The sequence below is a fragment of the Pan paniscus genome, chromosome 10 (assembly GCF_029289425.2).
Source record: "Pan paniscus chromosome 10, NHGRI_mPanPan1-v2.0_pri, whole genome shotgun sequence".
Lineage (NCBI taxonomy): Eukaryota > Metazoa > Chordata > Mammalia > Primates > Hominidae > Pan > Pan paniscus.
Window position 1 is genome coordinate 110,870,221 of NC_073259.2, and position 144,179 is coordinate 111,014,399.

The 144,179-nt window shown below is 40.7% G+C and overlaps 1 protein-coding gene and 1 long non-coding RNA gene across 3 annotated transcripts; both read right to left on the minus strand.

Annotated features, from left to right (window-relative positions):
* Positions 1-11,364: 11,364 nt before the first annotated feature.
* LOC130540638 (uncharacterized) lies at positions 11,365-26,637 on the minus strand. Its single transcript, XR_008954628.1, has 5 exons — positions 26,369-26,637; positions 24,782-24,837; positions 23,175-23,294; positions 15,956-16,060; positions 11,365-14,704 (listed from the first exon to the last, which is right to left on the minus strand). It is a non-coding gene; the product is annotated as an uncharacterized LOC130540638 (long non-coding RNA).
* Positions 26,638-33,783: 7,146 nt separating this feature from the next.
* PAH (phenylalanine hydroxylase) lies at positions 33,784-112,202 on the minus strand. 2 transcript variants are annotated; one of them, XM_003832571.6, is made up of 13 exons: positions 111,995-112,201; positions 107,733-107,840; positions 90,046-90,229; positions 72,798-72,886; positions 61,896-61,963; positions 50,412-50,608; positions 48,088-48,223; positions 46,961-47,030; positions 42,339-42,395; positions 39,781-39,876; positions 39,091-39,224; positions 35,865-35,980; positions 33,784-34,683 (listed from the first exon to the last, which is right to left on the minus strand). In XM_003832571.6, exons 1-13 carry the CDS (start codon positions 112,052-112,054, stop codon positions 34,640-34,642), a joined length of 1,359 nt encoding a protein of 452 aa, XP_003832619.1. In that variant the 5' UTR covers positions 112,055-112,201; the 3' UTR covers positions 33,784-34,639. The 2 variants fall into 2 exon arrangements, with proteins under 2 accessions (XP_003832619.1, XP_008956262.1); XM_008958014.5 differs by lacking the exon at positions 42,339-42,395 and having other exon boundaries at positions 111,995-112,202.
* Between the last annotated feature and the right edge of the window lie 31,977 nt (positions 112,203-144,179).

The following is a 144,179-nucleotide window of genomic DNA, read 5'->3' on the forward strand; positions in this document are numbered from 1 at the left end:
CCTGGGTGCCCAGGAGGTGGAACAGGTGGAGTGGCCTTTGCAAGGTGGGCCCGGAGTGTGTTGTGGGCTTCCCTGTTTGATCAGATCTCTAAGATGGGCCAAGGTTCTGCTGTCACTGCTTCTCCCAACTCTCTCTATGACAGCCATCATCTAAATCAGGGATTGGTAAACTGGAGCCCACTGGCCAAGTCCAGCATGCTAACTTTTGCCTGTTTTTGTAAATGAAGAGTTATTGGCACACAATCACACTTATTTATTCATGTATTGTCTATGGCTGCTTTCCTGTTACAACAGCAGAGTAGTTATGATCAAGAGACTTCGACCCACAAAGCCCCAAATATTTACTACCTGGCCCTCTATAGAAAAAGTTTGCACAGCTCTGACCTAAATAAAATTTAAGGTTACTTGAGGCTTACCTATCCCTATCAGTATCAAGGCTTTGGTATTTTTTCACCATAGAATTGGGTGAACAACAAATATCTTCAGAGATCATAGAGTCCAATCCATTTCATATAAGAAACTGAGGCTTACAAAGTGATTTGCCCAAAGTTAATGGTAGAGCTGAGGTTGGTATTGTGTACCTCTGACTCCCAGGTCAGTACCATTTCCACCATATGAACTGCCTTTCAAACAAGGAAGCTAATCTCCCCAGAAAATGGACCAAAGTGACAGATCTTTGCTTTCCATGATCAATAGCAAAATACCTACAGTAAACTGGTTTTCAGAAAGAACATTTTATTAAGATCTTTTTGCTATGTATTAGAGATACTCTAGTGTTTGCTAAAACATGTCCTGTAACTTGTGTGTGTGTAATGATCTGGTATTTTAGTGGTAGAGTGTTTGTATCTAATGATTAAATAATCATCTAGTTATTTAACCCAGGACAGAGCCAAAAAAAAAAAAAACCCTGCTCATTTGATCAGGCCCTATGAACAGTGGCAAGAATTTGCATAGTGATTTAATGGGCCATTACACAGAATATGCACAGAATAAGTTAGTTTTTAATGGGCTGTTACACAAAGTATGCACAGAAAAGGTTAGTTTTTCAACTGAGTTTTAATTTGATTTTTTTCTAATAATCTCCCAAGGATACATTTTGGCTCTGGCCAAATAGATCAAAAGTTCCAAGAGGGCAAGTAACAGACATTTTGAAATTTGTGTATTCTTCCCAGCTTTCTTGGAACTTTAGTAACACAATAACACAATAGCATAAACTCACAATGAACTGAAATCAATCTAAACCGGAGCTCAAATGACTGAGGTTTAGTTTTTGGGTCACTCTTCCCGTCACTCAAGTTTCAGAGAAAAGAGCCTCATAGCAACAAAACAAGTAGATGAACATTTAGTTTAAAAATTGACAAAGCAACTTCTGGAAAATGTCTCTGGAGTCAGTACAGACATGGGATGGGGAAGATGAGTAATTTCCCGGGGTCCCCATAGTTTGTTAGGTATATGCCCCTTGGGGGACTGGGCAGTGGATTCCGGGAAGCAGCCAGAGGGAAAGGCGGAGTCACCAGCTGGAGCTAAAGAAGAGCCGAGCTCATGTTCTTATAAGCAGCCCCGAACCAAACCAGCTCCAGGCTCTGAGGCTTGCCTGGCTCACACCCTTGCACTCCTTCGGCCTCTATCCCACCACCAGCCCCAAGGCTGAGCATCTGCCAAACTGACTTTCTCAGGGTTCTCCCAAAGTGCCCACGCTCTCTCTCAAGAGGCAGACAAGAGTAGTGTGGTCTCTGTAGCTGGATTCTCTGGGTTCAAGTGCTAGGTTTGTTCTTTATCAGCTGGGCAACCTTGAGCAAGTTACGGAATCTCTCCGTGCCTTTGCTTCTTCATCTATTAATGAGAATAATAATGGTGCCTCTCTCGTAGCGTTGTTATGAGGTTTAAATAAGCAAATTCGTGTCACCTGCTGAGGACACAGACTATTGCTCCAGGATTTTGCACTTGCTACTCCTTCAGCCTGGAACACCCTCATGCTACCTCCTAAGAAGGAAAGGGACTTTCCCTGACTCGCCCCACTCTGTCGATCAGCTCCCATGCAAGACTGGGTTATGATTCCTGCCTCTGGGTCCTCATGAAACCCTATGCTACTTGAAGGCATTTTATCTACTTGTCAGATTCTCCCATTAGGTCGAACTCCCTGAAAGCCGGAATTTGGCCTTAAGCATTCCAATGTTAGCACAATGTTTTGCACAAGCTATCACTCAAAGTCTACTTTTTAAATTGATGATGCATAATGCATGCATGAATGAATAAGTCATTATATGAATAAACTAATAAGTAAATGAATAAAAGCCAAATCACTCTTCATATCTTTCATCTATCTGGATCCTGGATTGTATCTATAACAAACACCCACCTATCTGCTTTTGAGTGGATCAGAAAAATTTTAAAAATGCTTTCTTCCTTAAGATACTTCACTCCCATCTCTTCCATCCCATCGATTCATTCCATAATTATGACAATTATAAAAATGTCATAATACATTGATTTTTTAAAAAATGAGACATTTGACTGTCATCTTCTTAAAACTTTAAATAATAAGTATATAAATCTACAGTGCCTATCTTGTAAATGGAACCCCCATGGGTTTTGCACTGCCCAACTTACACAAAGATGGTGGCCCTGCCTGTGCTTCCTAGAGCAGGAAACCAGGTTGATATATTTAGAAATAAATATTTACCTCTAAAAATCAGAAATCAGACCATCCTGTGAACCAGCTACTTGGTCTTATTTCTGGGTATTTTGCTGTGAAGGACTGCAAGCCTAATGGCACATTGGGACTTACCATGGAGTCAGTCCTTTCACTTGGTTCATCTATCCTCCTTAGTCATGCCTACTCTGGGACTTTTGTCAGCTTTTCCTCTCAGCAGTGAGATATGCCATAAAAGGGCATGGGCTGGAAGCCAAAAGACTTGGGTTTTACTTCCATTAACTCACCGCTGATCAGTTAGGTGATCTTGGGTAAATCTCTTAACTGATCTGAGACTTAGTTCCTCCTTAGAAAATCAGTTGTAAGGTGATTTGAAGATCACAAGTTCTCTGCAAAAGCAAAGTGCTATATTATCATCATCAATAATAATAATAATTACCTTAGTATAATAATAATAATAACAGTGGCAATACTTCTAATAAACCTACCATGAATGTCACATTTTTAATTGATTCAAATATTCTATATATTTGATGAGATACATTAGTTCATTAATAAGTTAGCAAGAATTTGATTATTTGACATAAACCAACCTCAGAACAGAGAGAAAAATCCTAGGAAGGAGTGACACTTGGTAAGTTTTGATTCATGAGAAAGAGGTTAGGAACATGAGATGTCCCCATACCAGAAGAGTTTGAAGCAGGGGGACGATAGGAAGGCATTGGACATCTGCAAGAAAATGGAGGTCTTGTTATCCTCAAAGGTTGGCACAAGGATTGTTTTCAACACATGATTCGGGGCTTTGGGTTGGCTTCTAATGAATGACTCAAAATTATGCTGTGCACTAGAGTTTACATGTTCGTTTGTGAACCAAACACTATAGCGACCATATTGGTCTCAAAGGGTCAATCTTAACTTTGGTTAAGAGAGAAATGATCAGGAAGGAAATATTTAAACAGAATCTTTCCCTTTAAGATAGAAAGTCTCAGATTCTTGTGAAACTTTGCCATACTTTGGGATGGCAAAATTAAGATAAGATGTTTTGTGTGAAGATACTAGAATTGGGAATGCAGACAATGTAGCCCAATAACATTCTCCCTGGAGGGAATGTTAAGTTAGCTTGCCCAAAGTCATGCATCAAATTAGTGTGACAGCCATAACCCCACCCAAGTCATCCCAAATGTATGGATATTAACAAGCCGCATTACTCCGAATATCTGTACACCCATAAAGCATTGACGGAGTCTCTGATGAACATCTGTAGGCTTCACTAATGGAGGTTTTCTGGATGCCCATATCTAATTGCTCCACTTGTGGCCACAGGCCCTGAGGGCCCCAAATTTTTATCTGGGGTTTGTCACTATAAAACCAGGGTATAGCATTATGGACTGATAGGTGTGGGGAGGCAGCAATAATGAAGACAATGAATATTATAGGCTCAATGATGATGTTGGAAATACTCATATTGGGTCTCTAGAACTGCTGCCAAAGGTGGGACAGGTACAGAATTATGGCCAGTGCTGACTCTCTTCTTTGCCACTGTTCCCCATATATTCTTTGGGAGAGGCATGTACCACTGAGCAGATGTTCCCTCTCCTATCTAGGTTCACTCCTATACTTACTGGGGCTCTCACAATGCTAGATGTTGTTTTGCTTTGTTTGGACCATCTGCATTTATTTCTGCCTACTTAATGCTCGCCCCTGAATCTCAGGGGCTGGAAGCCAAGGAGCTACATTTCCTGGGCTCCTTTGCCTCCAGGATTGTCTAAATGTGATTTAGTCTTATGACTTCCAGTCTGCCAGTGAGATGCAGTAGCATAAGACGTGGAAGGGGGAAGACAGACCAAAGCCATCATTTTCCTCTGGAAGGAGTAGCATGTGATGTCATGCAGGCATGCTTTTATAATGATCTCCTGAAATTTACCTGCCGCAGGCCTATGGAGAGGACAAGTTTCTGAGCCAGGCAGAGCTTCATAAATGTTATGACTCTTGGAACCCCAGCTTAAAAGCTAATGCTAATCCTCCTAACTTGCCCTTTCAGCCTTTTCAGTGATTTTATAAACTTATTACTCAATGTTAAATCCCTTTTTGCTTGACAGACCTAGTGTGATTCTCTTTTATTGGCTAAACTGCCTGATGAAACCAGCTTGCCACTAACCATTGTGTAACACTGGGCAAGTGACTTTCCATGCTGGGCCTCCACACCCACTTGTTGAGGACCCACAGAATTTCTCTGGTAGCAGAAAGGTATCCAGGTACTGCTTACAGGCATGGGTTTGATAGGGACTACTTAGTTTCCGGTAGAAGGAGTACAGGTTGCATTTTTACTCCATTATGAAAATGGATCCCATCTCACCTATAATCTCAGGAGAAGCTCATATATCTGCCATATGTAAGTGGAAACTCATTTGCCCCTTCCATGGTCAAATGAATTTCTATACTTCCATCTGATCTTCCAAACCTGAACAAGAGACACATTTATTTGTGTCAAATTATTGCCCCATCCAAACCCTAAGCTGAGATCCTTCTGGCAAGAGGTGGAAATTTGTGGTCAGCCATTTCACCCTATAAAAATTATAGTGGCCAATGCTGTCAGTGCCCTACTTACACTTCTTCAGCTTCGACACTTTAATGTGCCCCAGGTATTTCCAACCATATGTATCTGCATCACTTTACTGGATTGTTTCCTCCAAAGTCCAGAAAAGCCAAGTCTGCCTCTGTGCAAGGAAGCCTGGCTATGCCAGAGAATTAACACTCCTCAAACAAAGACTGGCAAGGTGGTGTATAAAGACCCCAGCCCTCTTGCCCCTGGGTAGGATAGCTCAGAATAGGTGGCATATTTTTCTCACCATTTTTCAGAGTTTTCACATAAGATTTTTCTTTTTTTTATTATTATTATACTTTAAGTTTTAGGGTACATGTGCAGAACGTGCAGGTTGTATACATGGCATATGTATACATGTGCCATGTTGGTGTGCTGCACCCATTAACTCATCATTTAGCATTAGGTATATCTCCTAATGCTATCCCTCCCCCCTCCCCCCACCCCACAACAGTCCCCAGTGTGTGATGTTCCCCTTCCTGTGTCCATGTGTTCTCATTGTTCAATTCCCACCTATGAGTGAGAACATGCGGTGTTTGTTTTTTTGTCCTTGCTATAGTTTGCTAAGAATGATGGTTTCCAGCTTTATCCATGTCCCTACAAAGGACATTAACTCATCATTTTTTATGGCTGCCTAGTATTCCATGGTGTATATGTGCCACATTTTCTTAATCCAGTCTATCATTGTTGGACATTTGGGTTGGTTCCAAGTCTTTGCTATTGTGAATAGTGCCGCAATAAACATACGTGTGCATCACATAAGAGTTTTCAACTAAGGTTGCCTATAGTGGTAGCTGGCTTAAGTTTGTGAGCCTTGATTGGCTGTCTTTCCTTCCCAGCCTCTGTTTCCAAATAAACCCCCTGCACTTGGATGCTTGCTCAGAGTCTGCTTCTGAGGAAAGTCAACCTAAGGCAGTTAGTTTATCAAATGCTTTTCTTTATGACAGCCACTTACACTCAGCGGACTGAGATAGCAGGGATTTTTATAGATGAAGAGGAAAAGGAAATTCTGGAGTTAGAATGAAGGAGCAGTCTGTGTCAGGGGCTATAGATTGCTGCATGGAGGTCCCAAGGAATTGAGGAAAAGCCAGTAACAGCAGGAAGAAGGGTGAAGAGCATGGGATGCTTATTCATGGCCATCACATATAAAGCTCTGAGGATAGAGCCTGACATGTAACAAGGGCCTAAATGTGTTTGTAGCTCTTGCTGGGTGTTTTCGTTTTCTTCAGCACTTAGCCCTGGGGATCAGATCATTCATTCATCCTTTCATTCATTGATTTGGTAATATATTTACTCACTCAACAATGAAAATCATTTCTTCAATACATATGTTGTATTAGTAACTGTGCTAGGTGCTGGGATGGAAAGATAAATAGGGCACAGCTCTTGCCTTTAAGATGCTTCTAGTCAAAAGGCCCAGAATGGAAAGCGCTCCTCCCCCTCAGTACCAAAAAATCCTTCCCAACTCAGACTTACTTGCCTGGGGTCTTTGTAAGGAGGTCTTTGCTTGACTCCGGAAGGGGTCGGCTAGAGTCCACTACACACTGTATTTTGCTTATTTAAAGCAAACAAGTAATAATGTAATGGCAGGAAGTCTCATAAAATGGTTATTTCTGTTCCCGGACTACTCTGGGGTTCCATCTAATTTATAAACATTGTTTTATGAAAAATTGAGATCATTCTTGGAAGTGCCCAGAGAGAATGACCTTTGCTTGTTTTGGTGCAGTGTTTGTGTGTGAGTGTGTACACGGCTATTGTTGCTAAGGAGGCGATGGCCAGCCATGGGTAATGGCTGTCTTTCCATTCTGCACATTTCCTTAGTCAGGGAGGGTGTAACTGACACCCCCTCTCACATCCAGCTCTCCCCAGAAAGACAGAAATGGAGTCAGACCATGGAGTCAGCAGTCTAACTGAGTGCCTGGGAAAGGCTGGTTTTACCACTGATACAATTAGAACAAGTTCCACCATGTCTTCAGGTGCTTTCAGACCCAGAAATTTGGGGGCACATGCCTCAAGTGGTTTCTCATCTAACTCTTTATGAGAGTCAGGCATTAATACCAAACCCTGTCTCTAGGGTTCTGCACCCAAGCTTAAGGTGGTGGGGAAATACACTTTACATGGGTGGGGGAGGGGCGGACTGGCAAGGAGCAGAGAATCAGATTCTAGTGAATCTTAGGAGTGCCTAGTTCCAGGAATAATTTGGCAAAGGATTAAAAAGCAAAAAGTTAGAGTCACTTTCCAACTCTGCCACTTAACTTGCTGTGTTGCCCTGGACACATCACTTAACCTCTCTGTGCCCTAGGTTTTTCAAATAGTAAAAATACCTGTATCATATTTTATAAAATAACTCAACAAATATTTATAATGTGTATACACTACATCGCAGGCAGCCTCTGATAGGCATTTGGCTAGGCTATTTCCTTTGTGTGAAATATCTGCCCAGATCCACCCCCCATTCATTTAAGTTTCTGCTCAAATGTCACCTCTGTCTAGAAGTCTTCCCTGCTCAGATGCTTCTTAAAAAGCAGTGTTTTTTTTTCTTTTCTCTCTATCCCCTTCTCTGCTATCCTGTTATCCTTAGCACTTATCATTACCTAAAATTATGTCAGGTATATCTTTTTATTTAACTAGTTTGTTTTTATTTTCTGTTTTCCCTAGCTAGGATGTACATACTATGGGGGCAAAGATGGCTTTTCACCACTGCATTCAAAATGCACATAATGATGTCAAGCACACAATAGGTATTCAATACATGTTAGTCAAATTGACTGAGTATGTGTACACTCTCCCAGAGTGTGTACTCTGAACTAATTTAGCAATTGGAAATCCCAGATTAAACGTAAATGTTCATAAAAATGCCCCTATCAGAATTTGCTAGACTTGGTTAGGCTTGTGATTGAAACAATTAGCATTTTCCCTTAATAGCCACAGAGGTCACTTTTTTCTGTATCTTCATCTCCTTCTTCCCCCCAGCTCTCCCCCATGGTTTTCCTTAGCCCTGGACTGTTTTGGGAGTGAATCTTTTGTCTCTGGGATCATTTTTTCTCTTCGTATGGACCTGAGGCACTGCAGAGGGGAGGCATCCTGAGCAGCTCCTCAGAAAGCATTTGGAGGAGGTTGTCATGGGCTACACAGCTCCCCTGGGGCTTTGCTGGAGCCCTCACATCCATGAGGTAATGAATGTGACCCTCTCACATAGCCAGAGCACACACGAGCTAATTTGGAGAGCAAATTCTGAAAAGGTTGATGTAATTGGCCCCAGGGGCCCCTGGGTGGGGTCAGAAGGAGAAGACAGCCTTTTCACTGGGCTGGCATGGCCTAGCTCTGCACAAACAAGAATTGGCTAATGGGAAGACAGTCACATGCACCCATGAATTATCAATGTAGATGGTAACCCCACTGACTCTCTAAGGCCACAGATGCTCCTGTAGGGGCTGTGGTGAAGGAGAGGTTAAAATAAGAAAGCAGAAATGCATGGAGGTGAAGTGGCTTACCCAAGGTCACACAGCACGTGAGTGACACGGCTGGGATTAAAGCCTAGTTTGCCTCTTCCTGAGCTAGTCTGTAAGCAAATTTAAGACAAGGACTGAGTCTAACTTGCTCATCCTAGATTCCTCAGCACCTAGGACAGTGCCTGACACTGACAGATGTAGAACATTCCATACATCCACCATTTTGACCTAACATATAGAAAAAGAGGCCAGAGAAGCAGAGAGAACAAAATCTTGGGTGGCTGCCATGGTTATCCCTGAGCTTTCAGCAAGCAAGCTTTTCCATGTCTGTCCTCAGTACTTCCTTCACAGTTGTGTCCTGGCATTTTGTCTCCACAGTTCTTCTAAGAGAGCTTTGGAATGCTTGATCCAATGGCATTGGTGAGGAAAGAATCTAAGTATTATTGTTTCTCCATTTTAGGGTCATTTAAAAAAAAGAAACCACTTTTGGACTTATTATATCCACATTGGGTCAACAGGTCGATGGAATCCAATTAATCAACTCACTGAAAACAAATTGCCTAGCTGAACTGACTAGAGCCATCTAGCTAAGTATGTCACCGGAAAGAGGTAAAATGATAGTTAGCATTGTGTGGGGCAGAATGCAGATTGCTGGATTTGAAGCCCAGAGGTTCTAATTCAGTAGACGTGAGGTATGGCCTATGAATCTGGATTTTAGCAAGCACCTGAACCAGATGCAGGTGATTCAGGGCCTTTGCACGCCTTTGGGTGAAAAAGCCCTCATGTGGGAGGTAAGAGATAAAAATTCTAGTCGGGACACACCTCTATGAGACTATGGGAACTTATCACTTGACCTTCTTGGACATGACTTTCTTAACTAGGCAATGAACATGTCATTTGAGGCTTGCAAGCTGGCAGCTTGGTGATTTCATATTGCTTCCAGAAGGGTGTTGTTATTGCCATTTTCTTCAGCACTTTAGGCAGTCTTTTTCTTGCAGGGCCATAAAATCTATCAAGCATGTTAATGTCAACCATATTTCACATCCCAAATTAAATATAATTTAAATTAGCTACAAAATAGTTAAACTGCAGTTGGTTGGTTAGCATGTTACATTTTGCAGTTATCTAATTAAATGTTACTTTTGATTTTGTAATTTTCTTTTTATGTTTTGGAACCAAAACATCTTTTTTCTAAGGTTCAAACAGTTCTAGAAGGTCTAAAAAATCTTAGGTCCTAGATAATACGTCTTTAGTTTTTCTAATAGTTGGAATTGCTCTAATTTTGTTTGTCTAAGAGAGTATTTTAACAGGCAATAAAACTAATTAGGAGTTAGCTTGTTGAGTTATAAGTTAGGAGTTATAAGCAGCTTAGCCTCTAGGATCTTATATACCATCCATTTCATTCCATCCGATTCTTTATTTTATTTTATTTTTTTTGAGACGGAGTCTTGCCATTCCATCCAGTTCTTCTTAGCTGTTGGCCCCTAGACTTGTTGCCCATTATCTATCATGGGATCTACACTTAGAAAGTAGAGAAAAAGAAAACACAAAGAAAGACATTGTGTAAATATATTGATCATAACCAATTAGAAGACTAATTATGAAACAGAATGTTGAAGCCATTTTATTAAAATATAGGCATAAATGGAGACTTCCTCTATTAAGAAAAAGAGTCAAATGTGAATGAATTTTCTCCAAACCCTCTTTAAAAGACAGAATCCTGAGCAGAAGGTTTGCTACCCTACAGGGCTCCACATTCCATTGTGTAGGCCGCTGGCCACCCATGGTCATTTACACTTAAATTTAGATGAATTAAAATAAAATAAAAACTCAGTTATTTAGGCATATAAGAGACATTTCAAGTGCTCAGTGATCACATGGAACTAGAAGCTGTTGAATCAGACAGTGCAGGTGTGGAATATTCCCATCATCACAGAAAGTTTTGTGGATAGTACTGCTGTAGGGGATGTCTCTTGCTCTTATCAAATAATCTATTGATTCACATTTTGTTGAAACAGTAAGTTTAGTCATCTGTGTTTCAATTTCTATGTCTAACGTCAACATGGAAGAATGTTTCGTGCCATGGGTAATCAATGGAATGATGAAATAGTCTTTAATAAAGTGGACTTTGTAGCACATTAATATGTCTTTTTTTTTGGAAGCACAAGATGAGTTTTTAAAAATTCAAAATTGATTTCTAAAATGTCACCCAAAGCCAGGTGCAGAAGCTCACACCTGTAATCCCAGCACTATGGGAGGCCAAGGTGGGAGGATCACTTCAGCCCAGGAGTTCGAGACCAGACTGGGCAACACAGGGAGACCCTTATCTCTACAAATAATAACAAAAAATTAGCCAGGCATGGTGGCAGGCACCTGTGGTCCCAGATACTTGAGAGGCTGAGTCTAGGAAGTTGAGGTTGCAGTGAGCTGTGATTGTGCCCTGACACTCCAGCCTGGGTGACAGAGTGAGACTCTCTCAAAAAAATAAAAATAAAAGCCATCCAAGTTAATGTTAACTCAAAGCTGCAATACAGATGGTCATAAATAAAACATTCCATATAATGAATAACCTTTTGATTTGATAATTTATATGGGGGTATTTGATATTTTCGTTGCAGTTATCAGACAGAACTAAGAAAAAGATAATCTGTTAACGAAACTAGGTCATCTGTTTATTTAATCATTGAATTAAAATACAAGCAAAAGAACAACTGATATTTTTAGAACAATCTACAAAAAAATTTGACATTGCACCTCAAATTAGAGACAGATATATTTCATGTCTAACCTTTAGTCTTTTTCTTCAATTTTGTTTTCACCTTCTTTAACTCAGTCTTAATTTTCCTGTTTCCTTTTTTTCCAACACTGGCAAGTTTTTAATCCTTTAGAAAATCATTTACAAAGAATAGTACACATACCACTTTAGATGGAATAAAGATATTAACTTTAAAATTTATATATTAGAACAATATAATTATTCTTTCAAAATGATGAATTCTCAGATATTAAGGTTTAAAAAAATAAATTTAAGCAAAGATATAAGACAATTTAAAAAACGCTAGATAAATAATAGTAGTCGTATCTTGATAGAAAAAAATCATGAATTTGGTGTGTAAAAAACTGAAGTTTAGAAAACATTGTTTAAGGTAACTATCAGTATTACCTGGCATCAGCCCCCTGGCATATTATATCTTTTTTTTTCTTTTTTTTATTATTATGCTTTAAGTTTTAGGGTACATGTGCACAATGTGCAGGTTAGTTACATATGTATACATGTGCCATGCTGGTGCGCTGCACCCACTAACTCGTCATCTAGCATTAGGTATATCTCCCAATGCCATCATATTATCTCTTAATTGTTTTAGATTTATTCTAGAAAGGCCTTGTGTTGGCCATTGGTATCATGCTTGTTCCAGCTGCAATACTCCAGCATTATTTAGAATCTCAGTCTTCTTTTCGAACTTCCATGAAGAGGTGAGCATTTTTCCCATCTCCCCAACACATTCCACACCATATTTAGCTTCCCTGCTAGACCTGTGGCTTTCTATTCTTACCTATCTTCCATATACCCTTTTTTCTTCCTGAGAAGTCCCAATTCTGACTGGTATTGTACCTACTTCAAATACACTGAATAGTCTTGGTTTAGTGGCATTCACTTTGAGAACTTAGATTAATATGATAAGAGTCTTTCCATCAAATCAAAATTCAGTCGTTACCTGTTCAATTATGTGATGGGCCTGCGGACTTATATTTTTAGTTATCTTTTAAAGCGGGGCGGCATAAAGCCATTGCTTTATTGAAGCATTTATCAGAGTATCCCATTACATACTTGTCCTCTATGTTGATTAGAAGGAATAAAAGGGTTCCAAAGCCAAATAAATTTGGGAAACACTGAATGTCAAATTCCCTCTCTTGGAATCTCCCATTGCAAAGCATTATGGTGTCATGATTAAACATGCAAGTTCTGTAACTAGATGGCCCCAACCGGAAACTCAGCCACCAGTTGTAAGCTCCGTGCCTCTGTTTCCTCATTTGTAAAATGGGGAACACAATTAGTGCCTATCTCATAGGACTATTGCCAAGTTTAAATAAGCCACTGTGGGTGATGTACTTTGCACAGAGCCAGTCACAGAGCAAGTATGCCATTGTGTTTTGTACGACAAAACTATATTAGGCCGGGCGCAGTGGCTCACACCTGTAATGTCAGCACTTTGGGAGGCTAATGCGGGTGGATCACCTGAGGTCAGGAATTCGAGACCAGCTTGGCCAGCATGGTGAAACCCCATCTCTACTAAAAATAAAAAAAATTAGCTAGGCGTGGTGGTGGGCGCCTGTAGTCCCAGCTACTCAGGAGGCTGAGGCAGGAGAATCAGTTGAACCTGGGAGGCGGAGGTTGCAGTGAGCCGAGATCACGCTACTGCACTCCAGTCTGGCAATACAGCGAGACTCTGTCGAAGAAAGAAAGAAAAGAAAAAAAAAAGTGTATTAAACATTGTGAGAAGTCCTGCAGGGTTAAAAACCTATTTAACTTGGTTCAACCCAAATTTATTTGATTTTGGAAGCGTCCTTCGAGTATAAGTCTTTAGAATATTCATGGGTCCATAATTTGGAAGACTTGTGTTTGAAAGCCAGGAGCTCAGAAAGCCAATTGCTTCCTTCGAGGTACTTTTCTGTGTGAGGGTCTGCTGCCCCCAGGTGGACAGAAAGACCTTGGCTGGAAACCCAGAGTCTGCCCGGCCAAGCTCCCCACAGGTGTAATTAAGAGAAAGTAGAATAAATAAATAATTTTTTCTGTTACTATGTGTTTTAAAATAATTTGAGGAAGAGTTATTTATTAAAATACTAAGTATAAAAATGGATATTACTAGACAGAGGGAGTACCAAGAGCTAAGACTCGAAGTTGCTCCTCATTAAAAGACAATCTTTTTATTTTTGTAGCCCCTGCTTGGAGAACTGCTGAGACAGGCACACAGTAGGTATCAACAAATATTTGTGGAATAAATGACTGGCTCATTGACTTATTACAAAGAAGGGCATAAAATCTGAGTGAATGTTATGTCTCTAATTATGCTCTTTAGGGAGCTCAAAGAATGGCTGCAAATATGTATAAAAAATTCCAGGTAAATGACTGGGAACCTTTTCTCTGGGAAGATCCAGTACTCATTAAGGAAGAAAGGTAAGCTAATAATGTTTTAACAAATGTGTCAGCTAGAATTAAAATTCAAAGACTCTAAACAGATAACCAGTAAATTTGGCTAACCAGAATAACCAACCCTATAAGTATTACAACCCTATAATTAAGTATAATTAAGTTTTTCTCTGAAACGGCAATGTGAGAAAGTGGAAGATGAGACCAATGGTTTTCAACAGGAACATACCAAAGAAGTTTCTACTTTCCAAGTTTCTAAACTCATTACTTTTTGTTCTTGTCTTCTCTCCTTTTTCTCTTTATTTGTATTACTGTTCAATATGAGCCGTTTTGTGGACTGTAGTTGGGAAGACAGACATAAAAGCAGTAATCTAACTACTCACACTAGAGAACAGGGGGTGATGGAGAGAAAACCTGGGCATTGTTCAGTTGGAGGCCTCAGGTTCTGAGCAGCAGTAAGTGCCTTTGATTAGGTGAAGCAGAAGTAACGATGTATCAGAAAGGCACTGGGGAGCTCCGCTCCCGATGTGTAGAAGGAATGAAAACAGAAAAGCTCAAGCCTCCTCAGCAGTAGAAATTCACGAGCTTTCTGTCATGGATCATTAACACTACTCATTTCTAATGACAGTTTCTGTATCTCTGTGTTTACAGTCAGAGAGAGGGGAGCCGATTGGCCAAACTGAGATCAGAAGTGCCTGAATATTTCCCGTTTGCTTCTCCAAGTCCATTCTTTTTTCTTCCCCACCCTTGTCTGTTATGCTCTGAGCCCCAGGCGGGTCAGCCTGAACGGACTGAGTCATGGGCCCTTCACCCTCCGACTTCCAGTTGGGTTCAGCCAATGGAGAGTGCTGCAGGAGATGAGAGGGAAAGAGGGGAGTGATTAGGATATTTATTCCCCTAGCTCCCTCCCTGCTGGGCCATGTGGCCTGGCTACCTCCCTCCACTCAACGTAACAGCTCCTGTTAAAATCTTTCTTTCCGTTTAAGTTTAGGGGTGGGGCTTTGCCTATTCCTTGTAGATTTTTTTACAACTTGCCCATTGCTTGTATGCAGTCCCTATAATGAATTCCTCCCAATTTACTCAATTTGAGTATTCCTTCTATTCCTGTTGGGTCCTGATAGATAATAGAGAACTACCACACAATCCATCACGCAATTACTCAGCATCTCTGGGCTACACTTTCCTCAGCTGAAAAATAGGTCAATACTTCATAGGGTTATAGTAAGGCGTAAGTGGGTTAATATATATAAAACTTGGCACATTAAAAAAAAACCAACAAACCTAGGCTATTATTATCGACATTTTGTCCTTGCAATGAGGACATTAAATATATGTTTATAAATGTGATTAAAAATGTTACGTTTGTAAGAGACTTCACATAAGCACTTTTTAAACTCATTAAAGATTCATGTGTGACCAAGTGTCTCCATTTGCGCCAGGAGAAAGTGAGATTATAATAGTTCTGGTAGCCTTCCCAGGAGTAAGTAGGTAGTGGGTTTCTGAACTAATTGTATGGATTGACTTATGTTAACTTCTTAAGAAATGGGCTGTGAGCAGCCTTCCGCCCACTGATCACTCCCAACCTCTGAACCCATCAGTAATGAGAGCCCATCTTCAGAGGAGCACCAAAGGCAGACACTGCCCTCTCTTCATGGAGCACCACTACATGCTTGCTCATCCTGCACGATTGAAAATATTCCCTTTAAAAATGTCCCCTTCCAGGGAAGGCTCTGGATCCCAGAATACTACATAGTGGGTTTACCTACTCTTCACAGACCAAAGCCAGTTCCACAACGTCTGCCCTTAACTTCTATTCTCTAGACCTGTGGTACCTTAGAAAGGAAGAGATTTGCTGAGAAGGCTCCATCTTTGGGACACGGCCCCATTTGTTCAGCAAGAGATTTTGTTTTGGGGGTTTTGTTTGTTGTTTGTTGTCCCCCCAAGATAAGAAGTTACCACAGTCCTAAGGTTGAAGAGTGTCATTGAAGGCAGGCAACATAGCTTTGTTAAAAAAGCATGAGGTCTGAAGCCAGAGACATCTGGGATTAAATCCCACTTTGGTCATTTATTGGCTGGATGACCTTGGGAAAGTTACTCACCATCTCTGGGCTGAAGGATCATCATCAGTAAATCGGGGGATACGTCTTGTTTCTGTAGGATTCTTGTGAAGATTGTGAGAAGATGGAAACTGCCTGACAGGGTACCTGACACGATCAATAAATGGTGGCAATTACTGGCAGAAATAGTAGTCGTTTTCATTCTTAAAGTCCTTACCTGTCATGCAGAAATACTCCAAAGCATCTCATAGACCCATATATTCTGGATTGGGAGGGGCCAAAATATCCAGTAACTTCAACAACCTCTCCTCCCCAACCCCCTGCCAGACAGAACTCTACAAAGCCAGTGGGAAAGGTGTAGGGATCCTCCTGGCACTTCTAGCTGGCTTAAATCTAGACACATAACTACAGTGCGCAGTTAGTGAGGGCTCACTCTGTGATGGGCACTGCTCTAAGACTTCCATAAATATTTCCTAAGTTAATACTCAACACAATCTGTGTTGTAATTCCTACCATTGCCCCCATTTTACAGATGATGAAACTAAGCCTCAAAAGAGTTAAGTGACTTTTCCAAAGTCACATAGCCCATGAGTGGACACAGAATTTGACCCCAGGCAGTCCTCCTTTTTAACTGCTCTATTGTGCTGGTTCAATATCTGGCTAAAAGACACAACAAAACAGTCGTAGGCTCTACATGCTAACATGGCTACTTGGACTGAATTGACTCATCAGCACAGCAACTGATCTGATTGATTTGAGCATGCTGCATCTATTGGAAGTATAGGTGTCCTATAGACCAGAGCTTCTCAACCCTGGAAGCTTACGAGGATCACTTGGGGAGCTTTTCAAAAAGCACGAATGCCTGTACCTTAATGAAAGAGATTCTCATTTAATTGCTCTGGGGTGGAATCTGGGCCCAGAAAATTTTCAAATCTCCCAAAAAGTTCTAATATATAGCCAGTGTTGAGAATCACTGGTGTAGACTCTTCTCGTCCTTGAGGGTGACACTTAGTCACAGAGCTTCTTGGAGTTCTTTAGAGGTTGGGTTTGTTTATCTTGACATTTCATTCAGAACTAATTAGCTGATCCTCATACGCTAGGCAATAATACATTGTGTAAATTCTGACTTGGGACACCACTTTGCATAGAAATATGAGACTTTCCAAAGAGAACATTTTTCTGTATTACTAAATGTAGTCAAGTTTCCTTTGGAAAATGGCAAAATCCAAATCTCTTTTTCCTACTAATCATGTATTGCAAAAAGATTGCCTTGAAACATTGCAAGGCAGCCAACACCATTCAGTAAATTACACCATGTAACTGGCTTAGGCCTCATTAGGCTTGCCCTCTTTGGCCTTATCAAGGGAACAGCCACTTCCCTTTGCAATCCCTTCTGGGAATGGATTTCTTCACTTTCCCCTGAAAGGTCAAGACATTCATCTTTCCCTGAATCTCTCATCAAGTAGTGACAGTTCAGCCTTTTTTGTTATCTTGTTGTGCCTCTCCTTTGAGGAGGAATTTTACTTAAAAATTAAAGATATCTTCAATTGTAGATAATTTATATTTGAAACCAAAACAGAACAATCTTATTTTGAAAAAGAATACTTATAGTGAATTGTGTTAGATGTCTAACCAGCATTCCTCTTCCTCTTTCCTAACAGGATATGATTTTGTTTAGGTATCTGTCCCCTCCTTTGTACAGCTCATGTGTATTCAGTGTCCATGTATGCTCATAATTCCATTTGCTTATCCTTCTCCACTGTGACCTAGAGTCTGAGTGCCTGATCTGGTGATGAGTGTGCATTGATGGCATTAATGGCTTCCTTGCACTGTGGCTTTCAGAGGGAGGGTGAGTATTTATTCTTCTGGCTTCCTTCTTTGCTAGGTAGTTGCAAGTTGACAGCATCCCTCTATGAATGGACAAAGAACCTCTTGGGCAACCCTCCCTATCTGATTCTCGGCACTTGTGTTCTAATAATAGCCCCCTAATCCTCAGGCTGAGGGCGGTATTGGTTCCTGTTGTTGCCAGCCCTGGACACTGCACTATCCCTTGCTGAGTTCCCTAAACTTTGCCCACAGCTTTATGGTCACTTTATTAAATTCTCATTAAACTAGTTTCAATGTGCCATCTGCTCCCTGCTGGGACACTGACTGAGATGTGTGACTCATATCTCCAGTTCCAGGGTCTGGATCTTGATTGTCCTAACCTAGTCACACTATCCCATGTACCAGGGATCAGTTCAGACACCGGGGTTAAGGCAATCAGTGCGCGGAACTTCCTTAAGAAATATTAGTGATGCAGAGGTGAGCACCTGACTTACGTTGGCCAATTAGATGGAAGGGAAGAAGGAAGTACCTGGCTTCAGCTTCCGGTAGTAGCTGTCTCGTGAGTGAGAGGGAAGATACTGTGAGCACAAAGAACACCTCACGGGGCAGAGCCTGGAATTATAGCACTGGAGCCCTGACTGTCACGTATATGAGCTTATTGTTATAGGAAATAATAAATCTCCTCCTAGGTTAAACCCATTTTAGTTTTGTTTTTGTTTTTGTAATTTGCTGCTGAAAGCACCATAGCTAATGTGATTTATTAGCATTTCTTTTAGTTGTGTAGCAGCCATGGGGTTTAAAGCATTTCCCATGCATTGTTCATTTTCATTTTTTCAAAAGCCATGTTAATGATTATAATATTAATAGTTAAGGTAATAAGTAGCAATTGTATCTATGTGCTAGGCACTATTCACAGCACTTTATAAGTGTTAATTTGGTTAATCTTCACAACAACTCTATTCAATAGGTACTACTATCATTACTATTATGGTTATTAGATGACAGAAAACACTGAGATATCAAAAACATGTATCAGGTCACCCAGCTGGTAAGTAGAAAAGCTGAAATTTGAGCTCAGGCAGTCCAATCCCAGAGTCTGTATTCTTTATATGAATGTATCCTACCACTCATATTTCAAATGAGGAAACTGACGCTCAGAGAGCCAATGAACTAGTTAGGAGAAGAATCAGGAAAACTAATGTTGAGCAAAATCTACTGCTATTTCCACTATGCCACATTTTCCTTCCAGTGAGCTTCCTATCAAGGCCTTTTTAATAATTTGTGGAGCAGTTAATGCAAATGAGAGCTCTCCACCCTTCCAAGTTGTCCTTGTGGAACTGGGGCAACATGTGAGGAGAGACTCCATCTAGGGGCCACTAAGTATAGTGCAGTCTAAAGATTACGCACCTGATATTCAAATCTTATACACTCTCTAAAAGAATTTTGCAAATATGTATACCCCTCAGATTTTTTTAAGTCATCGCCTAAAAATGTATCCTATGTCATAAAAATGTAATCGCTGGTGTATTAAAATATTCACATTTAAAATAAAACGGTTAGCTAATTCTTCTATTGGTATCCATTGAAATCTGATTCCATTGCAGCCTGATACTCACAATAATCCAGCCAAAAGCTGTGGTATGCACTTTGCTAATAGTTAGAAATTTTCTGTTTGTCCTCTTTTCTTGAAACCATATTTTCATTTCATATTGCTCACAAAATTTTGTTGCAATGCAATATATTTTATTCCTAAAAGCATTTTATTGATCTTCACAAAAAAAATGAGTATAAATTAAGCCTCTTTAAAACTTTTTTTCCATGACTCTAAGATCCTGAGGGTTAAAACATGTTTTGGATTGAGTGATATTTACAAATATTATTAATACACAATTTATAAATAATTGCTAACCACAAAAATGCACTATAATTGGAAATGCATTTGTTAATTAAAATGATGGAAAATTTTTTAACCCTCTTAGTTTATGCAAAATTTATTTGTTACTAAAATGAAACAGGAACCAGTATTGATTATATTTGTTTGGGTTTTTCCCCATTTTTTATAGTTGTAGGTGCTGAGAAACTATATAGTAATGCCACTCAATTCTTTGAGCACCTTCAGGTTATTTGGCAAAAGTATATCATGACCTATTACCAAAGATGATTTTGATGAGCAATCAGATGTTTATTTTCTTCACAGTCTTTATCAGACAAAATAATCATATCCTTCATTTGTTTCTTTTAGTCTCCCCTCCTGCCTCCCTCTATCAGGATACAGATATTATAAAAGCAGAAATCTTGTCTGTATGCTTTGGAATAGTGTCTGTCACATCATAGGTGCTTAACAAGTATTTGTTGAACAAATGCCTGAGGCAACCCATGTTCAAAGGAAAGGCAAGTACAGCGATTTTGTTAGGACAGGGGATAAGGGAAGATTGGATGTGTAGGTGATTGTGGTCTTCATGATCTCCACTGTTAAAGCTTCCTTCTTCACCATGAGTAGTAGCCTCTCTGAAGCGCTGTTCTTCCAGCAGAACAGGGATTCTCCCCCCATCCCCACATGTGCAGTGAGGTCAGCTAATTTTCCTGTATCTCTGGCCTCAGGTACCTTAGCAGGCTCCCCTCTATCCTCTCCTCAGTAGGTTCTCTTACTAGATCCCCCAGTAGGCTGAATGGCCATCTGTGGTGTCCTTGGGTGATTTTGACGTGTCTGGTGTTTCCATGAAACTTTGTTTATTCCCCAGCTCTGTGCAACTTGGGCAAACGCTTCTAGAAAGACCCAATAATACTTAACAATACCACACTTAACATTTCTATGCCATTGGAAGGTCTACAAATTACATTTTTATATCTAATTTTTATAATTATCATGGATTTGTGAGGTGAACACCCTAAATTTAAAGGTGAGAAAAGTGAGGCCCAGGAAGGTAAAAATCAGACGCCCAATATTACATCATCCTCACATGGCTGAGTATGAGTTTGAATGCCTCAACTAGAAATAGTATAGATTTAAATTTAAGCCCAGCTTTGTTCGGCAACTTACCAGGGAGACTACAAAAAAAGTAACTTAATGTCTCTGAATTTTAGTAGACTCAGTAAAATGCAACCATTAAAACCATTTAATGTCAGAAGGAAATTAATATATTTATAGCGTTAACACTCCCCAGTACATTATTTTTCCTGCCATGAAGCAGTATTATTATTACCCCCATCTAAAGATGAGAAAACTGAGGCATAACATAGCAGAACAGCATAGTCCTCAAGAGTCTGGGCTTTGGGCCAAGCGTGGTGGCTCACGCCTGTAATCCCAGCACTTTGGGAGGCAAAGGTAGGAGGATTGCTTGAGGTCAGGAGTTCAAGACCAGCCTGGCCAACATAGTGAAATCCTGTCTTTACTAAAAATACAAAAAAAAAAAAAAATTAGCTGGGTGTGGTGGCATGCATCTGTAATCTCAGCTACTCAGGAGGCTGAGGCAGGAGTATTACTTGAACCCAGGAGGCGGAGGTTGCAGTGAGCTGAGATCGTGCCATTGCACTGTGCCAGCCTGGGTGACAGAGAAAGACTCCGCTGAAAAAAAAAAAAAAAAAAAAAAAAAGAAAAAAGAATGTAGGCTTTGGAGTCAAGTTGCTTGAGCCTGGTCCTGGCTCTATCATTAACTAGCTAAGTAACTTTGGGCTAGTTACTTAATACCTGCCTGGCACAAGGTAAAAGTTAATATAATATATGTCAACCACTGTTGGGCAACTTTTCCAAGACCACAAACAAACCATGATAGTGCCGAGGTTCAAAGCTAATTAGCCAATTTGGTTTCAGAGATTCTGATGTGTACCATAACGCTGTTATCTTTAGAGCCAGAAAGTCAGGAGATAGGAAGATAAATATGAGAAAGAAAGAAGAGCTGGAGGTTTGAGACTGATAAAAAGTACAGGCAAAAGAGAGAAGAGCAATTTGTGGCGCATCAGGGCATTTTACTGTATGGCAAGAAATGGAATTTCCCATAAGTTGCCCTTTCCAAAGATTCCACTAAAGAATTATATTGCTTGACAATGTTTTTTGTTGTTGTTTTTTTGTTTTTGTCATGATGACATTTCTTTAGAAAGAAGTACTATTTCTAAAATAAGACATAAGGTAGCCCAGCTTTATTTGGGTTAAAAGTTCTAAAAGAATTTCAGTAGTTCACTCTGGATAGAGCCTCCAATGTGGGGTCTTGGAAAGAAGGGGCAGAATTCCTAGGGCAAGCACCACTGTGTGTTTCCTAGGCAGTGATATGGTCTACATGCTGTGGATCCTTATTCTATCCTAGGAACTGACCAACCAACTGATCAAGATATCAACCCGCTAAGGGTGGCCAGACAGAAGCATGCTGCCCCCATGTCTGTTTCTATCTACCCTCACCTCAGTGCCCATACTAATTAGAACTCCTTTTCTCTCCAGGAAACTTTATCCAAGAAGCCCCACTTCCCCTTCGAAAGCAGTTTGGTTCCTGGAAATATTCTTGGCCTGGAAAAGAGAAATGGTTTCCTATTTTCAGCTGGTGTTAGGTATTATTTGTGGCCACCTGCTAGATCTCAATAAACAGATTCTGCATGAAATTATAGCCTTTTTGTGTTCCAAAAAGTAGCTCTTCTCTTAGCCTGTAGTATGTACAATAACAAACCCAATATCAACAATCATATCTATCATGCAGTAAGCAATCACCACGTTTGCTTGTTGAAATGAATCCTGTGTTTTTGAGAAGGTCACCTCACCTGACCTCAGCTGGGGAATTTCTGTGCTGCAGAATGTCTGTGGTCTCTTTTCAGCTTTGAGATGTATAAATCCGGTATGTACCATGAGGTCCCTTATGGTTCCTCAGTAAGATTCTATTGCTGTTTATTATTATTATCAATAGGAATAACAAGGGTTAACATTTCCTGGACACTAACTATATGCCTTTGTATTAAGTACTTACTATATATAGTATATATAATCCTTACCAAAAAGAATGTGAAGTATGTATTATTTTCATTATCCCCAATTCATAAACAGGGAGACCAAAGTTGATGTAGGTTAAATAAATTCCCCAAGGTTACCCAGCTAGGAGTGGAGGAGGCAAGATATAAACCCAGCCCAGACTATTCACTCCAGACTACTCACTCTACTGTGTGGAATTACTCTCTCCAAGTTACACATGAACAAGAGAGTTCAATTTACCTTTGTCTATATATTTGGGGCTAGAGTTTTTATAGTACAACATATTGATTGGCCTAAATTTCTAGCCATATTCTTAGGAAAGATAGGGATCTGCCTGTCAGGTTCTTGCGTGATAGTGGCAATGATGGCATTTATTTTCAGTGCAGATAAAAAGCCTGCCTAGAATCTTCTTTTTGGAAGGTTGAAGAGTATAACCAATAAGTTGTGAGGTGGAATTAAGATAAACAAGTGCATTTTACTTACAGGGTGAAAGTGGTCCATACCAGATTCATGATTGGTTACCAGGTGATTGCAGTTGTCAAGATCTTGTGTTTTTCCTTGGAAACAAGGAAACTGTAAGAAGGAGAAATGAAGATATCCGAGCTAAGAGAGAAAAAAAGAGACATTAGAATTAATCATTTATAGGATAAGGGCTAATAGATGAGACTCTTGGGGAAAAAACAATGCAGAAGCTTGGGTGAGAAACACACACCATCATCATCATCATCATCATCATCGTCTTCATCATTGTCGTCATTATCATCATATGCACATATGTCCTAGTTTGGGTCTTTTAGAAGCAGACTCTGAGAAAAGGATCCTGGTGGAAATAGTATAGTTGGGAACTAAAAATAGAAAAATGGGAAACAGAGACAGGTAAAGAAAGGCAATAATTACATGGAGTGTTATCAGGCAGGCAGCTATTATTGTGGGCAACTGAGCTTACTGCCTCTGATAAAACTTTGAGAGTCAGTGAGGAAGAAAGCCTCTACCAGCTCTTACTAGTCATTGATAGAGGAATAATGTGATGCAAAGGTATTAATTCCTAGGAACTTTTGGTCTACCATAAAGACAAAGTGCCTTAGAATCTGAATAAAACTTTTAAAAAGAGAAACTTAGGAGCTGGCAGTTGGCAGCCAGCCATTCTGCACTGAAAAGGAAAGGGCAGAAGGGTGGGGGGAGGGTCACTGAGAACATCTGAAGCAATTTTGCTTTTAGAGGGTAAGAGACAGATGGTAGCTAACATGTACTGAATGCTTAGAATTCGTTTAATTTTCACAGTCTGCATAGAAAGTGTGTATTATTGTTGGCATTTTGTGGTTAACAAGAAGTACAGAGAGGTAACATATTTGTTCATGTGGGAATAGCTGGTAAGCGGCACAGCTGGGAGTTGAATCCAGGGGTCCTGACTCAAACCCTCCACGTTATTCCATCTAACTATGCAGACTGTAGCGTCAGGTTCCTTAACCTATAATCTCCAGCTCCATCCCTCTTGTTCATTATGGATATTTTTATCCAAAAAGGACCAATTTGCTTCCAAAAGGTTTCCACTCTCCTTGATTTGCATTTTTGCCATGTAGGATTAGTGATAATAACTACTACAGTTAGCATTCTCCTAAGCTCCTTACAGGCTTGTCTTCCTTAACACTCCCATCAAACCTATAAGGTGGATACTGTTATGTTCTCACCTTACCAGTGAGGAAACCAAAGCACAAGATGATGAATAACTTGCTTAAGGTCATGTATTGAGTGAATGGCAAAACCATGTTCACCCCTTGCTTAACTACGATGTTCTGCTGTCTCCTTAGTTAGAAAGGTTTGAAATAGCAAAGTTGTGTGTAGACTGTGGCACATGGTAATTCCAGGAACTGCCTTTAAAGTGGAACAGGTTTGTAATCATAGCCAATCCAGGGAAATGGCAGAACTTCATCTCCATCCTCAGTTTAGATTCAGAGCCTCTGCATAGAGAAATACAATGATTTACCTCTTTCTTTTGGGTGAGCATGCCCACATCTGAGCTCTTGTTTTAAGGCATCAATAAACATGGTGACAATGGACTTAGAAATGTTACATTTCATGTAAATTTTCACCTGAGACAAAGCATCCTTGGTCTTGGCAGGTCTGAATTCTAAATGACGAATCTTTGCTTCAAGGGATTGAAAGGGAGAGATGGATCAGTAATTGAAATCTTCACGTACTTGCTTTTTATCCTCAAATTTCAGTAATTTTTTATTACATAAAATAGTAAAATAAAAATAAAAACAGCAAGAGTAACAAGTTCAAATTACCTTTAATCACATTATCTTTCTTCTTTTTAAAACAGCATGTGGGATAAAGAGCAAGAGCAGTCTTTAGCCATCATTTCAGACCCAGTAGTAACCACTGGCAACATTCCCACTTGCTAGTTTCTGTTATCCTCTGTGATCATACAAATATACATATATCCATGTATATACATATACATCATTAATAGCGTTTTTCAAAAAATGGAAATGTGGTCATGCTTTTTGTTTGCTTAAAAATACCTCATAGACTTCCCTAGGTTATTATTTATAGATTTACTTCATTTTATTTTGAACTCTTGAACAATGTTCTGTTACATAGATAATAATTTATCTGAGCAATCTTACTAGTGGGCACTTGGCTTGTATTGCGACATTTGCTGCAGAGATCATGTTGGTGTATTCTTTTATACTCCCCAAATAGTGTCTTTTTAGAGCATGCAGCACTTGCCTGAAGATATCAGGTGGTTGTTTTTTTCTGTCTTCAACTAAGTAGGTAAAGCCTAACTGAATATTTAGTTTTCAGATTTCCAGACACCCTTTTACAAACACTTCCTGCTTCTGATTCTAGTTCAGATACCCATAGCCAACAGCAGTAATTTATACTCTAAATCCTTAAAGACAACAGCATGTCTGCATTCCCATTCTAATGCCCAACCAAGAAGAAAACTTGGTGGCCACCTTCCACCTTCCTCTATCTTCTCCCCACTGCCTAGTCCAGCCTCCCACTCTCTCTACGACCAGCCCTGAGTCCTTTGGGGGTTAACAGAGACCGAACACTTGGAAGCCATTGATCAAATGAATTAAAATATGCTTCCCAGAATTCCCCACTCATCCACCCACACCCCTCCTCACACATACACAAAGAAAGGTCCAACTCTTTGAACAAAAGTTGCACTCGCAAAAAGCTTCTTCAGTCTTGGAGAAACAGACTTTTTCATTGAGCTCTCCCCTGCACTTAAAACAGAAGCCAGTAGAAAAGACCAACCTGAAGCAGAAGGATCTCACACTCCCTCTCCACCTTCCACCAGAAGGAGAGAACCCCCAGGTCCCAACCCATCTGGGCCCTGGAGACTCAACCTTCTTCTCAGCTCTCTCCATGGGACCTGAAGATTGGCAGGTCTGGGAAGAAGGGAGCTGGGAGTGTAAAGACCTCCCAGTGGTTGGGGAAAGGGGAAGCGCGATGGATGAGTGAATTTCACATCTGGCTAACCTCTTTCCTCGAAGAGCCAAGTTAGAAAGAGCGTGGAGAAGGGATGGGGAGGGGAAAGTGGATGAGGACTGCTCTTATTATGCTGGGAAACCTCAGTTTCACTGTACAGTGAGGCCTCTGACACGTCTCTGGTCTCTCTCTCTCATTTGTGAGCAAACAAGAGTTCTCAAAGGAAGTGGTACCTGAACGACGTGGGATACTTTGAAAGCAGGCCTTCACCCTCCATCTCCCGGGGCTCCGCGGCCGCCTCCTCCCCGCTGTCTGAGCGCTGCCTCTCGGGCGCAGTAGCTGAGCTCCCAGAGAGGGACGGACCTAGATCTTCATCGGGCGCCCCTTTCTCATCTCTCGGGCTCTGACTCCTCTTGGGGTGCTTAGTTCAAGGCTGGACAGCCTAGAAGACACCTACCAAGTGTGGGTGGGGAAGAAGCAGAGCAAGGGCAGGCCGACCCGATCTGCCACACTCCTTGTCCTCCGGGTGAAACTGCAGACCGCACAGCGCTGGGAGGACACAAGGGCCACAGGGCGGGAGCTGTCCGTGGTTCTGGCCGGCGTCGACCCGTGGGTATTTAAGGGTTGGGGCAGCCCGCCTACCTTCTGCTAAACCGCAGGGAGGAGTCGGGGGCTGCAGAACCTGGATTGGTTTTAATTAACCCACGCGCAGGCAAGGTCTGAGAGCCGCGTTTCTGCGCCCTTTGCAGCGCAAATCACCGCTGATGAGAATCTGAAGGTTTCTTTTCGGTTTCTCCGTCAGTGCCATTTCTCTTTGAGGACTTAGAAAACTTTATTCGGATACGTCTCATGTTCTCTTTTCCCCTATCCCCCAGAATTTGTCCACCACCGCCCCACTTCTCTCCAGTTCTCTCCCCTGCCGCACAAACAAATCTAGGTGGAAAAGCGCAAGGTGAGGGCTGCAGTAGCCAAATGGGCATTCCCAGCTTCACTCCTGATCTCTAGGCAGTCCTGCTGGCCTTGGGGATTCTGAGGCAAACTGGGGATGGGACTGGTTTTAAACCCACCGTCCCCGCCTGTATGTTGACGGGATGCCACTTTAAGTTCGTCAAATATAAACTAAATTTTTGGAACGATGAGGGTTGAATCTCTTGAAATGAATGGAGCATGTTTCTGGTTCCAGCTAAGCTGGTTCTAAGCCAGGACTGATGAGTGAAAGGCGCTCCTTTTCAGGTTGGAGAGTTCCCGGGGAGGGAAGAGAAAAGGAGGTCGAGGAATCCAGCGGTGCTTAGGCAAAAAGACTAATATCCTAAATCAACTCCACAGGATGGAGCAATAGAGGTTCTGCTGCATCGCCCTTGCAGTAATCATTTTAATGTGTCTACTCTTTCACTGAGCCCAAATAAAATATTTATTTTATTTTCAAATAAAAACTTGTGGAATTAAGCCCGAAAAGTGCAATAATTTGAGTTTTAAAACCTTGTATATTAACTGATTATCTTTCCCCCTCGTCAAACTATACACCTGGTAGCAGATTTTTGCAACTTTTATTTTACAATCCTTTAATGAGTGGGGATGGAGCAGTATTCCTGGAGCAATAGGGTGCTTTCTTTTCACTTCCTCATATTTGAAGGACTGGTTTGTCTTGCCCTATTTTGAAAGAATTTTTGATTCTGCCTCCAAATTGGCTTTTTCTGTAGGCTGCAATGTGCTCAAAGGGTGAAATGGCCACAGTGCCAGCGACTTTTGTGTTAAAAATTGTTCTCCACTTCCTGCTCCTGGAAACACAAAAAGCCTCCCAGATCTCACCAAAATTACCTTAAAATTGGGCAGCAAAGTGAAGTCATGCTTTCTTATGCTGGTTCCTTAGTAAAACAACCTGTCTGTAGCATGATCTATTTTTTTAAAATCAATGTTGTTTATGTTAAAGTGTTAACTATTTCATAAAACGTGCACTGCGGAACACCCCCAGCTGAAAGAAGTGTCTTAATCTGTTCTCGCTGCTAAAAGGAACTGCCTGAGACTGGGTGATTTATAGAGGAAAGAGATTTAATTGACTCATAGTTCTGCATGGCTGGGGAGGCCTCAGGAAATTAACAATCATGGCAGAAGGGGAAACACACACGTCCTTCTTCACATGGTGGAAGAAGAGAGAAGTGCAGAGCAAAGGGGGGAAAAACCCGTTATAAAACTATGGGATCTCATGAGAACTCACTCACTATCATGAGAACAGCATGGGGAAACTGCCCCCATGATCTAATCACCTTCCATGAGATCCCTCCCCCAACTTGTGGGGATTACAATTTGGATTCAAAATGTGATTTGGTCGGGGACACAGAGACAGATCATTTCAAGAAATGTCTTTAGCAATAAAGCAAATGCTGACTTTTTGAAGATTATGATCTACCAGTCTGGTAATGCTGCAGCTCCATGAGAGAAAGGAGGTTGCAAAATGAAGAACAATGTCAGAAGTGAGGGTGAAAGTATGAAGGTCTATTGCCTTAAGCTTCAAATGGGAAATTTCAATTTCAATCTCTAAAGTTGCCGTTTTCAAGATAGTTTTAGTTTCAAGTTGATGCAAATTTTATTATTTTATTGTTCATAACACATGCACATGTGTGTACATGTATGTGTGTGTGTGCATGTGCAGTGTGTGTTGAAAGGTTTAAATTCTACTTTAATTAAAATTCTTTTCTCAACTGGAAGCTTCTCTACAGTTGTCATCTCTTTGGAAAGAGTGGTCAGTTGGGATTATGTTGCTGGACCAAGATGATCAGAGTAATAATAACCAAGACTTATTAGAGCCCATTTGTGCTTTAAATAAGAATAATAAATATTTAAAATTGTTAGGTAATATTGGAAGTGATTGAGAGCTTCCATATACACAAAATGTTGTTTGATCTTTGTGACAACCTTATAAGATAGACATGCATCTTCTCCACCTTACAGATAAAAAATTGAGACTTGGGGAGATTAAGAGTCTATTTAAATAAGTTCAGCTTGATGGAAAAACTGCCATTTGAATTGGGATCACCAGAGCAGTCTTCTGAAAGATGCTACATCTTTCTGTCTCTATCCTAAATTGTAACATGTAGGAGTGTACTGCTTTTTTTTTTTTTTAAAAAAAAGGTACCTGATTTTTCTCTGTGTAAAATGTAAGACATTGGACATTGTCATTAAGGAGATAAATGGCACACTTTTTCATTCTGTCTTTATGCAGCCAAAATTTATTCAAAGTTTCCTGTAAGCAAAATAATTGTCATAATCTTGTTTCCTGGTGTTTGTACAAACTCATTCTCTTTCCATGCCTGACTCTTGCTCCATTAAAAGATAGGCTTTCAGCCAGGCATGTTGGCTCCCAGCACTTTGGGAGCCGAGGCGGTTGGATTACCTGAGGTCAGGAGTTCGAGACCAGCCTGACCAACATGGTGAAACCTCGTCTCTACTAAATACAAAAAATTAGCCAGGAGTCATGGCACATACCAGCTACTTGGGTGGCTGAAGCAGGAGAATCGCTTTAACCCGGGAGGCGGAGGTTTCAGTGAGACAAGATCGCACCACTGTACTCCAGCCTGGGCAACAAGAGCGAGACTCTGTCTCAAAATATAAATAAATAAAGGCTTTCAGGATTACCATCCACTTCCCTGCCCTCAGTACTGGCAACAAATGTGGGTGCTGTCCTCGGTGCTGAGAATCTCCACTCTGGAAGGCATGTATAGTCTGCTCCTCTGTCTTTGCCCCAGGCTGAGGTGCCTTGTCTTAGAAGGCACAAGCACTTCACAGTCACAAAACCTCTATTGTGTAATTCCAGGCTGCACTCCATGTGGGAAAATTAGTAGTTATTTTTCACAAGAGTGACTTCAAAGACAGCCTCCTGCCTCCTTGGCTTTCCCAAGGACATTCTAGGAACAGAAAGTTTGGGAAAGTTTCTGCTTCCTCCTTTTTCACTCTCATACTTGATTTATTTTGTTAGGCCAAGGAAACAGAGTTTATCTATCTATCTTCACAGATTTGGGGAAGGTGGGCAGAAGCAGTATTTGGGTGCTGCCGGAGGTGGGAAGCCTTTCTAGACCAACAGTTACCTTTTGCAAGCAAAGTAGTTGTTCCAAGCTAATTTTTTGCTTTGGGATGATTTTGATGCCTGGTGACTCTCTAATGAACAGCTTTAAAATGTGTTCTACTCCAATATATGGCAGGGTGGGTCTTAGGGAAAGGGCCAGCTGCTCTGTGCCTTTGCTGATGAATTCCTCAACTTAGCCCTATCTATGGCCTCTGAGAGGTTGGAGGAATGGAGGGGAGTGGTGATAGAATAAATGACTTCTCAAAGAAATCCACACTTTTGAAAACAGAGACATGAGGGAGAGACTCAAAGTTACCAATGAACATACATCTTAGTCCTTCCTTTCTAAATCCAAATTCCATCCTCCCCAGACCGCTCACAAGGAAAGATAAAAATTATCCCTTTGACACAACTCATTCACTTACCTTACATTTGCAAGGTAAGATTGTGGGACAAGACAGGTCCAGCTAACATTTGCTTGAGAACACTTTGGAATAAAAAGACCCCAAAGAGGACTAAGTTTCTTTCTTTTAAAATAGATATTCCTTAATTTATGTCTACTTCTAGGAATAGCAAATTAAAGGCATCCAAAGTTTAGACAAATTTTAATAACATCAGTGAAAGATGCTGATCCACTTACTTCCTCTGGGCATCGTGTACCACCTAAGAATGATCTAAAGAAAAATAGGTACTGCAGTTCAAGCTTAATTGCTATTTATCTTTTATTCATTTAGGCAGATTAAAAAATTAAAAGGCTGTTATGATTTCTTTAGTAATGTTTTCTTGGAAACTTAAGAATCCCATCTCTCAGAGAAGCACATCTTTTTAAAAGAAAGTTTTAAAATTCACAAATACAAATTGTATATATTTATGGTGTATAATGTGGTGTATATATATATGTGCAATACATATATAGATATGCACATATATGCATATATATGCATACATACATATGCATATACATATATGTGCATACGTACATATGCATATACATATATGTGCATACGTACATATGCATATACATATATGTGCATACGTACATATGCATATACATATATGTGCATATGTACATATGCATATACATATATGTGCACACACATTGTAAAATGATTAAATCAAGGTAATTAGCATATCCATCACATAACATATTTATATTTTTGGGGGGTGAGAACATTAAAATCTACTCTTAGCAACTTTCAAGTTTCAAGCAATTTTACTTTTGAAACGTCACATGAAATCTATTAAAAGACAGTGACCATCTGTGTGTGTGTGTGTGTGTGTGTGTGTGTGTGTGTTGAGGGTGCATACACACTTTACTGGGAAGAAGATACTTTAAACACATTTTTAATCTTTCCTTTGCAAAATACATTTTTATATACTTTCTTAATTTTGTTTCCTCGAAGATTTTTTTTTTTTTTTGTCAATGTTAGAGAAGTCACTAAATGCTTTCTGAGCATTTCAGCCTGACCATGGACAACTGTGAAGTTTCACTGGTATAATTTTTTATCTTTATTTATCAACAAACATTTATTAAGCACTTACCATAGTGCAGTTATTATCCAAGCAGCATAAATACAAACTAGCCATAATCTAGTCTAAACTAGATATAAGGGGTAATATCTTTCTTTTAAAAAAATCGCAATTTTGTCTGGGCATGGTAGCTCACACTTGTTATCCCAGCACTTTGGCAGGCTTAGGCGGGTGAATCACTTGAGGTCAGGAGTTCAAGACCAGCCTGGCCAACATGGTGAAACCCGTCTCTACTAAAAATACAAAAATTAGCCAGGTATGGTGGTGTATGCCTGTAATCCCAACTACTTGGGAGGCTGAGGCAGGAGAATCGCTTAAGCCCAGGAGGCTGAGGTTGCAGTGAGCCGAGATCATGCCACTGCACTCCAGCCTGGGCAACAGAGCAAGACTCCGTCTCAAAAAAAAATCACAATTTTGTCGAATTTATAAATTTTCAATAACTTTTAAAAGAAAAAATTACAAATTTAGTTGTTTCTGAACTTTTCTTACACAATAGTTTATTTGTGATAAACAATTTTCGCTACCTTCCTTGTGATGCAGCTCACACAGCAACTGTTTTAGAATAAATTATTCAGCATCTATTATGGGCTAAGTGCTAATGGTTTTAGAGGTGAAAATAAAGTCAAGGTTTCTGTTTTTATAAAGCTGACATTTTATTGGCGGATTTTTTGAAACACAACTAAATTATATAACTTAGAAACCTACAGTTAAAATTCAGATTCCTACTTTCAGAAACTTATTAAACATCAATGCCACATGCTTAGAATTTTTTATGTATTTATTTTTATTGTACTCAGCAAGATCATCTGTCAGTAAAGACTGATACTGTTTCTAAAATACTGCTCATTTACTAGAAATTAAACAAATAAAAACACTTACATATTGGAAATTTATTAAATCCCATTGCTATAGACTGGGCTTTTATATCTGGATAAAAAAGAGCTGAGAACTGAGTAGCACATTACCAAAAATACAAATATTATCTTTCATTCAGTATGTAACTTCCTGTGAAAATCATAACTTAACCAAAACTTTACCTTCAAGCTCATTAAAACATCTTTACTGGACTAAAACTCACTCTTCAATATTGTCAAAAATATTATCTAATATTTAAGTTCCAGAGTCAATAATTAACTTTTCATGTGAAATAAAGAAACATCAGAATAATACCTTTGCAGGGATTGTTTTGTGTTTAGAGTAAAAGCAGAGAAAAAAGTCCTTTTTCACTTTTAAAATCAGTGGGTTTTACAAAGGCATAAACATAGATACAGGCATAAAATTCCAACTTGAAAACAATGAAACTTCAGACACATTCAGTAAATTCCTCTTTCCTCCCAGCTGGCATATATAAGCAGGTATTGTAACACCCCATCAGTGGATCAGGCATAGCTATATAAAGACACATATGAACACTTGAATCATATTTCAAGGCTGCAATGGACCTTGGTTTATAAAGTTTAACTCCCTCATTGTTAGAGTGACACTGAGGTCTAAAGAAGGGAAACAGCTTATCCACATTGACATCATTGGCAGTGGCAGACTGACCACAAGTCAGGTTTTCTCAAACTGAATGTACCTGATAGAATTTGGCTATGAATAATTAAAAAATGGGGTACTTAAAAATACAGGTCTCTGGGCCTTATCTTCAGAGATTCAAATTGGGTGGAGCTGGGAAGGTACCCAGAATTTGCTGTTGATGATACTACAGCTGTTCTGAGAACTAAACTCGAAGAAACACTACGCGAATTCTTTAAGACTTAACTATTTCCAAAATAAAATGTAAAGTAGTATGAGAATTTCCAATCATAGCTTCAAAGATATTGTTTTTTTTCTCCCCACTGCTTCTCAGATATTCATGTTTTCATGGCAAACACACAATCAACAAAAGTCAAAGTCCGTTGACTGTCCAGGCATGACTTTGAGTGTCACAAGGAGCCCCTGCAAAGGGTTGGAGATATGAGCCTCTGGCCATTTTCTTATGTTACAAAACTATCTAGCTAATGTATTTCTAAGGCAGTGAGAGGAATATTTCATTCCAGGAAATAACTGAAACAGTGAAATTGTTTAAACTACTAATGTTTTATTACTAATACAAATAAAAATTTCACATTTATACAGATTTGCTTTTCAATAATGTATTTACTTATTTATTCAGTGAACATTTCCTGAATATCTACCAACCAAGCCTTTAGTCGACATCTGCTGCATCATAAATGTCCTCAAAGTGTTTCCCAAAACAGACTTGATAATTAATTGGAAAATGATACTGGAAGTTATGGGGATTAGGTGCAGAGTTTTATTACCTTATACAGCAGTATTTATGATTACAATAAAACATACAAAAATGTTTTTATATTAATATAATACTAAAGAAGTTCAATGCTTGTAACTATTTTAATGGGCTTCTGACTTAAAGAAAATTTACTTAGGTACAATAACAAAGTAGTAATTGGAATCATAGTTAACTAAAATAGAAAATAAACTTCATAGGTTACGATTTATATTAAGCCCAATAATTCAATTCTAATGACAGTCTTGTGTTTTACATTTAGCCTTATATGCTCCTTTATGAGTTCTCTGCAAAGCATATATGAAGCTTGAATGAAGCAGGTCCCAAATTTTAATTAATCTTGATGAAATGCGACAGATTACTGATTTAACTCAATTGAGAGTATGGGATTATCATCTCTAAATCAAAGATGACCCCAAAAGATTTACCATTATGCTTTTGAGTATGTACTCATATCCTGTCATTTCAGATTATTTTGACTTATTTGTTGTTTCTCCATCTTGTAAAGGATTTAAGGCTGTTATTTCAAATTAAGGTTTGCTTTTCGGACTTTTTCTGATGAAAGAAACAGTTGGATCTCCATCAACAGATTCACAGCTGACAGACCACATTCTGTCCATGGCTTTACTTTATTTTCTGGAGGGCACTGCACAGGATTCCAATTTCACCTACAAAGAAAAACACCATCAAAATGGGCCACTTATATAATAAACAAACACTCTTCAAGTGTCCTCAGTGCAAAGCACTAGGGGATAAGTGGGCTTCTTGGATGAGCTGGGTGCCACCCCAACTTTCAAGGAGCTTACAGCCTCATTATGTTATAAGTACTTGCATGTTTTAGAAAATGCCAGAGCCATTAATGTAATCAGCATCCCTTTTCCATAGGTCACTTCCCAGGGAAGGACTTAACAGGTCTCTCCCCAGGCAAATCATTAGCTGTTCCATTTCTCTTTTACATTACCATCTGCATATGCTTCAAGAAGCGAAATCATTGAACCTAATAGTATGGTTCACACAAAACTCTAGTGTCAGAATCACCTGATGTCTATAAACTCCCAAGAGTTATCACAAATTTGGTAAATTTAGCCTTGGCTATGACTCAAAGCTATTAATTTTTAGCTGGCTTTTCATTTGATTCTGATGTACATTCAAATTTTAGAATCCATGGTCTAAGCAGATAACTCAGTCTAGATGGCAAGATCACTGGATGAAGGTGTGATGCAGCCTTCCATTTATGCCATGTCTTCACATACCAGGTAAATGAGATTGGAAAGGAGAATATTTTAAACATAAAGAACTGCATGGGCAAGGGTTAGGAGTCTGGAAAGAGCATGAGAACTAAAAATTGATCAGTGTTGCTGGAAGAGAGTATGAAGGGCTAGAGAGATAATCAGGTGATAAATGAGGTAACCCTGTGATATTCTTAAGAGCAATTATTATAATATTCTCATTATGAAGGAAGAGTGGAAGGCCAACAGATGAGCCACTGGACAGCTTATAAAGTGGATAGAACCAGGCAGAGTGATAACAACTGGACACTTAGTGTAGAAGGGATGGAGAGGCGAGGGAGAAAAAGGAACATGGCAGTGACAGGCCAAGTGTGGAAAGGTGGAATGATGGTAGGAGGTGGAGTGGAATCTAGGAAGGTCAAAGGAAAAAGAACACAAGGGTAATTCTGACCTTTTTGTCAAGTTCTTCTCCATCAATGAACCCATGGCTTACATGGAGGTGCTTTTCTCCTTAATTAAATATTTCAATAAATTTATTATTTTTCCTATGGCGATGGTAGGGAAAGACAGTCTTCGATTACTGAGAAACCGAGTGGCCTCATAAGGTGTAAATTACTTACTGTTAATGGAATCAGCCAAAATCTTAAGCTGCTGGGTATTGTCCAAGACCTCAATCCTTTGGGTGTATGGGTCGTAGCGAACTGAGAAGGGCCGAGGTATTGTGGCAGCAAAGTTCCTAAGACCAAAACCACAGGCTTGAGTGAAGGGCACCATTTGGAGAAAGGTAATCTTAAGAGAGTTCTCAGTGGCATTTTACTTCTTTTTTAGGAACACGGACACCTCCCTAGAGCAGGGTCTTCAACAGCCAGGGCTGAGGCGGGGGGAATGGAGTTTTAGTGAGTCTTCTTGGGAAGCCTCTGTGTGTGTGTATGTGTATGTACAAACACATATATACACATGTTTATTTAGTCACCTGGCTCCAAGAAGACAGAGATAGCTTACAATGAAACTACTGAATACAATAAAGCCACAAACTCCTATCATTAAATAAAATCAAGAGTAAGTAAAATCTAGCTAAAGAATGCTATATAGAGGGAAAAAAGCTCTGAAATGCTTGACAATCAATGCAGAGGGAAATAGCTCTCAAGTGGTGAAGAAAGCACTATGTTAATAATGAAATTTAACATTGATGGAGTACCTTCTATGTTCCAAGAACTATGTTAAGTTCTAACTGTCCAATGCTCTTTACAAATATCCTTCCTTATTTAACCTTCACAAAAACCTTAGGAGAAAGGCACCATTGCTATACCCATTTTACGGATGAGGAAACAGGCTTGGAAAGGCTGCGTGACTACTAAGGCCATACTGTCAGTAAGTTATGCAGCTGGGAAGGAACCCAGGCAGTCTGACTCTGGCCTGGACCCTTTGCTTTCCTGCCTTCCCAGTGCCTTACTCCTGGATCTGGGAGAAATCCACCATGAGGGCCTCTATGAGGGACATCATGCAATACCATTAACAAGATGTTGCAAAGTAATCACAGATTTCTAAGTTGGCCTCTGGTGAACCTATAAGCTGCTGTACTGAAAATACAATGTTACGGGAGACAGTAGGGACCTCCAAGTTTGGCAAGAGTGGCTCCCCAAGTTCCAAGTCAAGCTGCCTGGGCTGAAACCCTGCCTCTGTCTATTATGGCCCTTGTGACCATGGGCAAAGGGGACCACTCTTATGTACCCCAATTTCCTCTGTAAAATTGGGGCATTAGTGGTACCTGCCTCAGGGGGTTGCAGCAAATGCTGTTATACTATGGTGTAAGTGCCCCATGAGTGTTAGTTGCTATCTTTCATGAAGAACAAATGGCCAAGTATATATTTCCACCTTTTCTTCTCTGAAAGGAGCTGTCTCAACCCAGCTGGTGGCATGAGCCACATGTTACACATCTGTGATTTTGCCTGCTCTGCAGCTCTTCCTCCTTCTTCCCATAAAGCAGCTCATTTTTGCTTTGGGTGATTTACCCCTACCCTACTAGGTGTGTATCAGTCCAGAAGTCAGTATTCGGTGCCAGCCCTCCTCTGGCAAGGAGGTAGCATGTGAACCATGCTCAGCCAATCACATCTCTGCCTACAACTTGAATCTTAAAACTCCAAGTGGTTAGAATTGGTTTCTCCTGGCTGAGATGCTTTGAGGGAATCCAAAGGGATGTGCAGATTCCTTGTTTTGAACTCCGTTCTTTAGCATTCTCTTTGATTCTCTGAGCCACTTCTCAGCAGAATGGGGTTTTCATGGTTGTTTCCCTTGAGGCCTCGGTACTGACAGGCCTGTTTCCTGGCAAGCTCTTCCCTGCTGGTCTCGGACTGATCACTTGCTGGTTAGAGAGTTGTCTCCAGGAGGGCCCATCCAAATGTGATCTTGGTATGACAGGGTGCTCATCAGCACTGCCTCTAAGCTCCAATGCCTGGGTCCAAACCTTGGGCCTTGGAGGGAGAGGGGGATGATGCTGGAAGGAGGCTAGGCTCCCAGTTTAGGAGAGAATTAAAAAAGCAGAGCCAGAAGGACTTGAGAGCTCTGGACAGAGCTGGAGAAATAGTCATTTTAGGCCACACCAAGTGGATTTGTGGGCCAGCATTTTACCTTTAATTATCTAAAGATAGTAGACCTAAATTAAGGAATATCCATTTTAAAAGAAAGAAACTTAGTCCTCTTTGAAGTCTCTTTATTCCAAAGGGTTCTCAAACAAATGTTAGCTGGACCTGTCTTGTCCCACAATATTACCTTGCAAATGTAAGGTAAGTGGATGAGCTGGCAAAAGGATAATTTTTACCTTTCTTTGTGAGGGGTCTGGGGGGGATGGAATTTGGATTTAGAAAGGAAGGACTAAGATGTATGTTCATTTGTCTTTGACTTTCTCCCTCATGTCTCTCTTTTCAAAAGTGCGGATTTCTTTGAGAAGTCATTTATTCTATCACCACTCCCCTCCATTCCTCTGACCTCTCAGAGGCCATAGATAGGGTTGAAAGCTAACATACCCAGTGTCATAGACTCCCAAAGGCCTGTATGTTCCATGCCTGTCATCCATCACTGATAAGATTTTTTTGAGTGGTAACATACAGTGAGTATTAGGATATTCATGTCCAGGTGGACCCTCTGCCCAGTCTGTCTCCTGCTTGGGTGCAGGAACTGTGCACTCAGAGGGCCAACAGTCTCAGAGTCCGAGAACCACTCCATCAGCCTCTTGCTGAACTGCCTCTGGGATTAATGCCTTCACCAATTATTTATTGAGTGCTTACTCTGTGTCAGGTATTGTTCCAGGGGCTGGAGGAAAAACAGAAAATAGAAAGAACAAAATTTCTACCCTCATGGAGCTTACCTTATGTAATATATTACAAGTTAATAAGTATTACAGACGCACTGGTGGCAGGGATGAGTAGAAATAAGTTGGTTAGAGAAAGACATATAGAGATTAAATTTGGGTAAAGACACAAAGGAGGAAGCAAATTTTGTAGGTGTTTGGGAGAAGAAAGTGAAGAAAGGACTTCCTAGGTTATAAGACTTCTTTGATTTTGTGGGGAGACTTCTCTGGCCACTCTGTATGCAGGAGGGTTCAGTGTCTTGACTTGGTGGTTGCGTTGAACAGGGACCAGGTGGCAGGGGTGTGTGCAAAGGTCAGCATGCCCAACCTTCCAACAGAGAACGGAAGAAAAGGAGGGTGGAGAACATGGGAGAGAAACTGTCTATGGTACAAAGTTGCTGTAGGCATTGGAGTCCACTCTCCTGGCCAACCACCCACAGATGAGTGGCACCAGTCTGGAGGCCCCCAGAGCTAGTGGCTCACCTTTGTCACCACCTCACCTTACTTTCTCCTTGGCATCATTAAAACTCTCCGCCACGTAATACAGGGGCTGGAACTCCGTGACAGTGTAATTTTGGATGGCTGTCTTCTCCAGCTCCAGGGGGAGAAGCTTTGGCTTCTCTGATAAGCAGTACTGTAGGCCCCAAGTGAAAAGTTATTATCACTGTTAAATCAGGATCAGTATTCCCTGCTGCATCCCATAGGCCATTTGTGCCCCTTCTCTCATCTCACCCCGATTCCTTCTACATCACAGCCCAAATGCTGTGAGCCAAATTACTTTGCACATACTAGGTTCTACCCTTCATAGCTCATCTAAAACCTACAGCCAAGGGAGAAAGGAGTAATTCATTCCAATTACTTTCAAGTAAGGTGGTCAATAGATGACGTGGGAGCCAACCACACTTTCTGGCATGTGTTTGCATACTCACAAGGCTGCATGCATAGGTCAGCCTTGGAATCAGGAGGCCCCTTCTCCTCAGAGATATGTGTACTTGCAATTCCATTTCTATCTGTAAAACCCACAGCCATCATCAAATCATAGCTGCTAAGGTACCAATCACTGGAGAATGAGTTCCCAGGTTGCATATCAAAATGGATACAAATAGGGTTTCAACAATATTGAAAGCACAATAATGGTTTTCTGTACCCACCACTTTTAAATCTATCCTTGGTTCCTGTTAAGGTCATACCTGTAATTCACCAAAGGATGACAGGAGCCCAGCACCATATGCCTTTATGGAGTCTCCTTGTTTGCAGAGCCCAAACTCCACAGTAAACCAGTAAATCTGGAATGGAAACTCAATCTGAGAGCACACTCTGTGATGGTTAATTTTATGTGTCACCTTGACTGGATGAAGGGATACCTGAATAGATAGTAAAGCATTATTTTGGGGTGTGTCTATGAGGGTGTTTCTGGAGGGGATTGGCATGTGAGTCAGTGGACTGAGTGGGGAAGATCTTTCCTCATTGTGGGCGGGAACCACCCAATGGGCTGGAATCCCAGATGGAAGAAAAAGGCAGAGGAAAGCCACATTCGTATTCTATCTCTCTTGGAACCAGGACACCCTGTTTCTCCTGCCCTTAGACATCAGAACTCCAGGCTTTCTGGCCTTTGGATTCTGGGACTCGCACCCAACCACCACCCAGGGGTTCTCAGGCCTTTGGTCTCAGACTGAGAGCTATACCATCAACTTCCATGGTTCTGAGGCTTTTGAACTTTGACTAATCTACGCCACTGACTTTTCAGGTTCTCCAGCTTGCAGGCAGCATATCGTGGGACCTCTCAGCCTTGATAACTGTGTAAGCCAATTCCCCTAATAAGTCCCCTCTCAGATTTCCCTCTCTCTCTTTCTCTCTCTCTCTATATCTCACTGGTTCTTTCTCTCTGGAGATCTTTGACTAGTACACACCTCAAAGAAGGAGAAGGCAGCAACGGCCCCAGTGCCATGGACAGGATTGCCCAGGTAGAAGCCTGTGCAGGTTTGTTCTCTGAATCAGCATGACCTGTGATCACGTCTCTGTGTCCTGTGTCTCACTCTATCTAGTCACCTGTTGAGTGTTGGCTGAATGTAAAGCATGACGGAAAATATCAGGAGGTACTAAGAAGCCCCAAAAGGAGGCTCCCAACAATTTGTTCTCCATATGACAGGAACTCCTCCATCTCTTTTGTTTTTTTCTCTGTGGTGTCAACTAGACTGAGATGTTCCTCAGATGCTCTGAAGCTGGTAGAGCTCATTAGGCACAACAGTGGGAGGTAGCAGATTGGGTAGTGATAGAATCAGTGAGGAGAATGTCCCATCATCCATGCTAAAACTTGGGGATGTTTCTGAAGTCAACTACTGCATTTATGCAAATAACCAAGTACTTTTCTTTCAATAACTGACAGTTCAATATGTCCTAGAGAGTTGGCCTGAAAAAAAGAATATTGGGGTTCTGGGGCTAAGAGGAACCCAGAGCTCAGTTAGCTGCTGGAGACAGTCACAGTTTCAGAGAATTAGGGGTAGGTTATTAGTTACATCTGTTTATTGGACTAGAAAATGTTAAACCTGGGAGGGCTGTCAGAGCTCAGTCAGTCTGACCTCCTCACATACAGGTGAGGAGTCTTCAGCCCAGGAAGGTAAGGCAACATGCATGTAGTTACACAGCAAATTAAGGGCAGCAAGAATCCAGGACTGTTCCCCAACCAATCAGTAACATTTTTTCAATCAGTAACAATTTTTTAGAAAAGTCGCATTGGTGATAAGTCATTTTAATATTGTTATGGCAGATAACATGATGCTTTGAGTTCCAAGTTTATTTTCTTTGTAGAAATGAGAAATTCTATCTAGCTCTGTAACTTCTTTGAAAGCCGCTCCTTGCATTTCTGTAGCCTCTGGCATTTAAAAACCCATGTTCACAAAAATTTAAATAATTCAATTTAAATAGTTAAATATTTAGTTGCTTTTGAGATGGGCAAGATATGAGCTATTGCATCCCATTTTTTAGAGATGAGGAAGAAAAAGCTACTTGTCCAGCACCTGAAAGCAGCTGTCAGTGAGAAAATAACCTTCTGGGAGTTTTTAGCCTTTTGATGGAATGAGTTCATAAGCTTCTAAACTGATATATCTTAATAATAGATTTGCACTCGTTGGCAGTCCATAATTCAATTATAAATGTTTATTTTTCAACTTCCAGGACAGGCAATGTGGCTAGTGGCTGGGGTGGGATGTACTAAAATTAGAAACGAGTATGAAGGAAGGAAATCACCTGCTATGTAGAATTGCTTCTATAGCCCCAGTGGACAAGTGTCATCAGATATACTCAGGAGAGGAAAGTGTTCAGCAAGAAGGGGAAAGCCCACCCCCATTTCTCCCTCATGTCTGAGAAAGAAAAGATCCTAATGTATGCTCTGGTGTGAAAAGTAGAGATGTAAACATTCCATGTTCAAAGCTCTGGATCCAGATTACTTCATACACACACTTTATGCCAAGGGTTTTCAAGGGCTAGCTACTATTATAGCCTGTTGGTGGGTTCAAGATACTGCTTAAAATTTAAGAGATGTAAACATCTGCAGGTAGCTGATTTCAAAATCAAGTTATTAAGGAGAAATCTATCAAAATGTGAAGTTTCACTTGTGCAAATGTAACCCACCACATTCTGATTTTTTTCCCCAGATAACCTGGCTTCCAGGGGAGTAGGAAAGTTTCAAAGACCTGAGGGCCATAGCCTATAGCACTCCGCCATCCACCCAGGGAGAGAAGGGACTTACTGTGGCGAGCTTTTCAATGTATTCATCAGGTGCACCCAGAGAGGCAAGGCCAATTTCCTGTAATTGGGGGAAAACAGAACCTGTTCTGTTCCTGTAATTGGAACCACAGAACCAACCTGGTACTTGGCCATAAAAAGGTGATGGGTGGCCAGATGCCTTCAGAACAGCCCACATAGACCCTGAGTGTGTTATCAAGTCTTTCCTGCCTATATGTTATAGAATCACAGATCTCCAGGGTAGGGGGATCCTTTCACCCTCACTTGGCCCTTTGTTTTCACTTTATAAGTGAGGAAATTGAGGCACAGAGAAGGGAAGTGACTTGCTCATGGTCACAGGGTCAGTTAGTATCTAAAGCTTCTTCTCTTGACTCCAGCTCAGTGATTATTCATCAGCAGAACATTCCTGGAATGTTAAATGAGTCTTAATCATGTACCCTGGAAACATCACAGGAGAACTGCAGATAAGTGGTGACATCGGTCTAGGCATATATATAGCTGGAGAGTCTAACACATCATAGATTAATTCTCACCACAGCTTCTGTTGCAGAATTCCTCTACTGTCTCATTGTCTCTTTTACAGCACTTACTGCAGCCTGCCTTGTGTGTATGTGTCTTTCCTACTGTATACATTAATTCACTCTCAAAATATTTATTAAGTTCATTTGATGTGCCAGGCAGTGTATAAAATCAGTAAAGACATCTTGTGAGTTTTAGTGGAGACAGACAATAAATAATGAACATATACATAACTATGTTAGAAGAATATAAGTTCTTTGGAAAGAAGAAACAAAAGAAGAAATAAACAAGAGGGACTAAGAGCTCCAGGGGATTCAGGGGAGACTTCGATTTTAAATAGGGTTCCAGGGTAAGCATCATTGAGAAGGTCATATTTGAGCACAGACTTGAAGGAAGTGGAGTTGTTGGTTATACTGACATCTGAGGGAAGCACACTGTTGGCCAAGCATATAGCCAGTGCAAAAGCTTGCATTTCTTTCCCAAGAAAAGGCAGCGTTGTTTGGGTCAAGAAACAGGGAGGAAGCAATGTGGCTGGAGAAGAATTAGTGAGGGGGCAGTGGCAGGTGATATCAAAGAGGGATCCAGAGCCAGATCATGTAGAATATATTTAGATGTTTTAGGGCTTGAGTTTTTCCTTTCAGTGAAACAGGAGCCATTGCAGGGTAATGAGCAGATAGATGGTCATGATCTCACTTGTGTTATCAAGCACTCCTTCTGGCTGCTGTGTGAGAATAGATGGTAGCAGTTGAGGGTAGAGGCAGGACACCAAGAGATGGTAGGGGTTGAGGGTAGAGTAGGACACCAGGAGACTGGAGGGTAGACAGGGAACAAGGAGACTGAAGGGGTTGAGGATAGACAGGACACCAGGAGACTGGAGAGGTTAAGTGTAGACAGGACACCAGGAGACTGGAGAGGTGGAGGGTAGACAGGATACCAGGAGACTGAAGAGGTGGAGGGTAGACGGGACACCAGGACACTAGAAAGGCTGAGTGTAGATGGGACACCAGGAGACTGGAGAGGTTGAGGATAGACAGGACACCAGGACACTGGAGAGGTAGAGGGTAAACAGGACACCAGGAGAATGGAGAGGCTGAGTGTAGACAGGACACCAGGACACTGGAGAGGCAGAGAGTAGACAGGACACCAGGAGACTGGAGAGGTTGAGGGTAGATAGGTCACCAGGACACTGGAGAGGTAGAGGGTAAACAGGACACCAGGAGACTGGAGAGGCTGAGTGTAGACACAATACCAGGGCACTGAGAGGTTGAGGGTTAAAGGGACACCAGGAGACTGGAGAGGTGGAGGGTAGACAGAACACAAAGAGCCTGGAGAGGCTGAGTGTAGACGGGACACCAGGACACTGGAGAGGTTGAGAGTAAATGGGACACCAGGAGACTGGAGAGGCTGAGTGTAGACAGAACACATGGAGACTGGAGGGGTCCAGGGTAGAGACCACTAGAGGGGGCCACTGAGGAGGCTACCGCAGTCACTAGGATGAGAAATGATAGTGGCTGAGACCAAGTTGGTAGCAGTAGACATAATTGAAATGGTCAGACTCTACACATATTTTGAAGGTAGAACACACAGGATTTTCTGAAAGATTGGCTGTGGGGTTAAGAGAAAAAGGAGTTGGTAATGTCCCAAAGTGCTTATGGTTTGATCAGCTGGAAGGGCGGAGTTCCTATGAACTGATAATAGAAAAAGCTGTGCTGGAGAAGGTTTGAGAAGGAAGATCCAGAACTCAGTTTTGGATAGGATGTTAGAGATGTCTTATAGACATCCAAGGGGAGATGTTGAATAGGCAATTCAATATGTAAGTCTGAATTTGGGGATGGAAGTCTTGGCTGCAGATGTAAATGTGTCCGTCATCAGAGTAGAGATGGTATTTAAAGCCATGAAATTGAGTGAGATCACCAGAGGAGTGCTTGTAGACAGAGATGAAGACTATGATTAGACCCACTTTGAAGCAAGAAGCTACATGGTCTGCATCTCTATATCACTCCCTGGGCCAAGTCCAGAGCCTGGTTCAGATTAGGCTTATAAAATACTTTCTGATTTACAGTGAACCAAATTCAAATTCTTAGCCTGGATCTGCTCTCTCAATTCAACTAGAAACCACTGATAAATCCAAGACCAAAATGGCGCCTTGTTCTCTTAGTCACCATTCTTTGTGAGCCTAGAGTTTGCCTACAACAAGGGGGGCCCCACATTCCCTGTACTCCAGCCCCACTCCATCCTGTACTGTAGTGGGAAGCAAGTCCTGCCTCTGATCAAAAAGGAATGTTCTCAGGAAACTTTCAACATGACTTGCTGCCTTGGAACTGTCCAGATCAAAGTTGGAACCATGTGACACTGATGCCCCAAAAGCTCCTGTTTGTTGACTTGAGCAACTGTCCACTCTTCTGTGGGGTTCCCCAAAGTGGAAATGGCTTAAGGAGGACTGCCACTTAGCCTCTGACTTCGTAAACTAACTTCTGGTGGTAAGAATAAAAGGTTCCTATTCTTCAAGGAAAAATCTGATTGTTTTTTGGCCACAGTAACAAATCCAGATTTTAAAACTGTCCCAAGCAATCAAAGATATCTTGGCAGCAGTAACCACACTTCTGAATGTCATTGGTGATGCTTCTACAGTTAAAGTTCAACTAATCCCTAAACACTTCCACTTCCAAAAGTCCAACGAACTTTGAACTCCATAATTCCCCAAACCTCACATAAAAGTAATTTTCCTTTTGTTTAGAGAGGCTGCATCTTACAAGTACAGTTTTCCCTCACTTAGCAAGCAATAAATTCCACTTTTTTGTTTGTTTGTTTCAAATATTTAGTGGTAGCTTCTTTATTTGACAGTGGGAATGTTTATTTCTGCCAGCTGTGGGAAAATGCCCATTAAATTCACACACAATCCCATTATTCTGAAATCCCAATACTTGGCTCAGCATTTGCTCATAGGTCATTCCATTTGATTCTTGTGCTTCTTTGTGAGGAAGATGACTGGTGGAGAGGGCTTTTGACTGATCCACTTTTATTAAAACTGAGGCACAGGTGGCTGATAATGTAACCCCAGGTCACACAGCTGGTTAGTGGCAGGGTTGGAGCCTAGGTACATCAGAACACCATTCAACCTTCTCATGATCCCAGCTACCAAACCATGGTTTTAGGCTGCCTCTCAGTGCCTGGAGATAATTGGTAGCATTATTTTACTCAGCCCAAAACTTTCTTTTTTGGCCAGGTGTGGTGGCTCTTGCCTGTAATCTTAGCACTTTGGGAGGGTGAGATGGGAGGATTGAGGCCAAGAATTTGAGGTCAGCCTCGGCAATGTAGTGAGACTCTGTCTCCACAAAAATTAAAACATTCAGCCAGGCATGAAAGTATGTGCTTGTAGTCCCAGCCACTCAGGAGGCTGAGGTGGGAGGATTGTTTGAGACCAGAATTCTGAGGCTGCAGTGAACCATGATTACACCACTGCACTCCAGTCCAGCCTGGGTGACAGAGTGAGACCTTGCCTTAAAAAAAGAAAAAAAAAAAAAAAAAAAAAAAGAAAAAGAAAGCTTTTTTTTGAGCTTGTTAACCACTGTGAAAGATGAATGAAATTCTAGGTTGCAGGGTTGCAGCTTTGATGATGGTGATAAGATATTCAGCTCATTTTTTTCTTTGTTAACTCTAAGTCAGGGTATCAGCATTGGATTCTTGGCAAATGTCACCTCACTTAATTCAAGCATATACACAAATAACTGCCTGACAAGGTAGAAAGTTGCAACAGCCCTGAAAAGGTGAGGGGAATGTACTAAGAGATTGGAAGAAGGTGAGGTAGTTCCTGCATGGGAATCAGGGAGGCTTTCATGGATGAAAGGCTCTAGCAGGAAAAATGAGATTAGTACACTGAAGAACACACATATGATTCAGAGGATGAGTGATTCACCAACCCCATGCTTGATCTCCGAAATGGGTATTTAGCTTCCCAGAACCACACACCCATTTCAGGTGGGATCATAGAACTGTACCTGGTTTCCACTCTTGCAGAGGGCATGAGGACCCCTCCCTGGGCTCAACTCATTTGAGAAATTCAGGTCACAGACCTATAACTAGAAGGCTAAAAAATCCATTCCTTACCTGGGAAAACTGGGCAAAGCTGCGATCTGAAAACAAGGGCACATGTCCCAACAGCTCATGGCAGATGTCACTGAAAGACAGAAAGCACAGAGAGCTCGGAGGGGAGGAGGTTTAAGCCAAGCCAGACTCAGTCTTTCTACATGAGGAATGGGCAGAAAGAATGGAAATAACTCTTTTAGGCTTATGATCTCTCTCCCAGGAATAAGTGATATGCAGAGGTTGGGATCAGAAAAGGCAGGGTACAAGGTAAAAAGAAGAAAAGGAAGGAAAAATAAGAGACAGGTGCAGGGTAGGGCACAGCAGCCAAGGGTCTTAAGAGTATCCCCAGTGGGGTACCGGGCAGAAGAGCTAATATTCCTGTGGACATGCTCCCATATACCTAAGTGAGCTATGAGTCATGAACACTTCTCATCCTGTCTTCTCCCTGGTATTGACTTCCCTGGGCAGATACAATATGCTCAGCTATTCCACTGGGAACTAAAACAAAAACAGTGCTGCTCTTCTGTTAGTCTGGAGGTGGACAGCAGTGAGGGAAGAAAACCTACATTTATTTAACACTGTATGTGCTATGTCCATTTGGAACAGGTCTTTTTGGATTTGTAGCAATGAACTTTATGGGCAAGGAAAAACAATTTTGGATGTTCCATTAATTTTTTATAAGTTGCATAAGTTTTATCAGACTAAGGGGATAACGAAACACCCAAGTAAGAAGCATAATGGCTGCAATTCTCTACCTCTACCCAATACACAATCTAGGCAAAGAAAGATAAGAGTAATCTCGATGTATACTTAGGAGGTATTGAGATAGCTTGGCTGCTACTTGTTCCTGTTCTCATTTGCAACTTCGTAGCTTTGACTTTGGAACTTGATTGGGATCTCTCATTCTCACTGCCAAGGGAGTTCTGAGTTATTGGATCACAGGATGCCCAAATCTCCAATCAGTCTGGTCTATCTACTTGGATGGAGCAAATCTCCAGAATAGATGAATTGTTTTTAGTACTACCAGCAAACAGTCTAGACAACTAGTCCTGTGGACCAGCCAGCAATGAACCCAAACCTCATTCTTGCAGCAGGAAAAGATGGCGCTCATTGTGCCTGGCAACTGGTAGCTGGAGGACAGTACTCACGGTTCGGGGGTATACATGGGCTTGGATCCATGTCTGATGTACTGTGTGCAGTGGAAGACTCGGAAGGCCAGGCCACCCAAGAAATCCCGAGAGGAAAGCAGGCCAGCCACAGGTCGGAGGCGGAAACCAGTGCAAGCTGGGATGCAAAGAAGAAAGAAAACTCAAAGCTCATCACCACTGAGTCAGAGGCACTAGGAGACCTTTAGGTAGTGGAGTAGTACACATAACTGCCCAGGGACATAGGCTTTGACGCTAGGCAGACTTGGCTTCAGATGTCTGCCTCGCTGCTTTCTAGCTAGGTGATCTGGATCAAGTAAATTCCCATTTCTGAGCCTCAGTTTCCTCATCTGCATAATGTGGATACATACTTCTTAGAGATGTTCCAAGAATAAAAAGAGCTAATGAATACGAAGTACTTAGCACAGAGCCTAGCACATTGGAAACATGCAATAAATTTAGCTTTCATTACCATTTGTTAGGGTGGAACAATGATTCCCTACTTCTGCTTCTAGAGTGAAGAGGGAATTTGTACCTCATTTCCCAGAAAGGAAGAGTATGGATAGAGTGCTTCCAGCTTCTGTACTGCACCTCACACAGTCTACCCCATGAGTAGCAGTGACCTGTCTGACTGGAGCATTTGGGAAGAGAATATGAATATTGTCAATTTAACTCTTTCTGTACTGCTCTTTCTCTCTTGATTGTTCACAGAGGACCTCATTCCAGTCTGCTCTTGGCCATGCAATGGACTATGCTCTATGAATTGGCAGGTAAGTTTACCTAATTAAGGGGTAAAATATTAGCAAGTCCATTTGTGTGCATATCTATATCACATTCTCTAAATCGCTCAATTTTAAAGCTGACCTCTGATCACCATCTCTATGGTTCCTGTATCTGTCTCTCAGTTTGTTGCAAACTTTGGAGGATAAGGATAATGACAGTGATAATGGTAATAATAGCTAACACTATATATGACCTACTGTATGTAAGACACTCTTTTAAGCTACTTTAGATATGCTACTAATCCCCACAATAGCCCTATGAAGTAGACACTTTTATTATGCCCACTTTACCGATGGGAAAGCTGAGACAGAGATAGGTTAAAGGTCTTATTCAAGGTCACAGCCACAGGCAGTCTAGCTTCAAAGTCTGTTCTCCTAATTACTATTATGTAGCTTCCCAACTGCTAGTATTACTGTTTTATTATTCTTATTATTGGCCATGGCAATGGAAGTAATTAGCTAAAGAAGTCTTTGAGATCCCCTTGCCTCTTGTCCCCACGTTCTCTGTGTCTTCAGGCTGAAGCACACTCTGCTTGGACCCTTACTCCATTCTTTATCTAAGAAGCAAAGACTTTCTAATGGAAGGGACCCAAAAGGTCATCTAGCTCACCCCCAAACTGTCCTGGCTACAACTTCCCTTCCTGCCAAGTAATTTCCCTGGCTCATTGCCCCCACAGTGGCCCATCTCTGCACAGCTCTGATATATAGAAAATTTTGTAACCTGTAGTCTGTCTCCCCACTTCTGCTTATTCTACCTGGCACACAGTAGGTGTTCAATATGTGCTAGTTCATTATTTTGTTTTTGCTAAATTAACATCCTCTTGGCAGAAAGAGTAACACCCATTTCACCTGGATATACTGTACAGAGAGGCTTGCGACTCAATGTACTTACCTATTGAGCTACTCAGATTTCAATTCAGTCCAAATTCACTGAATACCTGCTGTATATGCAAAACTGTGCTGGTTGTTTCCACATGCAGCACCTTACTTCATTCTCATAATTTCCCTATGGGAAAAGCTAAAGAGTTGATACAGTGTCCATTTGACAGATGACAAAACTGAGGCAGGTTTACTCAGCTGGAGAGGATCGAAGGCAGGATTCATACCAGATGCACAGACTCAGAGCTCAGGGCTCTTGGCACCATCCCCAAAAATAGCACATTTCTTACACAAACACACACTCCTAACTCATAACACAGCAGGAACTACAGGGCAAAAACAAAAACAAAAACAAACAAACAAAAAACAACTCAATGAAGCACCTTGGGCTTTAAGTGTGAAAGAAAATACTTTTCAGGGACAGGTACACAGCAAAATCCACAGCCTCAGGTGTTTGATTGAATGAAAGTGGATAAACACAGTAGGGGCTGGAGGGAAGGCAGAGCGCAGTGAAATTTAGTTCTTCCTGGAGGAATCAACCTGCATGCATTTCTACAAGCACATGCTTTCATACTTGCCTCCACATACTTGTCTTCCCCTTCCCTCTCCTCTGCCTCAATCCTCCCCCAACTTTCTTCAGGGCCATTGACCCTGATGTGGACTTACTCTGCAGGAATTGAGAAACATCTTCCAGCTGGGGAATGTTATCTTCATGGAAGCCACAGTACTTTTCAAGAAGTGGAAAAATGTGATTGTACTCATAGCAAGCATGGGTTTTATACAAGGACTTCAGAGTCTTGAACACTGTGCCCCATGTTTTCTTTTCTTCCTCCATGTATTCCACTCGAGGGATGGGCTGCCCACTAGAATATAGGCACAAAATAGGTGTCTCAAGCAGGGCAGGGGCACAGCAGAACGCAGGTTAGGTTAGCAGAGGGAGTCAGGGACCAGAACCTGTGAGCTGCCATCACTTGCTACAGTGAATTTCATACATTATTTGAAAGAGAAAAATTCCACATCTTGATATAGGAAACATTGTTGTTTTGATTTCCCACATGAAAGGGTGATTTGGTTAAGCAATGATACAGGCTGCAGTGAGGATTTGCTCTCACTTTCGGGAAATCACTTGGTTTTTCTACTCTTCTAATTCTCTAATTGCTTACCTAGGGTAGAAATTCACTTACCTGCACGGGCCAGTCAGGTATCACAAAGCTGTAAAGTTGCAGAGATTGGCAATAAGGAGAATGGGGGCTGGCAGGAGAATACATTCCCTTTCTAAACCAGGGCATCTAAGTTAAAGCAACACAGTGTATTTTTATGATGTTAGCTAAAGCAATTATACCAGTGGGCTAAACTGGATTTAATATGTAAGCCACGAATCTGAGATCCCCTTTGTTTGGTAGGCATGCACTTATTGGGTTTGATATTTCTGCTCCTGGGAAGTTATAAAGGTATTTAAATACATGCTAAGTAAGATTCCACATTGTATACATATATCAAAACATCATGTTGTACACCATATTTTATATACAATTATATAATTATATACAATTATATAATTGTATATAATTAAAAATTATATACAATTTTTATTTGTCAATTAGAAAACTAAATAAATAAATAAGTTCTAGATCAAGGATAATAAATAAATATTGGAACAAAGGAGAGAAAATAAATATATAAATCCATTCTAAGGTATAAAATGCCTTATACCTTCTCTTCACTGAGTTTGTTCAAGTACATATGCCAGGCCGCATAGATCCTGAATCTCTTGGGGAAGGGAAGGCTCACATATCTGGATTCTAGTAAGCTCCCCAGGTGACTCTGATGCAAACTATAGTTTAAAAGTCATTAGTTTTAAAAGTCCGGGAAGCTCAAACTGGGTGGAGCCCACCACAGCTCAAGGAGGCCTGCCTGCCTCTGTAGACTCCACCTCTGGGGGCAGCGCATAGCCAAACAAAAGGCAGCAGAAACCTCTGCAGACTTAAATGTCCCTGTCTGACAGCTTTGAAGAGAGTAGTGGTTCTTCCAGCATGGAGTTTGAGATCTGAGAACGTACAGACTGCCTTCTCAAGTGGGTCCCTGACCCTCGAGTAGCCTAACTGGGAGGCACCCCCCAGCAGGGGCAGACTGACACCACACACGGCCGGGTACCCCTCTGAGACAAAGCTTCCAGAGGAATGATCAGGCAGCAACATTTGGTGTTCAGAAATATTCGCTGTTCTGCAGCCTCCGCTGCTGACACCCAGGCAAACAGGGTCTGGAGTGGACCTCCAGCCAACTCCAACAGACCTGCAGCTGAGGGTCCTGACTGTTAGAAGGAAAACTAACAAACAAAAAGGACATCCACACCAAAACCCCATCTGTATGTCACCATCATCAAAGACCAAAGGTAGATAAAACCACAAAGATGGGGAAAAAACAGAGCAGAAAAGCTGAAAATTCTAAAAATCAGAGCACCTCTCCCCCTCCAAAGGAACACAGCTCCTCGCCAGCAACGGAACAAAGCTGGACAGAGAATGACTTTGATGAGTTGAGAGAAGAAGGCTTCAGACAATAAAACTTCTCTGAGCTAAAGGAGGAAGTTCGAACCCATTGCAAAGAAGCTAAAAACCTTGAAAAAAGATTAGATGAATGGCTAACTAGAATAAACAGTGTAGAGAAGTCCTTAAATGACCTGATGAAGCTGAAAACCACGGCACGAGAACTACGTGACAAATGCACAAGCTTCAGTAGCTGATTCAATCAACTGGAAGAAAGGCTATCAGTGATTGAAGATCAAATGAATGAAATGAAGTGAGAAGTTTAGAGAAAAAAGAGTAAAAAGAAATGAACAAAGCCTCCAAGAAATATGGGACTATGTGAAAAGACCAAATCTACATCTGATCAATGTACCTGAAAGTGACGGGGAGAATGGAACCAAGCTGGAAAACACTCTGAAGGATACTATCCAGGAGAACTTCCCCAACCTAGCAAGGCAGGCCAACATTCAAATTCAGGAAATACAGAGAATGCCACAAAGATACTCCTCGAGAAGAGCAACTCCAAGACACATAATTGTCAGATTCACCAAAGTTGAAATGAAGGAAAAAAATGTTAAGGGCAGCCAGAGAGAAAGGTCAGGTTACCCACAAAGGGAAGCCCATCAGACTAACAGCTGATCTCTCGGCAGAAACTCTACCAGCCAGAAGAGAGTGGGGGCCAATATTCAACATTCTTAAAGAAAAGAAATTTCAACTCAGAATTTCATATCCAGCCAAACTAAGCTTCATAAGTGAAGGAGAAATAAAATCCTTTACAGACAAGCAAATGCTGAGAGATTTTGTCACCACCAGGCCTGCCCTACAAGAGCTCCTGAAGGAAGCACTAAACGTGGAAAGGAACAACTGGTACCAGCCACGGCAAAAACATGCCAAATTGTAAAGACCATTGAATCTGGGAAGAAACTGCATCAACTAACGAGCAAAATAACCAGCTAACATGATAATGACAGGATCAAATTCACACATAACAATATTAACCTTAAATGTAAATGGGGCTAAATGCTCCAATTAAAAGACACAGACTGGCAAATTGGATAAAGAGTCAAGACCTATCAGTGTGCTGTATTCAGGAGACCCATCTCACGTGCAGAGACACACATAGGCCCAAAATAAAGGGATCGAGGAAGATCTATCAAGCAAATGGAAAACAAAAAAAGGCAGGGGTTGCAATCCTAGTCTCAGATAAAACAGACTTTAAACCAACAAAGATCAAAAGAGACAAAGAAGGTCATTACACAATGGTAAAGGGATCAATTCAACAAGAAGAGCTAACTATCCTAAATGTATATGCACCCAATACAGGAGCACCCAGATTCATAAAGCAAGTCCTTAGAGACCTACAAAGAGACTTAGACTCCCACACAATAATAATGGGAGACTTTAACACCCCACTGTCAACATTAGACAGATCAACAAGAAAGAAAGTTAACAAGGATGTCCAGGAATTGAACTCAGCTCTGCACCAAGTGGACCTAACAGACATCTACAGAACTCTCCACCCCAAATCAACAGAATATACATTCTTCTCACCACATTGCACTCATTCCAAAATTGACCACATAGTTGGAAGTAAAGCACTCCTCAGCAAATGTGAAAGAACAGAAATTATAACAAACTGTCTCTCAGACCACAGTGCAATCAAACTAGAACTCAGGATTAAGAAACTCACTCAAAACCACTCAACTGCATGGAAACTGAAGAACCTGCTCCTGAATGACTACTGGGTACATAACGAAATGAAGGCAGAAATAAAGATGTTCTTTGAAACCAACGAGAACAAAGACACAACATACCAGAATCTCTGGGACACATTTAAGGCAGTGTGTAGAGGGAAATTTATAGCACTAAATGCCCACAAGAGAAAGCAGGAAAGATTTAAAACTGATACCCTAACATCATAATTGAAAGAACTAGAGAGGCAAGAACAAACATATTCAAAAGCCAGCAGAAGGCAAGAAATAACTGAGATCAGAGCAGAACTGAAGGAGATAGAGACACAAAAAAACCTTCAAAAAATCAATGAATCCAGGAGCTGGTTTTTTTGAAAAGATCGACAAAATTGATAGACTGCTAGCAAGACTAATAAAGAAGAAAAGAGAGAAAAATTAAATACACAATAAAAAATGATAAAGGGGATATCACCACCGATCCCACAGAAATACAAACTACCATCAGAGAATACTATAAACACCTCTATGCAAATAAACTAGAAAATCTAGAAGAAATAGATAAATTCCTGGACACATACACCCTCCCAAGACTAAACCAGGAAGAAGTTGAATCCCTGAATAGACCAATAACAGGCTCTGAAATTGAGGCAATAATTAATAGCCCACCCACCAAAAAAAAAGTACAGGACCAGATGGATTCATAGCCGAATTCTACCAGAGGTACAAGGAGGAGCTGGTACCATTCCTTCTGAAACTGTTCCAATCAATAGAAAAAGAGGGAATCCTCCCTAACTCATTTTATGAGGCCAGCATCATCCTGATACCAAAGCCTGGCAGAGACACAACAAAAAAGAGAATTTCAGACCAATATCCCTGATGAACATCAATGCAAAAATCCTCAATAAAATACTGGCAAACCAAATCCAGCAGCACATCAAAAAGCTTATCCACCACGATCAAGTGGGCTTCATCCCTGGGATGCAAGGCTGGTTCAACATACACAAATCAATAAATGTAATCCAGCATATAAACAGAACCAAAGACAAAAACCACATGATTATCTCAATAGATGCAGAGAAGGCCTTTGACAAAATTCAACAGCACTTCATGCTAAAAACTCTCAATAAATTAGGTATCGATGGGATGTATCTCAAAATAATAAGAGCTATTTATGACAAACCCACAGCCAATATCATACTGAATGGGCAAAAGCTGGAAGCATTCCCTTCCCTTTGAAAACTGGCACAAGACAGGGATGCCCTCTCTCACTACTCCTATTCAACATAGTGTTGGAAGTTCTGGTCAGGGCAATCAGGCAGCAGAAAGAAATAAACGGTATTCAATTAGGAAAAGAGGAAGTCAAATTGTCCCTGTTTGCAGATGACATGATTGTATATTTAGAAAACCCCATCGTCTCAGCCCAAAATCTCCTTAAGCTGATAATCAACTTCAGCAAAGTCTCAGGATACAAAATCAATGTGCAAAAATCACAAGCATTCTTATACACCAATAACAGACAAATGGAGAGCCAAATCATGAGGGAACTCCCATTCACAATTGCTTCAAAGAGAATAAAATACCTAGGAATCCAACTTACAAGGGATGTGAAGGACCTCTTCAAGGAGAACTTGTAGTTGAACCACTGTTCAAAGAAATAAAAGAGAACACAAACAAATGGAAGAACATTCCATGCTCATGGACAGGAAGAATCAATGTCGTGAAAATGGCCATACTGCCCAAGGTAATTTATAGATTTAATGCCATCCCCATGAAGCTACCAATGACTTTCTTCACAGAATTGGAAAAAACTACTTTAAAGTTCATATGGAACCAAAAAAGAGCCCGCATTGCCAAGACAATCCTAAGCCAAAAGAACAAAGCTGGAGGCATCACGCTACCTGATTTCAAACTATACTACAAGGCTACAGTAACCAAAACAGCATGGTACTGGTACCAAAACAGAGGTATACACCAATGGAACAAAACAGAGCCCTCATTAATAATACCACACATCTACAACCAACTGATCTTTGACAAACCTGACAAAAACAGGAAATGGGGAAAGGATTCCCTATTTAATAAATGGTGCTGGGAAAATTGGCTAGCCATGTGTAGAAAGCTGAAACTGGATCCCTTCCTTACACCTTATACAAAAATTAATTCAAGATGGATTAAAGACTTAAATGTTAGACCTAAAACCATAAAAACCCTAGAAGAAAACTTAGGTAATACCATTCAGGACATAGGCATGGGCAAGGACTTCATGTCTTAAAAACCAAAAGCAATGGCAACAAAAGCCGAAATTGACAAATGGGATCTAATTAAACTAAAGAGCTTCTGCACAGCAAAAGAAACTACCATCAGAGTGAACAGGCAACTGACAGAATGGGAGAAAATTTTTGCAATCTACTCATCTGACAAAGGGCTAATATCCAGAATCTACAAAGAACTCAAACAAATTTACAAGAAAAAAAACAACCCCATCAAAAAATGGGCAAAGGATATGAACAGACACTTCTCAAAAGAAGACATTTACGCAGCCAACAGACACATGAAAAAATGCTCATCTTCGCTGGCCATCAGAGAAATGCAAATCAAAACCACAGTGAGATACCATCTCACACCAGTTAGAATGGCGATCATTAAAAAGTCAGGAAACAACAGGTGCTGGAGAGGATATGGAGAAATAGGAACACTTTTATACTGTTGGTGGGACTGTAAACTGGTTCAACCATTGTGGAAGACAGTGTGGCAATTCCTCAAGGATCTAGAACTAGAAATACCATTTGACCCAGCCATCCCATTACTGGGTATATACCCAAAGGATTATAAATCATGCTGCTATAAAGACACATGCACACATATGTTTATTGCAGCACTATTCATAATAGTAAAGACTTGGAACCAACCCAAATGTCCATCAGTGATAGACTGGATTAAGAAAATGTGGCACATATACAGCATGGAATACTATGCAGCCATAAAAAAGGATGAGTTCATGTCCTTTATAGGGACATGGATGAAACTGGAAACCATCATTCTCAGCAAACTATCGCAGGGACAGAAAACCAAACACTGCATGTTCTCACTCATATGTGGGAATTGAACAATGAGAACACTTGGACACAGGAAGGGGAACATCACACACCGGGGCCTATTGTGGGGTCGGGGGAAGGGGGAGGGATAGCATTAGGAGATATACCTGACAAGTTAATGGGTGCAGCACACCAACATGGCACATGTATACATATGTAACAAACCTGCACATTGTGCACATGTACCCTAGAACTTAAAGTATAATAAAAAAAAAAAGAAAGAAAGACTGTGGCAATTCCTCAAAGACCTAAAAGCAGAAAAACCATTTGACCCAGCAATCCTATTATGAGGTACATACCCAAAGGAATATAAATCATTCTATCATAAAGACACATACACACATATGTTCACTGCAGCACTATTCACGATAGCACAGACATGGAATCAACTTCAATGCCCATCAGTGGTGGACTGGATAAAGAAAATGTACATATACACCATGGAATACTATGCAGCCATAAAAAAATGACATCATGTCCTTTGCAGGAACATGGATGGAGCTGGAGGCCATTATCCTTAGCAAACTAATGGAAGAGAAAACCAAAGACCACATGTTCTCACTTGTAAGTGGGAGCTAAATGGTGAGAACATACAGACACATAGAGGGGAACAACACACACTGAGTCTATTGAAGTGTGGAGGGTGGGAGGAGGGAGAGGATCAGGAAAAATAACTAATGGGTGCTAGGCTTAATACCTGAGTGATGAAATAGTCCGTAAAACAAACCCCCATGACACAAGTTTACCTATATGTAAATACCTGCCCATGTACCCTTGAACTTAAAATGAAAGCTAAATTAAAGATTAAAAAAAAAAAGTCCTTTTGAAAACCACCTGGGAATGGACTGTGTTCTGAACAGCACAAACAGATGTAAACCAAACAAAGCCTGACTTCAAAGATCAGTGACTGTTCCCTAGGCTGCAGGCCTATTTCTCTAACAGGAACACAGTCTGGGACAAAGTGAGACCGTTTATCTCAGAATTATGGATCATCATTAGGCTCCAGATTAGGTCTTTCCTGCCCTTTCAGAATTGTACCTCATCCAAACACATTAGAGCACAGTCTTTGTTATTGTCTACAGACGAGTGACAGGGATTAGGCAAAAAGATAGCATTTTGCTTAAGTATTATTGAAAGCCAGACAAGTTCAGAAGGTCTTGTGGTAGCCAGCAATGACGGTGAAACAAAAAATCAGGTAAGCTCTTGCCCAAGAACATGCCATTATCGAGACTAAGCACTGATACAGGAGACAAACAGACTTTGGAAACAGACAGAGACTGTTCAATCCTTGGCCCTGCCATTCCCTAGCTGTATCAGCTCAGGCAATTTAGTAAACCTCTCTGAGCCTCAATCTGTGCAGCTGCTACGTGGGCTAAACATAAGTAACTATTTGTATGGTGTGGATAAATTTAAGTCTAATACAATGTATAAAGTACCTAGTATTAGTACTGACAAATCCTAACAATTGGATAATTGATCATTACCATTATGACTGATTCTCATTTTAAAAGAAAGGCATCTGTTATTCCTGCAACAAATTTCAAGAAATGGTAACATCCTGAGCACCAAGATGTTCTGCTGGTTGACACCTGCTGTTCTAGGGACTCAACATCTGTTCCCCATTCATCAGTAAAGCACCTTTCTTCCCTCTCAGTCTGTGAGGTTCGGGTGAGGAGAGACTCCACTCCTACCTTCAGAAGTGGGCATGTGACCAGGCTAAGCCAATTGAAATCCCTCATTCTCCTGCATTGTGCCTGGCTGAGAGACGGGCCTATGTCCTAATCAGAGTCAGTGGACTCAATGCCAGAACTGTGGTTGACTTTGTTGGAAATAGACAGGACCTCTAATTGAGTTGGCGTATCAGCCTAAAGGTTCTAGATTCCCTCTCCAAGAGAAATGAGGCCAATGTCTGAAAGCAAGGCCAAAGCAAAGGACACTAGAGTCAGAGAGGCAAATAATGAGACACTGAATCCTGGACCTGCCTGAGCCTAAACTATCCCCCTTAAACTCTTCATTTATAGTATCCAGTAGAGCTCTCTTTTATGTTTGAATTGTTTTGCAGCTGAAAAATATAAGCTCCTATGATCCGTTTTATCTATTCCTAGATAAAACTTAAAAGCCCAACTTCCACTCCAGTAATATCATCAAAACCTGCTGTAGAAGCCTTCTAGATGATTCTAGACACAATTCCTGGCTCTGCCTCCAATTCACCATTTTGAATCTTTACTTTTATATGGTCTCTTGGATTCATTCATTCATTCAACAAATGTTAATTGAGCACTGTGACAAAACAGTCAATTACCCCTGCCCTCATGGAGTCCACATTTCTAGTAGAGGCAGACAGAAAGCCAACACAACTCCGTTAGATGATGACAAATGCTATAGAGAAAAAAAGGGCAAAGGTATAGGGAGTTTCAGAGTGGGGTTTCAATTTTACATAGGGTGTAGAGAGGGCATGGCTGAGAAGGTGACATCTAAATGTCACCGAGGAGATGAGGCCTCGGTGCTTCACTCTGGAGTCTTCCGTTTAGCTTGAACATAACTATTTGAGATTCTGATTCTGCTTTTCTGCAGGTTAATCTGATTAGCGCCAGCCCCTGAAGTCTAAAGCAGTGATCGCTGTATCCCCTTTATGCAGTTATTGGGGCTGCTCATCCCAAGCTTGATAGCAGTGGCTCAGCAGTCACTGCTTTCCTGGGAAAAGCAGGAGAATCTCAATTCTAACTCTGCCGCTTCCTAACTGAGTGAGACCTTGGTCAATTTTTAAAAAGCAAAATCACAAACGAAAGCACAAAAATGTTAAAAATGTGACACTAAACAGACCATGTAAAGGACACGTGTTGACAAAATGAGGGTAGAAACAGAAAGGTAGAGTGTCGCCTTGTTTGACCTCAGTTGGAGGTATACACCTCAGTAGAATCAAATTTTTTCTCCTCTCTGTGCAAGTCTGGGAATGACTGTGAAAGTGTACAGTGAGTATCGATTTTGGGGTCACAAATACACTTAAGCAAGTAGGCAAATTCGCAAAATAGAATCTGCAAAAAAAAAAAAAATAAATAAATAAACAAGGATGAACTATATCAGACCCTGAAGTAAGAGACTATTTTGAAGAAGAAAGACATGGTGAAAAGAGCACTGAAAGCTTAAATGAGATGAGATAAAGTAAAGTCTGAAATAGGCTTTGAATTTTTTAAAAAGGCGAGCCCTTTACTAGCTACATGACCTTCGGCACATCAGTTAGTTAATCATGTGGGATTCATCTATAAAAGGTGAGAAATTGACTAAAAAATTTTAACATACTTCTGAGAGTCCAGCTATCTATAGATGATTTTCAGTAACCAAGTTAACTAATTAACATCCAGGATTGTGAGGTGATTCACCAATTTCACTCTTCTTCATAAGGTTTCACATTTCTATGAGAAGGAGGTTGAGGAGGATCTGTCTCCGCTCTCCCCAAATCCCAGCAACCCAGAAGTAAGTGAATGTACTTTCTAAGCACCTCCTCCTTGATTATATGAAGTGCAGTCTCTAGACTCTAGGAGTCCCCAGACACTCAGAAGAGTGGCTAAAAATACCCTTAGAATTCAACAAACCTGAGTGTAAAACCTGATTATGTCACATACTAGCTACATGATGTTGGCAACTTACTTAACCTTTGTAAGCTTTGATTACCCCATCCGAAAAATGAGAAGTTATTATTGAGGCTAAACAAAATGATATATACAAAGCATTCACCAAAGCCCCCAGACACACAGCAAGAAGATAATAAGTATGATCTGTTATTGCTGACTATCTGAAGGACTCTTGCCTGTACCTGCTTTGATGGTGTCCACCTGACTGAGCTGGGGCAAAGGTGGGGTCAGGAGAGGGAGGTCACCATCTTCTGTGAATCCTGCTCAGCAGGATCCAAGGCCCAGATGGGCTTAGATCTGACTAAAGACAGCACATTTTTGAATTCTTCCACTATCAAAAGTCATTCAGAAAAACTTTCTCTCTCTTTTTCCGGAGGTTTTTCCATGTTGAAAGTAACTTTGTATTCAGTATAGAAAGGCCCATCATCTTCTCCATCTCCCTGAGATTCTATCAAAGCTGTCAAAGTACTATGCCATGAGCATTCTGGACAAATTTTAAGTTTCTTCTTGTGCATGTCTTTTCTTAATCCCTTAACTCAGTAACAGCACTTGTCAAAACACTAAGTTTCCCATGGTGGCATTTCTGTAGTTCCTTAAGACTCAAAGGAGCAAAGCTGTTGTCTTCTCAAACATGTTTTATATTTGCATTTTCTTTTGGCTAAAATAGGGTAGGGGAGGAACACAGAACCCCAGACAGGAAAAAAAAAAAAAAATCCTAAAATTGTCCTTCACAGCTGGGTCAGACCAGATAAAAGTAGAAAGCTGAAGTTTGGTTGGCCTGAAACCTTGAATGATTCATTATTTCAGTAAAGCAGCCAGCTCCTTCTTGAATATAAATGATTCTCTTTTTCCTTCTTCCCTGTTTAATGTAGAGAAGACCGGAGGCTGTTTTATTCAGGACCAAGGCCTTTTCTAATTACTGCAGACACCACTGCGTAATTAGACAACAAAGCTTGGGAGAGAGCAGGGCCCCTGCACAGTGGGTAATTTTGTTTTGTCTAGCAGCAATCATTTTTTATCATGTGTTATTAAAGGGAGGGTTTAAACACACACCCCCACACACATACACGCATGCACATGAACACATGCACACACAGAAGGCAGGACTCTTCATGCTGGTATTTTCCATCCTCACCTGGATGAGGGCAAGGGAGAAGCAGGCTAGGGGTGTGTTTTTCTCTCTTCCCCTCAACAAGCAAGGCAGACTTACTGGCGGTAGTTGTAGGCAATGTCAGCAAACTGCTTCCGTCTTGCACGGTACACAGGATCTTTAAAACCCTAGGAGAAAAGAGACACCTGATTTTTCAAGGCTTCATAGGAAGAGGTCTGGTACCTTTATGAATGCTTTGAATGGGGGCTCTCAAGTCATGACAGTGCATGTCTCCTTCCCTTGGTTATACCCTAAAACTAAAGTCTTGGTTAAACTTAGCTCTCCTACCAGATATTGTGAGTGACACCTTATTAGTAACTCCTTTGATTTAGCATGAGCCTCCTTGCTGTGGATTCCAATGTGCATGATCTGTTCTTAAAGAAACCTCAGCTACAGCATATCTGACTGACACACTTTGCTAAACTAGGCAAAGTTCATAGGATGGATGTCTATGATGAAGATGTACAATATCCATTTAATTCCTGATTAAGGTTTGTGTCTAGCTCTAACTTTTAATTTCTTGATAGACGAGCAGGCACATGCTTATTGCTCTTGCAATTTTTAAAAATACCATTGATTAAATACATACTATGTGCCAGTTTGTGAGTACTAGGAACTGATTTTACATATAATTCTCACAACAAACTTGCAAGTTCGACAAGTATGATTATCCTGTTCTTTCCGGAATAAATGGTGGTTCAGAGAAGTGGAGCCATAGTGAAGGTGAGGCTGGGATTTGGATCACCATCAGTAATTGTCAGCCTTTACAATTTGGCAGGGGTCTAGCTAACTGAGAGTCTGTCTCAGGACCTAAAAAGGATGATAATGGCGTCTCCTCTGAAGCTGACTCACAGGCAGCCTTTTCCCAGTGATTTGTAAGCAGCACATTTCCGAGTGAAAAGAGGCTAAGTGTGTCTTTGAGTGTTTGGGGTGGAAATGGGATTCCAACTGATTGAAAGACAATTTTCCAAAAACAGTTGATTGCAGTCTAAATTTTGGTAAGACGAGAGACTGATGTCATTTCCGTAGAACTCTGCTGTGGTTCTTCCAAGCCTTTCCCAGTAAGCCATGCCATCCACCACTTTAGGTCACAATTTCTCTGCTCCACTGTCCCTCCAAACCAAGGCAGTAGTGAATTCAAAACAAAAGCTTATGTCACAGATGGTAATGTTTAAAGGAGGCTTTTAAAAAGAGAAATATTCCCTGATTTTTAGATATTGTTTTTTGTTTTGGTTGCTTGATTGGTTGAATTTTTGTTTTGGGAGAGTTTTCTCTCTCTCTCTTTCTCTCTCTCTCTCTCTCTCCCTCTCTCTCTCCCTCTCTCTCTCTATGTATATACATATATATATATCAGTATATACATGTATATACACGTATATATACATATATACGTGTATATACATGTATATATATACATGTATTTATATACGTATATATGTATATATATGTATATGTATGTGTGTATATATACATATATATACGTATATGTGTATATATATATCAGGGCCTACCAGTAATTGTAAAGACACAGAGGGCAATGTAATATAATGTAATTTGTTCTGAGAATCTGCGGCATTGATTCTGGCACACGGGAAAAAACTACAGACACTTATTGGAAGAAAGGAAGGGAGGGAAGAAAGGAGTTAATTAGTTTATTTCCTGGAATATATTTTGAAAAATAGAAACATCCAAATGTTTCACACTTGAAAAGTGAAGTAAAACTACTACACATTTTTTTTTACTCCAAATCTAAATCCCAGATAAATAATGTGATTACTCTGTTTAGAAAAGATTTTATGACACGGTTATTGCAAAGTATAACTCTTCCTTTCCCTAGAACACTGAATGGTTTTTAATCATTAATTACAGATTAGAAAGCTTAGGAATCTGAGTACTTAAAACTACTGTTGTGCCTCGTTTCTACTGGGTGAAGATAAGTTGGTTTGAGATGATGTGGTTAAAAAAAAAATAAAACTGGGCACCATGATTTACTTTCCAAACATCAGTAACACACCATTTTAGAAACCTGTCTACTGGACTAAACTAAGAACATTTATTTGTCCATATCTCCATACTTGGGGCTCAAAATAAAAATGTAATATTGGTCAGTCATTAAGGTTTGATTGTTACGGTCATTCTCACTTGCCATTCTTATTTAATAGTTAGTAGTGAATAGTTTTTCTCCAGGCCCTAAGGATAATATGTAGACTTTTGACCCTGTAAGGCACCTTGTAGAAAGGTCCATTTCTATATTTTGGTCTAGACTTGAAGAATATGAAGCCCATGGAGCCATTTGCCTAAAGGCCCAAAACTACCGAACTAGCACCTCCATTTGGATTTTGTGGTCCTCCCTAGGCTGGCAAGTTGAGATTTGAGCACTGAAGTAGGAATCCAGGAAGAAAAGAGAATTCCTTCAATCCGTGGATTTCCACTTCATCATGCTGCTTCTAGGAATGAGATATCCATGAACAGTTCTTACCCCCATTTGCCTTTATTGTTTATCTTTCATGTACCTTGCCTAGGTGGTTTAAAGATTTTCTACTTGTGAAAATAAAAGCTAATGTAATACTGTATACCCAGTTGATATTATCAATTATGTCAATTATGTCATATACCAATTATGTCAGAGGAAATATGTAAGTATATAAATGAAATGATTAAAGAAATACACCAAACTCTAACAAGTGTTACCTCCAGGTAGTGGGAAAAATAAGTAACACTAACAGTTGTATTCTTGAAAACTATTTATGCTTTTCAAGTTTTCTAATGTGAGAATGGGTTTCTTTTAGAATAAAAAAAAAGAAAATAGTATTAAATATCCATCTCAAATCATTTTAGTGAAGTAGCAGGAGATTCATGTGAGAATGTGAGAATGGGTTTCTTTTAGAATAAAAAAAAGAAAATAGTATTAAATATCCATCTCAAATCATTTTAGTGAAGTAGCAGGAGATTCATGTGAGAATGTGAGAATGGGTTTCTTTTAGAATAAGAAATAAAGAAAATAGTATTAAATATCCTTCTCAGATCATTTTAGTGAAGTAGCAGGAGATTCATACATTGGTATACAGGAACACACACACAGATAATGCACTATACAGATCTTCCATTTGGGAAGGTTTCTAACCATGACCCTTTCCAGCTCCTGGTTTCTAAGAAGTTCATTATCAGCCTGCAAGGGGCCCCAACCAACCAGGTTGCAAGGAGTTTTGCTTTTTCAGTTACCAATGGTCAGAGAGCTCTGTGGCCTGACGCCCAGCCTCTTGGGGATCTGGCCTTGCATTCCATGGGCTACCAGACAACCACAGGGCCTCTGTAGCCATCCATGTGGAGTACATTCTGAATCAAATCGCAGTTGGTGATGACTGATCACCCTGTCTCAATTTAGACTAATAGCAGCAATTTCAGTAGCACTGCATGTAATTTATTTATAATCACCCTGTCTCAATTAAACTAATAGCAGCAATTTTAGTTGCACTGCATGTAACCAAGTATGTTTTGACAGGAAAATATATTGTTGGTGAAGGAGTGGTGAGGGGGAGGGGAGGGGATAGAAGACGGGAGAAAGTCGAGAGAGTTCTACAGGATGCAAGTCATGACATCAACTGAAGTCTGCATGTATTGAGAGGTATAATTTGTGTGTGTTGGGGGGGTTTAGGGGAGAGGGTAACTACATATATGGAAAAGTCTTGAGTATTCTTGTAGACTGAGATATTTATTCCATCATTTCCTAATATCATAGCTAAGGTTAAACCTCAGAAGTGCTCTCTTTAGGCTAGTGAGAACACAGGTTTTAAAGTCAGAAAAGCTGTGTTGGAATACTAATTCATTTATTCACTAGGAGCATGGCCTGGGAGTGGCCAGTTTATCTCTCAGAGCCTTAGTTTCCTCATCAGTAAAATAAGACTGTCAATCCTACCTGCTTCACAGTGTTGTACAGTTTAAGTCAGGTAATGTCGGCAGCACGTTAAGCAAAATTCTGAGCACATCGTAGTCGCTCAAAGCATGATGCATTTGTGCAAAATGGCAGGAAATCCAAAGACAGAGAAGTCTGGCTCAGAATATAAAAAAGATGTACTCTGGAATGGGTCAGTGATCCCCACCGGCCACAAGGGGCTTTTAAACCAACATCTACAGAATTCTTACCTTGCTGTGTATATTTCAGCTAGGCCAATAACAAGAGGCTTTTTGCATTTTTCATAGTGTTTCATGACAACTGGGGGAAGGATGGAACACAGAAGACAAAAGGTTCAAACTGGCATTTATTAAGTAGCTGCCATTCCTATCCTATAGACATTGGTCAAGGAGGACTTGCAAACAGTAGACTAGGGGAGCACCGACCATGCCCAATCCCTTTGCTCACCCTACAATTGGCCAAGAAGCCTATTCTGGAAAAATGTATGTACCTAGTTGCCCAAGCCCATAAGCCAGGAGTTATTGTTTTACTTCCCCCTTCTCTCTTCCTTCACATCCAGCAATCAATTTCTGCCCATTCTACCATTCAAACATCTGAGTCTGTCCTTCCTACTTCATTCTCACTGCTGCACCTGCATTCGACCACCACCATTTCTTGCCTGACTATTGTAGCTGCTGTGTAAGTGGCCTCTCACCCCCTCCACTTCAGCCCAAATTATATTTATAAAGTGCAAGTCTGGTGAGGCCACTTGCCTCTTCAAAAGCCCTTCAAGGGCTTCTCATTGCTATTAGACTGTTGTCCAAAATATTTAGCACAGTCCACAAGGCTTTACATGATCCAGCTCTGTCTATGCGTCCAGCCCTGTGCTGACTCACGCTGGCCTTCCTATGATGCTGCAGAGTGCACTGGTCTTGCTTTAATTCCTTAAACACACCATGCTCTTTCCCACATCAAGGCCTTCACACGTGTTCTACCCTCTGAGTGGGACCCTCTTCCCCACTCGTTTAGACCAATAAGTCACTATCTGTTCTTTCTGTCTTCCTGGATTTTTCCAAAGTTTATTGGTTTCTCTCAGTGTGTTGTATGTTTCTCTTTTCAGATGGTCTCACATATGTTAACAATGATTAAACTCAGGAAACTCTTTTACATATCACTGGATTTTCAGGACATAGCACACTCAGCATATCCCCAAGTAGAAGCTGTTCAAAAATTATGCAAAACAGGCCGGGTGCAGTGGCTCATGCCTGTAATCCCAGCACTTTGGGAGTCCAGGGTGGGCAGATCACCTGAGGTCAGTAGTTCAAGACCAGCCTGGCCCACATAGTGAAATCCTGTCTCTACTAAAAATACAAAATTAGTCAGGCATGGTGGCGCATGCCTGTAATCCCAGCTACTCGGGAGGCTGAGGCAGGAGAACTGCTTGAACCTGGGAGGCAGAGGTTGCAGTGAGCTGAGATCGTGCCATTGCACTCCAGCCTGGGTGACAAGAGCAAAACTCTGCCTCAAAAAAAAAAAAATATATATATATATATATATATATATATATATATATTTGCAAAACCTAGAGCAAAAAAATTACTGTGTGCCTTTTAAATGTCATATGAGATCATTGTCTCACAAGCTCACTCTGTGCTCTAAGGGGACATATATTTACTACTTATAAAGTTACAACCACTTCAAAGTAGATGCTGGCTTTTTAGAAGACCGATAAGTTGCAAAATATTCATTTGATTATCAAACTGTAAGTTGTTTCTGCCTAGTAGAAAGGATAAGACACATAATTACGGCTTTATTGTCTTATGGAACATTAATCACTTGTGCATCCATCTTTGTGACCTTATTCTGGCTTTCTATTTTCCGATGACCACATGTACTTTCATCTCTTGTATCTTTTCTGCACTATCTTTGTCATCTTGCTGGTTCCCTCAATAGTGAGTTAAATGGATCTTTGACAGGTGTTCACTATATACTTGCATGACAGTTATGTTTTTAACTTTTCACAAATTATGCTTGGATAGAGCAATTTAGTAAGAATGCAACAAGTCTTTGATGACTCAACTAGCTGACTGATTCTTAGAATGAACTCTGACAGGGCCTCAGGTGGAGAAAATTAGGTGGGCAAAAGGAAAAGAAAAGGAGAAAAGTATTGAAAAATATAGTCTTGTTCATGGGCAATTTGCTGAAGAAGAAATTTCCTACAGGAGAGCAGGAAAACTTGATGCCCACACCTTGAAAGATTAAAAACAGTTTCAGGCCTGGTGTGGTGGCTCATGCCCATAATCCCAGCATTTTGGGAGGCTGAGGCGAGCGGATCACCTGAGATCAGGAGTTTGAGACCAGCTTGGCCAACATGACGAAACCCCATCTCTACTAAAAATACAAAAATTAGCTGGGTGTGGTGGCACACACCTGTAATCCCAGCTATGTGGGAGGCTGAGGCAGGAGAATCACTTGAACCCAGGAGGTGGAGGTTGCAGTGAGCTGAGATTGCACCACTGTACTCCAGCCTGGGCAGCAAGAGTGAAACTCCATTAAAAAAAAACCATGTAGTTTCAAAGACTTGGGTCAAGAAGTAGAAATATCCACAGAAGGACAGTTGTGTTGGCTGATATTTTCTTCACTAAGAAGCCCCCTCTATTGCAGATCTGTAGCCTAGACTCCAGTGCAGCTGCCAGGTAAACTGGAATAGGTAGCTCTGGAGTTGGGGGTCTATGCGGCAGAGGTTGCTGGTGCTCCCCAAGATCTGTCCTCTCTCCTTTGTTCAGAGAACGTTGCTAAACTATTTTCCCCCATCTTCTTTGCAGTTAGTAGTGGGCACGTGACTGAGCTCTACTCAATGGAATTTGATTGAAGGGATGTGAGTCATCTCCAGACATGGCCCATGAAAACTTCCCAGAAGCAATTCTCACTCTCTCTTCTCCCATCCACTGGCAGAATGAGTGGGCTCCAAGGAGTTGAAGGAGGGTACAGTCATTGGTGGAAGGAGCCTTGGTTCTGAAAGACTTTGTGGAGCAGTTTCCTTACTGACCCACATTGGAAGTGAACTTTTATTGGGTTGGCCACGGAGATCTGGGGGTTGTTTGCTGAGCAGTTAGCCTGCTCTGGTTGCTAGAGGGCTAGACTCAGATCTTCCTCTTTCTAGAAGTCCTCCCTAACCATTCCAGTACACAGTGACCTTAGAAATGATAGCACATGCTATCTGACTCATGAAACCTGGCATTTATGCACTTTTTTGAGTTATTATTATATAATTATATACTAATTATTATCCAAACTGTATTCCATGGAAAACTACCACTCACGATAATGTTGCTAGGTATTTCATTAAAAAGAGTTCCATGGGTAAGTAAGTTTTAGGAAACATTGCATTGACTGGGTTTCATTTTTGCAGGATTTTCCAAAGTTTCTAATGAGATAATGGAATTTGCATACTTAAAGTAGGGTTATAGAATACAGAGTTTCTGTCTTTGATCATGGGATATTTTTCATAAACTACAGTTTGGGAAACATGCATATGGCCCTTTCACTTGCATATATATATCTTGTGCCTCCCATGAGGTTATAAGTCATGAAGAAGTAAACTTATTGTGATCTGATACTCTGTACCCAAAGTATAAAACACAATGTGATTGCTGCCATCTCTGAGATAGTAACAGTGTGAGAAACTTAAGTCTTGGAAGAGACAGGAGGAAGGCTTTAGGGAGGCAACATATATGATTTAGACCTTAGATGAATAGAGGTTTCCAAGTGGGGAAATAACAGGTGGGTTGGCAAGAAAAACCATGTCAGGTAAAGGGAACAACATGGACAGAAAGGGGAGTAAATTTTGGAAATGGAAATTAAATAGAACCAGTTGGATTCTGCCTGCCAAGTTTGCAGTTACTATTCCAGCTCCCTCCTGCGCTGCTTTGAGAACAGTCAACACCCCTTCTCTCTCTACTGTACAACCACAGGCCCCTGGAGGGCAGGGATCATGTCATCTGTCACTTCAACTTCCTTTCTTTTATATGGCCTGAGACATAGTTCACATAGAGATGATGTTACACGGCCCTCTCCCTCTGAGATTTCTTATCTGAAAATGAGATGTACAGCCCTCATACGGTGGTGATAATATTCAAATTAAAAAAGGAATGCCAAGCATTTAGCATTGTGCCTGGCACACAGCCCCTGCTCAAGAAGCATTAGCTCCTAATATCATTAGTTAACTAAAAGCTTTTGGAAAAAAGAAAGCAAGGTGGGAAAGGGGAAAGGAAGGAGACTGGGAAAGAAGGGGAAAGGAGGCAAGATGGTCACCAGGAAATCTAGCTTCCCTATTTCATTTTCCCACTTAGCTAAAACTGAAAGGCAGAGGCCATTTTCCCTCTGTCTTGGAAACAGTCCTTCCTTTACTTCATTTTTCAAAGTGACTGCTTTGGAGGACCTGATGAGAGATATTGGGTCACGCATCCATGCATACTGCCAAGGGCCGGGTTCAGGGACGAAGAGATCACACAGGATGCAACGGGACAGAGAGAACAGAGGGTCCTTTCGAGAAGAACACCCGCTGACTGCACCACTCCTTGTGCTGCTGTCTGTTTGCACTCACACACTGAGGCCAGGCCTGTGGGCCCCGGGGTCTCTGGGAAAGCACGCTGGAGGGTTTGTTTTGTCCTTGGCCTATGTCCCTGGGATCTGATGAGAAATGAAAGGAACAGAGAGAGCCTGGCGCCTCATCTTCAGGGAACTGTGTACCTGATATGTTGTATTTTTACAATAAAATTCATAACATTGAGAGGGCAGGGAGTCAAAGATGTGGCTTTTAAAAACCAATGCATTCCAGAGAGTTTTAAAGCCAGTGCCAGCTGCTTTGGAGGGGACTTGAGGATACAGGGAGAAAAATGTCCATCTCTTTGCATTGGCGTCTTCCACTGTCCCAAATGAAAAGGGAGTGAAACGAATGGGAAGAATGCCGGTTTGGGGCAGGAAGACAGGAGTTTGGTAAGAGGAGAATAACGCCCTGCTGGGCAGACCTCTTGGATGGGTCAGAGGTGAACAGACAGCTTTTCTGAGAACCAGTATCTTTGGAGATGCTTTGCTGACAGAGTTGATGGCTAAGAGGCCCCAGACAGAGATCTGTTGAACGGGTACACAGAGCAGAATCCCACCTGGAGCAACCTTGGCACCCCAGGGCTCCTGGGAGTAGGCTACATGGTATATAGGATGGAATGGGGGTCAAAAGTCCCCACATTTACCTTTACTTTTCGGGGACAGAGAGTATTTAAGTAATATACACTAGGAGCTTTAAATTTAATTCCTATCCTCAGTTTAAATATAACTTGGTTTAATTTCACAACTAATATTCGAGGAAGCCATTGGAAGTTCACATGAAAATACATAGGTGAGACTCAAACTTCCTACACATTTGCAATTGGGTGCTGGTTAGTAAGTTGTGGCAGTTAATACACACAAACACACACACACATATTTGTGTGCATACATATACACACTATATATATATATACATATATATATACATATATATATATATAGAGAGAGAGAGAGAGAGAGAGAAAGGAGGAAGGATGGAGGCACACCCAAATATTAATATTGATTTATTGATTATTTTAGAATAGTGTGATAATAGGTGATTTTTTTTTTTTCTGTTTGGAAGTCTGGGAGATTGGAGGAAATTCACCTTTGTTTCTGTTGATATATGCTTTCTCATTATTTGAAAAATGCAGAACTGTCCAGAGAGAAAAATAGAAATAACTGAAATTATGGTTGCTTTTCATTTTCCTCCTCATGCTCCTCTGTGTTTTCAAGCCCACTATCATTGGTTTTACAATTTGAATTAGAAGAAGCATCAATCATTCATATTTCAAAGGGCCAGCTTGCCCCTGAAATAGCTTGCCTTTGGCCTCTGTAAAAGAGCCTGGATTTCTGCCACTAGCTAGGCCTTTGTCTTCAGGCACCATGAGCTCTCAGGATTCACAGTTTAGCACCGGGCCTTAGAAAAGTCATCAGGCTCCTCGGGCCTCACTAGTTCTGCAAGATGGAAGCATCTGCTTTGCCTCCTGAAAAGTGCCTTTGCGAACATTCTTTGCTGATTATAAAGACCCACATAAATGTGAGGAGAAAACAGACTCCTGTGGAAGTGTAAATGCTTCCTCTGGGTTCTGCTCAACCTTCACCGATGTAAATGGCTGCAAGTCATTTAAAGATGAAGGAGTCATTTGCCTGGCAGAGAATAAAGGGCAGGCAACAGGACGGTGGCCCTTCCCACCGATGGAGGCTGTGAGACCTGGCCCTGAGCCACCGCAGCCTGGGCTGTTCCTCCCCAGACCCTCTGCCCCAGAGTAGAGGGAACGATGAAATATCCCCCACCCTGGTCCTCTACTCAAAAACCATTAAAGGACCTGCCCCCATGGCTGCAAGCCACAGGCCCAGTCCGTGTCCCTCTTTCTGGTCCATTAGCCCTTTTACAATCTGATCCCAACCCACTGCCCCAGCCACATCTCTCATTCTCATACTTAATGCACCAACCAGTCATTCCCACAGTATTGTGGATGCTTCTAAGACTCTCAGTATTCTCATACACTGTTCTTTCAGCCATAAGCCCTCTCCGTTCCTTATGTGACCAGCATCTCCTACTCAGTTTTTAAGATCCAGTTTCAACGTCGCCACTCCCCGCTGCCCCCTGCAGTTGGCAGAGTTGTTAGTACAGGTTGCTGTTTACCAAGCACTTGATTTAAACCTCCATAGATGTACACAGGCAGAAACAATGATGATTTGCATCTGTGTGTGTGTTTGTGCATACACAGACCTAGTATATAGAGACAATAGTTTCTGGACAGTGATTTATATTCGCTCCTACAAAAATAATGACCATGATAATGATGATGACAATAATGTCTTGCTAATTTTTCCCAGCCCTCGTGTAAATAGGAACACAATAAGTGTTTGTTGAACAAGTGAACAAGCACATTGCTCCAAGTAGAGAAGGTAAGAGGAAGGGAGGGGAGTGGAGAAGAGGCACTGAAAAAATCTCATCCTACGGGCCATGGACTCACAGGGTGGTCAGCATCCAGTTCCGCTCCATAGCTGAGAATCTGATTGGCAAATCTGTCCAGCTCTTGAATGGTTCTTGGGAACCAGGGCACTGAAACACAGAGAAGGCAACGTCCTGAGTACAGATTGGCAGAACATGGCCAAAGGCCTTGCTGAGATCAGAAGTGGGGATCCCAGTCAATGGTGATGGCAAGTGGGCTGGCTTCCAGATAACCCCCAAATTACTATCATTCAAAAGTTAAACTCCATTTTCCTTAGAAACCGGTTTTAAAACCCATTCCCAAATACATTCTCTTTCCTGGAGATGTTCTCTGAATTATCTCAAAACTCATCTCCCTCCCACCCATCATGGTAGTTTTCTTTGATGGTTTTCTTTAGCAGCAGAATTTTTTTTCCCTTCTGTCACCCAGGCCGGAGTACAGTTGCACGTGATCTCGGCTCACTGCAACCTCTGCCTCCTGGGTTCAAGTGACTCTCCTGCCTCAGCCTCCCGAGTAGCTGGGATTACAGGTGCACGCCATCATGGCTGGCTAATTTTTATAGTTTAGCTAGAGGCAGAGTTCTACCATGTTGACCAGGCTGGTCTCAAACTTTTGACCTCAGGTGACCCACCCCCTTGGCCTCCCAAAGTGCTGGGATTACAGGCATGAGCCACCGCATCCAGCCATTAGCAGCAGAATATTACATATAGGCCCAAAATATAAATTATATAAAACCAGACTGTTCTACTGTAAATGAGTTCATGAGAACCCATCTTCCCATTATGTGTTTCCCTCCCAAAGGCCCCAGGCACTGCAGCAAAATCTTTCGATCGCAAAGCCAGTTAGAAAGCCGTTGTTGAAGCAGAGTGAACAGAGTCAGATAGTTGGGATCTGAAGATGCCTTGCAGCACCTAAAGGATTTCAGACTTGCTTCTGAGCCAGTGTAGTGGGGAAGGGGTTGGGCTTGAGTGGGGTGGACTACAACACTTGGGTCTTGCAGAGAGAGGGGCCCAGGGAGAAGGGCAGGTGGCAGCACCGACGTCCCTGTGGGTTACAGGAAACAAGATACATTGCAGGTGAAATTTTCCCAGGAATGAACAGAGACAAGGGCATTTTGGACTGTAAGTTTCATGAGGGCAGAAACCATGGGTACTTTGTTGTACTGGGCATAAAGAGAAAAAGAAGGAGGGAAGGAAGAGGGAAGAGAGGGAGGGAAGAAAAGGATAGAAAGGAGGGAGAAAACAAGATAAGGAAGGAAGGAAGAAAGAAAAGGAGGGAAGAAAGGAGGGAAGTAATGGATTCACCCTGGTTGTGTTAACATTTAAGGTATTGACAGCAGTAACCACCATCTAGAGTGCCTGCTTTGGTACGGTTGCTATTTCTGAGGTAGCTTCAAGATAAGGAAGGCATGATAACCCTTCCTGCACGGGTAAGAAACTGAGGCTGTAAAAGCTTAAATAGCTGATTTAAGATCACACCAGGAGTAAGAAAGTGGTAGATTCAAAAAGAATCCAGAGAGCCAAAATAGACGTGGTGGGAACCCTGAAGTGAGTGCAAGGCTTCCAGAACTTCCCCTGAAATGAGGTTGAGGGGAAGATGCTGAACTTCCAATCAGCATGCGGTCTGGCTTAGAATCCGGGTTCCATCTGCCTACTTATCCTCTCTGTGTCTCAGTTCCTCCTCCGGGAGGAGGAGGAATAAAACAACTGGGTGGGATACACAACTATAGGAAGAACAGCAAACGTGTTTTTGAAGCCTTCCTACGTGCCAGGCACTTCTGGTGGAGCATTTCTGGTGGAGTAGCTACTTGAATCTGAGGATTGCTGTGGACAGTGATGAGAAACAAGCAAAGGGCGCCGCTCAGCGTCTGGTACATAAAACGTGACTTTCAATCTGACACCCATGATTCATGATTCTGACCTGCTTAGATGGGGCAGGAAAGAGCATGTGTGCCATCTAGTGGCCAATCTGGGGAAATTCCGTCCGTGATCTAAACAGGAGCCTCAGGAGGAGCAGCAGCCGCATTCCAGCAAAACAAGGAGAGCTGATTCCAGCAGTTCATAAAGGTCCATTTAGACCCTTGTTTCTGCAGAGCTGAGGAACCTAGGCTCTCTACCACCCATGTTAGCAATAAAACTAACACTGAATGGTGTTCTAAATATTTTACCTGTGTGTGTGGGGGGGGGGGGTTCTATTAATGTTCCCATTTTAAAGACGAGGACACTGAGGTACAGAGAGGTTTAGTGCAAACTCAGACACACACTGCTAAGAAACAGTGCAGTCAGGATTCAAATGCAGGTCCAGCTGACTCTCTGGCCTCTGGTCTTGATCGTCAATCCATCTTGCCAATCATGGGAAGGTGGCAGAGCATACTGATAAGGAGGGCTGACTTGTGAAGCCAGATTTCCTGCCCAGAAGTTTCCATGCCCCTAAAGCACAGCCCTCTTTTCCAGATTGGCTCCCTATGGACAGCAAGAACAGAGGCAGATGCTGCAGCCATCACTCCAGGTAACACTTCTGTCGTACTTGCTGTGTGTTGGACACTGCCCTAAACATTTCACATATGCTACCCCCTTCAATTTCTGCAACAGTCCTTTGAGGTAGGTATTATTATTATCCCGTTTTACAGATGAAGAAACTGAGGAACAATGAGGGCAAGTCTCTTGATAGACCTCCTTGGTCCCAACTGCTGAAACTTTGGAGTCTCGGATGACTCAATACCATGCTCTGTTCATTTGGTGAGGAACGTGGCTTCCCACCTTGTCACCTACACTCCTCCCCAAGCTCTCCTTCCTCAGTGGGTCCAGCATTTGCATTGTACACTGAACCTCTGTTGTCAGTGCCAAGAATGGGGGTTGTTTCCCACCCAGGTTTGCAAGGGCTTGAGAAAGGAATCAGCACTTTAGAGTCACCCAGGGCTCAGGATCTTCTAAAAGATCTTTCTTGCTTCTCCAAGACATTGCCACCAAGGGGTTTCAATGAATGACACCCACCTGGACAAGGGGGCCTGACCCTTTCCTCTATGTTCAGGACCATGGATAATCTCATCCCCACACTGCGGAGGTAGCCTGCCTCCACTCATTCATCATCTCTCTTTTGCCTGGGAATCGTTCATAATTCTGGCAGTAACTGCTGCCCCCAGAAATAAGGCAGAACAAGTCCTTTCTTGCTGCAACCCCTTCTTACTCAGGGGACATTTAGAATGACCAAAGGAGATTCCACAAATATGTACTGAGCACCTCCTGCGTACCAAGCACAAAGCATTGTGGGGTGCATACAAGGGAGTCACCATCCTAGTGGTGCTTACATTCTGGCAGGGACAACACGAAATAAGCAATAAATAAATGTAAATACATGACAATGTCAGGAAATTCTTGAAGAAGAAGAATAAAGAAGCATAAGGAAATGGAAAGTGATGGGGATGCTCTCTTTTAAATTCTTTTTTAAAAATTCCATCTTTATTGGGGTATAATTGAACAATAAAAAATGCATATATATTTATAATATAAAATTACAATTGCATAAAATTGTATAATTTATATATACATAATTATATTAGTATATATTGCATATATTTTATTTATTAATTTAATTTATTTATTTGAGACAGAGTCTTGCTCTGTCACCCAGGCTGGAGTGCAGTGTTGTGGTCTCGGCTCACTGCAACCTACGCCTCCCGGGTTCAAGCAATTTTCCTGCCTCAGCCCCCCAAGTAGCTGGGAATACAGGTGCGTGCCACCACACCTGGCTAATTTTTGTACTTTTAGTAGAGACAGGATTTCGCCATGTTGGCCAGGCTGGTCTCGAACTCCTGACCTCATGATCTGCCCACCTCGGCCTCCCAAAGTTCTGGGATTACAGGTGTGAGTCACTGCACCTGGCCTATTGCATATATTTTATATAACACATATATATTTATACTATAAAATTATAAATACAATGTAATTATTTAATACATGCATACATCATGGTTACCATGATCAAGTTAATGAACATATTCATCATCTCATGTAGTCATTTTTCCTGTGTGGGTATGGAGTGGGACAAGGACACTTGAGATCTCTCTGAGCAAATTTCAAGTACACAGTAAAGTGTGATTAACAATAGTCACCATGCAGTACATTTGACCCCCCAGTACTTGCTCATCTTATGACTGAAACTTTGTACCCTTGACCATCTCCCAATATTTCTCATCACCCTACCCCCTGGCAACCACCATTCTACTCTCTGCTTCTATAAATTCAACACATTTTGAATTGGATATAAGTGAGATCATGCAGTATTTGTCTTTCTGTGTCTGGCTTATTTCACTTGGCATAATGCCCTTAGGGTTCACCCATGTTCTGCCAAATGACAATATTTCTTTTTTCATGGCTGAATAATATTCCATTGTGTGTGTGTCAGGAGGGTATCGCATTTTCTTCATTCATCCACCTGTTGATAGATATGTATGTTGTTTCCCTTGGCTGTTGTGAATAATACTGCAATGAACAGGGGGTGCAGATATCTCTTTGACATACTGATTTCATTTCCTTTGAGTATATACTCAGACATGGGATTTCTGGAAAGTATGGGAGCTATATTTTAATTGTTTGAGAAACTTTCATGCTGTTTTCCATAATGGCTGTGCCAACTGACATCCCCACCAGCAGAGTACAGGGTTCCCTCTTCTCCACATCTTTGCCAACTCTTATCTCTTGTCTTTTTGATGTTAAAGACAACATGCTATTTACTATGAAATCCTCTGCCTCTAGACCCCAGAGGGAAGACCCTGGTGACTTGAAATTGCCTTGGCATGGCTCAATGAAATCTGGGATACTCAGGATCTGGCCCTAGTCCAGAGTTGGTTTCCTATTTGTGTCATGAATAGTCAGTCCAGCAATGGTTAAGAGTCTTAAAACAGCCAGACAGCCCAGGTTTGAATCTTATCTCTGCATTTACTATCTATGGGCCCAGGAAAAGTTATTGCATCTCTTTGTGCCTCACTCTTCCTATCTTTGAAATGGTGATAATAGTAGTACTAGAAAGTATTGCTTTATAAGAACAACATGATGTTAAATGAGTTAATATGCATGATTTATGGAAAACAATACTGGCACATAGCAGACAGTATTACTGCTCAGCTGTGAGTTACATATGTGTGTATGTATATATACACATACACGTATACACACATTATATATATCTGTATATATATGCATATATATACACTATATATATATATAATTTTTTTCTACTGTATCCTTAGCTTATCATAGCAGAGAGCAGAGTGGAAAGTTTTCCAGCAAGCCTAGAAAGTCTCTACCACTTATTTCGTTGTGTAACTGGCAAGTGTCTTATCTCCTGGAGCCTTAGTTTCCTTATTCACAAAATGAATTAAAATGCTCTTTCCGTATTATTGGATGAATTAAATGCTGCAGCAATATGACACATCTTAGCACAGTGGCCCATAATATGTGTTTTATCAATGTTAACCATTAATATGACAAAGATTTTAATGATGATGATTAAAGGAGGAGGAAGAGGAAGAAGAGGAGGAGGGAGGAGGAAAGAACAGAGACTGGGATCAGGAAGCTGGTTCTCTGTCCAGCTTGGATATTAAGAGGTTTCTAATCTTGGGCTTTAGTTTCTGTAACATGTGGGTATTAGATTCATCGGCGCAGCAAACCCTTTTGAGTTTCATATTCAGAGACCTGTGGGATCCTCTGAAGGGCTGAGACTGGCCAGATGATACTTGAAAAGTCAGCTCCACTTCAATCAATGTGTCAACCTCATTTATTTTTCAGAAGTACAGTCACTACATTTGTTCAGCTCCCAAATGCACAGCCTCGTTTTCCTTTCTCCTCCCACTAGAGAAACAACGTTCTTCCCCACAGACCTCAGTCAGGGTGCACCACCTTGACTCCGGGCTGTGCGGGCTGGCTGGCGCTCAGCGAACGCCAGAGGGCAGCAGAACCAGCATATTTCTAGCTCTGGGTGACTTTTTCCTTCTCCAAAGGAAAAATCTTATTGGGCCACCTGGCTTCATTCAGCCCTCTTGGTCGGAGAAACAAGACAAAATAAAACAAAACGAAAACAAAAAATTTGAAGAACTTGAGAAAGTTGCCAAGACTCAGAGGATTCAAGTCTTTGTAAAAAGAAGACAAAGATCAAAACAGCTCACCACATCCCAGACCTCTGAGCTCTGCACCTTGTCGCAGAGGCTGTGAGGGACCCCGAGGTAGCACTGCGAGGCTGCAGGGTGCTCACCTGAGTCCAGGGGCCTTTGGTGGCTTTGGGACCCCATCATCTTCAAGAAAAGGTCCAAAACACAGCCAGGCCAGAGAAGTGGCAAAGCCTGGGGACTCATCATACACACTTTGGAGCCAGACCACCTAGCTCCAATCTCTACTTTGGAACTTTGTGCAAATTACTTAAGCCCTCTGTTCCCTAGTTTCCCATTTACAAAATAGCTATACTAATAGTACGTCCTTCAGAGGGTTGATGGGAGGATTAAAATGAACTCATGTACGAAGAGTTCTTAGAATGGTGTCTGGCACACAAGTGCTTCTAAGTATCTGATAGTGGTATTATCATTATAGAAGGACAAGTGAGAAAGGGTGAGAAGGTCTGGTGCTCACTTCCTCCAGGCAGCAGCCCAGCTCCACATTTGATCTATTCCCTTACATAAAGTTAATGCCCTTGGGTGCAGCCTATTTGTCTTCTAGGGTAGGATGAGGACCCAGGTCAGACCTAACCATTAAGAGAAATTCACCAGCTGTCATGTTGGAGAGCAGGGACAAAGCCTGAGGAACAAGACCAGGGAGAGGCACCTGGGTGCTGGGTGTTGGGGATTGGGGGTCGATCCCTGATGTGGCTCACTTCCCAGCTTGCAGAGTTGTGAAGCAGGCAATGTGAGGACCTCAGGAGAGACCACAGAGGACCCCAGACAAACTCAGTGCCGAGCCTTGACACATGTGCTGACTCTTTACATTGTGCAAAGGGTGTGCACATCCTGGGTTTGAAGCCAGCAGGTCTGAGTTCAAGTCTCATCTTTCCCACCCACACAACATGGAAGTCTGAGCAAACTACTTAATTCCTGCGTCTCTGGCTTTGCATCTGTGAAATGGGCAAGGTGCTGAGCACTTGCCTGCCTCCTTCTTTGGGGTGGGAAGAAACTGACCCAAAACAGGTGCATCTGTGGCATCAGTCCTTGCACCTGAGCCTCATAATAAACTCCAGAGTTGCTTGTCTGACTAAGATAGTGGTCCCAGAGGCCACTAGAGGCCAAGCCAGTCCATGCTTATGTCTCTAACCTCTGCACCTGGGCTCTTCTGATTTTTCCCAGGCAAAAAGGTAGGGCTACCCTTTTTTCTCTAAAGTTACATTTTCTTGAGCGCTTATTATGCACCAGATACTGTGCTAAGTCCTTTACTTTCATCATCTCCTTTAATTCGCAAAACAGTCCCAGGTGGTAGACATTATTGCTGTTCACTGATGAGCAAATAGGCTCAAAGAGATAAAGTGATTGCTCAAGATCACTGAGCTAGCTGAGCCGAAAGAACAATTTTGCAGCCGATGCACTTCACCAAAAAGCAATGCTGGGCTTAGAATAAAGGTGTGGTGGTGGTGAAGGGGTGCTTTTAAATTTTAGATTCTTTTTCTCCCACCTTGAGAAGGAAAGGAAGCGTGACAAACTAAGGCTCTAAAGGTGCTTGAAGAAGATCCCTAGGACAGCCTTGAGTCTGCCCCATCCTAAGCATCCCTGGATTTAGGGATAGTCACTTTTTAACCTAAGTTCTCTTCACATACCCCTTATTTTCTTTAGTGAAGGCTGCAGGTCCCTTCCCCCTACCCGGTCTCTCTCACAAAGCTGGAAATAGAGACTGACCCCAGCGACCCAGGCCTCCGTTTTGAAAAGTTAAATCAGATTAGCTCATTAATGGCCTTGCCAAATACCTCGGCCGGTGGGCTGGCCTCTGTGAGCCCCTTAACAGCCTCTCCGGCGGGCGGCTGGGCTCCGCGGTTAATGAATGACTTGGGCAGGCTGGGGCAACAGAGGCCCTCTGTGGAGCGGAGGCACCCGGTGGGGGCAGATCATTAATAAATATTGATTTGGCTCCAAAGGAAGCAGCCCGCTGGAGAGCTGGCCCTGGACACCCACGTAGTGGTCCCATTAAGTCGGGGTCAACTGCTCAGCCAGGACGCCAAGGGGTGGCTGGCCCAGGAGCGCCACTGAGCAAAAGACCCCCCAGGCCTGGCCAGAGCCTGCTTCCTGGCCAGTGGGTCAGAGGAGGCCCATTCAATTTACAGCAGTTCAAGGTGCAGGCTGAGTCCAATCTTACCCCCTCCCTCCACCTGATGTTCCCCAGCCCCAGGGGTTAGCCGGCAAGGCACCCAGGCTTGCCTCCAGCCTGTCTCAGAGAGAGCAATAAATCCTGGTTTCTTGGGTCTGAAATAGAAGGCTGTTTTCACCACCTCCTCCCAGGCTCCCGGATGTCTCCTCCTAGGCAATGGCCTCCAGCCCCCCAGAGAAGCAGTCCCTGTGTGCTCATCTCCACAGCTCCCACAAAGGAAGAAGAGATGGCATGCCAACATCCTGCAGGAGGAAGACTTTTGAGGGTTTTATTCTTCTCTTTTAAGTAGCTTCTACTTTCTTTCTGGAGAAGGAATGCTCTTAAGGAAGCTCTTGGCAAGAATGATGAGCCAAAGGCTGGCTGATGATGCCCAGCTATTACCCTCTGCCTCCTGGAGACAGCAGTGGTCAGAAGTCAGGAGTGGTGATTTTAGGACAAAGCATCTGTTCTCTCTGTTCACATGGAAAAATAAGAATCCCCAAACCAGATGAATAAAAGGGATCTCACACATGAAGTAAACAGTGAAACTGTGCTTAATAAGCGGAAGGAGTGAGTGAATAGATATGAGTGGAATTATGAATAAATAAAATAACCTGTAGGGCTATTTATTCCAACCACCCACCTAAATTACAACTACCCTCCCAATATCCTTTTTAAGATACTATGTATCTCATAAACATTATCCATTGGCAGGTTGGCCCCCATATCCCCAAATATCTAATTCTGTCTTCTGAGAGCTCACCATTGCATTGAGATCTGGTTACCTGTCACTGACAACCCTAGTTATGGTCAAGCAACATTGGGTCAAACAGAAGACATCTAAAGCCTCCTCCACGTATTGGTTATGTCACTCCAGGAGCACTTATTTGGCCCTGCTCCCCTTCTTCTCATCAACTGAACCCATGCCTGGGCTCAGTGCCTTGGTGCACCTCCTAAGACTACTGAGGCATGCCATCTTCTCTATCATTGCCATGTAGCCACAACCTACTAGATTACAAAATGCATGGGTATAGGCACCATGTCTGTCTTTTTCACTATTGCATCCTGTCATGTGGCTGACACCGAGTGGGCACTCAATCAATATCGGTAGCATAAATGATCAACTGAATTAGGAGATAGATGTGAATGAGAGAGGAAGTTGGCAACGCTGACTCTGTGCTGTTTGAGAAGGAGTAGTAAGAGAAGGAAGAAAATCCCAAAAGTCAAGATTTTTAAAAAGTAAGGGCCACATAATTCATAACATGCTAAGGAAAAAGAGAATTCCTGGGGGATATTTGTATCAAATGCTACAAAAATGTCAAAGAGGATGAAAAAAAGAGAGGCTATTGGTTTTGAGTATTGTCAGAATGGTACAAGAGAAAGGAAGATGAGAAGAAAAAAGGGAAAGAAGAAAGAAGGAAGCAAGGAGGAAAGAGGATGGTGGAAGTAGGGAAGGAACGAGGAAGAAAGAAGGGAAGGAGAAAGAAAAGCTGCATGAAAAGCTGACCTTCTATCTCATATGCCAGTGCCATGTGCAATATAGCACAAAGTCAAGTGGATGATGTTAAGCACAAAAAATATTTGGAAACGAGAGATCATTCACAGGGACCCTCATACAATCCCACACATGAAGTTGTCTCCGTGGCTGCTAGGTAAGCCTGGCTTCACCATGGTAAGCCTGGCTTCAATGAGGTGGTGGCTGCCACCAACTCTTTATATATTATTATTGGCCTGGTAAGTGTCTATGCCCATGGAGCTGGTGGAGACAAGTGACCTGTTATTGGCTGGGGTTATAGATCATAGAGAGCTCTCCCTATTGAAACTTAAGGATGTCTAAGATCAAGGGCCTATTCAACTCAAGCAAGTTCAATTTGATCTTTCAAGCACCCTAATGCACAGGGTACTCCACATAATCCCCTCCATGAGCCACAGGAATTGGGAGAGTGGGTCTTTGCTCCATTTCACAGATGAAGGAGAAGCGATCATCCATCTGGAAGGGTGTCAGATGGAATTCAAACCTAGCTAGTAGTGTACAAAATGGAGACCCAAATCCTGGCTCTTGACTCTAAATTCATGGCCCTTAGTGCATCACGACAATACTCCCTCAATCCAGCATGATGGCAAAGTGATATTTAGTTAGTCATTCCATATCCTTTTACTTCCTTCTTCAATTGAGAGAACACACCTGTCACACAGAGAAAATGTATTCCCAGTCTAAATTTTTCTACCTTTCACAATCTTTTGGACTGACCCAAATAGCATTTCACAGTTGCCTTTGTTTATCAAACTTCAGGAGTTTTGGGAGTTTGGACTTGCTTAACCCTAAGATTCATTGTGTACCCTTATGAGAGACTTAAGGGTAAGTTTACTTGTAACCTTTTGCATGGGCCCTACATGCTAGGCACTTTATGCAAATTATATCATATAATCCACACAACCACACTGGTACCTGGATTTCTTCATTTGCAGATGAGAAAATTGAGGCCTAAAGAGGGAAAGCAACTTGGCCGAACAGCTACAGCCCAGGAATTGAACTGGAAAATCCATGCAACCTTTTAATTATACCTTTCTGACTTGTTTTCTAATATTGAAAACAAGAATAATACTATGTTTGCTTTAGCTGCCTGAGTTGGTTGTTGCAAAGCTTAAATGAGATAACGCTTAAATGAGATAACCTAATGCGAAAGAATTTGGAAAACACTGCGTGTGGCATACCACTGAGGGATTCCTCTTAGAATGAGAGCCTCCTTATAATTTTGTAATCTTCCTGAGCTTGAAGCTCTGTGACCTGGCAAACTAGATGGGCTGCAGAAATAGCATTTGCTCAGGATCTTCCTTTGCCAATGAATAGAGCTGCCTGTGACTGACTGCAGGGAGCAGACAGTCTACCAAGGATATGAAGGGACTCTGCTTCCCACTCCTGGGTTGGTGTCAGCTCCCCCTGAATGGGCTGATCCTCTCAGCTGGAGTCTGCTTGTCTCAGTGAGGCAGTTTGCTGAAACGAGTGACCTCCCCAGCTGCCAGGACTTAGTGCTACATCAGTGCATCCAGCAAGCATCCAGGTAAAGACTGAAAAAGACAGCCAATCCTGTGTGTTTTTGCAAACATGCAGATACTTGGTCTCCTGCAGACACAGAGCCACATACATCTACAGCTGTGAAAGGCACACATGGAATGCACAAAGTAAAATGCACGGGAGAAGGTTTAGAACTGAGAAGAGGGCAAAGGGAAGGTGGAGACAGAAAAGCCAAGCAGAGGAAAGGAGAGAGGAAAGAAAAGTGCAGGTGGTGGGAGTGGGGAAAAACTCTAACCAGATGGATTCCCTTCCAGCCCTAAGCGGCTTCGATCTAAAAATTCTTAACTCTTTGGGAACCATAGCCCCTTTGAAAAATCTTGTCTCCTAAAAAATATGCATGCACACCCATGTACTATCTTGCCCACAATCCCAGGGGCTTTTCAGAGCCCTCTAAGGAATCCTATCCTCCCTTCAACCCTAATTGATCTGAAATGTCAGCTTTACTCAGCACAGTTCTTCAGGTCAGCAATGTTGAAGCAGAAGAAACTCAAGAAGGCAAGGAGGGGCAACAAGAGGGAAGGAATGACTATAATGATGTTGTTTTTGTCTTCTCACAGTAATCATAAGTGTCCCCAGACAACATAGATAGATAGATAGATAGACAGATAGATAGATAGATAGATAGATGATAGATGATTGATGGATAGATGATAGATAGGCATAGATGATAGATGATGGATAGATAGACGGATAGATAGATAGATAGATAGATAGATAGACAGACAGGCAGATAGGTCTTTCTGCTTTCCACAGAACCAGTAGTTGTTCTGGCAATTTGAACTCACTTTTCTTCCCCACCAGGACCCTTATAATCACCATAAATTAAACAAAACCCAACAGATATTTATCTGCTCTTGGAAGATAACTACAAACATATTTCTCAAATGGTGATGTTCCTAACTTCTGTCTACCCAAGACATTGTGTCTGTCTGCTTCTCCTGGCTGCAATCTCTCTCCACGTAGGAATTTTCCAGCCCCCACTAAATGTAATGTCATGCAGTCGACTCAAAGGGAAAGGTAAAAGGATTAGTAGATTGATCGATGAAAGATATTAATGCTCTTTCATGTTGGGTTGAAGAAGGATTTGAAGTCATCAGGAAAGAGGGTAGCAGGAGAATAGACCTCAAGTATTCAAAAGACTCTCTGGATTAAAATCCTATTAAATTCACATCAGCTTCTCCAGGAGGCATTTGAGAAGGTTGGGGTTTCTTTACCATGTCGCCGTAATTAACCTTCTCTTAAGCTGTTTTGGGTGGGGAACTTTCGCAATTAAGAAACTGAAAAACTTTTATTTTCTATCACCCACATGGCTTTTTGAATGGTTTAAAAACTAGAGTGGAAAGTGGTTTAGTTTAATCGATTTGAGGGGTTCAGATCTCCTACTTGAACCTGCTGTCAGACTCGCCTCTGAGATCTGAGCCCCACAATAAAAAGGGCATTTTGTCCGGAGAAAGAATCAAAGGTTCAGATCTACTACAATGCTTTTCTTCCTCTGACTGTTCTCCCACTGAGTCCTATAGAAAGGGCAACTTTGCAAAGGAATGGTTGTTCCCCTTAAAAAAACCTGTTTCTTGGCCCAGACCCCACTTCACGGAAACTACCACAGAAACCCAAAGAGTCTTTCTTGGCAGATGCCAGGTCGTGGCATGTCAACATCAGCTCTCTCATTACAGGTACGGTAAGGTCAGGTGGGGGCAGCCACTATGGGATTGGGTGACCAATCATCTGAAGAAATAAGGGTCACAAAACACATGTTATTTTAAAGGGCTGGTCTTAGCTAGTTTTTCTTCCCTAGGGAAAATGTCATCCCACTTCAAATATCAACAACCTTGACATTTTGAGCAAGAAAGCGAGAAGCCCCCTTAGGGAATTGAACCTGTGCTTCCTCCAGGCTCCAATAAGCCCAACTTTTATTACATGATGCCTCTATGTGAAAACATTAACTTTTTAGGCCGGGCACTGTGGCTCACACTTGTAATCTCAGCACTTTGGGAGGCCGAGGTGGGCGGATCACCTGAGGTCAGGAGTGTGAGACCAGCCTGAACAACATGGCGAAACCCTGTCTCTACTAAAAATATAAGAATTGGCCGGGCGTGGTGGCATGCGCCTGTAATCTCAGCTACTCGGGGAGGCTGAGGCAGGAGAATGGCTTGAACCCGGGAGGCGGAGGTTGCAGTGAGCAGAGATTGTGCCACTGTACTCCAGCCTGGGCGACAGAGTGAGGCTCCATCTCAAAAAAAAGAAAACATTAGCTTTTTTACTTTCTTACTTCCTGGATCCTCAGAGATAAACACGAGTGGAGAACAGGCGGAATCACACCAACCCTGTCTTTGTCACAGCACCTGTCCCTCTATTCTACTTACCTGGGTGTGTCTTCCCCTTTGCCAGGCTGTGAGCTCCTTAAGAACAGGCAGTTTGACCCTTTCTTTCCTAGCACTGTGCCTGGCACAGAGCTGCTCTCAACACACCCTTGCACATGACCCCCCAGAACCCACTGTTTGCCTTAAGGCAAGTCACAGCCTCTGTTTTCACAATGAAAAATGAAGGGGTCTGTAGGGCTGCATGACCTCTCAGGTCATTTTCCAGTTGCCAGACTCTGAAAAAGTAGCTGTGTACAGGCGGCATTTCGGCCGCTCTTGTGCTCATGCCAGTGTTTATAATAATAATGATGATAATGGTAAGAATAGAGAATAACTTTAAGTCCTTAATTAAACATGCTCTGCTCTGTTCCCAGTGCTTCACTTGTGTGATTTCACCAATCCTATAAGGCAGAGGCTCTTGTGACTCCCCTTTGATACAGTGGGAGACTGCAAGGGTCAATGATTTGCTCAAAGTCACACCGAGTGTGGTCGCCGTGCTTCCTGAATCTGCACTCTTAACTCCCCCTCAATGTCCCCACTAAGAACCTCCTTTCTGAGCCTCCAGTTCAGGCTGCCGGCTCTCCAGCTGGTTTACTATATATTCCCTGGCTCCTCCAGGGGCTGGCTGTCTGCCTGTCAATTGCTTTGATTTCCTTCCTCATGGCCCCAGCTGGCCCAGCCTCCACCTGCTCCAACCAGAGGCTGAATTGCCCCAGGATCTGGCAGGCCCTTTGTCCAAAGGGTCTGCAGCTCCTGTTGAGAGCAGGTGGCCGGAAAAAAGCAAGGGAGGGCAGTCATTGGGGAAGCAGCTTGGGAGGCTGAAAAGGAAAGAAGGCAGATAGGACTAATCCAGGGAGGAATTCCAAGTGCCTGCCCTCCAGGGACCTGAGCCCATCTGCATGGCTGTCCACTCTCCACAAGGCCAGAACACTGGAGCGGGCTTTCCTTGCCTTGGTTATACCTACAGGAGAATGAAGGCAGAGATGAGTCTCCTAGAAAGGCCATGGAGCTACCTTTTAAAAAATGTTTCAGTGGCCTGTTTTACGGGGTGGATCTTGTCTCATTTTAAAGCATCTCTGCCTATTCAAATGCTTCTTTCAGCTATGGTGCCTGAACTCCTCTTGACCCAAAGTCTTTCCAAGTGTTTTTGAAAGAAACTCGATTTTACAGTAGAAAAAAAAATATTTTTTTAAAGAAGTTAACCTCAGCAATCACATTCTTAGGTATTTACTTGAATCAGTTGAAAACTTATCTTCACACAAAAAAACTGCACATAAATGTTTATTCACAGCTTTATTCATAGTCATCAAAAATTGGAAGCAACCAAGATGTCCTTCAATAGGTGAATGAATAAACAAACTGTGGTACATCCTGACAATGGAATATTATTCAGGAACAAAAAGAAATGAGCTATCAAGTCACAGAAAGACATGGAGGATTTGTAAATATGTATTGCTAAATGGAGGAAGCCAGTCTGAAAAGGCTACATACTGTATGATTTCAACTATGTGACATTCTTGAAAAAGCAAAACTATGGAGCTAGCAAAAAGAGCAGTGGTTGCTGGAAGGAGTCTGTAAAGAAGAAGGAGTGAATAGCTGGAGCACAGGGCATTTTTAGGGCAATGAAACTATTCTGTATGACATCGAAATGGTAGATACATGACATTACGCATTTGTCAAAACCAATAAAACTGTAAAATACAAAGCATGATCCCGAATATAAACTATGGACTTCAATTAGTGATAATATATCAATATCGGCTCATCAGTTCTAAAAAAAAATACCATACAAATGCAAGATGTTAATAGAAGAAACTGAGGTAGGGATGAAAGACCTGGGAACTCTCTGTACTTTCTGTGCAGTTTTTCTGTAAACCTAATACTGCTCTTTTAAAAAGTCTATTAAGGCCAGGCACAGTGGCTCATGCCTGTAATCCCAACACTTTGGGAGGCTGAGGCGGGTGGATCACCTGAGGTCGAGAGTTTGAGACCAGCTTGACAAACATGGTGAAATCCCGTCTCTATGGAAAATACAAAAATTAGCCAGGCGTGGTGGGGCATGCCTGTAATCCCAGCTACTCAAGAGGTTGAGGCAGGAGAATTGCCTGAACCCAGGTGGCAGAGGTTGCAGTGAGCTGAGATCGCACCATTGCACTCCAGCCTGGGCAACAAGAGAGAAATTCTGTCTAAAAAAATAAAAATAAAAATAAAAAATAAAATAAAAAGTCTATTAAAAAATGGTTCATTTGAATATGCTTGAGGCCCTAAAAAGCAGTCACCTTCTTCCTCTGTATTGCTTTCAGGCTAATCATAATCATAATAACAACCACATGCTATCATTTGTCCAGCCCTACAGTGCACCAGGCACTGTTCTAAGCACTGTTTATGTATGACTTCATTTAATCCTCACAAAAGCCCTATGAAAAATTGAGGTCAGGGCAGTTAAAGCAATTTGTCAGGGTATCAAACTCAATATGTGGAAGAAGTAGGACTTGAACCACAGTCTATTCAACTTCAAGCCCACACTTATAATTTCTACACTCTACCACCCTTTTCCTCCCCGGAGGATGAGTAGCATTTCAGTACGTAAATAATGGGACAATGCAAGTTTTGACAACTCCTATATTAGTCATTCACTCAGAAGTATGTGCAGAGCACCTGTGTACCAAGCAGTGTGCTAAACTCTGAGGATATAAATATAGGTAAGAGAGTCTACCTGCCCACAAGGAGATTGTATGAGAAGAGACAGATAAGAAGATGGAAAATGACAATGAAAGCCCTAGTAACAAGGAGCCAGGTATCTCCAGCTCTGGAATTGGCATGTTATGAAAAGGACTTGAAGAGATCCCTTTGGTTGGAGTGGAGAGATTCAAAAATCCATTCAACCATCTTGAGTTGATTTTTGTATATGGTAAAAGGCAGTGGTCCAGTTTCAATTTTCTGCATATGGCTTTCGAGTTATCCCAGCAGTATTTATTGACTAGGAATTCCTTTCTTCATTGCTTGCTTTCATGGGTTTTGTTGAAAATTAGATACTACTTATTGGGTATTATGCTGATTACCTGGGTGACAAAATTATCTGTACACCAAATTCCCATGACACACAATTTACCCATGTAACAAACCTGTACAAATAACCCTGAATTTAAAATAAAAGTCGAAAGAAAAAAGAGAGAGAAAAATAAAAATAAATAAAAATTAAAAGCTTATACAGTAAAAAAAAAAAAAAGAAAGAAATAGCTATCTTTAGGAAGGGGAAAAATAACTAAAATTCATTATATGTCTAAAATATACCAGGCACTTGCCTAGGTCCCCAACCTATGTCCACTCATTTAATCCCCCAAACAGTCTTCCAAGGCATTATTTCCAATACATATATATTATTTTGCTTCCACAAAATAACAGCAATATATATTAAATATACATATATTTAAATATGCTGTTAAATATGTATATTGCTGTTATTTTATGAAGACAGTGTGGAGTTACTTATGTTGCAAAATTCCTCTAATTCTTACCTGTGTCTTTCTTCTTATCTCGTGAAAGCTCATGGACAGTGGCACCAATGTCATGCCTCAAGATCTTGATGATGTTTGTCAGAGCAGGCAGGCTACGTTTATCCAAATGGGTGAAAAATTCATACTCATCTTTCTTTAAACGAGAAGGTCTAGATTCAATGTGGGTCAGGTTTATATCATTCTCCTAGAAGAGAGAATGGGGAGGGTGAGGAGACAGTCACTGGAACTAACGCAGGCCAAAGATGCAGAACCAGAACAGGAAAACCTAACACAACAAAATGGAGAGTTCAAGAATACAATTATTTTTATAAGAGTATAAAAAAGTCCTTAAATTTGCAAAAGTTGTTCACTTTTTCTTCTTTAAAACCAAGTACTAAGTGGCAGGAGGTGGGGCAGTTAGTTCACATGTCATAATTTAATCACATGAAAATCTGCTAAAGGCCTAGAATTGCCACTATAAGATTTTGATTTGGTTAAAATATTTAGGACAGCGGCTGCCAAAAATATTTACATAGGAAACACCCCCACTTTCCCAACGAAATTCTATGGAATTACAATAAATAAATAATATAGAAGCAACATTGTTCTGCTTGAATAGGTGGTCAGACTTATTTGATTTATATCTAATATCTAAATTTATTGCTTGTGAGACGATGTACTTTCATGTTTCTATTCCTCAGTTTTTCCATCTGTAACTTGCTGGTCTTAATTATACCTGCTTCATAAGTTCATTGGGAGTGTGGGATGATATGATACACGTGCACCACTTGGCACATAGTAAATGCTCAGTAAAAATTATCTAATATAATTACCACTAATATATTTATATAGGCCTGGCACTGTGGCTCATGCCTGTAATCCCAGCACTTTGAGGGGCCAAGGCGGGCAGATTGCCTGAGGTCAGGAGTTGGAGACAAGTCTGGCCAACATGGTGAAACCCTGTCTCTACTAAAAACACAGAAGAATTAGCTGGGCATGGTGGTGTGTGCCTGTAATCCCAATCCCAGCTACTTGGGAGGCTGAGACAGGGGAATTGCTTGAACCACGGAGGTGGAAGTTGCAGTGAGCCAAGATTGCGCCACTGCACTCCAGCCTGGGCGACAGAGCGAGACTCTGTCTCAAAAAAAAAAAAATATATATATATATATATACATATATATATATATAATTACTTTTCATTCAAGCTATTCAATAAATATATACATTTGTAACACCCAACAGTGGCCAATCATCCTTCTAGCGGCTTGGGATCCACCAGTGAACAAAATAAAGATGCTTTCCTTTATAAAGCTTACATTCAAGTTGAGGGGATACAAACAACAAACAGAAACTCATTTGTGCATGTTATCATGAGAAGGACTAAGGCAAAAATGCAACACAGAGCAGGGGGAAGCAAATGGGCATTCCTGAGGCAGGGTGAGGGCAGATTGCAGGACTAAATAGGGCAGGCACATGGGGCCTCATTGGGATGGCAAGATTTATGTACAGTCCTAAAGGAGTTGAGAGAGGTGAAGACCGAAAGGTGGCAGCATGCCTGGCCTGTTGAAGAGACAGCCACAAGGTGGGTTGATGAGAGTGGAGGAGGTCAAGGGGAAAATAACAGGAGACAGTGTCAGAATAATCACAGGGTCATTGCAGGTCATTTTAAGAATTATGGTTTTGATTCTGAAAGAAATAGGGATCTTTGCAAGATTTTGAGCAGAGGAAGAATATGATCTCATAGGCTTAAAAGGACCAGTCTAATTTCTATGTTGAGAATAAACTTTAAGGGATAAGATAGACCAAGCAAGTCCTGTCAAGAGGCCATTGCTGAAATGCAGACAAGACGTGAAGGTGGCTATGTCTATGTTGGTGGGAGTGGAAATGGTAAGAAGATGTTACATTCAGGACGTCTTCTATAATCACCTCAAAAGGATCAAAATTATCCAAGGATATGAGAAGAGTTTGTGGGTAGGAAAATGGAAAAAGTCCATCATATTCCATGCCATCCTCAGATTTGACTATTACTCTGGTGTCTATGTGGCTAAATAGAATTTCAGGAATCCAACGGGAAGAAAAGAGCACATCATATCTCCCTGAGGAATATCGTCTTTAAATCAAATATCATGGGCCAGGCTAGGTACTTGGACAATGCAAGGATGAATAAGATATTTCCTGCTTTTACATTAGCCATTCGTACCCTCATCAGACCATTTTTAATGGCTGCCTGATGATCTGCAGCACAGATGTGGTCATAAATTCTTTATCCAATACCCTAGTGATGGGTATGTTGCTTCTTGTTTTTCTGCCACTAGAAATAACGGTCAGCAATATACATAAAGTTTTGCCTAGTTGTCTAACTGATTTCTCAGAATAAATGCCTAGGGGTCAAATTGTTTAATCAGAAACTACCCTTTAAAGATTCTCTATATATTGTCCCATTGCCTTCCAGAAAGTCTATACTCATCTCTTCTATCTTTCCACTAGAGGATCCATGTTTCTCACCTGTACTACCTTTAAGGATTTTCAATATTCTTGACTTGACAGATGAAAACAGCAAATAACTCATTGTTCAATTTTTTATTTAACTGCTGATGACACTAAACATTTTTCCTAGGTTTAGTGGCCATTTGCATTTCTTTTATGAATTATCAGTTTATACCATTTTCTTATTATAGAGGTTTTTTACTGATTTGTAATAATTTTTTATATTTTCATATTAACTCTCACATATGTGTGTGTGTATATATATATATATAAAATTCAAACTGACATTTATTCTTGGCTATTCTTAAACACCTCAGTGAAAAAACAATTTTTAAAATGCTCTCAAAAAATGTTGGAACATCACAAGTATAAATAGTCTTAGAGTTTTTAAGGAATGCAGCTGTGATGCATTATCAGAAAAAAGGCAATAACTTCTTTCTCAAAGGCAATAACTGCCTGAGTATCAGAGTTTGCTTGATGTCTCAAATGTCCCTAATTGTAGAACCAAATTCCTTGGACTCCTCTGGATTACTATGGCATCTGCTGAGTGCTAGGTGCAAAATCACCAGACATAAATAAGAAGCACAAGGTGGGTTGTATAATTTGTCCAAATGCATCCTCTAAAAAATATTAGGCTGGATGACTCAAGAGTTTTATTTACAACTGTCTTGTCCCTTTCCAAGAATGGGCTGTGGGGGACTGGAGCTCATCTGTAATTATGCCACAGTTTTCTTGTAAAACCTGGACTCTTTACACTGGTTCTGAAGCAGAAATGAACTAAAAAATGAATGTTGGTCAGCAGCAACACTTGGCAAAGTCTACTAAAATACACTGAACCCCCAACACAAAGATTTCAACCTGCAGTCATCAGTCAGTGTTTTCCTGCTGGAAGCACTTGCTAAGCATGGAAGCATCCCACTCCCACATTCGTGCAAAGAGCTGGGAAGCTGCTTTCATTAAATGCCATAAAAATGTGAAAATAATGATTATTTACTACAGCTTCTCAATTTTAGTGTCTTTAGATGGTGATATTTTAGCTCTTATGGTTATTACAAAAACAAAGTCATTTATTTTAGTTGGTCCTCTAACATAAATGCCCAGCAAATCATCTGCTACTTAGTCAGAAAGTATGTGATTTCCTTAGTAATGCTATTTATTTTGGAGAAAACCAAGGAGTATTATATACACTTTATTAAAACAAACAAACACATAATAGGGGTTATTCCAATATTTAAATGGACAGAAAGTATCTGAAAATATAACTAAATAACTCTAAAATTTCAAAAAATTAAAATTCACTGAACTTGTTGTTGAAGAGGTGTATCTTTTGCCTTGATCATTAATGGTATAAGGTTCAAAAGAACTGTAGTGATGCCTTTTCATACTTAAGTAACACTTTATAGTATAGAATTCTTTTCTGTGACCATCCCAACAATCCTTTGAAAAGGTTAAGGGAGACATAAAAAAATAAAATCAGAGATGAAGGTGCTTGGCCGTAAGTAGCTAGAGAGCGAGGCCCATTTTTTTTCTAATTTCAGTCATTAGTTTTTTAACCACACTGCCTTTCCTGCCAGGCATACATACAGTGAGCACTCCACAAATATCAACTTTTATTATTATTACTACCATTATGTCAAACACAAATAATTAAAATCTCTGGGTGTAGTAAATATAATAAGTAACCTCAAACAGGCTCACGGTGCAGCCATTATTTATGGCTCCAGCTGCAGACAACACACCCCTGAGGGCTGTGGCTAGGGAAACCCACAGAGGGGCCCCCACTAGGGAGAGAGAGAATAGTGAGGAGGTAATGCCAGAGAGATAGAGATAGATCTGAAGCTTTCTCTGGCAAACAGAGATTACTTGTTAAACAAAGCAAAGAGCAATGTCATCCTTCTTGGCTCAGGAATAAAGAGAATGGGCAGGTTCCACCTACTATTTACCTAAGATGAAACTTCAAAAGAAGACATAACCAATCCCTGCCTTATGTAGAGCTGAGAGCACAGCAAATCCAAGAACCGAGAATGGACACACCTCTGGCACGCTTATTTGTGGGAGAGTTTGGGAAGGGAGGGGAGCAGAGAAGAAGTTCTGGGAAGCAAACCATAGGATACAGTGCTCATCACTCATACCCCACCCCTGGAAGCATCCACTTCCACAGCTTTGAAGATAACAATAAAACAATTTATGTTTTATGACTCAGTTTTTCTAGTGCTAGAGATTTAACTTATGGGAAAATTCACATAGCATTTCACCAAAACTTCTAAGCTAACTAAACTCCCATAATAGAGGAATGATGAAGTGGACTGTGGTATAATTACACAATGGAAGATTAGGCAATCATTAAAAAGTGAGTAACAAAAACAACAACATGTATTAAAAAACGTATCAGTAAGCACTTCAAGACATGAGTGCAGTGGCGGTCTCTAGATGAAGGGCTTAGGGATGATTTTGTTTCCTTCTTTCTCTTTTTTTAAAATCATAGTTCAAGTTTCCTAGAAACATTTATTGCTTTTTTTTTTTTTTTTTTTTTTTTTGAGATGGAGTCTTGCTCTGTCGCCCAGGCTGGAGTGCAGTGGCGTGATCTCGGCTCACTGCAAGCTCCGCCTCCCAGGTTCATGCCATTCTCCTGCCTCAGCCTCATGAGTAGCTGGGACTACTGGCACCTGCCACCACGCCTGGCTAATTTTCTGTATTTTTAGTAGAGATGAGGTTTCACCGTGTTAACCAGGATGGTCTTGATCTCCTGACTTCGTGATCCGCCTGCCTCAGCCTCCCAAAGTGCCGGGATTACAGGCGTGAGCCACTGTGCCCAGACACATTTATTACTTTTATAATAAAAACTTAACTTTATTTGTTAAATGGTTATAATGATAACCATTGGGGTAAATACTTATAATAGATATAGGTATGGGATTATTAAAAAATGTTTAAAAAATTATGCCCGGGCTAACAAATGGGGGGTGGGGTGTGAGAGTTATGTAACTGCTACTTACTTGGCAAAAGTCTTATATGAGTGAAGTTTCTGGTTAATTACACACTGAACATAGAGCTGAATTGTTTAAATCATTTCTTTCCCTTTGAGTCAATTTGTTAAAAAATAACCTTCCAGTTTGGCATGTAATTTCCTTATTGGCGTCTTTCTAATTTACTAGTATGGATCCTTAGAAACCAATAATTTTGATTGCTAAGAGAGCCTCAAAAGTTAATTTACAAGCCTGATTAGGATCATACTTTTAACAAATGAATTTTTACTTTTCAACAAGAGGTTTGTGTAGGTTTACAAATTGACCCATATACGCTCACCACATCTTTGCTGAGGGATAAAGAAAGCACTCTTGATATTACTCCAAGTGGGCATCTAGGGGAAGGCAATAAAGGCTTGAACTTTTCAAAAACAATTTCACGATTTGTCTAATATTTAATTTATGCATAAAAGATGGCAGCATAAAACCTTGCTAATCAGGATTCAAACAGAAGATATAGGCAAGGTGAAATGAATCACCAATTTTTCTAAGGATTCACCAGAAACCACTTTCTTCTCCTATCCTTTAAGAAAGCCTTTCTAAAGGGGGATTGTTCACAAGTAAATAAAACTATAGAAACAGAGTTCATAATGGTGAAAAGTTGGCTTGTCTTTCTGGATCTTCTTTTGACTGCATACTGGGCACCCCGTCTCCTCCTCCTCCTCTATCTTATTCATTGACAAGAGAGAATGGTATCTTGCAAGTATGTGGGCTGAGTTCAAATTCTGGTTCTGCTACTCACTACCTTTGGATATATTAATTGGCCATTCTGAAGTTGGTATTCTGTGTTTAAAATAAAGATAATATTACCTGGCAGCTTAATGAGAGTTTAAAAAAGCAAAAGCACCCAACAATTTTTGTCTGCACCTAATAATTTTTGTCTTCATTAATATATATTCAGTAGGTACTCCTTATACTCTGCCTCCTCAACTTGGTATAGATACCCATTTCTCTGAAAGATGGAGCACATTACATTTTCTGTGTCATTTTATCCTTCAATATTTGTTTTACCCTAAATTTTTCTCAGCTCTTTTTTTTAATTTTTTTTTTTTTTGAGCACACTTCAAAAAGAAGGAAAGCCTAGGCATCTTTTGAGATGAGAATAGACTGGCAAGGGAGAACTTCTTGGACCACTATGTGCTGTTGTCTTGGAGTAAACTTAAGTGAAGTTATGTCCTGGCCTATTTCAGAGGTTGCTGGGGACAACATCAAAGACATTTACAAAAAATGCCCTAAATCACTGGTCTTAGGTAAATAGACAGGACCATTCAATAATTCACTCAGTTAAGCACCATTTTTGTGTTAACCACTGTTCTAGGTGCTGGAGTGTAACAGTGGGAAAAGCAGAAAAAAAAATCTCTGCCCTTGTGGAGCTTTATGTTCTCAAAGGAGGAGACAAACAGTAGTTATGGTAAATAAGTAAAATATACAGTCTTCAGATGGTGGTCAGCACCATGGAGAAAGATGAAGCAGGAAAGAGGGACTGGCTACACCATTGTGCATGGGGGTGCTATTTTTAAACAATGCAGCCACGAAGTCATAAAAAAATAAACAGGTAACCTTTAAGCATGAACCTGAAATCAGTGAGGGAGAAAAACGTGAGGGAACAGCCAGTGCAAGGGTCCTGGAGTAAGAGAATGCACAATGTGAGGGCAGACCAACAAGGAGGCCGGTGTGACTGGGGCAGAGTGAGCAGGAAGCGGGGGTGTGAAGACACCAGGCAGAGAAGTTACCAGGAATAGATCATGGAAGGCCATTTTGGCCATTACCTGAACTTTGTTTGGTTTTCACTCTGAGTGATATAAGAAGCTATGAGGAGAGGTAATTAGGCAGAAGAGAGGTATCATTTGATTCATGTTTTAAAAGACACATTCTGGCAGCTGTTTTAAGACTAGACTGTAGTGTGACAAGACAGGAACTGTCTGGGGCAACAACAGTATTTGGGGTGAGATACGGTAGTTGCAAAGGTTGGAGAAGTCGCAAGGAGATACTGATGGAACTTCTTACATGTTTCACTGATTTCCTCTTCTGGGAGGGCCAGCAATGCCCCAGTTGACCAACAATATGGAAATTAAACCCACTGGCATTTACAGGAAACCAGAAATATTCAAGAAAGTATGAGCAGCACAATTAAATTCTATAGGGAGCTCAAGATTATCCCCCACTCTAGTCTGGAGGAGGAGATCTTGGAGAGGTTCAAGCTGGACCTTCCATGGGATTCTCACCCCAAAGACCATCTTTTGGGATCTCACTCTTGCTTCCTCTTGGCATGTCTCCTGTGTGATTCTTTGGACATTTTTTCTTTCAGTCACCTCCCACTTCATGAGATTATTTCTTCCCCCACCCTCCCTTCCAGGTAGCTGGGGCTGCCTAACTCAGAGGAGACTCCTTGCAGGAGAAAGCCAGGGTTGCAGCTTAATCTGGCTCAGCTCACGCCTTTAGGGAAAAGAACTGTCTTTTCTTTGTGTTTCTTTTCCTATACCACCAAATTGGTAAAATATTCTAGGTCAAAAAGACCCTGTGGGCTGGGCACGGTGGCTCACGCCTATAATCCCAACACTCTGGGAGGCCAAGGCAGGTGGATCACCTGAGGTCAGGAGTTCGAGAACAGCCTGGCCAACATAGTGAAACCCCGTCTCAACTAAAAATACAAAAATTAGCTGGGCATAGTGGCAGGTGCCTGTAATCCCAGCTACTCAGGAAGCTGAGGCAAGAGAGTCTCTTGAACCAGGGAGGTGGAGGTTGAGGTGGGCTGAGATCGTACCAATGCACTGTAGCCTGGGGGACAGAGTGAGATTCTGTCTCAAAAAAAAAAAAAAAAAAAAAAAAAACACACACACACACAAACAAACAAAAAAAACAACCTTATGGAGCAATAATCACAACTCATATGCTATCAATAGGCCACAACCTCTGTGATCATTGAATATCTGATGAGGTCATTGATCTCTGAATATCTGATGAGGTCACGATCACTGGGTATCTGATGAGATCATTGAATATCTGATGAGGGGGAGGAGTGGATCCCCTAGGCAGGAGTAGGGCACAAAAAAGTGGGTATGACTAATAGATACTGTGCCTTTCCCATTTGCTTCCAAAAGGTCTGTCTACTGTAAAAATGGAGGGTAAATTCTGAAGCAGTTTTTGTCTCTAAGTGTCTAGCTCCTGGAAGCTTGTTTAGTCTGAGCCTCTGTGTCTTCATCAATTGAATGATGCTGTATTTGAACTACCCACATACATCAGAGACGACCTTGGAGCTCAGAGCTCTGTACATCTGCTTGTTTGCTTGTTCCCTTCCCTAGAGAATACGTGGTAAGGTGAACAGTGTACTTCCCCCAGGAGCCTGCTTCTCATTTTGTAGCCCATTACTAAGCCACTTACAGTAAAGACTCTCAGGAGAGTATTTTCCTAAAAGGCGTGGACATGAGCTAGTAGAGGCTAAAAATATAGAGCGCTACAGAAAATGTTTAAACCAATGCATAAATAATTGAAAGTTGGAACAATCTACTGAGGTCAGTGGGATGTTGTAGGTTAGCAGGTAAGGGTTTTGGTATACTCCTAATCATTTGGCCCCAATTCACTAGAACTTCTACTTCTTATCTTAATTTTTAGAATGAGGAAACCTAGCCACTAAGAAGTTAAATACTTTTCTTGAGGTCTTCAAGCTCACAGGTTGTGCAACTGGGTTCTGAATCCAAACAGTTTGACTCTAGATGGTATATCCTTAACCCCAATGCCATTCCATCCCTCAGGACCCCAAACCTAGGTTATCACTGGTAGTTTGGAGTTCATAACTCTAAAACAGCATGAGTTTAGTGGAACACTAGTGCCTGGAAGATATTAAGAGATCTTCCCTAAACAGGGTCCCATGGTAAATACATATAGGAAATGCTGAGTGAGATTACATTGAACAGGTTTCCTCCCTACAGAACTTCTCAGAGTCTTTAATAAGTTCATGTGCACTATGGCTCTCTAAAACCTAGATGTGGAATTTTTCAGATATAATGACCCTTGGAATTCTTTTCTGATAAAATACCTACTATCATACAGATTTTGACAGAATATTATTGGGGAAACACTGCTCTAAAGTGTAGTCTAGATTATTTCATTTGTTTTGCCACTTATTTCCTTTAATTTCATTTTATAGGGTCCAGAAATGTGTTGTAAACTGCACAGCTTAAAGGTCTCGTCTGTATTTTCATCTATGGCTTGCTTCTCCATTTCATTCACAAAGATGTTGGGAGAGATGTAAACACCCAAGTAGAGTATGCACACCACAGTCCCCCTGCTCTGCCAAGCTACTTTTCTTCTGGCGAATGGCTCAACCCCAGCTCTTATTGCTCATTGCCATTTTTCTGTAAGTATTCACAAACAATACAGTCATTCATTCTAGATTTTCATTAAAACAAAAAACAACACTTTAAAATCAAAGCTTTCTACTCTCCCTAGTCTTCCAACATCTTTCTCATCTTCACGCTTTCTCAAAGATTCCTGATGGGGTAAAATAAAACACGTGAAAGGGGTAAAGGAATAAAAATTGTGTGAGCATCTTCTGTGGCCTCAGAGTCACACCAGGCATAGCAAGACCAGTAAGTCAATCACTGGTAGATCTGGGATTTAGATGCCCAATATCAAGCCTATATTCCTCCTACTCTTTATGTCATAACATGGGACTACTATAATGTTTGGAACCAAAGATATGAATTCTTCTACGGGCAAATAGTGGTCTCTTGATTTCTCATAAAACCTTGGCCCCAGATAGCTCCCTGATTCACGCCCTTGTAAGTAACAGATAGGTGATGGGGTGAAGTCACTAGTCCAAGGACAGGGTACCAAGATCTACCAGCCAAGCTTCTCTTGGCTCTCAATATTTTGTTTCAACATTCCCAGTTTAAAGATCGTTCTCTTTGCAACAAAAAGAGATGCAAAATAACTGCTGTGTCATTCTGCTTTCTCATAACAATTGGTTTTTTTTCTGATTAAAAAATATATAAGCCCAGAGGTTTTAGCATAATAGACCTAGGTCAATTTCTGAAGTCCTACCACCTTGTCTACCTTAGACAAGCTACTGAGTCTCTGAGGTTTAGTTTCCTCCTCTCTAAAATCGGTATGGCATTGCTGACTCCCCACAGCACTGTGATGAGTATTAAATATGACTTAATTCATGTGAAGCGATAATACAGTCTCTCATGCACAGCAAGAACCCCTTCCCAGGCAATAGCTTAGAACAATGGTTCTCATTCCCGACTTGGCATCAGAGTCACCAGTGGAATTAAAAAAAAAAAAAAATTCAAGAACAAACAAAAATCCAAAACACATGAAAAAATGACTGAAAGTATTGATTATATCAGAATTGTAAATTTCAGTATGACAAATTATACCATAAATCCAAGTAAAATGAGAAAGACTGGGAGAAAATCTTTGTAACACACATAACAGTATTCAGAGTATATAAAATGTCAAAAAATCGGTAAGAAAAAGGCACATTTGCCACAAAAAATACAATGTGTAGACAAATCACAATTTACAAAAAAGACAAATTATAAATGTTATGAAATATGACCTACATCTCACTAATAGTCAGAAAAATGAACATTAAATCAACAAATTACCACATTTCACTCATTATATTGTTCAAGATTAAAGGCAATAATAAGCATATATTCTTAAATGTATAGAGAGATGAGTATTCTCATGTTGAATCAGTGGGAGTATAAATTCTTACAGGACATTTGGAGAAAAACTTTGTAGTTCTGATTAAAACTAAAAATGTCCATATCCTACGACCAGATTCCACTTCTAGGTATCTACCCTAAAGAAATTTTTGCATATTACTTACCAAAAAAATTGAACAACATACTGCAGAATTGTCTGTGACTATAGAAACTAGAAAACACCATGGATGTCAAAAATAGAGGGATGATAAATAAAATATGATACACAGATATTAAGAACTATACTTCAGAGGTTAAAAGTTATGAACCTGATCTGTATGTATCAACATGTATACATTTTTTAAATGTTGCATTCACAAAATATATATATAGTAATTCTTAACAGTTAATAAATATTCTGAGGGCGCATTAAGTGATTTAATCTTTAGATCACATGCATTAAGTGATTTAATCTTTAGAACTACCCTATGAAGCAGATACGATTACTATTTCCATTTTACAGATGAGGAACTGAGGCACAGAGAAGTCAAGTGACCCCTCTCTAAGCCACAGCCCTGCATCCATGGAGTCCATCCTCTTGGCCACTCCATTGTGCTTACTGAAAGAGGCTGCAGACCAACGTGCACAGCATGACACTTGTCAATATCAACATACTTTTCCAAAGGACTGGAAGGAAATATGCTAAACTCATAATGATGCTGTCTTGGCTAGAAAGTTTGTAGAATTAGAATGATCAGGATAGAGGAGAGATGAGAAAAGACTGTAGCTTTATCTTCTAATTTTTTTCTTAAGAAATGATATGTTAATTTGTAATATTTGAAACTGCAATGACACAGGAAAAAATGAAAGTGATATGTCAAAATGTTAACAGCGGTTGATAATAGATGGAAGGAATATTAGTAGTTAATTGTCTTGCATTTAAATGCATTTTTCACTATGAAAGAAAAAATACCCAGAGACAGGTACTTTTGCCCCCTCCCCCCAAGAATGAGAGACTGGGACCAGGATATTTGCATTTTTAAAAAAACTCCAGAGTGATTCAGATGTTCAGGGATAGCTGTATTTGGCAGAGGTGTGGGGTGTAATAGAAAGATCATGGGCTTCGGAATCTGAGATTCAGAGTTCAATGCCATTTCCACTGCACATTAGCTGTGTGATCTTGAGCAAATTACTCAACCGCTCTGAACCTCAGTTCCCTCATCCATAAAGTGAGAGTACCACCTTCACTTAGTTTAATGCGGATTAAATGAAGAGTCATATGTGCCCAGCTCATTGCATAATGCGGTTCCACAAATACTAGAATTTGATTCTCTCTCTTAACGCAGCATCTTTTTCCTTCTTTTTTTTTTTTTTTTTGTGGGGAGGGAGGGGGCGGACAGAGTCTCACTCTGTTGCCCAGGCTGGAGTGCAGTGGGGTGATCTTAGCTAACTTCAAACTCTGCCTCCTGGGTTCAAGCGATTCTCATGCCTCAGCCACCTTAGTAGCTGGGATTACAAGTATGCGCCATCACGCCCAGATAATTTTTGTATTTTTAATAGTGATGGGGATTCGCCATTTTGGCCAGGCTGGTTTGAACTCCTGGCCTCAAGTGATCTGCCCGCCTTGGCCTTCCAAAGTGCTGGGATTACAGGTGTGAGCCACCATGCCCAGCCTTAACTCAGCACTTTGAGTGATTGTAACATTTTGCCAGGCTGTTACTAAGGCGAGAAGAATACTGGCCTATACAATTTCTACAGCAACTTCTGAAGTATGTTTGGAAAAAAAAAATCAATACTCACTAACAACCCTTCTTCAATCACCCAATACAGTGACCTCTGTTTCCTCTTCTGTAAAATGGGTGTAATAACATCACTTACTGACCTGTGCAGTTGAGATTCTGGATAATGCTTCAGAGAGTTCACCCAGAGTTCACATACATGCATGCGCCCCCCTCCCTACCACCCCCTGCAGCCCCGACACACACACACATACACACACAAACACACATGTCTTGAGTGCATTCCATCCAATTCTGGTAATTTAGTTACTTGTCGTTTATTTATTAGGTTGAAAACATTCTGTTCATTTACTATTATTTAATCTATTAACTCTGACTTAGGCCTAAGGGGCAACCTCTCAAGGAGAAAATGCTGATTATCTAATATAAAAGCTAAAAAGTTACATAGGTGCATTTTACAGATATATTCTTTCTCAGGGACAGTTTGTTGCTCAGAAAATGCTGTCTCTCTTCTCTACACCCATTGCTCGCTTGCTCTCACTCAGACATACATTCTCCTCCCCCAGGTTTAATTTTTTAAGGCAATTTTTAAAGAATAATTTTGATTTATGAAAAAATAGAAATGATAGCACAGAGTTTCCACATAACCTGGACTCAGTGTCCCCCATTATGAACATCTTACATTAATGTGGAACATAGGTTACAATTAATGAACCAATATTGATGCACGTTATAAACGAAAGACCATACTTTATTCAAATTTCTTTAGTTTATATCTAAAGTCCTTTGTCTGTTCTAGGATCCCATTCAAGATACCATGTTACATTTAGTCCTCATGCCTCTTTTTTTTTTTTTTTTTTTTTTTTTTTTTTGAGACAGAGTTTCACTCTCGCTGCTCAGGCTGGAGTGCAATGGCGTGATCTCAGCTTTCTGCAACCTCTGTCTCCCTGGTTCAAGCAATTCTCCTGCCTCAGCCTCCCAAGTAGCTGCCACCATGCCCAGCTAATTTTTTGTGTTTTTAGTAAAGACCGGGTTTCACCATGTTGGCCAGGCTGGTCTTAAACTCCTGACCTCAGGTGATACTCCCGCCTCAGCCTCTCAAAGTGCTGGGATTACAGACGTGAGCCACCGTGCCTGGCCCTAGTCTTCATGCCTCTTTAAGCTCCTCTCGGCTGTGACAGTCACTCAGACAGTACTTGTTTTTGATGACCCTGAGAGTTTTCAGGAGTAATGGTCATGTATTTTGGATAATGTTCCTCAATAAGGATTCATTTGATTTTTTCTCTCATGGTTAGACGGAGGTTATGGATTGTGTGGAGGAAGACCACAGGGGTAATGTGCCATTTTCATCCTACCAAGAATGCATACCATCAACATGACATCACTGATGATGTTAATTTTAATTTTAATTTTTTTTACTATTAAGGAAAGGTTTGTTTTAATATTCAGTTTCTTTTTGAATAATGTTGATTTTGGTCACATGGCTGAGGTGTCTTTGTCATATTTCTCCACTGTAAAGAAACTCTTCTCCCCCTTCCATGTGGTACTTTTTGGAAAAAAAGTCACTATAAAAACCCACTACTTAAATTATTTGGAACTCTAAATAGGAGATCTATCTTTTCTCTACTTATTCATATATTCGATCACAAGATTTAATTATATTTAAAAACTCAGGGTAAAAATTAATTGGCCCTGGCTGGTAGCTCACGCCTGTAATCCCAGCACTTTGGGAGGCCAAGGCAGGCAGATGACTTGAGTCCAGGAGTTCCAGATCAGCTTGGGCAACATGGTGAAACCCTGTCTCTACTAAAATTATAAAAATTAGCTGGGCATGGTGGCATGTGCCTGTAGTCCCAGTTACTGGGGAGGCTGAGGCATGAGAATCGCCTGAACCTGGGAGGCGGAGGTTGCAGTGAGCTGAGATCGCACCACTACACTCCAGCGTGGGTGACAGAGTAAGACTCTGTCTTAAAAAAAAAAATTAATTGGCTCGAAAAGTGAAAAGATACTTTTAAAATATTTTTTTACCTTAAAAAAATTTATTAAGGTAAAAAAATTTTCTTTAGATCGAATTTCATTCTTAATTGAACACAACACATATAAAACTCAGGTTCTGTTGAGGATATAAACATGACTGAGACAAGGTTCTCTTCTTGAAGAAACCATCCTCAGGGCTAGACATAATGTATATGCTGAGCACGCAAGGAAGTGCTGCAGTTAAAAGTAAGAAGTGCTTTGGGAACACTGAGAAGATTGTAATTAATTCAAGGAAAGCTTGATAAAAGAGGTCTGAGGTCAGGGCCAGCTTCTGGGATGTGCAACCACTGTCATACCACAGGAATCACACTTGGGGTTTCATGTTCTTTGCAACCTCCTTGAAATTCCTTTTTTTTTTTTTGAGATGGAGTCTTGCTCTGTCACCCAGGCTAGAGTGCAGTGGCACGATCCGGGCTCACTGCAAGCTCCGCCTCCAGGGTTCACGCCATTCTCCTGCCTTGGCCTCCCAAATAGGTGGGACTACAGGCACCCACCACCACGCCGGGCTAATTTTTTGTATTTTTAGTAGAGACGGGGTTTCACCATGTTAGCCAGGATGGTCTCGATCTCCTGACCTTGTGATCCATCAGCCTCAGCCTCCCAAAGTGCTGGGATTACAGGCGTGAGTTGAAATTCTTAATAATGACTTTTGAATTTGTGTTTCATAAGCAAAGTCCAATGGGACAATGAAGCACATGCTGGGTATTTGGAGACTCAGCTCATGTGTAATCACACCATTTGCCCTCTCCTTACCTTCTCAGCCATGGTTCTAAGGGGTTGCTTTCAAGCACGTTGGCCCTCTGGACCCACGCAGCCTTCCCCTCCCTGGTCTTACCTCACCACCACTACTGCCCTTTGCCCAGAGTCATGACCAGGAGGCATGGGCTTTGGGGGGAAGTTTATATTCTGCTGCCACTCTCCGCCAACCCTGGGAGATCTGGCAGGGGATTTGGTGGGTGATTTGGCTTCAGGCAAGCTTCCTTTCCATTCTCATTCCAGAGGTTACAATCTCTTGGGGGATAGCTCATCACTGTGGGTTGGTGCAGCAGGCCCACGGAAATGGAAGATGGATTTCCCCATCCTTGGTAGGGGCTTGGCTGTCAGCCCAGCCCTGGCTGGAAAGGGAACCCAGCAGTTAGAGGGCCAAGGTGCCCAGGGGAGGAGAGCACAACTAAATGGCAAATCAAAAACACCGTAAGAGGACATGAGAGAGACCACAGAAGAAAGGATAAAGTTATATATTTTAGTACTTTTAACAGCATTATTTCCTGTTATTGAGGAAGAGACCCCACGTTTTCATTTTGCACTGCACCCTGCAAACTATGAAGCTCGTTCTGTCTGGGGCAGTACTGAATAGCAGTTGAGTGTATGTAGGTTCTAGACTCAGAATGCCTGGGTTTAAATGATTTCTTCAGTATTTACTAGCTGTTTGACCTTGGGCACATTTACCTAACCCCTCTAAGCATCAGTTTCTATCTCTGAAAAATGGGGGCAGAAATAGCTCCTACCTCATGTTATTTTCATTAGACTGAATAAGATCATGTCTATAAAGCTACCTTTTACTGAGATAACTTCTCATGCTCTGCCTTCCCTCCCCAGCTACTCAGAATATTTGCTTCCCCTGTTAGATCCTAAAGGAGGCAGTTTCTCTTCCTTACAATTTCTATGTGTCCCCCATCTTCCTCCCCACCCACAGTGCTGAGAACATCATAGGTTTTCACAAGATATCTAATCGTATCCAGTCATGCCCCAAAAGGATTTGTTGATTGCATGCCCAAACACACTGAGCACTAAGTATGTGCACAGCCCTGACCAATGTGCTACCCCTGCCTCCCAATCAGCTAGAGAGGTCACAGGAATCTTAGCATAAAGCAATGTATTTTCAGGTGGGACAAAATCCCAGCAAAAATATTAGCATAGTACTCGGAAGGAATCTGGATGAGGAAACCTATTTGGAGTTCTGTGAAGTTTGGCTGCCCAGCAAACACCCAAATCAACATTTCCTAAACTCTGTTCCCAGATGTGAATACATGTTCTTAAAATAAAAAGGATCCACAGTCAAGTAAGTTTGGAAAATAATACACACATTTCTCTCTGTAAACAACTTAGTATAATTAGTTTTATAGACTCTAAAAGTCCTATAATAAAGAAATCAGGTAAAATAATATGCCCGAATTTCCCAAGTTTATTAATTATGGAACCACTTTAATCATAAGACATTTACCAATGTCTTGAAGAACATTAGCTATTTTCTAAAGCATAGTTTTGGGTTAAGCTACTTGAAGAAAGGGACGGTGTCTTGCATATTATTTTACACTTATACATAGAAGACAATCAATATTAATTTAGTGAATAAAAGAATTAATATTTATTTCTTGTTTTCGCTACTCTTTAACTGTAATCACATGTGACACATGTGATTACATGTTATGTGAAATGTAATCACTTGTCACATATGATTATAGTTAATCATACCTAATCACACATATGATTAGGCATTTTACAAAACACATTATTTCATCACAAAGTTCCTGTTGAAACTGACAAGGCACATATTATCAGCACTATATTATGAATGGAAAAACTGAAGCTCAGAGAGATTGAATGACTTAACTAAGGTCACACAGTTGGTTAATGTAAAAACTTGAGCTCAAATTCAAATCTGCCTGTTCCAGATCCTGTGTTCTTTTCATTGCATCTAACTAGAAAAGAACATGGAAGTTTGCTACGACATTATCCAAGACAAACATGATTGTAGCACTGACCTCAAATAAGCGCAATACTTTGGCCAATGCACCAACTTCTTCTTTGAGTGAGAAGATCAGTGATATGGCACCATTTTGATTGCAGTTGTCTTCAATATAGCTTGTTTCCTACAGGATAAGATGCATTTGTTTAAAACATTTTCCACAGTTTAGCAATTCATTCCTGTTAAACCTCCATGGACAAAGCAAGCATGAACTCTTTCTTCTAGTTAAATCTTGCAATACAATGAGCTATATATATTCTATACAGAAATATGTAGTGTGGTGGAAAATAAGTAAGTCCAGGGCAATTAAATGATCAATGATGCTACTGGGTCAGTTATCAACTTAAGGAATCTTCAATTATTCATTGATGTCACCGTTCAATCCTGTAAATTCAATACCTTTTATTGAGCACCTACTAGGTTCCAGGCACTATTTGGGCTCTGAGAAATTTAAAGATGAATAAGACAATGCTCTATCTTTTAGGAGCTCACAATCTAACTTAATAGACACATATATAACAAACTGAAAGATCCTTAGAGGTGATATAATATGGTTTATAAAATGTCCCAGAAAGACATTGAGAAATACAGTGTGGGAAGTACTAAAAATGGAGCATGCACAGGCTTTTGAATCGTAAGACCTGGATTGGGATCCTCTCTCTTTCATTTTCCAGGTGGACTACTTTGGGCAAATCATTCAGCTTTCTTAGTTTTCTCATCCGTGAAAGCATGCTAATAACAAGATCTGTCAAAACAGTATTCAGAGGATGAAAAAAGGAAAAGAATAGTTTAAAAAGAATATTGAGAAATATATAAAAATGATGGAAAATTATAAATACACAAAAATGACCTCTTGACCTTTGGCAAAGATCTCAGGAAGCATTAACTTGCTCCCATATGCTGAGATCTGAGACATCCAATTGTTGAAAAAGAGTCACAAAATCCATGAAAGTACACAAATAACCTATCAGAAAATAAACTTAGTCTTAAACTAAATCTCAAAGAATGTCCAGGATCTAGCACTTACTACATGCATGTGACAGAAAACCAAGGTTGGGGTTAGGGCTGACATTCCAGAGTTTGCTAAATCATTAGCCTAAGTCGAAAAATAATACATAAAATTCTATGTGTGTCCACAATAAGCAGCAGGTACCTAAAACTGGGAAGAAAAAAATTTGCAGAACAATTACTCTCTTGTAAGCAAGTTAATGAAATTAATGGAATAGATGTTACATCATCTCAATGAGAGAAGGCTGTGTTAGGAAACTCTTAGTGACTCAGAATAACAAGCCCTGCATGAATACTGATGACCCTTAGCAAAAAATTCTTTCGATTCAGAAAATTCAGATTTTTGCCAAAACATCCCATGAAACTGAGGTGTGAAGGAAAAAACAAATTTATCAGCAAGAGTGATTTTAGGGAGCTTCAAATGAAATGGAAGACTAAACTGTTAAATATCCCATTTTGATCATGATGTTATCTTTCTAAAAAACTTTATTTATTTAGAGCCTATAATTTCTGGGTATTATAATAAGCACTTGATTTGGATTATCTCATGTAATTTGGCAACAACCTAAGAGGTAGGTTTTATTAGGCACCAAGTGCCCCCTTTTATTGATGACAAGATTAAGGCTTAGAGAGGTTAAGGAACTTGCCTATAGTTACACAGTTAGCAGTGGAGCCAGGATCTGAACCCAGGTCATTTGATCTCTGCATACTGTCCATGAATCACAATCTCTTGCAGCCTCTATTTCTCTTCCCCCTTTTAAACCCTGCCAGAGAGGTACAGATGAGTCTCTGACTTAAGTCTTCTTCCTACTAAAGAATACTGAGCCTTCTTCTTTCCAGTTTCCTTGAAATGACAAAAGATATTCCTGTCTCTAGTTCACTTGGCAGCACTCTTTTCTCCTGTTGGCTTCCAAGAAAAGTAAGATATTTCTGATACACATCCACAGATGCCACTTTTGACTAGGGCAATTCAGACTTGAATGTACCTGGGCTTGAAGTTGAGTCACCCCCCAAACCCCACCCCACTACAGTGTGTGTTCAGCCAATCACAAGTCTGATCTCGTCTTCTCCAGAAATGCCTCTGGGCATCAGGTCCTTTCTTCCCACTGCCATCACCTGAATCCATTTCTTAGTGGCCTGCATCGATCCAGCCTGACATTTTTACTCTTGTCCTTCTATTTAGAATCCCTCAAACGCTCCATCCCCATGGCTTCTTGCTGATGTTTGGCAGTTTCTGTGGTACCGAATCTCTGGAGGCCCACCTACAGGAACCTCCTTTCCAGCCAAGCTGCTTTCTTTCTTGCCTTTTTAGCTCCTCATTAGAGTATTCACCAAATTTCCCTTTCCAAGATCTCACCTTCCTTAAAGGCTCTTTTGGGTCTCAATTCTCTTAGGAAATGTTTGTTCCCCTCAGCCCAGGTGCACAATCACTTCTTTATCTATGCTTTCCACTTGGCATTTGATGCCCACATGGTACTTCATAATAATTGACTCACAGAAATTGATTTGTCCTTAGTGCTCATCTAGTTAAACTCCCTTACATTACAGATGGGGAAAACTTAGAGCCAAAGGGAGAAAATAACTCACCTGAGGCCACATAGGTAGTGGAGGCTGGTCAAGAACTCAGGCTCCTAATTATCAATTTTTCTACATAATTCCCTTTGCTATGGACATAATATGGGAATTTAGTCCTGTTTCTTGCAAAGTAAAAGATTTACTCTGGTCCAGTCACCAGACAGTGAGTCAATACCACTCCTAACAGCCTATATTTCACCATGCTGATCCCCCTTCACTTGCTCCATTTCTCTCCATACACTTTGTAAATCAGTGTTTCTCAATGAGTGTTCCTTGGATCTTGACTCCAAAATTACAGGTGATTCCTTCTTATAATGCAGTTCCCTGGGCTTTACCTAAACCTGTTGAATCAAGTTGTCTTAGAATCTGCCATTTCAAAACCATCCCAGGTGATTCTTAACCATAGAAAATTTTGGAACCATTGATATATATACGGCCTATTTTTTTTAATTATAACTTTTCCCTAAATGTGTCTGCAAATTCACATTTACTATATAACACGACACTACTTTGTTTGTTATCAATATAATTTGTGGATTCTCAATCTTCTAAGTGCTCTATAAAGAACTTTAAACCCCTATGCTTTCCTGATGAGATCCCTGCCCCTAACCCCTTCCCACAGTTGTGGGGACCGTATTGCCAGCAGCACCAAAACTATGTGCAGGATGGAGCCAGGACCTGTTCTGGGATCACTCTGACTCTCACGCCGTTCCTCTGTACAATAAGTTCTGTCTCCTAAGAGCCATGTACTATTTTCATAAGAAGTTTTTTTTTTTTTTAAGGATTCAAAAAAAAAATCAGTCCTAAGTTCTGCAGTCTTTCTAGTTATATTAACGTTAACATTAACCATTCTTTTCTCTCCAGCCTCCCTGTTTTCTACTGAGAACTCTTCTCCCTAATCCTACAGATGACAGGGGCCTGCAGGCTCACATTATTTCCCGGGCCTGGGCTTTATGACTGAATCTCAAGAGTCCAGGTGCAGACTTCCTCCCATGGGTAAATATGTAGGTCACATTAAAGAATGTATTCTGCAATTCTTCACCTCAAGAAAATGCCAACAAATCCTGGAGAATGGAATATACCTTGGGCATTATTTCCAAGTCACATTTAGGATTCTTTCACATTCCATGCCCAGGGCTAACTCTTGGTCATTTTCCTCTCTGCTTAGTTTCTGCCTCCCCTGGTCTGAGTAAGTTTCTGTCTGAATTCTCTTCATGCCTCATCTTCTTCCCAAAATGAAAGGAGGATAGTTACTCACAATTTTGCCATTTTGATACCTTGCTGAGAGCACTTTATAAATATTACAAAAGAAATCTAGAAGGATTCCACATCCCATCCCAGATCATTAGGGACCAGCCCCTTCAGTGTACAGAAGAGTAAACAGACAACAGAGAGGGACAGTAACTTGTCCAAAGACACACAGCTAATTGGTGGCAGTTCTGGAGGCCAGATCCCCAACCCCCTAAAGCAATGGTCATTCATTCCTGTGAAAGCCACCGAGGACAGATGTTCTCCCACTTAGAAACAATTGTTGAGGACATTTGTCTGTTGACTTCCTGGACATTCTCATCAGCTTCCAACGAATTCAGACTTCTTACTGAGCTTATGAAACCAGGAAGCACCAGCAGTCTTCAGATCTCTTTCTCTGGAGGCCCAAATTCCCCTAACTGAGCAGCTCAGGCTGCCGTGGCTCACCTGTCCAAAGTCAGAGAGTTTCCTGCCCAAGCCTGGGTTTTCCAGGACCGCAGTGGACATGCTGGCTCCCCGGGAGTGAGGTCTCTGGCTTTTTAGGGCCTCAGGTACAGGCAGGTTTGCAAACAGCACGTGGGGCTGAAGGTTTTAACCTCCCACTAGGGAGGAGAAGAGAGCTACAAAGGGTGTCTCTTGTGCGGTGCATCTCCGCACAGTAACGCCCCTCGTGGGCGTTGTCCTGACGCAGGAGGCCAGGGCAGCCTGCCCGATGCTCCAGGTCACCTGCCCAGGACGGGCCGGAGGGGAGGGGCTGAGGGAGGGTGTGGGGGACGCAGGAGGCACCACTTCGCTGCCCGCCCTGGGTAAAGGGAAGAAGCCAGGGAGCGACGGGCCACCCAAGCCCCGTCGATTAGACAGGTTTAGGCACTTCCGGGACTCTCAGAAGCCTGGGAAGCGGGTTCTCTGCAATTGGACTAAGACTGCGACCGTCTGGTATAACAATTATATGAATAATCCTCCCCCACTTACCCCCAGCTGAAACAGTCAGGATTCTCATTTAGATTTTTGTTGTTGTTGTTTTCCCTTCTGTTAACCTCTAAGCACACTGCCTTGCTGTGCGCTGACGTCAGAAAACTACAGCTAGAGGGCACGTGAACGCTGAGCACAGCAGGTAAAGAGCAAATCTAAGAGCGATCTGGGTTTAAATCCAGCCTGGTGTTCTCCAGCTATTCGCACAACTGCTCCTGAAGCTCGGAAAAGAGGGTGGTAGAGCCACCTTGCTGGAAGCTTTTAAGAATAGGAATAAAGAAATGCATTAAAATTTAGTACAGTTCTTCCACATAAACACTCAGTAAATGGAAGATATTGTTTAAAAGCAAATCCACATAAATTTGACAATAATTACTGATACCTGTACCGTGTGCTTGGTGGTGTTCTAGTCTTTGGGAATACAGCAATGAACAAAACAGACTCTGCCTCCCCAGCCATGCTGCCATTCTGGTGGGCAGAAAATAAACATATAAATAAGTTTAGGTAGGGCTAAGTCTTTTGAAGAAAGTAAAGTAGGGGGATGGTCTATGAGTGAGCTGGTGGGATTTGGCCAGTGGTCTTCAAATAGTCAGGAAGATGCCATTAACCACACTTTTAGAGAAGACTGAGGGTGAGGCATTACTGACCAGCAGGTAAAACAAAGTATAAAAGAATGCTGGAAAGCAGGTTCAGAGGTTCAGAAAGGATGTGAAAACTCAGGGGCCTCAAGCCTTGAGTGCCTGCTTAATATTTTCCCAAGAGAAAGTAATGGGCTGTAAGAAAATAAGCCAATAATAAAGGTTGCTGGAAGCCCATCCCTCTCCTCCCACTGTTCTTTGACCAAGCATCTGAAAATAAATAAACAAATAAATAAATAAATAAGTAAAATAAAACTCAGGTTTAGGATTCAAAACAAGTGGTTTAACTCTTGGTTCTACCACTGATTTGGTCAAGCCCATGCCTCAGTTTTTTTTTGTTTTTTTTTTTGTTTTTGTTTTTGTCTTTAAAATGAGAATTTTAAGGGATATTTAGGATTCCTTAAGCCTTTATGATGTGCCAGGCTGTCTACTGTCTGCTAAGAATACAGATATAACAAGTGCAATTTCTGTCCAAAAGGAACATTTAGGGGCCTGATGAATATTTCCCATAGTAAGTTGGAAGCTCAATGTTGTTAAATATTGAAGGCGAAGATCTTGATTTCCATCCTCAGGAGAATCTGTATTCTTTATCTGACTCCGGCATTTTTCAGTGTAGTAGACATAAAACATGTTGTATTCCTCAGCCTCAGGATTTTCTTACAAACATAATTTCATCCCTTGATGCTACTTGAGGGCAATGAATGTGATAGCTCCAAAAATATTACAGGCATGCAATAAAGAAAAGCAAAGAATGTTTTCTACTTATTTGCATGCACACTCTGCCTTAGACACTGTGCCACGCTCTCCACGTGCATGGTTTCACTTCTTCCTCTTAACAATCCCATGAACTATGCACTCCCTCTTAATAGGCAAGAAACTGAGGCCTAGAAAGTTTAAACAAATGGCCCAAATTCAATCTATGTTTCACCCAACACCAAGGCACTGCACTGGCTCTCAAATACTTTTGCTTTCCTGTTTGAAATGAGGACAACATAATTTTGAGGACAACAAAATGATAGCTTTTCTTTCTTCTCCCCATAACAGCTGAAAATGCAACTCTTTTTTCTAATGTTTAATTTTTGTGGGAACATAGTAGATGTATGCATTCATGGAGTATGTGCAATATTTTGATACAGGCATGCAATGTGTAATAATCACATCATTGAAAATGGGGCATCCATCCCCTCAAGCATTTATCTTTTGTGTTGCAAACAAGCCAATTATACTCTTTCAGGTATTTTTAAATGTATAATTAAATTATTTTGACTATATTCGCCCTGTTGTACTATCAAATACTAGGTCTTATTCATTCTTTCTATATTTTTTTGTACCTATTAACCATCTCCACCTCCCCTCCAGGCCCCTACTACCCTTCCCCACCTCTGGTAATTAGCTCTCTACTCTCTAGCTCCATGAATCAAATTGTTTTGATTTTTAGACCCCACATATGAGTGAGAATATGTGATGTTTGGCTTTCTGTGCCTGGCTTATTTCATTTGACATAATGACCTCCAGTTCTGTCCATGTTATTGCAAATAACAGGATCTCATTCTTTTTTATTGCTGAATAGTATTCCATTGTGTATTAAAGTACCACATTTTTTTAAAACCCATGTTGATGGAGACTTGGGTTGCTTCCAGATCTTGGCTATTGTGAACAGTGCTGCAACAAACATAAGAGAACAGACATCTCTTTGATATACTGATTTCCTTTCTTATAGGTATATACCCAGCAGTGGGATCACTAGATCATATAGTAGCTCTATTTTTAGTTTTTTGAGGAACTGCCAAACTGTTCTCCATAGTGGTTGTACAAAAATGGAATTTTTAATCCTATCTCACATAAAAATGCCCTAAATCTAGGTTGAGAGGAAAGCACATCATTGCTATCTGAGAGAAGAAAAACTAATCGCTTCTTTAAAAAAAATTATTCTGGCAAAAAGGAAAAATTTGTTTATGCACTGAGATAAAAATAAGAGATTGCTTGTGCCATAAACTTGCAGATGATTTTTAAGCCACCTTTTTGTTCAATTTGGTTGGAATGCAATGTGCTGCTATAATGAGAGCAGTGCTGGGTGCTAAGGAAATTGAGGAAAAAAAGGCACGTCTAGAAGAAGCATCCACAGTCAGTCAGTAGACCACTGAGGTATTTTTTAACACTGCACAGAGGTGGGGAACATGTCACAAGATGAGAAGTTGTGTACTTGGCAAACTTAGAGCTGACCTTTGCTGATTTGGAAGTTGAAGATTACCCAACCATTGCAGGTTTATCAGTTCTTTCTTGTTTATCTTCATGTGCAGAAGGTTGAGTTAATCATAATCCATGAGTTCATGGCACAGAAACAAAACCTACATGACCCTTCTCTTGTTTTTTTATTCATTCTCTTTTATCATAATTCCTCACTCTCACTGCCTTTCCCCAGAGGCAAATTCTCTAATATGATGTTTAGCCTTGAACTTGTAAAATACATAGAAATGTTTGTGCGTATATGTATTTTTCATGGATATGTGATGTGGCACTATAGATTTACTACAATCTATGGAGGTACTATAGATTTCATAGTTTCTTTTTTCTTTCAACTGTGTTCTTAGGATCCAGCCATGCTGCTGAATATATATCTAGTTCTTTGCTTTTCTAAATGGTTCAGAATATCCCAGTGTGTATCTGCCACACTTGACTTCTTTATTTTCCAGTTATGGACATCTAAGTCACTTCTAATTTTTCACCACCCCAAACAATACTGTGATAAATTTCCTTATCTTTCTTCCCTTATAGGCCTGGGGTAGAAATTTTCTGGGATAGAAGAGTGGTGCTATTATGAATCATAGGGAACATGCACTCTTAATTTCACAAAGTGCTGCCAGATTGCCCTTTAGAGTGGCTTGGACCAGTCTACACACCAACCAGCAGGCAAAAGAGCTCCTATTGGTGGGTATACCTAATATGTGGTATTCTCCAAAGGTCAGAATTTTTGCCAATCTGATCAGCATAAGCTGGTGTCTTGTTGTTTTTAATTTGAATTTCTCTCATAACTCATGAGTTTGAGCATCTCTTTATATACTTATACCTCTTAGATTTCCCATGCTATGAATAGTTTATCATCATATTCTCTACCCATTTTCTACTAGGATTCCTGTCTTGTAGATTTGTTGCAATAATTTCTGTTAGCTCTGTGTCCAAATATTAGCTCTGTGCCCTTCTCAGTCACTGAACACATTGCCTCCCAATGTGTCACTGTCAGTTAATTGTCAACTGGTGTCCTTCCTTGATTAAACAATACAACAAGTAATTTTGAAATAATAAGTCCATCCTTTAAAAAATTTTTGTGGTTTGTACTATAGAGTATTGTTTAAGAAGTCCTTCCCCATCCCAAAGTTCCAAAGAGGTGCTCTTCTCTCTAGCATCTAGATCTATCATAGCTAGATCTTTAATCTACCTGCATTGTAGATATACCTGTACATGCCTTGGGGATTTCTTAGAGGCTTTTCAACATGGTCCCACAGTCCAGGTAATACCACCTAACTTAAAGAGGCCAATCCCACAATCAATTGTCTTTTGGGATTTTCTCACCATAGAGCCTATTTTAACTTTCCTCTAGATATATAGATCAAATTTTCTTTCTCTGATTTGAAAGTTATCCCTTATATTTTAATTTTTTGCTGTATTTTTATTTTTTTGCTCCAAATTATATAATTTTTTCCTTTTAGATATAACCTTTTTCATTTATTTTTGAGGAGGTAAGCACTCATATGGCTCAAACATCAAAATGTAAAACCTAGTGAAAATTATTTCACAGTCCCCTGTTCATCAGGCACCTGATTCTCTTCTCCAAAGATAACGAACGTTGTCAGTTTCTTCTAGAGATTTTTAAGCAAATATTTATGATAGTGTATATGCATATATTCCTTCCCTCCTTTTCTTACACAAATAGTAGCATACTATACATGATTCTAAATCTTGCCTTTTTTTTTTTTTTTTTTGAGATGAAGTCTCGCTCTGTTGCCAGGCTGGAATACAGTGGTGCGATCTCAGCTCACTGCAACCTCCACCTCCCCAGTTCAAGTGATTCCCCCACCTCAGCATCCTTAGTAGCTGGGTCTACAGGTGTGCACCACCATGCCCAGCTAATTTTTTGTATTTTAGTAGAGACAGTGTTTCATCATGTTGGCCAGGTTAGTCTCGATCTCCTGAACTCATGATCCACCCACCTCAGCCTTCCAAACTGCTGGGATTACAGGCGTGAGTCACCACGCCTGGCCCTAAACCTTGCCTTTTTAAACTTTAAACTTAATGATATATCTTGAGGTCACGCTGTTTACTACATGAAGACCTTATTTATTCTTTTGTAATGGCTCCATTGTATTTTTATGTGGATTATCATAATTTATTTCATCAGTACTCTGTTGGTAAGTATTAACATTTATGTTGTTTCTAATCTTTCACTATTACAAGTAATGCTTTAATGAAGAACTTTGTATGTATCATTTTACACGTGTAAGAAGATAGCTATGTGAAATAATACATTAAGTTGAATGTATGAGTCAAAGGACATGAGAGTGTATCATTTTAGTACATACTGACAAATTACCCTTTAGAGGATGACCATATAATTTATTATCCATGTTGGAATGTTTTGATAGTGAAAGGACATACTAGTTATAATCACACAGAAAAAAAACCAGATATAAATTGGACTGTCTCCGTTAAACGGTTATGTATGGTCTATCAATCCATATGAGTTCTACCAACTTACACTTTACCAACAAAATATAAGAATGTCCACTTTCCCTATAGTTTTCAACCCAATGTGACATTGTATAATTTACCACTGGGCAAATGTCAACAAGTAAGTTCAGATTTACAGAAAGACCAGACATCACTTGAGTAAATCAAGAGGTCTGCTGAGTCAAGATTCACAGCAAAAAGATCATCAGTATCACCTATGAACAAGCAGGATATGTTTACAGCACGGGGTACACACTTGTGGATGATAATGCCTGCGTGAATGAGAGATATGCTAGACCTTATGGAAGCTCAGCTCCTCCTTCACACATAGCCTGATGAGCATGAGACTAAAGCAGTTCTGGACAGGGACTTGACTGTATACAACAAACTTGGTTTCAGCATAACACGTTAATCACACATTGCACAGTTTGGTGAAATGGATATAGCACAGGGTACCCTTATGCCTGAACAAACTTCTCATTAATCATATTCAAGCTCTTCATGCTAATGTAAACTGCTTGAACCAAGAACATTTATAAATTTATTGCTGTGGGACCAGAACAAATGTTAGGTACCCAGGCATGTGGCCTATAGACCATCCATGAGAACTTACCAAAATTCTTGATTCTCACCATTCTAGAGGGGGAAAAACATATTATAGTTTAAATTAGAATGTACCTTATTTTGAGCAATGTTTGTACATATTTAAAAGTAATTTCTATTGTTATTTCTGTGAACTGTCTACACCTAAGATGTCTAAATTCTGATTATTTCTCTAATGGGATATTTTGTACCTGTCTTGGGGATTTCCCAGAGGTTTTTCAACATGGTCTCACAGTCCAGGTAATACCACCTGACTTAAAGAAGTCCATCCCACAATCAATTGTCTTTTGGGGTTATCTCACCGTGCAGCCTATTTTAAGAAAAACATACCTTTGTCCTGCCAATGGTGGAGTCCAGCTTCTTCTCTGGACTTCTTTTCTGTCTATGCTCAATATTCAAAGAAGTTATCCAGTTTCTTGCCTTTATACACGAGCTAGGCAGTTTCTACACCTGCAAAATCCAGAGGACGTAGGCCAAGCTCTCTGGTAGGTTCTTTTTAACCACCCTAACTTGGTATAAGGTAAAGAGGAGGGAATACTTCTCCCCTTCCAGTGGAAGCAAAAGAGAAATGTCACAGCACATTGACACATCTCTAGTGAAATTCTCTTCCCAGCCATTTGTTTTAGTCTTCTGGTTTGTTCTTATAAATCCTTACAGTGAGTATTGAATCTAATGCTGCAAAATGGGATTCTCCATCTCTTAGCATGCATGTCCTGTATAGAAAGTCTCAAACTCCAAAGCAGCAAGAACAAAACAATCACATTCAATGTACTATTAGCAGCAACTAGACTGATGGGTTTTTTTTTTTAATTAAGCTGCTTCCTTAAATATTTAACCAGTTTTATGCATTTGTAAAGAATTTAACAAATGGAGATGTTAGAGACAATTTCTATGGCATTTCTATATGTCTTGGACTACCTTCTCAAGGATATATGCACAGCAAAGAGCATTAGAGGCTAGTCTGTCCCTTTGGGTCAGACAGCAGAATTATTTATTGACCAGTATAATAATTATAGAGAACATCTCCATCTCTGAAGACATTCCATAATAATAAAGTCTTCAACCTCTCACCAGAAGAAAACTTGTTTCCATGCCAAGGTAAAGATAATGCCTATCTTTGAAGAGGAGGATGAGGAAGTTGCCATCAGCTTCTGTATGAATCAGAATGTCCTAAGCTCAGTGTTCCTTGGCTGTGAAACTGTATGCTCAGCATCCACCTGGATCTACTCTGCATTACCCATGGACTTGGGGGACAAGGAGAGTCAATGAAAATATGGACCTCATGTTGCCTATTGTGCCCTGAACAATAAACTGTGTAAATTCATTTGGATTCCTGGTTTACTCATTTGCCAATGTTATGAAAGTGTGGAAAGTCTGCCTAGAAGTTACACTGATGTTCAGGAATTGCTTGGCAACTTGATAGGAAAGAAAGGGACCTGTGGCATATACAACTAGGTTCTCCATTTTCTTTCTTTCTTTCGCATGGAAATGGAAACTCAATATTAGTTTTCCCCAATCCTTCATAGAATAAAAACTGCCTTTCCCAGCCTTTCTTGCAGCTGAGTGTAACTACAGGTCTAATATTTGGCCAAAGAAATGCAAGGAGAAGTAGTCTGTGCAATACCTAAGTAGTGTCCCTAGAGGAGGCACACCCTTCTCCTTTTATTTTCTCCTTCTTGCAGGATGGAATGCAGATATGCTGACTGGAGCAGGAGCAGCCATATTGCATTATAAGGTAAATTTAGGAATGGAGACATGTTTTTCAGAGCAAAGGAGGAAAGGTTCAAGATAGAAGAAGCATTTGTGGTTATTGATATCATAAAGCATCACTTCAGCAGCCTTAGACTGCTGACTTAGAATTTGATGAGAAAAATTAACTTCTACTTTGTTTAAACTCATTTTTTTGACGTTTCTGTCACTCACAATCAAATCTAATCACAACAATCTAAGAGACACGGATTGATATTTAAGATGGATTTACTTGTCCTAAAACTGTTCTTTCTTCATCAGACTTCAGAGAAAAATGCAACGTCTCATTGCAGACACAAAGGAGACTTCCTAAAAAGTCAGCATGGCTCACGAACTTCTTCAGAACCTTGTTTCAATGGCATCCTTCGTTTTAGTCTAACTTTTCCCTCACAGACAACCCAGAAATCTAAAGATCAGCCAAAACCCACATAAATCCAATGCAATTAAGGTATGAAGTCATGGTTTTCATTAAAATAAGATTTCTGGCAGGCTATTCCAGGAATTCTTAGCAGAATTTAGACTTTACATTGAGTCATAATAAAGTCAGTTTGTAAATCAAGTGCATTTGATCCAAGTTTAAGTACAAACCAATATATATATAATATACATTATATGTATGATCTCAAGACTCTGAAGTCATTGCATTAGCATCCCTTCTCGCAACATCAGAGTGAGATCACTGAGGTGCTGTCATTCATGCACACATTTATTCAACAAACATTTGTTGAAGATGTACTAAGTGCCAGGCACTGTTTATGATAAACAGGAGAGTCTACTCAAAGTAATTTCACATCCTATTAGGAAACATGAACATTAAATAAATAGACAAAAAAGGCAAGATATGCTCAGTACTTACAGTGACCAAGAAGACACTGAGTTTTAAAAAGAGGTAAGAGACTATATGGGGGATACTGTTTTAAGTCGGGTGCTGAGGGAAGATCTATTCAACAAGGTAATGTTTGAGCTGAGAACTGAATTATGGAAAGGCTCCAAATGCAAAGAGCTAGGGGAAGGGATTTCTGGTAGAGGAAACATCTATACAAAATCTCTAATATATGAGTAAATGGGACTTTTTTGAGGAGCATACATAAGCCAGTTGTTGGGGGGGCGGGTAAAGAGAGTGAAAAGGAGAGAGGTGTAAGCTGAGTCTGGAGAAGTAGGCACAACAAATTCATGTAACTGGTTCATAGCCAGTTGTGAGCTAAAAGTATTAGATTGGTGCAAAAGTAATTGCAGTTTTTGCCATTAAAAAAATGCAAAAACCACAATTACTTTTGCACCAACCTGATAGTTCACATAGACATTCCAGAGACTATTTTTCAAGAACTTATCAATAATTTTGTGAGCATATTTCTAAACAGAACCACAATTAAAAATGAAATTATGTAAATTTGTGATTGAATCAATTATATTAAAAACAAAGGTAATAAATACTCCAAGAAGATTACTTCTAATTATTTTACTGCATTTTATTACTATCTATGCTTTTAATGTTATTTTATGTCCATTGTATCTATGTGGTAGAAATATGACATAATATGCTACTGTACCACTCTTCCCAATTCTGTGTTCAGTGACATGATGTTGGTAGCTTGAAGTCAGTCATAGAGTGAGTCTTTACACCATGATAATTAGCAAACACTGTTTGTTTGGGTGGGTGGGTTGCTAAACATTTACCGCAACCCCACTGACTATTACTATGGTAGCAAAGTCACAAATAGGACTGGATTGAAGTCTGATGGGTCAGAGGACAGAGCAACAATGTCATTAGGAATAGAAGACACTTAGGGGCAGAGAAAGCTCAGCCATTGATAACAGAGAAAGGGACATCAAATCCAAAGTTATCAGGGTATGCTTGGTCTGAAGAAAAATTCAAGGTGAAAGCTAGGGGAGGCTGCAAAAATGGAAGGCTTAGGAGTAAGGATCGACACTCACCAGGTCAATTCATACACTACATCTTCAAAAAAGTATTTTTTTTTTTCTGACTCATTGCTCCTAGTCAGAGGTGGGCATCCTTCCTTGGCCCAGATACTGCCTGGCAGTTTTCTCTGCAAACTCACACGCTCTCTTGTGATTTTGTTTCCACTCTTCTGTCTCCTCTCCTGGACTAGGAACTCTCAGGACAGAGATCAAATATCAGTATTTCTAAATCCTCAGGACTAAGCGTGGTGCCTGATGCACATTATGTGTTCAATGCTTACTAGTATAATCAGAAATGTAGAAAAATATGCACAAGTATGTTCAGGGCAACATGATTCCAGACAGTGTGGGGAGAAATCAAATCTTCAGCACAGGGAAAATAATTAATTACAGTTTATTCAAATAATAGCTGCAGCCACAAACAAAATTAAGATTATAAAAGTGTGATATTTTACAATTTACACAATTAAGCTATGAGTAATTACTGATAAAAGATATAAAGCCTTGTATTCCTCATTATGTAGGTACGTCAAGAAGCATACAGCCCAACCCTATGCCAAAAAACAAACAAACGAAAACCAAAAAACAAAACCTAGAAAGAGGCAGTGTTTTGTTTAGATTGTGGAATCAGGAGTGATATTTTGTTTGTCACATTTATTCTTTCCCACTTACATGTATGTAAGGAAGTACAGTTGCAAGGGAAAATATAGTTTGCCTAAAACTATATTGGATTTCTAGTTGAACATAAATGAAATATCCTTCAGCTTTATTCTTTCTATTTCATTCCTTCTGGAAAGAGAGAGAAACAAAAATTAATTCAGCACTTGTTATTCAGTACCAGGCACATCGGAAAGGTTATCTCACTTGATACTTTCTACAGTCCAATGAGATACGCTTTTATTTTTAAATTTTTTAATGTTTAATATATGTGGGTACATAGTAGTTGTATATATTTGTGGGGTACATGAGACATTTTGATACAATCATACAATGAGTCATAATCACATCAGGGTAAATGGGGTATCTGTCACCTCAAGCATTTATCCTTTCTTTGTGTTACAAACAGTCCAATTATACTTTTAGTTATTTTTAAATGTACAATAAATTACTGTTGACTGATAGATTTTTAGTATTCTCATTGTGTGGATGAGGAGTCTGAGATATTGTAGTCTTCTGGGATAGAAAGCAAAATATCAGGTATGGTGATGTCAAGGCTGGAGAAAGTCCCCATTATCTTTTCCCTCTGGTTCTCAAGGGAAGCAAAATGTTTAGTAGAAGGGGCGTGGTCTAAACACCCCTATCCACTTAGAGACCCCTGACCCTTGCAGGGACTTGGTAGGTTTGACCATTTGAAAGCATGAGTTTTGGAGACTGCAGTCACTATTCATCTAATAAAAAATTTTGGAGGCACATATTCTGAGGTACACAGTCCATGAGGCCATGGGGTGCTCAGTTTCCTGATAAGACACAGACCTGATTGTGGATATAAATTCTTTCGCTAATTCCTCTGTGTCTGTCTCACCAGGGGAAAAAGGTGGCTAAGGTCTAGGGCTAAGGAGACACTTGGGGGACTAGACAAGAGATTCACCCACCCAATCTAAAAATATTTGTTCAGCTTTTGCTGCAAGAGAGCCACTCTTCTAGGTTCCATGATTATAACTGCCTTCCTGAGTTTGTTTCTTTTAGCAAATGGAGATTGATATGGTTTGGCTGTGCCACCACCCAAATTGGGGCGTTCTCATGCCCCCATGCTGCTGTTCTCATGGTAATAAATGAGTTTTCAGGATATCTGATGGTTTTATAAAGGGCTTTTTTCTCTTTTGCTCGGCACTTTTCCTTCCTGCCACCATGTGAAAAAGGATGTGTTTGCTTCCCCTTCCACCATGATTGTCAGTTTCCTGAGGCATCCTCAGCCCTGCAGAATGGTGGGTCAATTAAACCTCTTTCCTTTATTAATTACCCGTCTTCGTTATGTCTTTATTAGCAGCATGAGAATAGACTAATACAGACATTAGTCAAATCACAGGAATAAATTCGAATTTGTAATCTTAACAAGTGCCATGAAGGAGATGTACATAATGCTCTGAGAACTTTTCCCTAGGAAGTTTTTGCAATCTCAGAGAGCGAAGTAGAAATATCTAGATGAAAAGGGAAGGGAAGAACCTGGAACCTTCCAGAACCTTCCAGGCAGAAGGAATAGCATGAGCAAAGGTCATGTTGCAGAAACAATGGGGAACTTGGTTGAAGATGCGAGTGGAAAGCTCCTTGGGGTAGACCATGTCAACCATGGCAAGGAACTTTTATCTTTATCCTGAGAGGTGGAGTGCCCTTGAAGTGTGTAATCAGAGGTGGCTCCATTAGATGTGCGTTTTGACAAGACCACTCTGGCTGCAAGGTGGAGAGTGGAATGGAGGGTATCGAAAGCAGCTAATAGGTGATTGCACTTGTCCAGGTGAGAAATGGCCATGATGCCTTGGACTAAAGTGGTACTGAGGGTGGAGATGAAGAAAATAGGATGAATTTGAGAAAAACTTGGAAATTTTAAAAAGAGGAGTCAGTTTAGATATGAGCCAGCATGAGAAACAGGTCAAAGATGACTCTTAGGATGCTAAGTAGATGGAGAGAATGCCATTCTCAGAGATAGCTCCATCTCTGCTTTTGAAGGAACAAAGAGATCTATTGAGTTGTGCTCTTCAGTCTAATCATTGAGAAGATCCCTGTGGAACTGGGACTCATTGAGATATTAAGTTAGGGACCTTCTATTATGTGTTATCTTTCTAAAAACTATTTTTCTATTTGTGTTTTACATTTTGATTTACAGAGTATTTTCTCATACATTATCTGTAAGGTATAGATTGCTAACCCCATTTTGAAAATGACGAAATAAACTGAGTAGTTAAGTAACTTGCTCAAAGTCACACAGGCTATCTGAGTCCAAATTCAATGCTCTTTTTATTTTATTTCTGCCATTCATTCATTCAGTATGTGTTTACCACCTACTCAGAGGCAGCAGAGGCAGATTCATCATGTAGCTAATGAACTAAAGCTTTAGAGCCTCACATCTACATAAGCTCTGAGGCTCTTAGAGGAACCCTAGAAATGAGTTTGTCTGGTTACATATTTTCATCTTTTTTTTTTAATTTGCCAAAGTAAGATAGTTAATCCACAGTTATGTATGACTGCCATCTCTTCCCACATTAACATCCTCTCCATCATGCTTCTCCTCATGGCCAGTGGCCACAGACATCTTTGAGATCCAGATAAGAACAAGATAGGATGAAAATTCATTTGTGTATAGTTAGTGGTTATATTGACATCTTTTGCACCAACTTTTATAAGAGTTGTTTTCCTGGCTGTCTAGGTGTAAGAAGAGATTCCAGAACACCCCTGCTGTCCACTATCCTGAGTTACTGGGTCTTAAAGTCTTGAGAAGAAGTTTGGAGAGCGTGTTATATGGGGTCTAGTTCTCTCTAATCCCTGATCAAAACAGAATTTCTCTCCTTGTCAGGAATATACTTGATAATAAAGCAAAAACACACATCCTTTCTTCCTTATTTCTGTTGAGAATTGTGTGAAATCAATGTATGAGAATTCCTGTTTGTAAGGCACAAATCTTTAGTGGTTCTACAACTACACATTTCAGTGTATTTGTGTGTGAAGCGATATGTCTTACGTATCTATGGTATCAATAATAAAAAAACAAATTTCAATCATGTTATAGAAAAAATAAATTATCTGTTTATTCTCTCTGAAGTTAATGAAAGTAAAAATTATGAGATAATCAGTGTACACCAAAAATACAGAAACAGTTACTGTAGAGGTTGATTAGATAATTTATTAATAAAAATATTATATAATTTACCTGGAATTTGTGGCATTTTGCCAGCCTTCAATAAGGTGGCATTTACTTGGGTTTTTGTTCTAAAGACATATTCATTTTTCTATCAAATTTTATATTTAAAATTTTGTATTCCTTTCCTTAAATAGAGCCCCAAAGTTTTATAAGCCATAGGCTTCCAAAATTTGTATGTACTCCCACACAGGAACTATGTGAGTCAGACAAAATAACCTGCTCCCCCACAACTTAAAGCTTATGAGAGGGAAACGGCAGTGGGGTGGGTAGGTGTTAGAGCTTGGCTGTGTGGGACCAAGTGCTGGGGGAATGCGCCACAGATGCCCCTGACTCACTTAAGGGTTGATGATGATGGTTAGGAAAGGAAGATGATTCCCAAGTGGAAAGGAGAGGTAAGGATGTCTTAGGTAGAAAAACTAGCCAAAGCCTCACATAGACATAGTTTTAATCCCCACTACTTGATCTAAGGTCCATGAATTGTTTCTTATGCAAAGCTCTGATGACTTCATTTTGCGAGCTCTCCTTTCATTGCTACTTCCCTCAATCTCCTTGCCTACCTTCCCTGGGGAGAGTCAGTTGCCCCTTCCATTGGTCTTGGTTAGCACCCTGTTGACATTCTGGTTTTGCATTCAGCCTTTTTCCTTGCCCTCTTGCAAAAAGGAATATTATGTTAACTCCCTCAATACAGAGACTGAGTCTTTTTTCAATTTTTGCATCCTAGAACCCACCACATTGTTGGTACATAGTAGGTATCCAATAAATGTTGATGCAGTAATATTTATTGAGCTCCTATCATGTGGCAGCCCCTGTACTAGACACCAAAAAACCACTGGTAAATGAAGCAGACACAGCCCCTGCCATCCTGGGGCTTACATTCTAGTGTCTGTTGAAAGAATAAATGAATGGTGGTGTGTGTGCTGAACAAGCTCAGAAAAAGTGATGTTAGGAAAGGGGTTTGAGGTAGTCAGAGTCTGTCTCCTCCAATCCCCCTTCCATTGCTTCAGACTTATCATCTGTGTTACCTCTCTGCTTACAAATCTCCCAGGTCATCCCAACCAAACCATTTGTCTGTCATTCAAGGCTTCCCAAAGCCAAGCCTACCCTGCCCAACCATCCCAAACCCTTAGGACCCACCATTACAGGGTCTCTGCCCTTCCCACTGTGCCCTTCTTATACTTACAGCTTATGAGAAGGAAATGGCACAAGACTTTGACAAGTTAACAACCATGATTATGTGAAACCATCAATATCAACTACGATGAACATTTATTAAATGCCTGCTATTCAATAAATAAGCACCAGACTCTGTGGGCTCCTTGGAGAGAAGACCCAGTTGCTTGAGGCTAGGAAGATATTCACATAAAAAGATCGCTGGTGATCCTAGAGAGCCCATGCCAAGGAACAAATGAGGCTACAGAGATGACAAGAGGAGAAGGACAGTTTTTCTGAGACTATTAAATTAAGTGTTTTGCATGCCACTTCCTGTATTACATATACATATATCTTACATTTTGTAAGCAGCTTTGGTACCACCAACTCAATTCACTTCTTCAACAAGTGTATATAGAACATCTGCCTTTTTTGAGACACCACAACGAGTGCTGAGTTCATGAAAGGAGGCAAAGCAGGTTTTTCACTCTTATGGGAACTTCAAAGGCAGTGGGTTCTTATAAGAATAATGGGAGGCTACTGAAAGGTTTTTCATTATTTTAATTTTTAATTTTTAATTGTTGTGAGTATGTAGTAGGTGTATATTTATGGAGTACATAAGATATTTTGATACAAGCATGCAATGCTTAATAGTCACATTACACATTGCACGCTTATACTCATGGAAAATAGGGTATCCTGTACCTCAAGCATTTATTCTTTCTTTGTGTTACAAACAATCCAATTATGCTCTTTCATTTTAAAATGTACAAGAAATTATCATTGACTATAGTCACCCTGTTGTGCTGTCAAATACTAGATGTTTTTCATTCTATATCACTATATTTTTGTACCATTAACCATCCACGCTTTCACCACCCACTATCCTTCTCAGCCTCTGGTACCCATTGTTCTTCTCTCTGTCTCCAAAAATTCAATCTTTTTAATTTTTAGCCTCCATAAATAAGTGAGAACATGCAAAGTTTGTCTTTCTGTTCCTGGCTTATTTCATTTAACATAATGACCTCCAGTTCCATCCATGTTTTTTCAAACAACAGGATCTCATTCTTTTTATGGCTGAATAGTACTCCATTGTGTATAAGTACCACATTTTGCATATCTATTCATGTGTTAATAGGCATAGGTTGCTTGCAAATTTTGCCTATTGTGAATAGTGCTGCAATAAACATGGGCATGCAGATTTCTCATCAACATACTAATTTCCTTTATTTGGGGTATATACCCAGCAGTGGGATTACTGGATCATATTGTAGCTCTATTTTCAATTTTTGAGGAACCTCCAAACTGTTCTCCATAGTGGTTGTACTAATTTACATTCTCACCAACAGCATACAAGGGTTCCTTTTCCTGTATTTTGGATTATAAGCCATTTTAACTGGGGTGAGATGATATTTCATTGCCGTTTTGATTAGCATTTCTCCGATGATCAATGATATCAAGCGCCTTTTCATATGCCTGTTTTCCATTTGTATGTTTTCTTTTCACAATGTTTATTCAGATTTTTTGCCCATATTTCAATTGGATTATTAGAATTTTTCCCATACAATTGTTTGACCTCTTTATATATTTCAGTTATTAATTGGTGTCAGATGTAGAGTTTGCAAATATTTTCTCCCATTCTGTGGGTTGTCTCTTCACTTTGTTTCTTTTGTGGTGCAAAAGCATTTTTAACTTGATGTGATCCCGTTTGTTCATTTTTGCTTTGGTTGACTGTGCTTGTAGGATATTACTCAAGAGATCTTTGCCCAGTTCAATGTTCTGAAGAGTTTCCCCAATGTTTTCTTTCAGTATTTTCATAGTTTTAGGTCTTAAATTTTGATTTGATTTTTTAATATGATGAGACATAGGAATGTTGGTTCATTCCTCTGCATATGAGTTTCCAGTTTTCCCAGCATCATTGATTGAAGAGACTGTCCTTTCCCAAGTGTATGTTCTTGGCACCTTGGTTAAAACGAGTTCACTGTAGATGTATGGATTTGTTTGTGTGTTCTTTATTCTCTTCCATTGCTCTGTGTGTCTGTGTTTATGCCAGTACTATCCTGTTTTGGTTGCTATAGCTCTGTATTATAATTTGAAGACAGGTAATGCAATTCCTCCAGTTTTGTTCTTTTTGATCAGAATAGCTTTGGATATTCTGGGTGATTCATGGTTCCTTAAATTTTAGGATTTTTTTTTCTGTTTCTGTGAAGAATGTCATTGATATTTTGATAGGGATTGCATTGAATTTGTATGTTGCTTTGGGTAATATGTACATTTTAACAATATTATTTTTTCCAGTCTATGAATATGGAATATCTTTCTATTTTTTTTGCATCCTCTTCAATTTCTTTCATCAATGTCTTATAGTTTTCATTGTAGAGACCTTTCACTTCTTAGGTTAACTCCTAGGTATTTTATTTTATTTGTGGATATTGTAAATGGGATTATGTTCTTCATTTCTTTTTCAGATTGTTTGCTGCTGGCATATAGAAATGCTACTGATTTTCTATGTTAATTTTATATCCTGAAACTTCACTGAATTTGTTTAGCCAGTTCTGTTATTTGGTTAAGTATTTAGGTTTTTCCAAATATAAGATCATGTCATCTACAAATAAAGATAATTTGACTTTCTCCTTTCCAAATTGGATGCCTTTTATTTCTTTCTCTTGTCTGATTGCTCTAACTAGAACTTCAGTGGTTAAAGTAGGCATCCTTGTTATTTTCCAGACCTTTGAAGAAAGGCTTTCAGTCTTTCCCCATTCAGCATGACCCTAGCTGTGGGTCTGTCATATATGGCTGTTATTGTGTTGAGGTATGTTCCTTCTATACCCAGTTTTTTGAGAGTTTTTATCATGAAGGGATGTTGAATTTTATCCAATGCTTTTTCAGCATCAGTTGAAATGATCATATGGTTTTTGTCCTTCATTCTGTTGATATGATGTATCACTTTGATTGATATGTAAATGTTGAACCATCCTTGTATCCTGGGATAAATCTCACGTGGTGTTGATGAATGATCTTTTAAACGTGATGTTGAATTTCTTTTGCTAGTATTTTGTTAAGGATTTTTGCATCAATGTTCTTTAGGAATACTGGCCTGTAGTTTCCTTTATTCATGTGTTTTTATATGGTTTTGGTATCAGGGTAATAATGGCCTTGTAGAATGAGTTTGGAAGTACTCCCTTCACCTCTATTTGTCAGAATAGTTTGAGTAGTATTGGTATTATCTCTTCTTTAAATGTTTGGTGAAATTTAGCAATGAAGCCATTGGGTACCAGGCCTTTTTTTGTTGGAAGACTTCATTATGGCTTAGGTCTTGTTACTTGTTATCGGTCTGTTCAGGTTTTGGATTTCTTCATGGTTCAATATTGGTAGGTTTTATGTATCTAGGAATGTATCCATTTCTTCTAGGTTTTCCAATTTAGTGGTGTACAGTTGCTCATTGTAGCCTCTAATGATCCTCTAAATTCCTGTGGTATTGGTTGTAATGTCTCCTTTTTCATATCAGATTTTATTTAATTCAGTCTTCTCCCTTTTTTTTCTTAGTCTGGCTAAAGGTTTGCTGATTTTGTTTACCTTTTCAAAAAACCAACTTTTTGTTATGTTGATCTGTTGTATTGTTTTCTTTGTTTTATTTCTTTCTGCTCTGATCTTTATTTTTTTTTCTTCTATTAATTTTGGGTTTTGTTTGCTCTTGTTTTTCTAGTTCCTTAAGATGCATTGATAGCTTGTTTATTTGATTTTTTTTATTTTTTGATGTGGATGCTTATAGGTATAAAATTTTCTTTTAGTACTACTTTCACTGCAACCCAAAGGTTTTGCTTTGTTGTGTTTCTATTATCACTGGTTTCAACAAATTTTTCAATTTCTATTTTAATTTATTCATTGACCCACTGGTCATTCAGGAGCATATTGTTTAATTTCCATGTGTTTGTGTAGTTTCCAAAATTCCTCCTGTTATTGATTTCTAGTTTTCTTCCATTATGGTCAGAGAAGATACTTAATATAATCTCAATTTTTGAACTTTTTAAAGACTCTTTTGTGACCTAAAATATGGTCTATTCTTGAGAATGATCCATGAGCTGTGGAGAATAATGTATATTCTGCAGCCATTGAATGAAATGTTCTGTAGATATCTATTAGATTCATTTGGTCTATAGTGCAGATTACATTGATATTTCTTTGTTAATTTTCTGTCTCAGTGATCTGCTCAATGCTGAAAGTGAGGTGTTGATGTCTCTAGCTATTATTGTATGGGAATCTACCTCTTTCTTTAGCTCTAATAATATTTGCTTTGTATATCTGGGTACTCCATCATTGGATGCATATATATTTACAATTATTATATTGTCTTGATGAATTTACCACTTTATCATTATATAATGATCTTCTTTGTCACTTTAAATAGTTTCTATCTTGAAATATATTTTGTCTAAATGTAGCTACTCCTTCTGTTTTTCAGTTTCCATTGGCATGAAGTATGTTTTTCTATTTCTTTATTTTTAGTCTTTGTGTGTCTTTATAGGTGAAGTGTGTTTCTTGTAGGCAACAGATCATTGAGACTTATTTTTTCTTTCCATTTAGACAACCTATGTCTTTTGATTGGAGAGTGATATGGTTTCGCTGAGTCCCCACTCAAATCTCATCTTGAATTGTAGTTCTCATAATCCCCACATGTAGTGGGAGGGACCTGCTGGGAGGTAATTTAATTATGGGGGCAGTTACCCTCAAGCTGTTCTCGTGATAGAGTGAGTTCTCAGGAGATCTGATGATTTTATAAGGGGCTTTTCCCCCTCTTGCTTGGCACTCCTTCTTGCTACCACCATGTGAAGAAGGATGTGTTTGCTTATCCTTCATTATTGTAAGTTTCCCAAGGCCTCCCCAGCCCTGCAGAACTGTGAGTCAATTAAATCTCTTTCCTTTGTAAATTACTCAGTCTCAAGCATGTCTTTATTAGCAGTGTGAGAAAGAACTAATACTGAGAGTTTAGTCCATTTATATTCAATGCTATTATTAAGTAAGGACTTACTCCTGCCATTTCTGTTGCTTATTTTTCTGGTTGTTTTGTGGTCTTTTTCTTCTTTCCCTCCTTTCTGTCTTTCTTTTAGTGAAAGCGGTTTTCTATGGTGGTATGTTATAATTTCTTGCTTTTTCCTTTTTTTTTTTTTAACCTGTTATATGGTTTTTTATTTGAGGGTACCAATGAGGTTTCCACATAATATCTTATAACCTATTAATTTGATCCAATGACAACTTAATGCTGATTGCATAAACAAACAAACAAGCAAAGAGAAAACTAATTTTAAAACTCTACACTTTAACTTTGTTGCCCTGATTGTTAACTTTTTATTATTTCTATTTATATATTATTGTACTTTCAATGTATTGACAAGTTGTTGTTGTAGTTATTATTTTTTATTTACTCATCTTTTCATCATTCTACTCAAGATATGAGTAATTTATACACTATATTTACAATGTTATTATATTATATTTTTCTCTGTGCTTAGTATTACCAGTAAGTTTTTCACCTTCAGATTATTTCTTAATGCTCATTAACATCATTTTCTTTCAGATTAAAAAACTCCCTTTAGCATTTCATGTAGGATAAGTTTGGTGTTGATAAAATCCCTCAGGTTTTGTTTGTCTGGGAAAGTCTTTATTTCTCCTTCATGTTTGAAGAACTTTTTGGCTGGATATACTACTCTAGGATAAACATTTTTTTCCAGAGGGGAGGTGCCAAGATGGCTGACCGAAGCAGCTACTGTGCACCGCTGTCATGGAATGGAGATAAAGTTGTGAGTAAACACTATAAATTTTCCTTAGTACTGCTCTTCAACAAGATTGTCCAGGAAGCCATGTTGGAATTCAGCAAGGAAGCAACAGTGAACCACAGAGAGCAGAGAGGAATGAGGCAGGACAGCTGCCCACCAAGGATTGGCATGGAAGCAAGGGAGTATCCCCACCATGGGGAAAGGGTGAGTGAGCAAGAGGCCCCAGTGACCACACTATTCCCATAGATCTTTGCAATTCTGGGCACAGGATTTTCCCTGTGACCCTCCCCACAACGCCCCCCTGCCAGGCCTCCAAACTGACATGGACAACTGCCTAGAGTCTGGGCAGAGCTACCACTCAGGCTCACATGGATCCCCAAGGGTCTTGGATCCCTGAGCACCCCAACACCACCTGCTGTAAGTGTGTATTTCACCAATAAGGAATGCCAGGCTCTCTTGCTAACCCCCAGGATAGGGTTTGTGTCCACAGTGCTGAGGAAGGGACAGACTGCAAGCCTCACCTCTGCTTCATATCTTCAGGCAAAGCCCACTGGCCCAGGACCCCAGAACAGCCACCCTACTCCCACCTAAGCACTTGGGCCAGTAGCAGCTCTGCATTTCTCTGGGACAGAACTCCCAGAGGTAAATGACAGACCCTTAGTTGCTGCTGCTTGCTGTCTGCTGTCTTGGCCCTCACCTCTATTTCCCTCAGGCTAGGGAGGTAGTGAAGAGCCCAAATACTGTCTCAAGCCTCCAACATGCTGTAGTAGATGCCATACAGAAAAGGAGCCAGATTATTCTTGACACTGGTCCTTGCCCCTGCTACACTTCACTCAGCAGGGCCTCCCAACCTGGGCTCCCACCACAGCCACCTTCTCACTTCAGTTGGTGGTGGCTGTGCATTTCTGTGAGGTGGAATACCTAGAAACAACTAACGGGCTCTCTGCCATTGCCACGGCAGCATATCAACTCTTTCTGCCCTTGGGTTGGGGAACGCACAAAGACCCTGATTGCTTTGCTCACATATCCAACATGCCTCAGCCACCATACAGAGAGGAGCCCAGTCTCTCTTCCCTGTGAGCTCCTGACACCCTGCTCTTCATCAGGCAGAAACCCCCACTTGGGCCTGCAGAGTAACTGTCCCACCTCCAGCTGAACATTTTCACTGACAGCCCCGTGTCTCTCTCAAGTAGTGTTCCCCCAAGCAACTGACAGCCTCTCTGCCATTGCCACTGCTGCCTTCTGGCTGAGAAACGAACAACAAAGAGCCTGAGTGCTTTACTCACATTTCCAGCACACTACAGAAGACCTATGGAAAAGAGGCCAGACTGTCTTCCCCCAGAGCCCTCTACACACCTTATTCTTCACCAGGCAGGGCCGCTGGCTTAGGCCTGCAACACAGCTGTCCCACCTTCAGCTAAACGTTCCCATTGGCAGCAGCTATGTGTTTCTCCAGGGCAGAGCTCCCAGAAGCAACTGACAACCCCTCTGGCACTACCACTGCCATGGTACCTGCCCTTGCTGCTCTTGGGCTGGGGAGTGAACAAAGACCCTGATCATTTTGCTCACAGCTTCATCATGCAGCTTCCATACAGACAGGAGCCCAGTCTTTCTTCACTGTGGACCCTGACTCCCTGCTCTTAACCATGCAGGGCCCCCAGTTTGGGACTACAAAGCAGCCACCCCACCCGTAGGTGATGATTCCAATTGGCAGTGGTTCTGCATTTCTCTGGGGTGGAGCTCCCAGGTACAAGCGACAGGCCTTATGCCATTGCCACTGCCAAGGTCTCTGCCCCTGCAGACCTTAAGCTAGGGAGGAAACAAAAGCCCAAGCTTGCCCCAGGGCTGCAGTGTGCAGCCTGGGAGTGCCAAGCCAAGATCTGTGGCCAGCACTTGACTGGGAGAGGAGCCTACACTGTCAGAGCACTGAGAGGATGGAGGCAAGCAGGAGGAAATACAGAGGAGCCATGCAACTGAGTGAGAACCTATCTAATGGCCCTTATGTTTAAGTGCCATCTACTGAGCTGCAGCTGAAACTACAATAGCAAAAATACTTTGCTAATACATCCCACTGTGAAACCATGAGCAAGAATTCACCCACAAAGACAGACCCTGCACAAAGACTGGCCCTCTGAAAACATCTAGAAATGAAGCCAACTGACTGCTCAAATGACACCACAGTTAAAGAACATCATCCCACACAGATGAGAAAGAACCAGCATGACAACTCTGACAATTCTAAAAGCCAAAGCTTCTCATCTCCAAAAGACCACGTTAGCTTTCCAGTGATGCTTCTTAAGGAGAATGAAATGACTGAAATGACAGACATAAAATTCAGAATCTAGATGGCAATGAATATCACAGAGATTCAGGAGAAAGCTGAAACCCAATCCAAAGAATCTAAGGAATTCAGTAAAATGATTCAAGAGATGAAAGACAAAATTTCCATTTTAAGAAAGAACCAAACTGATCTCATAGAGCTGAATGACTCACTACAAGAATTTCATAACACAATATTAACAGCAGAATCAACTGAGCTGAGGAAATAATTCGCAGCTCAAAGACTGGTTCTTTGAATTAGTTCAGTGCGACAAAAATAAAGAAAAACAAAATTTTTAAAATAAGCAAAACCTCTGAGAAATGTGGGATTATGTAAAGAGACCTAACCTATGAGTCACTGGCATCCCTGAAAGACAGGAAGAGAGAGCAAGCAACTTGGGAAAGATATTTGAAAATATCGTCCACAAAAATTTTCCCAATCTTGTTAGAGAGGTCGATATTCATATTCAGAAAATTCAGAGAACCTCTGATATACTATACAAGATGACCATCCCCAAGACACATAGTCATCAGAATCTCGAAGGTCAGTGTGGAAAAAATTTATATTAAAGGCAGCTAGAGAGAAAGGGCAGGTCATTTGCAAAGGAAACCCTATCAGGATAACAGCTGACCTTTCAGCAGAAGCCCTACAAACCAGAAGAGATTGGGGATCTATATTCAGCATTCCTAAAGAAAATAAATTCCAACCAAGAATTTTATATCCAGACCAACTAAACTTCAAAAGTAAAGGAGAAATAAAACTCTTTTCAGACAAGCAAATGCTAATGGAATTCATTACCAACAAACATGCCTTACAATAGATCTTTAAGGAGTGCTAAACATGGAAACAAAAAACCATTACTGGCCACAACAATAAGTACATAGACCACTGACACTGTAAAGCAACTACACAATTTATGTAACGACCAGCTAATAACACAATAATAGGATCAAATCTGAACATTTCCATATTAAACTAGCATTTAAGTAGGCTAAATCCCTCCAATTAAAAGACACAGAGTAGCAAGCTGGATACAGAAGCAAGACCAAACTATATGCTGTCTTCAAGAGAACCATCTGACATGAATGCCATCCATAGGCTAAAAGTAAAAAGATCGAGAAAGATCTATCAAGCAAATGGAAAACAAAAAAGAGCAGGGATAGATATTGTTACTTCAGGCAAAACAGACTTTAAACCAACAATGATAAAAAATAATGAAGTAGGGGATCACATAATAATACAGAGTTCAATTCAACCAGAAGACTTAACTATCCTAACTATATATGCACCCCACACTGGAACACTCAGATTCATAAATTCTTAGAGGTCTACAAAAAGACTTAGAAAACCACACAAAAATAGTGGGAAACTATCACAAAGCAAATCCACAGTGATCAAGTAGACTATATTCCTGGGATGCAATGTTGATTCAACATAGGAAAATCAATAAATGTGATTTATCACAAAAGCAGACCTAAAAACAAAAACCACATGATCTTCTCAATAGATGCAGAAAAGGCTTTTGATAAAACTCAACATCCCTTCATGTTAAAAACCCTCAACAAACTAGGCATCAAAGGAACACACCTCAAAATAATAAGAGCCATCTATGATGAACCCACAGCCAACATCATACTGAATAGCAAAAACTGGAAGCTTGAGAACTGGAACAAGACAAGGATGCCTACTCTCACCACTCCTATTCAACATAGTACTAGAAGTCCTAGCTAGAGTAATCAGGCAAGAGAAAGAAATAAAAGCCATCCAAATAGGAGAGGAAGTCAAACTATCTCTCTTCATAGATGTTATGATCCTATACCAAGAAAACCCCATTGTATCTGCTCTAAGGCATCTAGATCTGATAAACAACTTCATAAAAGTTTCAGAATAAAAAAAATCAATGTATAAAAATTAGTAGCATTTCTGTACACAATAACATCCAAGCTGGGAGTCAAATTAAGAAAACAATCACATTCACAATAGCCACAAAAATAATAAAATACCTGGGCATACAGCTAACCAGGGAGGTGAAAGATCTCTACAATGAGAATTACAAAACACTGCTGAAAGAAATCAGACACAACACAAGCAAATGGAAAAACATTCCATGCTCATGGGTAGGAAGAATTAACATTGGTAAAATGGCCATACTACCCAAAACAGATTCATTGCTATTTCTATGAAACTACCAATGACATTTTTTTTCACAGAATAAGAAGACACCATTCTAAAATTCAAATGAAACCAAAAAAGAACCTAGGTATTCAAAACAATCCTAAGCAAAAAGAACAAAGTCAGAGGCGTCACACTACCCAACTTCAAACCATACCACAAGGCTAAAGTAACCAAAACAGCATGGTACTGTTACAAAAACAGACACATAGACCAATGGAACAGGTTAGAGAATTCAGAAATAAAGTTGCACATCTATAACTACCTGATTTTCAACAAAGCTGACAATAATAAGCAATTGGGAAGGGAATACTTATTCAATAAATGGTGCTGGGATAGAGGACTAGCCATATGCTGAAGATTGAAACTGTACTCCTTCCTTTCACCATATACAAAAGTCAACTCAAGATGATTAAAAGACCTAAAACTTTAAAAACCTAAAACTTTAAGAACCCTAGAAGAAAACCTATGAAATACCATTGTGGACATCAGCCCTGACAAAAATTTCATGAAGAAAACACCAAAAGCAATTGTAACAAAAAGAAAAATTGACAAGTGGGACTTAATTAAACTAAAGAGCTTCAGCACAGCAAAATAAAGTATCAATAGAGAAAAAAGAAGACCTACAAAATGGGAGAAAATATTTGCAAACTACGCATCCAACAAAGGTCTAATATTCAGATTCTGTGAGGAACTTAAACTAATAAACAAAACACAAACAACCACATTAAAAATGAGCAAAGGACATGAACAGACACTTCTCAAGAGAAGACATACACACACCCAACAAGCATATGAAAAAATGCTCAACATCACTAATCATTAGAGAAATGCAAATCAAAACCACAATGAGATACCATCTCACACTAATCAGAATGGCGATCATGAAAAAATAAAAATGTAGCAGATGTTGGTGAGGTTGTGGAGAAAAGGATATTTTCATACACTGCTGGTGGGAAAGTAAATTAGTTTAGCCACTGTGGAAAGCTGTTTGGAGATCTCTCAAAGGACTTAAAACAGAACTACCATTCGACCCAGCATTATATTATATACCCAAAGGAATATAAATCATTCTACCATAAAGATACACACGTGGACAAGTTTGCTGCAGCATTATTAGCAATAGCAAAGACATGTAATCAAACTAGATGCCCATCAATGGTAGACTGGATAAGGAAAATGTACGACATATACACCATGGAATATTATATCATAAAAATGAATGAAATCATGTCATTTGCAGCAACATGGATAGAGCTGGAGGCCATTATCCTAAGTGAATTCATGCAAGAATAGAAAACCAAATAAACATTGAGTGAAGATAGACACAAAAAACAGAACAATAGATACTGAGTCCTTCTTGAGGTTGGAGGGTGGGAGAAGGGTGAGGATTGAAAAATTACCTATCAGATACTATGTTCACTACATGGGTGACAAAATAATCGGTACACCAAACCCCTGTGATATAAAATTTACCCATGTAACAAACCTGTATGTGTATTCCCTGAACCTAAAATAAAAGTTGGAAAGAAAAAATAGTTTTTTCCCTTCAGCACTTTAAATATGTCATACTACTTCCTCCATGCCTGTAAGGTTTCCACTGAAACGTCTACTGTCAGATGTATTGGAGATCCATTGCACGTTTTTTGTTTCTTTTCTCTTGCTGCTTTTAGCATCCTTCCTTTATCCTTGACCTTTTTTGATTATTAAATGGCTTCAGGTAGTCCTACTTGGGTTAAATCTGCTTAATGTTCTATAATCTTCTTGTACTTGAACATTGATATTGTTCTTTAGGTTCAGCAAGTTCTGTTATTATGCCTTTGAAAAACTTTCTACCCCCATCTCTCTCTCTACCTTCTCTTTAAGGTCAACAACTCTTAGGTCTGCTCTTTTAAGGTTATTTTCTAGATCTTGTAGGCATGCTTCATTCTTTTTTACTCGTCTGTCTCCTTTGTGTATTTTCAAATAGCCTGTCTTCAAGCTCACTAATTCTTTCTTCTGCTTCGTCAATTATCTTACGACTGTAATACATTCTTCAATATGTCTATTGCACTTTTCAGCTTCAGAATTTCTGCTTAATTCTTTTTAATTATTTTAAATTTTGATAAATTTATCCAATAGAATTCTGACTTCCGTCTCTATGTTATCTTGAATTATGTTGATTTTCCTCAAAGCAGGTATTCTGAATTCCCTGTCTGAAAGGTCACATATCTCTGTCTCTGCAGCATTGGTTCCTGGTGTCTTATTTAGTTCATTTGGTGAGGTCGTGTTTTTCTAGATGGTCTTGATACTTGGCCATCTAGTTCATTGGTGTCTGGGCATTGAAGAGTTAGTGTTTCATATAGTTCTCACCATCTGGGCTTGTTTGTAGTAGTACTTTTTGGAAAGGATTTCAGGTATTCTAATAAATTTGGATATTGTAATCCAAATTTTTGATAACTGCGGCTGCATTTGCAACAGGGGAAACTCCAAACCAAGTAATACTGTGGCTCTTGCAAGCTTACAGAGGTACCACCTTGGTGGTGTTGGATAAGGTCCAGAAGAATTATCTGGATTACCAGGCAGAGACTCTTGTTTTTTCTCCTTACTTCCTCCCAGATGAGTAGAGTCTCTCACTCTGTGCTGAGCTGTCTGGAGCTGGGGGAGCAGAGCAGTGACACAAGCACCCCTGTGGTCACCACCACTAGGACTTCACTGGGTCAGATCTGAAGCCAGCACAGCACTGGATGTAGCCCAAGACCTGTGGCAACTACTGCCTGGCTACTGCCTATGTTCACTCAAGGCCCTAGGGCTCTATAGTCAGTAGGTGGCAAAGCCAGCCAGGGTGACACATTCTCCCCAGCCTTAGGCTGGTCCAGAGATGGAAGCCCATACTGCAAGTAGGGTATTAAACACCTAACTCTTCAACATCCAGGTGCCAGAGCCTGGAGTTGGAAACCTTAGGAAACTACCTGGTGCTCTCTTCTACTGTGGCTGAGCTGGCACCCAAGCCACAAGAGAGAGTTCTTCCCATTCTTCCCTCCCCTTTCCACAAACAGAGGGGTCTCTCACCCTGGCTACCACTGCCCCAGACCCACAGGGAGTACTGCCAGGCTATCACTGATCTTCACTCAAGGGCTAAGGGCTCTTCGGGCAGCTTGTTGTGAATGCTGCAAGGTCTGGGACTCTCTCTTCAGAGGAGTGGGCCCCCTCTGGCCCAGGGCAGTCCAGAAATGCCATCCAAGAGCCAAGGCCTGGAACTGGGAACCCAAGAGCCTGCCTGCTATTTTACCCCACTGCAGCAACCTCATACCCAAGCTCCAAGACTAAGTCCCCTTTATTCTTCCCCCTCTGTTTCTCAAGCAGGAGTCTCTCCTCATAGCCACCACAGCTAGGAATATGCTAGGTCACACCTGAAGCCAAGGCCCATGGAATATACTACCTGGTTACTGTTGCTGATCATTCAGGGCCCAAAGGTTCTTTCCATGACTGGGTCCTTCGCTTCAAGGTAGTGGGGTCTCTTCTGTCCCAGGGTGTGTCTAGAAATGTTGTCTGGGAGCTAGAGCCTGGAATAGGGGCCTCAGGACTCTGCCCAGTACCCTATTCTACTGTAGCTGAGCTGATATTCAAGTTGCAAGACAAAGCCCTCTTTATTCCTCCCTCTCCTTTCCTCAAACAGAGGGAAAGAGTCTCTCCTGGAGCTGTGAGCTGTGCTGCCAGAGGTTGGAAGAGGGGTGAGACAAGCACTCCCTTGGCAACCCTTGCTGGGGATTCACTAGGTCATGTGCCCCGCAAGTCCACTGGCTCTGAGCCCAGCATAGCATCAGGACTTGCCTGGGAATTGCAGTCTTTGTGGCCTAGACTGCCTTTTGAGTTTCTTTAGTACCCAAGAGCTGTTTAGCCCATGTTGGTGAGACTTGCAAGAACTAAACTTTTGAACACTAGGATGGGCAATTCTCCTCTGGCTAGGCCTGGTCTAAATGCTCCCTCTGTGGGTGCTGACTGAGTTCTGCCTGGTGTTGCTTTCCACTATGGCAGGGCAGGACAATGCCAAGTCCCACAATCCCTTTGCTGTCCCTTACCGAAGCACACAGATTCTCTCTCCACGCCATGCGTCCACTGCTGCTGGAGTGTTGGGGTGATGGGGGAGGAGTTGCATCAGCAATTCAAGACTGTCTTTTCTACCTTCTTAGGTGTCCCTTTCAGTGATATAAAACTAAAATAGCGTACTGTGATGGCTTACCTGATTTTTGGTTCTTATGAAGATGCTTTTTTGTGTGGATAGTCACACAATTTGGTGTTCCTGTGGGGAGAATGGTAGGTGAAGGCTTCTATTCAGCCATCCTGTTCCCCTGTTCTGAAAGGTTTTGTAGAGGAGCAATAGGGTATGTGATACTTTGTAAAGATCTCTTTGTCTCGGGCTGTAATATAAAGTTCCATTTTTTAATGTTCTGATGCCTTTTATACGTGTGACTGTGACATTTAGTTAGATCATTCTGGTGGCAGTGAAGAAAAAGTATTTGAGGGAGATTAAACTAAAAGCATGAATACCAGCTGGGACAATACTGAAGTAAAGCAATGATATAGTAATAGGGAGGAAGAAAATGATTTAAATTCAGATGGATTTTTCATTATGTACATTTGTTTATATTATATACATACTAAATGTGTGTGTTTGTGTGTGTATATGTGTGTGTGTGTGTGTATAATTGTTAAGACTTGGTGGTTGTGGAGTGCCTGTGAGAGAGTGGTGAGAGTATGGCATGACCCCAGGATTTTGGTTTGACTGTGTGGGTGGATGGTGCTAAACCCTGAAATATAGAACACAAAAGGAGGGAATGAGTTGAGGGAATAAGCATGATCTCAGTTTCAAATATGTTGCCCTTGATACATCCATGGAATATTCCAGTAGCAATGTTGGTCACACCAGTTTCAGATCCCAGGGAGGTCAGTCCAGAACCAAGAATTTGAGAGTCATCAGCAGAAGAGGTGGAAGCTAAACTCTAAGGGCAGCATATGTCATCAAGGAACTTGACACTGGGGATGAGAAACTAAAAAAACTAAGTACTGAGAAACAAAGGATCAGAAGGATAAGAACCATGGTAGTCAAAGGAGGAGAGAATCTCAAGAAGAGAGGAGTGATCAGCAGGGCCAGATGCATTGAGATGATCAAATAAAGTAGGACCTGATGTATCTTTTATGTGTAGCAAAATAGAGTCGGGGTAACTGTATTAGTCTGGGTTCTCCAGAAAACAGAACCAGTAAGAAATTAGATGTAGATGGACATGTATTTCAAGAAATTAGCTCATGTGGTTATGGAGGCTGAGTCCCAAGATCTGCAGTTGACAAACTGTGGACCCAGACTACAGTTCCAGTATGAGTCTGAGTCCAAAGTTAGGAGAAGACTAGTGCCCCAGCTCCAAGACAGGTAGAGAGAGTAAGTTCTCCCTCACTCATCCTCAGTCCCTCAACAGATTGGATGAGCCCTACCCACAATCTTTACTCAGCCCCCCTCATCCAGAAAGATTCCCACAGACACACTCTGGGTACTCCAGAGGAAAGAGCAAGAAATAAATGAAACTGTGGGTGTTGACTAATGTTCAAAAAATTTGGCAGAGGGCTAAAGGTGGTCACAAGGTCAAAGAGTGTATCGGCCTTTTTTTTAGGATGGGAAGGTACGCATTTTATAAGTTACAGGTTTATGAGTTAATCAATCAAACTTTCCTGAGTTGGGGGGAGACCAGATTGGAAGAAATAGAGCTCAGGAAAGGAGGTTGGAGAGAGGTAGGGCAGAAGTGAGGATGAGGAAGAATCAGAGGATGAGGCTACACGGGGGAATGGAAAGTTAAGATTTCCAAAGTGGGGCTCTTCTGGGTAAAGACAAAGCCCAAGATGCAGACTTGAAAGGGGTGGCTGAAGAGGAATGGAGGTTAAGGCTACTGGAGTGGAGAAAGTCAAGGAAGCGAAAGGCTCCGGGGCTGGGTAGGTTGTTCCTGTGGCTCTTTTCTTCCTGCTGCAAGTTTCTGACCATTCTTCAGGGCCAGTATCAAAGGCCATCTTTGTAATAACTTACTGAGCCTCTCCTCCCCCTCAAGTCACTAGGGCATCCTCTTACCCAAATAAAGTATTAACATATTTACATGGCTAGTTTAACTTATTTATCAGAATATATTAGTTCTTCATGAGTCTGAGTAATGGAGACTGTCTTATCACCCAGAATACCTCTAGATAAATAGTTCTTTATCTTTAGTATACAAAAGGACTACCAGGTAGCTTGTTAAAAGAGCCAATTTGCCAGATTCTGATTTGGTGGGTCTGGGATAAAGCTTCAGAATCTGAATATTAACAAACATCTCAGATATCTCTAATGGGAGTATCAGGGGAGAACGTCATTAAGTCGGCACGATGCTCTATGGTTGAACCAAATTGTATGGAGAAGAATTAATGGAATAGAATCAAGTAGTCCTGAATGAATCAAGTTGCAAATGTTCACAGTCCCAGCTGCAGTTTGCAAAATAACCGGCAGGTGGCGAACGACCCACACAACTCGCAGAAATTACAGCTTCTCGGGGTCCCAGTTCCTAGACCCAAAACTGCCCAGGAGTAGAGGAGAATCCTATTTCCCAAGCAATGCTGTCAGCGACAATGGTGAGTTTCATCCGTTTGCATGTGCATCTGATGTGCCAATGGCCGATCTCTTGCCCTAGTCCCCAGGGCTAAAGTCATGCTGACCCAATGACATTGCCTTCTGGCTACCAAGAGCCGTAATCCTGGCACC

Excerpts from the sequence above, each read along its gene's own strand:
- PAH (XM_003832571.6), bottom strand. The coding sequence starts at position 112,054 with ATGTCCACTGCGGTCCTGGAAAACCCAGGCTTGGGCAGGAAACTCTCT. Across the intron at positions 107,841-111,994 it reads AACTCTCTGACTTTGGACAG|GAAACAAGCTATATTGAAGA; the intron begins GTGAGCCACGGC and ends CTTATCCTGTAG. Across the intron at positions 42,396-46,960 it reads GCTTTGCCCAGTTTTCCCAG|GAAATTGGCCTTGCCTCTCT; the intron begins GTAAGGAATGGA and ends CCCCAATTACAG.